The sequence below is a fragment of the Sycon ciliatum genome, chromosome 12 (genome assembly GCF_964019385.1).
Source record: "Sycon ciliatum chromosome 12, ocSycCili1.1, whole genome shotgun sequence".
Classification (NCBI taxonomy): domain Eukaryota; kingdom Metazoa; phylum Porifera; class Calcarea; order Leucosolenida; family Sycettidae; genus Sycon; species Sycon ciliatum.
In genome coordinates this window covers 3,009,915-3,154,093 of record NC_088654.1, presented here as the reverse complement: position 1 = coordinate 3,154,093, position 144,179 = coordinate 3,009,915, and the positions used below count along the sequence as shown (strand labels likewise).

At 47.0% G+C, this 144,179-nt stretch overlaps 2 protein-coding genes and 1 long non-coding RNA gene across 4 annotated transcripts; all 3 read left to right on the top strand.

Moving 5' to 3' along the window:
• The first annotated feature begins 46,014 nt into the window (after positions 1-46,014).
• On the top strand, positions 46,015-101,065 carry LOC135828725 (uncharacterized). The gene is made up of 12 exons (XM_065341148.1): positions 46,015-46,103; positions 48,001-48,077; positions 49,130-49,426; positions 50,280-50,360; positions 51,889-52,182; positions 56,570-56,863; positions 64,648-64,821; positions 67,512-67,685; positions 84,247-84,429; positions 92,486-92,665; positions 99,942-100,241; positions 101,055-101,065. Exons 1-12 carry the CDS (start codon positions 46,099-46,101, stop codon positions 101,063-101,065), a joined length of 2,070 nt encoding a protein of 689 aa, XP_065197220.1. The 5' UTR covers positions 46,015-46,098.
• Positions 59,920-60,822, top strand: LOC135828453 (uncharacterized). The gene is made up of 2 exons (XR_010555672.1): positions 59,920-60,177; positions 60,505-60,822. It is a non-coding gene; the product is annotated as an uncharacterized LOC135828453 (long non-coding RNA).
• Positions 101,066-103,156: 2,091 nt separating the features above from the next.
• On the top strand, positions 103,157-142,321 carry LOC135828757 (uncharacterized). 2 transcript variants are annotated; one of them, XM_065341181.1, is made up of 6 exons: positions 103,157-103,528; positions 107,272-107,445; positions 133,631-133,690; positions 135,437-135,697; positions 138,323-138,601; positions 142,270-142,321. In XM_065341181.1, the coding sequence occupies exons 2-6, from the start codon at positions 107,433-107,435 to the stop codon at positions 142,278-142,280; spliced, it is 624 nt and encodes a 207-aa protein (XP_065197253.1). In that variant the 5' UTR covers positions 103,157-103,528; positions 107,272-107,432; the 3' UTR covers positions 142,281-142,321. The 2 variants fall into 2 exon arrangements, with proteins under 2 accessions (XP_065197253.1, XP_065197254.1); XM_065341182.1 differs by lacking the exon at positions 107,272-107,445 and having other exon boundaries at positions 103,158-103,528.
• Positions 142,322-144,179: the final 1,858 nt, after the last annotated feature.

Below are 144,179 nucleotides of genomic sequence, written 5' to 3'. Positions count from 1 at the left end.
GCCTGATGGAATTCTTCCATTTGGTCACCACCCAACCAGAACTTTTTGAAGCAGCGGGATACTGCCCCACGCGTAGTCGCCGCCGCCAACTCGCATTCACTCTGCCACGGGTTGGGAAACACGCCGGGAGGTCATTTCTCTTCCGCACCGCTACTGTCTGGAATGCCTTGCCCGCAGACCTGAGAGCCACAGCCTCGCAGTCCCTGTTTCACAGTCACATTTGCACGCACTTCTCTGACACCAAACACAATGCCACTCCGCACTGACATGCCTCTGTCCTCCTTCTTTGTGCGTTGCGCTTATTCTTATTAATTTTTGTGTTTCTGTTTCGGTACATTTCGTATTTCAAGGCATACCCCGAGACTATAGGTATCATTGATTAAAGGACCATTCTGGAACATTCAGCATAATTGTATTTCTCTTGCTAGGCTGTTCATTACGAATTATTAGCCCTCCACTGTCTGCTATCTCAACCCTACAGCCTCCCATTATAATGGAACTCCCTTCAATTTAGACTACGTCTTTGGGAAATCCTCAAATATATATATATATATATATATATAATGGCTTTCGTAACCTGCTGATGAGGCTCGATAGAATCATGCTACGCAGTCCTTCCCCAGACGCGCAAAAAAAGGACCTCTCCCACTAATCCCGATATAGCAGATTCTTGACTGATTTTTTCCGCGAAAGCGAAAAAATGTTCTCAAATTTGAGAACTGTCCTAAATTGGTTCTGAGAGATGGAAGCCGTTTTACATGGCCTACGTCGTTTTACTTTGCACCACCTCGTTTTATTTCACACCATGTGTTCTTGACGAGACACTCTTTCGGCAGATATATTTTTAGTGAAGTTTCGTAGCGGAGACGTATATCGAAAATGTTGTGAACGAAGCTGAAATTGGCATTTTTATGCACCTAATTTCAAGCCGAATTATCGCCAGAGCACGCAGCGTTTTCGGCCAGCACGAAGGCGGCAACATATAGAGGTAAGCAATACCTGTCACTTACAAGACAAATCTGATCTGTTCACGACCTCCAAATACCTAAAATTCGGAACTTGCTGTGCTTGCTTGGCCCTATCTACATGTATGTTACATAGAGTATCACACATATTTGGCAAGTACAATGCACAACATTATAATGCCGTCTTCTAAGCTGTAGTCTTCACTGGTTTACAGTTTTAGATATGTAGAGTAAAGCCTCATTCACACTTCGCTTTGCGTAAGGGAAACACGTCACAACGGCCGTTTGCGGCGAGAAAGATGACTTGATCTTGAGTTGAGTTACTTGTTTGGTTCATCGTGCGACCTTCGCCTGTGCGCATTGCGTTCATGAAATGAAGTATGAATCAGTCTTGAATGTGCCAGTCCATTGCTCAGTTATACCATGTTCTTGCCTAAGTCTGCTGTGATTTATCTTGAATCCGTAGACATTTCGCCGTATTGGTACCATCCGTTCCATAAAAATGCTGGTTCTTGTAATGGCATGCACCATAAAATGACATCTGGTCTATAACCGTAATCATCTGCCCGTCATATCTTCTACATTTAATGAGATGTTGCCTAGGGCTGCTGCACTGTATGCATGCAATTGTAGTTCCCGCCGCCTTGATGCTGGCTGCGTATTCAACATGACATGTACGCATTGTATGCACGTCTATGGATTCGTCCTTTTCTCGTGTAAGTGTACACTCAGGATTGTTCTGTCTAATTGAGTGATCTAGACTTGTTCTCACTTTGGACACCAATATTCTTGTATGCGAATCGTTCATCAGAGTATAACTTCATTTTCAGGCTCTCTGGTGTGTACATTCTCTCTTGCTGTCCAGGGTTGCTGCACTGTATATTTGTAATCATCGCTAACTGGCTGTTGGCAAAGTATTTGATGTGTGCACGTGTATGGATCCGTCCCTTCCTCATGTAAGTGCGCCAGCATTTGTGATATGAAGTTGAGTGTTATAGAACTCGTCTCAAATATAACACCATTTGCCAATCAGCGGCCGTTCTAAGCGGGATATATTCAGCGATATATCCCGCTCGGTTCACATAGGTCACTTCGAGAATAAGGAAACTTTAAGCCTAGTTCACATTCGACGTAACGCTGACGGTATGGGACGTAGGGGTCTGTTGGGACGGCCGGGGTGAGCTGTAAAATCTTGTACGATAAGTAAGACACAACATGTAGTATGACACGACATGCAGCAGCTATTGAGATTTTCAAGAAGGGACACGAAATCTTCTCTTCCTAAAATTTGAATCAGTTGTGCTAGCCATTCGACGAGTTATCAGGGGAAGCGTAGTGTTGACCGTGTTCGAAATGTTAAAGGTGAACTCCACGAAAAAATGAAACTTTGATAGCCTGTAGAGTTTCGGGCGCTGAGTCGAATGGTCTTGGTCCGAAGCCTCTACGACGAAGCGTTCTTGAGATATTTCACTTTGAAATTGCAAAAACGGGGGCCGCGCCCAGACGTCATGCGGCCATTTGGCTACGTCATCACGGGCTGCCTACGTCATTGCGGCATAGTCGTTTCTCTTCGCCAATCTACAAGCACTAATTTTAGTTGGTATTTCAAGGGAAGATGGGCGATTCCGAACAATCCTCTGTCCCCAGCAATGAAGGCAGCGATGCTGAGGCCAGTGAAGACGACCAACAGCCCACCGCCGCGTATGGTTGGGGCAGGGAGCTCAGATACTCTGCTGAGGAGCTGCCATCGCGTGTAACAAATGTTGAGGAAGAAGATACTTCAGCAGCTGCGTCCGATAGAAGACGAGTAGCTTGGCCACCAGAATCTCGATTCGTTTGGGACTCCGACTGGTGCGAGCGTGGACAAATGTTGAGGAAGAAGATACTTCAGCAGCTGCGTCCGACAGAAGACGAGTAGCTTGGCCACCAGAATCTCGATTCGTTTGGGACTCCGACTGGTGCGAGCGTGGACAAAGTGTATAGCCATGCCCAGCCCGCGGGAATGATTTTGCTGGCAGGATGCTGCCGTCGCTGTCGACAAGACGGCCCAAGGTTTCTTGCGTAGCGGACCTCGCAGATTACGAGATCGTATCCTTTCATTAGGCTGTGCCCACCACTGCTCTTCGAGGTTATCTCGACATGCAGAAGCCGCCAATACCAGTGACAGAAGAGTCTGACATAGGTAAGCCTCAATTAGTTTGCCTTGACTTGTTTTGTCAGGATCGCGTATCAGCATGATACACTTATTTTTTGGGGGAAATTTATTGTTGTCAGGCGCACTACATATACAGTAGGCGTCGCACAAGAAAGACATTGTACTGGTAGTTATCACAAGTTTCATGCATGACACAAACAAATGTCTCTTTGCTCCGAGTATGTCTTGACTTATCTTGTGAGGATCGATGCGCATAATGTTTTGTGTGTAACTTATTGTTGTCAGGCATAGCACGAACAACGTTGTACTATAGTGCTAGTAGTTATCACAAGTTTTCACGCATGACTCAAACACATTATTTTGTCTTTGTCATTTTCCCTTGGATTGGTACAAGATCTGCAAAGTATGGTAGTGTTCTGTTGGTGAAGAGAGCACTGCACACAGTTTATGAGCACCATGGGTACATTTGATCACACTCGAACCCATACTTTATCGTTTCAAGCGATAGACTTTGTCAATAAACTCGTTCCATGACATGCAACGTACAAGCGTGGGGTCAAGAAAGCGTACACCAAAATAATGCACAAATTCATGCAGGAGAGTAAGACATCTGTACTTTCTGACCAAGACATATCTGTACTAGTGTAATGGGTAGCCGAGTGGTAGGCGCGGTGAAATCAACAAGAATTACTTTTATTCTACTTCTTTCAGGTACACACCTGAGATATAAATATTAGTGAAAGAAGAAGCGGCAAAATAACTGACTTTCTCTCCGGTGCACACCTGGAGGTTGAATAGCTCGTTATTATCAAAATCTCATCTTCATCAAAACAGAAATGCGCAGCCGCTTTTATGCAGCAGACGCCGTACGCTTACATACGGAGATACACTAAATATACATCAGGCAAAGCTCCGTATTAGTTCCGTACTACTTCCGTATTGGTCGGGCAGGGATACTACACTAGTAGGTAATCGAACGCGTCCTAATCCGTATTCATCCCCCAGATCATTGGAATTCAATTTGAAATCAGCAATTATGGGAAATTCTACAAGACCCTCCATCTTTGTACCAGTGGACACTAAATTGGTATGGCGCGCGCACTGAAAGTGCAGGTAGGTACCGGTAGGTGCAATACAGCGCATATGTAGAGTAAATGAGTATTTGACTATAATAATTATTACGGTACAGCAATGTGGTATGTGTACAAGCACTCATCATACACATTCCATATGACATTCTGTGTTTGTGTAGATCTCTACGCTATGCGGCACACAGGCAGTACACACTATGTACACGGCAAATTGGGCAAGCACGTTCGTTGTCGTCTTCTAGTCTGCGTTGTGAATACCATCAGGCAAAGATATCCAAATCCTGCACCACCTCAGCCTTCTCAGGAGGCTTCCACCTGGAATTTGGCAGGGAAACACGCTTCTCCAAGGCAGGAACATCGAGGTTGCCATTTGCAACCGCTACCACCTCAAACATGAGCTTGTCAACATACTCATAGCTCTTTCTGTCGTATAATTTTCTATTTCGCCACAGTCTTCTTTATGCTTTGAGAACTGGACTTATACCTTCATATAGCGGTCTTTTTGGTTGTGCTGTGACGACGGCTGACATTGACGTCGTCAAGAGCTGCGAGATGTGCGTGTCCAATCATCCCCAGAATTGAGAAACGAATGCGTTTGAGAATGTAGTTTGGCATGACACTGTGATATACCTGCATGGCAAAAAGAATGTGGAGAAAACACACTTGCTTAGACAATATACTCCTGTATGGGAAAATGGAAACTTCACCGTACAGGACAACTCTTGTTCTCAATTGCATTGTTCGTTTCATTCCCTGTGTTGCCCATAAGAGACGGGAGCAAAAATGTTCAGCAGATGTTTGTTGTCTTCTGGCGTGGAGAGGCGGCGTCATTAGATGTACACAATCATAGTCATTTCACTAAGTACACCACTACTACAGCATATGTACTATCCTTAGGCTAGCGTGCGTGCGATGGAGTTTGAGTATGTGGGTGCGTATGTGTGCGTGTTGTTGTGTTTGTGTGTGTGCACACGCGCGCGCGCATGTGGGTGAAGGTGTGAGTGCATGTGTATAATATGTGTAGTTCCCACTGTATTCCTTGCACAATAGGTCTTCACTTACTTTTCTTTCGCATACAACCAGAACCCATTCCTTGTCCGAAATTAAAAAAATTTTGGCATGGTGATCCCGCAAGCGTGGAACTCGGAGTGTAATAAATTTTTGTTTCGCCTTGCACTATTCTTAGGCTGTCCAGACTTTTAACAACTGCTCTGAGTGATATGATATTCATGCAACCATGCCTAGAAGTAGGGTAGCTGTTATAAATAGAGACATATCCACGCAATCAACTTACACTGGTTCAGTTTGGCAGGATTGGTGAGACAGTTCGTCGTGCATGCTGCCTGCACATCACAAGCAAACAGTTCTGTAACCTTCGTACTTGCTGAGCTGGGGGTCTGTCTGTTTGCGTCCCAGTTGATGACAGATGTGCACAGTTTGCGTACTGGTATGCGCAAGGTTACTGGGGTAATATCGTTCATCAGCTAGCTGCAGTAGGAGTTGATGGGGTGATGTACTCTTCTGATCCTGATGGAACGTATCTCGCCCTGCTTTCTCAGCTGCAGCTTGTTGAGTTCGCTTTGCTGGAGGCTCACGGTTCGGAGGGCACTGGTACACTGATGAGGGCTTTCCTGGACGGCGTACTCGTCAAAACTCAGCTCTCAAGTCCCTCTGGATCATAAATGCAGCGAGCAAACATAGCTCGTGCTGCGAAAATAGGCTTGAAAATTTCACGACGCATTGCAACATCTCGGCGCTTTGCCAGGTCTCCATCCTTTGGGAATCTGAGAAAACTAACCCCAGGATGATGATATGATACTGGCACAACCAACAACACAACAATTTGGCATTGCAGCGGCTCAGGCGACTTGGCAAACTACTTTCTGAAGTGACTTTCGTCCTAAAGAAAGTGAGATTCAAAATCCAAGTATTTTCGCACCATGCCACAATGACGTCACACCTACATTGGTATGGGGCGTGGCTAAATTTGAAATATCTCAAGAACGCTTTCTCGTAGAGACTTCGGACCAAGACCATTCGACTCAGTGCCCGAAACTCTACCGGCTATCAAATTTTCATTTTTTCGTGGAGTTCCCCTTTAAGAAACCTACGTGTGCTGTAGTGCGCATCGGGAGGGATCAGCGCACGACACATCTCCTGTTCACACTCGAATACAGTTGTTTTGTACGCTTGCGTTCCCGTCTACGGTCTGAAAAGTTGAACTGATCCAACTCTTCGCCTTGCTTCCCAATCTGTAGGGTAGAACGGTTGCGTTCCTGTTCCTGGTGTTCACATTGGACGCTGTCTGTCGGCGTCATAACCGTTCCGTCGGTTCCCGTCAATCCTTACGTCGCGTCCCTTTGCGCCCCATCGAATGTGAGCTTAGCTTTCGTGTTGGTCACGCTCTGTATTTAGAACTCGTCAATGAGCTGTTGTCATCCCGAATTGTATTGCAAGGCCCGCCGACAGGCATGACCACTCGAGGTCAATTGAGACGCAACCTTCCCCTCCCCCTGGCCCACAGTGCTTCTGGCGCATGCTGACCGCTTCTCGCCAGCTGCCGACTCTGGAATGGCTGTATGACTGTATGAAGTTTTTTTTTTTGCCACACCGACGTGAAATTTCAGAAAAATACAGTATACTAGTAATCAATCAGTAAAATGCAAAGAAACCGCTAGAAGCAGTATGCGTAGTAGTCTACGGCCAAGATACCAGAAACCGTATCAAACTCAGCACGGGGTTCGAGGTACTAAAACGATTACCAAATTAAGTCAAGGATTGACCATTACATGCTGCATTCTGCCACTGCTAACGTGATCGAAGGGCAGCCGTTGATTCTTGACGCTTTGTGCCGATGACCTCTCATGGCTGTGACTGCGGCATTGACCAGTGCAAAAAACAGTTGAGTGCGGATGTATGCCATGACGATAGAGAAAGGCTCGGACCTCTTATCGGCCAACATGAATGCAATCCGAGCTTAGAGATTGCCAGCTGCCTTGCCATGACCACCTGTAGTGCTGAGCACGACCGAGATGAATGATCCATGCTCTACCTCAACGACTCTTCTCTCATAACTTCTTCTCTTTTCCTTTTCGTGCTTGCGGTACACTGCGGGGGGCGACTGTATGAAGTCCATAATATCTGTCCGTGAATTAAATGTAATGGCTTTCGTAACCTGCTGATGAGGCTCGATAGAATCGTGCTACGATGACCCGACTTGTAAATTTGAGATCCATTTTTTTCTCCTCGTCTTGACCCTGTCTCCCCTCATTGCTACTTCCATTTTCGTATTTTTATTTTCATTTATTTTTCTCTTCATGTCTGACTCTTCTTACTGGTTGTCATCGCTTCCATAATATTGGGTAGAACTGCCCGTTTGCCATGCGAAGTAAAATAAATAAACAACAACAACTCCAGGTCATCGTACACTTACTCAAGTTTAAAACTATGCCACATTTCACTAGGACGTCTGGGCCCAACAAAAGGTCTTCATGCAAATTGGGGGCTATGATAGCTGAAAGTTGTAAAGGGGTTCTGGAATGGTCCAACTGCAGGGTAAAGGTCACGGCTCCCGAAAATTCCATGGGGCGGCCCTCTGCAGAATACAGACGTCTTACACCAAATACGTCTTCAGCACTGTGGGAGTCTGGATGAACATCAGACTGTTTTAGGACACTCTCTTTCACGAGTGAAACTGCGGCACTCGTATCAACAAGGATACGGCTGACATGAACAGGAGTGGTTGCACTAGCATCTGGATTAGGCTGTCATCACACCATGGTACAAAGCCCTGCGTCTACGTCCACGTAAGGAGTTTTTGGTCGGTTGTTATGATGATCCGTATACGGGGTGAAAACGGGAGCAGAGGAAACGGGAGACGTGGACGTGGTATGGAGAGGGGGGGGGGGGGTATACGACTTTTTGTATGAAGTAGATAATCAAGCGAGGTACAGAGGGCTTGATGGCTGATCAAAGCCCAAGGGTCCAGCCCGAGGGCCGTAGGCCCAAGGGCTGGGCCCGAGGGCTTTGATCAGTCTTCAAGCCCCACTGTACCTCGCTTGAATATGCTTCTGACGATCCCCAACATTTTTTTTGATTTTGAATCAAACTCGCTTCATTCTTTGGGTGATCTCGAGTGTGGACAATGTCGGCCTTTCCTTTGGGATTTCAGAGCAGCCTGAAGTCTAAAGTGCATGTCGTTTTCATCCCGTTCGTAAGTTTCACACAGAGATTACAGCAAAGGGAAAGTAATGTCAGTGGACGAAAAACCTGTTTCGTGAGAAATTTCTCAGGACTACGTTACAAGAGCCAGACGTGGCTGAAGCGTTACGGAAGTATTTTCACTTCCACCATACACGCCTTGCTCACGCTGCATACTGCTGAGAGTTCTGCGGTGCTGGAGCTAGATTTCCAACTCCACAAGTTGAGAGCCACCGCATCCCCGACCACCAGCAGGGGCGTACATAGGGCGGTTCCCGGGATGCCCGGGAACCAGTAAAAAAAATTCGATATGGGTACAGAGTTTGATCCAGGCCCAGCGCTAGTAATAGTATAGCGCTCACAGACTCACAGTGCAAGTGCATGCAGTGCATGTCTGGAGTCCGCCTGACGGTCCGAGGACGATGACTAGCCCAGGTGTGAAAGTGGTGCTGGGAGTGTGACACAGCGTACTGAACTGGGCCATGGGTTCAACAAAGTCTCTACCGGTAGTCTAGTTACATCGCCGGATTCCTCGACCTCAGAGTCAAATTTTCTTTTGGAGTTTGTTTTGACAAACTTGGTCGTGTTTTGACGATGCTTTCGCTTTGTGGAAAAGAAAAATGAAGCGTCGGCATCCAAAGGGCCAGCGCTCTATTCAGAGCTATTTTGAGCTGCAGGCAAAGCGTGTAGCCAGTGCTAGTGGCGAAGGTCAAGCGATAGTTGAGAATGCAGACGCACCTGACTTGCAAGTGAAGTATGCATGCAACGAGCAGCGCTGAGGAAGAAATGATCGGCGAAGCTGTAGAGCGACCGTTGTTGGAAGCTGCTGGATCATCCGAAACTTACTTCAATGACATGGGAGTGTGTTGGAAGGGAGATTCTGAAAGTCAACGTCCACAGTGGAATCCAGTCCCCCGAAATTTGCTGGACACGGAAAAGATTTCCGTCATCGACAATCATTGTGCGCCACCGCAGGCGAAGGATTTCATTTCCTGTGCGTGTCCAGATGGATGGCAAACAGCGCCACTTTCAACTATCCTTGTTGGAGGAGTTACCCTGGATAGTCTTTTGACAGGCATGCGATGGTGTCTTCTGCTTGCCCTGTGTGATGTTTGCTCCAGATGATTCGAAACTTAGGCAGCTTTCAACACTGCATGCAGTCGTCATGCTGAACAAAACATCCATAAAACGGGGAAAAGTTCAGTCTTTTAAAATCATAAATGCGTAGCAATGACATCGTCCAGCAGCTCGTGGATGTCAATTTCACCTAGTCTGAGGAGAATATGCAGAAACTCTGTGGGGTACGAAAAACAGCACTTCAATTGTGTGTAATGTTGGTTCATCAGTTGGCATGGGAACCACTCCTGGAGGCGAGCGGCGTACGCCCCTGACCACCCCTATCGGTTTCTTGTTCTTATAGCCAGATCACCTTGAACAGACTGAGATTGGGCATGATCAGGGCTTTGATGGTTTTGTCGTACAGTTGCCAATGGCAGCGGGCTTTGATGGTTTTCTCGTACAGGTTTTCAATGACAGCGGGCTTTGATGGAATATCAAAGCCCGCTCTCCGAGGCTGCTGATTGGTCGTAACCTAGCAAAGGGCACGTGGGGCGTTTGAACGTGCGTATCTCCCCCAGCCTTTTTCCGAGCGACCCTGTACGTGGGTTCAAATTTCTCCACAAAACCTGACTGCGTGTACGCGTCAAGAACTGTGCCTGTCTGATGACACGACCACCCGTTTTGGTTTTTTCACCATAGACGTAGACGTAAACGGGACTCGGGAGTCGGAGAACGTGGTGTGATGACGGCCTTATAGGCCATTCACACGACGTGTAAACACTTGCACGTGTGTGACCAAGATAACACTGGCAAACCGTGATCCAGTTCACACGGTGCTGGGCAAACTTTGCAACCGTCAATGTATCCATAGTGACCTCCTGAAAATGCCGTGAAATGTTCAATTTTGAATTTTCCCTTGTTCATGCACTGCATTTGCAGTACGCACTTTCAACAACCGACACTTTTCCTGGCGTGCAAAGATGATCGCGAGCAAAAGGGCCTCGGCCAAGATAAAAAATCAGTTGCTCGCGTGTGTCCAAGTTTATCGTATCCGAGTAAATATCCTTGGAAACAGTACGATAAAAGTAAGTTTGCCCGTCGTGTGAATGGCCTATTAGGAAAGTTAAAGGTACCCGAAACGTAAAAACCACTTGAACGGGCAGAAACATTAGGGATGGTCAGGTCGAGGTATTCATCATCAGTACATGTATCTTCTTCGTGGAGAGCATTTACAGCTTGCAACACGGGCGTTGTATCAAGCGCGAAGACAAAGGGCAAAACAAGTGTGTCATCCGCATTTTGATCCATCAACACTTGAATAGCTAAAAAATTATGGGTGTTATGATGGATTCCCGGAGGCGCAAAGGGAAGAAGAGGTTCATCCTCTTCTTCAAACTTTTCTAAAAGTGGGATATGCGCGCCCGAGCCGTCATCACAACATTCCGTGCATGCGGAGTAAGGGGCACCCAGCGAAGTGTCTGCTAGCATCTCATACTCAACAGTTGAACCCATATCATATTCTCCAGATTGACAATCAGCATCACCCCAAGGCAGAATGGATTCCAACCAACTATCAGCCTTACTTATTTACTTCTATTGTTATCACAAAGAGACGCAAAAGTTGTGTCGACAAGAGATTTGTCATCAGCAGGAACTTCTGACCTACGCCGTCTATATATGGGTATCTTACTGGAACTACGGTACTCTATATTGATCTACTCTACAACTACTTTATCACACTCTTTATACTGCACGGAATTGTGGGTTGTTATAATAGTTATATTAACTTAGCACAAAGAGGACTAAAGTAGAGGATAGAGGCAATTACAAGGAGAAGACAACTCGGAGGACAAGAAGAACAACTGTGAGAACTACTAGGAGAACTCTGTAAGGAGAACGACTAGGAGAACTACACTGCGCAAGCGCAGCCTTCTGGGTATAACCAAGAGTACCCTAATTTCAGAAATGTTCGGTGCCCAATATTTTCGGTACGAGGGCAACAGGCTAGGTTAGGTGAACAGAAATTTTCGGTACAGAGAAGCAGTTCCCTATTGGAATATGTGTGTTAGTGTTTGTTCGGTGTATTGAAATTTTAGGTATGAAACAGACGCACCGAAAGTACCGAAAATAAAAGTACACCGAAAATTTGTGAAATTACAGTAGGGTAAAATCCCGCCAGAGCGCTCCGTCTCCCCCATCCGCCCCTTAGTCCACAGGCCAAGGTGCAAAAAAGTGGCTATTCGCTCTTTTCGCTCCCGTTCAAGGGGGACAAAGGTTTGCCATGTGCAAATGATAGAGAATGCGTAGAGCTTTCAGGATCTGTGTCACTTGACCCAGAAACATGGGGCTTTGTTGACCAAATCGTCGAAATACTTCTTGAAGAGTGTTACCATAGCAACCAAAGTGATAATTCCCAATTTAGGTATCTTGCAGATTAAATACTAACAGTGTTGCTTTGGAATGAAGTAGCCAAGGCCCAGACCTAGCTGTGTACAAATTTTCATGATGATCGGAGGTGTCTTACTACCTCAATAGCATTGCTTGGAATAGAACACAATAGCGTCAATACACGGAATGCAATAATTATAAGTCACATTTGAGAAAATATTTACAAACAAGGAGCCTGCACAAAATAGGAAATGTTGACAAGTAGTCAAGCACGCTAGAAGGATACTTTATGATTCCTAGCATGAAGGCAGAAAGTCTCAGCTGTGAAGGACGTCGTTGGCGAATGTTCATGCATGTCGATGACGATACTGGCAAGACCACTGGACAATACGGTCAAACCACGATTCAAGGACGCAAAGCAACATTCCACACAACTTGTGTGGCTCAAAGATGCGAAGATCAATAAAATGGGAAGCTACATGTATGCGAACAAGAATCCTGCAAAACCGAATGCCTCAGTAAAATAGTACTGTACTTAGACTATGACAATTTAGATTCGCCTAGGCACATCTGTTTCTCGCTTCCGTAACATTGTATTGGCACATTTAGGGTACCCTGTAAGAAGGCCTTAGGCCTGTGGGGATTGCCCTATCAAAAATTTAATAATAATAATGGACAATAAGCAGCGGGTAACAAGCAGCAGTTTCACACGACGATCGTTTCGCCGTATAGATAAGGACGGCTCATCAGGTGTGCAAGAATGGACTCAGATGGAGAGCCAAGGATAAATTTATAGTAAAGAAAAAAAGACCACTAAACTACAAGTTGCGCTATAATGTCCACTAACACCACCAGTTACTAAACAATCAGCTCATACGATAACATTGCACGACACTGACCGACTGTACTGACGTTCTCCAACTAACTGGCTAAAAGCTCTAGCGCATCTTGGATGCGCACTCCAACAGCCTTCCAAGAGAATCCTGACATTCCACCCCAGCAATTTGCATACAGACGATATCATTCGTGTAAGGAGGCCCTGACTGTTGCAATTGTGTTATAATTGATAGCTGGATGAAAGATTTGGATAATGGGAAGGTTGTTGGCGTAGTGCTTGCTGATGTCAGGAAAGTGTTTGATAGCGTCAATCACCAGTTGCTGTTAAATAAGTTATTTGATTGTGGGATTGGTGACTCGGCTCTGGCATGGTTTAAAAGTTACCTGAGTGATCGAACGCAGCAGCTCATTGCACCAGAGGGCCTGCCACGCGTGCCATGCACGCAGGGTGTTCCGCAGGGGTCTGTTTTGGGGCCTGTCCTATTCAGCCTCTATGTCCGTGGTCTCCCCTCCTGTGTGAACAATTCCACAGTTCTGCAGTTTGCGGATGATGTGAATATGTACGCAGCTGGTGACTGCTGAGGAAGTCATAGGAATGTTGAACGGAGATCTGCTCAAGCTGTCTGCCTACCTGAAAGGGAAGCGCATGACGCTGAACCCAGCAAAAACGAAGTTCCTCCTCCCTCACAGACAGACAGCAGCGGTGCCTGGTTCCGCCAGTGTCGTCATTGACGGCATCCATGTTCTTCGAGCGCAGTCCGCACGCTATCCTGGCATTGTTATTGACGAGCACCTGACTTTTGGGTCACAAATTGACAGCTTGATTGGGTCTGTCAACAGGAAACTCGGTGCCTACCGCATTTCAAGATATCTCTTGCCATTTCACGCACGGCATAGCTTTTATCTTAGTGTCATTCAGTCGTCATTGGAGTATGCAAGCAGTGCTTACGTCCACACCCTTAGTTCTTACTATTTCAATACGTATATCCGGCTATGTAACAGGTGCCTAAGAATAGTTTTTGGTTTCGATAACTTCACCAGTGCCTCACATATTCTTAGCCTTTACAACCTCTCCCACATTTCCGTCCGAGTCAATTTGAACCTTTTTATTCTTGTACTTCGCTCTGTCCATAGCGGCACATGCAGCTCTCTCCTAAAAGAAATTTGCCATACCCGCTCCTCTAGTGGACACACTACTGCCGTCACTAGGTCCCAAATCTCTTTTACTCTGGCCTTGCCTTCTGCCTGCACTAAAGCTGCTTTTCTCGTCTTGGCTACATAGGTTCTGATCAGTGGAACATGCTGCCTTCCACTGTTCGTTCTTGTACAGATTATCACACATTTATTCGATCATGCTTAACCTTTCTAGGGGCTCCCGTAAGAAGACCATAGGGCTGTGGGAAACACCCTAGCAAAATAATAAAAATAATAATAATAAAATAGTAAGTTGGAAGGCTGTTGGTGTGCGCATCCAAGATGTGCTAGCGTTGTTAGCCAGCTAGTTGTAGAAATTCAGTACCGTTGGTCAGTGTAGTAGTAGTAGTAGAATTTATTATTTTGATAGGGAAGGCCCGTCGTGCAATGTTATCGCATGAGCTGATTGTTTAGTAACTGGTGGTGTTAATGGCCATTATAGCGTAACTTGTAGTTTAGTGGTCCTTTTTTTCTTCACTATAAATTTATACTTGGCTCTCCATCCGATCCATTATGCCAGTACTATTATAATCAGAGCCTTCATGCTAGGAAATCATAAATTATCAATCTAGAGTACTTGACTACTTGTCAACATTTCCTATTTTGTGCAGGCTCCTTGTTTGAAAATATTTTCTCAAATGTGACTTATATTGCATTCCGTGTATTGACGCTATTGTGTTCTATTCCAAGCAATGCTATTGAGGTAGTAAGACACCTCCGATCATCATGGAAATTGGTACACAGCTAGGTCTGGGCCTTGGCTACTTCGTTCCAAAGCAACATTGTTAGTATTTAATCTGCAAGATACCTAAATTGGGAATTATCACTTTGGTTGCTATGGTAACACTCTTCAAGAAGTATTTCGACGATTTGGTCAACAAAGCCCCATGTTTCTGGGTCAAGTGACACAGATCCTGAAAGCTCTACGCATTCTCTATCATGTGCACATGGCAAACCTTTGTCCCCCTTGAACGGGAGCGAAAAGTCACTTTTTGGCACCTTGGCTTGTGGACTACCTCCCTGACTTCTTGTCGGGGACGTGATTGATTGTATCATCGTATGACTCTGTCACAGTCTGCGATGCCGTACTGGACTGCAGACGCATGCTCAACCCCTTTGGAAATGTACGCAACAGTGCCCACCCTCTTGACCAGGGATCGCACAAACCCTTGTAGTACAGGAGCCAAGTGGGTGAAAACCTCAAGGAAAAAAGTTCGTTCCGACTTTGAGCGTACCACGATATTTTGATACAAATCGCGAGACAGTGTCTTGTAGAGGGGTAATCCACTTGTTGTCATTTCTGAAACTTTCTGGAAGGTCGACTTCCAGGGGCTTCTTCTTCCAAAAATACTCGTCGATGGGCTATGACCATGATGACGATCCACGTACGAGGCCTCGCAAATCTGAAGTAATTTCAAGCATTTTCGAGAACTTTTTGCGTAGAGTGCACGCGTTTTGAATCTTGGGTGCGACAACCTCATGACGTCAGTACGCTAGTAAAGTCTTTTTCCCTTTCGGAGTTTCGCTGTGACCAGAAAGGAACTAGCAGTCCTTGATCTGTTTTCGACTCCGGCGTTGCACGCCCGGATTAAAGAGCCACATAACAGGGTACTGCTCGTCCGATTCCATCTACATGTAGCAAATGTTCTGGTCTGTAGCAAATGAATGAATAAGTTTCCACATGGAAAGAAATCCGGCAACATCCAGCAGTGGTGAAGCAGCTGGGCCCTTTGGCAAGTTTATTCAAGTGATGATTTTGAGATTTTCTGTATTCCCTGGTCGTAGCGATGCAGATTAGGATTACTTGCATCCTTTTTACCCATAGACCAGTAGTAGGTGGTGTCATCGGCATTTATGATGAAGAGAGCCACTTTCATCGACGGTCTCATCAATTTATCATAAAAGCAGCTGATACTATCGCCTGTTGCAGAGTTCTATTCGACTTAGAACATTACAGGACAGTGACTGGTAATCAACTGCAAAATGGTGCAGCCCTCAGTGATGCAGGTGGGCATCACATGCACATGTGGCATTGAACTGTTTCTGCATGTGCGAACTGTGCCTATTGAAAATGTTACCATTTGGCCGCCAAGGTGGGGGCAATCTCTGGAACTATTAATTTCTTGCCCGAAGATAGTCCTGTACTACATCCCCCGGAGTAGTTTCTTTCAAAGGCCGAAACTCTTCTGGACTAAAGTGACGTGTGTGGACCCATAACTGTGCAATGAAGGTTGTCGGCCTGCGGGTGTATGTGGGTGTGTTGCAGCTATCATTGTTTGCTCTAATTATCCTCTGCATGCAGCCGGGGCCTGCCACCGACTTTAGCTAGTCAAGTTCGGAAGTAGCACACGCACCGCCTCAAGGCATGTTGGGCAATAAGACAGACTTGAATTTGCAGCGAGTAAATCCTGGAAATATTGATTGACTCGTGTGGGTGAGTTCAACGAGGGCTTCCTGGCAAGAATACAAGCTCCTGGCTAATCTGCTACATCCGAGTCAAGATGCTGTCGGCAATTCCAAGATGACATGATTGGAACCCGCTAAGACAGCAGAAATTGCGTGATCCAGGTACAGGCAGTATCACTGGTCGTTGAACACGGCCGAACCAATGCCGCCCAGGATCAGAGGACAGCTGAGCTTAGCCATATTTAGAGGCGAAAGGCTAAAGGGACAAGCCCAACTTTTTTTGCGGATTTTCTGTCATAAAAAATAAACGTCACAGGCTGCTCTTCGTAGGTGTCCGCGTGTCAGCGGTCCGGGCATTGCGGGCAAGCGACCGCACCTCGGTGGGACACTTGGCCGTGGCTTTTGTACTGCAATCTGTGGGAGAGCCTTTCCAGGGGTAGTACACACCTGGCCTGGGTACCGGGTATGGACGAATCCCTGGTGTTGATCCTTTTTTGTTCCTTTCCTTTTTATTTGTTTTTGCTGAGAAAGAAACGTTGCTGTTTCTGTTCCCGCCAGCGCCTTTGCTCTAGTAAAACATTGCTGGCTGATAAATGGTCATTGCTCGTGATGCCAAAGGTGAAGGGAAGCTGGGTTTCTTGCCATTTGCAACTCCCTGTCTCTGAAAATGTAGCTTGTAGCTCCGAGTATTTTAGTTTTTCGACGTGCCAGACCTATTGGTATGAGCTGCAGAGATGAGGAGCAACGAAGGCGTTGGATTAATGCGTTGGATTGATGCCAATAATGGTGTTTATGGCCGGACAACGCCAGCGGTTTTCACTTGTCAGGAGGACAGTCAAGTTGGAGCAGGCAGATGACAGATTATTAATTTTGGCGCATTTTTTTGCAGAGTGGGTGGCTTGCCGAAGAGAATCATCTCAGTACCTCATGGTTACTAGTATCTGACAAATGCCTCTTATTGCTAGTCTGCATTAGAGCATAGCAGAATTGGTCATGTCACAAGTACTAGTAGTGTCAAGACTTGATGTGCTACGATTGTATTCAGATCATGTGGCAACTTCACGGTAATTCGTCCTGCCACTTTACGCTCTCCCGGAATTCCCTGCAGAAGTCACGTGCCTGTGCAGGGGACAACGTGTTTGCATTGCTTACTGATGCAAGCGGATGGAGTGCAGAGCAGATAAGAAGACATAATCTGGCTATTCAAATAGCTTCGGCTGCTATTAATTGGCTGGACTCCCGGAAACGTGGGCAAGAATCTAAACCAGTCCACGGAAACGATGTGACGGCACACAGGAACTAAATGGCAAACCAATCAAGTTCTTTGGTAATGAAACCTTTCACCAACGTTGTCCGGTTTCATGCCTAGTGTCACTCACACAAGACCAATGGATGCCACATGTACCTAAAAGATACGCTGTTGATCAACCACAACTCCAATACCACTGAGCAGCGTCTTCTATACAGATCCAATTAGATATTGAAGTATATGAGTCGAAGTTGCTGGTATAGTCTCTCCTAATGACCGCGTATTTGGCATAATGTTCTCTATACTGCACTCTAGAGCTACTTACCTTTTCCGACATTGAACTCAGGCAGTGACCACTCGCCCACAGAATGAACCAATTGACACAGACACCAAGTACCATGTGCATTCGTCGCAAGAGAGACACGCAAGTTTGCAAGTGCAGTGGATGTACACCCACTGATTTTCTCTTATGCCAACGATATCAGACATGACTTGAGTGAAACATATCAAGACTAGCACCGCATTACTGCCCAATTCCGTAATTATAATTATTGCGATGCCTTGTGAAAGGATTCTCAATGCACACCTGGTCTACGCCACACGGAATACATCGGATGATAATGACCAAGACAGCTGCCTATGTCTCTCTCTCTTTCCCTCCCTCTCTCTCTCTCTCTCTCTCTCTCTCTCTCTCTCTCTCTCTATCTATCTATCTATCTTCATCTATATCTATCTATCTATCCAATCTGGGGACAGAACTGTTTCGTCCTTTGTGGACTCATTAGCACAGCACAGAGAAATGAGGCCGAACCTGATTGCAATGAAAAATAAATTCCAAAGCCATATTTAAACCAGGGCCGAATATACTGTGCCAAAAATATCTCTCTATCTATCTCTTTATCTCCTTGAGGGCACACTGGGTCCCCTGTTTTCGCAATTTTCCACCTATCAACTCCCTTCTGTGTGTGTGTGTGTGTGTGTGTGTGTGTGTGTGTGTGTGCGTGCACGGGTGCAGGGTATATGCGCACATATCTTTCCTTCTCTTCCTGTCTTTACCTGGTTTGTGAATCGGCTTTTTAATCGTATTTTTTTCGGCTCACTGTTTTATGAGTTCACCTCATTATTGCACACAGGCAAGCAGTCAGGCAGCATTACAACAAATCAGCTTTGCTTCACTCCTGTACAGTAGTGTCTACTACACTCTGCTTTCGCCGCATTCGACAGCTCTCAGCACTCTAGATCTGTGTGCATTATGCTGCTACCTACTTGTATTATACTACTTCAGTATTAGAAATCCAACGAACGAAATCTCTCGTATCTGTGTGTCTCCACATGTTTCTCTGTCTGTCTGTCTCTCTATTTTATTAATATATCTATCTGTCTGCCTCTCTCTCTCTCTGTGTCTATGTGTCTCTGTCTGTGTCTTGGTTTTTCTGTATGCCTGTCTTTGTCATTCTCTAGCTGTCTGCCTATCTCGTTCTGTCCGTGTGCCTGTCCCTATCTGTCCGTCTGTCCATCTATCTGTCTGTCTTCCTTTCTGTTTCTCTGTCTCCATCTGTCTGTCTCTGTTTTTCTGTCTGCTTCTCCTCTTCAGTCTTTCTCTGTGTGTCTCTCTTTGTCCCTCACTCGGTCACTTTTCTCTGTCTCTTTCTTTCTCAGTTTTCTCTCTCTGTTTCTGTGTGTGTGTGCGTGCGTGTGTGCGTGTCTCTCTCTCTCTTCTCTTCTTCTGCCCCCCTCTCTCTCTCTCTCTCTCTCTCTCTCTCTCTCTCTCTCTCTCTCTCTCTCTCTCTCTCTCTCTCTCTCTCTCTCTCTCTCTCTCTCTCTCTCTCTCTCTCTCTCTCTCTCTCTCTCTCTCTCTCTCTCTCTCTCTCTCTCTCTCTCTCTCTCTCTCTCTCTCTCTCTCTCTCTCTCTCTCTCTCTCTCTCTCTCTCTCTCTCTCTCTCTCTCTCTCTCTCTCTCTCTGAATCTTCGTCTCGGCCTTTCTGTCTGCCTATCTGTGTTTGTCTGTGTAACTCTCCAGCTGTCTCCCTGTCTTGGTCTGTCTCTGCTTGTCTCTCTATGTTTGTCTGTCTTCTTGGCCCTGTACTTATGTCGCTGTTTCTCCGTTTGCTTCTCTTCTGTCTCTTTGTCCCTCTCTCAGTCTCTGTGTCTTCTTCCTTCTCGATCTGCCTCTCCCTTTCTCAGTTTTTTTTCTCTCTGTCTCTCCCTAAGGACCCTCTGTCTCTGGCTCTCTGAGTCATTGTGTCTGTCTCTCCTTTTGTCATTCATTATGTGCGTCCCTCTGTTTCTGTCTCGGTCTTTCTGTGTCTGATTGTCTGTCTCTGTCTGTTTTCTCCTCAGTCTGTGCTTTGTCTCTGTCTCTTTCTCTCTGAGTCTGTGTCTCTGTCTGTCGCTCTTTATGCGCAGCATCCCTCCGTTTCTGTCTTTCTGTGTCTGTCTGTCTCTATCTCTCTACCAGCCGCTGTTCTACACATAATGAAATTGTGTGGCACCGCGCACGTGGCTATGCGTGGGACATTCACACGCACACACACACACACACACACACACACACACACATCCGTACGCTCGATCATACAAGTACATGTAGTAGTGAAGAATTCACCTCAGACACATTATTAAAACGTATCTCTCTTTCTCTCACTCTCTCTCTCTCTATGCCTGCCACTGTGCTGCATAATATTATACAGATAGCGAAATTGGTGTGGCACATAACATATACATGACTGTATATTTACCCACGGGCCAAGCGTGGGACATTCACGGATGCACACACCACACCACACACATGGCCTGCAGCAAATAACATTTCATAGCTACAAGACCTTCAAAGAAAGTCATGGTGTCAAGAAGATAGACACATACAAGGATAATTGTAAAGTATAAATTATATTATACATGTACATGTAGCAGGGATATTCTCAGAGAGTCAAACTACCGGATGAAATGGCAAACGAAAGTCTCAACTTCAGAGAGTAGAGTGGGTGGGTGTGCAGACCAGCGAATGTCATAACAAATTGATAATAACGTGTAACCAATGCCGGCAATGGATAATGTGTGAGCGACCAAAGAGGCGTACATAGCATTACCTGTACCACCATAAACACACCTTGACCTTGCCCATTGCGTAGCAATGATACTGCATTGTTATTTCTCCAGTCCACGACAGAATGACTGACGGCGTTTCAGGTCGCCGCTTCGACGGAACATGCGGCCGCAGGCGCAACCGTAGCCAGCAGCAGAGGGTGCCTTGTGTGGTCGACGGGCAATGGCACGCCACTCCGGATGGTTCTGGGCTGCATCGTACCATCCACATGTTGGTACCGGTGGCTCAACCAACGCAAAGTCATGCATAACAACGTCCCTCCACCTCTTGCGTGGATCACGCGCGGGGCGCGGGGCAGGCAGTTCAACGAAGAGAACACACTTCGGCAACCGGTGATCTTCCCTCCGTGCCACGTGTCCAAGCCAGCGCAAACGTCATTCCCGTATGATGTGACCAATGTCCTCAGGCACTCCAAGGGTCTTTGCAAGGGCTGAGGACGTTGCGTGGGTCTCCCATTGCTGCCGTCGCGACACTCCAACGATAGATCTGACACATTGATGGTGGAAAAAGTTGAGGTGTCGTAGGTCCGGAGCCTTCGTTGTCCAGGTCTCCGCGCCGTACAGGAGGGTAGAGAGCACCACGGCAACATACACGCGACGACGACACTGCAAACTCAGTGACCGGTTCTCGGATACGGCTTGCTTCAATTGCAAGGAACTAAATACGGCAAGCAAATCGAGGGACATTAGGTGCAAACCTCGTTGTTCTAGTTGTTTAGACTGCACGGGGTCTTGAAAATACTGAGCCTCCACGTTGTATCTGTGTGGCATGTGGCATCCGTTGATCTCGTTTGAGTAGTAGTAGGCATGCACTGCATTATGTTTTGATGAAAGGTTCGATAGCTGATGAATGGGTTTATCATTTGGCTTCCTGTGTGGGTATTGCTTCTGTGGATTGGTTTGGAGCAATGTTCAGATAGTCCAGGCATCAGGCAAATTTATAATGGCGGTCCAAGCTAGTTGAATATCCGGATCACTTTTTCTCATCTGGTCTACACTCCATCCGCTTGCATCCGTAAGCAATGCAAACGCATTGTCCCTTGCACAGGCACGTGACTCCTGCAGGCAATTTTGGGAGAGCGTAAAGTGGCAGGACGGATATTCCCGTGAAGTTACAACATGATCTGAGTATAATCGTAGGACATCAAGTCTTGACACTACTTGTGACATGATCAATTCTGCTATGCTCTAATGCAGACTAGCAATAAGAGGCATTTGTCAGATACTAGTAACCATGAGGTACTGAGACGATTCTCTTTAGCAAACCACCCACTCCGCTATAAATGCTCAAAATAATCTGTCATCTGCCTGCTCCAACTTGACTGTCCTCTTGACAAGTGAAAATCGCTGGCGTTGTCTGGGCCATAAAAACCATTATTGGCATTAGTCCAACGCCTCCCTTGCTCCTCATCTCTGCATCTCGTAACGATAGGTCTGGCACATCGAAATCTAAAACTAAAATACTTGGAGCTCTTATTTGTTCAAGCTATATTTTCAGAGCCAGGAAGTTGCAAATGGCAAGAAACCCAGCTTCTCTTCACCATTGGTATCACGAGCTATGATCATTATCAGTGAGCAACGTTACTAGAGGAAAGTCGCTGGAGTGAACAGAAAGCTTTCCAAGCAGCAACGTTTCTTTCTCAGCAAGAACAAATAAAAATGAAAGGAGCAACACCAAGGATTTGTCTATCCCGGTATAGTACCCGGGTGTGTGTAGCCTCTGGCATGGCAAGGTTCTGCCACAGATTTCCAGTACAACGGCCACGGACAAGTGTCCCACTGAGATGCGGTCGCTCGCCCGGACCGCTCCGACGCGGACACCTGCGAAGAGCAGCCTGTGACGTTTATTTTTTTATGACAGAAAACTGCAAAAAAAGTTGGGCTTGTCCCTTTAGTCCACAGGATATGGATTGTAATTTTGGAAGATAGTAAGCACGTCGTGGAGCAAACATGTCATGATGTTGCCCGTGCTGAGTTTAATATGTTGGCACCTGTCTTGGTCTGGAGGAAAGCAGAACTTTTAGGCAGCACCGGAATATAACCAAGCAGAAGAGATGCATGTAGGAGCGTTAAATCCCGCGGTACCAATTAGCCTTTGATTTTCCGGGCCTTTGTACCTCGTGTGCACTGCGTTCTGCCCACCAAATGCAAGGGGCAGTGTAACAGGTAAAAGGCCCACTGCCGTTCTGTATATGCTGTACTACAAAATTTTCTAGTTTGAACATTACCATGTACATCTCCAATGCGGTGAACCCTTTGATAGGCCTGGCTTTGGTTCATCCTAATAAAGATCGCTATTATTATGACGTGCGCTGTCTTCTCATAATTATGATATCAGTATAGACAAATCCCTTCTTGTTGGTGCATTACAGTTCATTCCCCATTCTTGTAGATTTAGACACAAGTACAGACTACATGTACTTGCTGCTTGGAATTTTATTTGACCCTACGATGTACGTGTCCGTGCAGAACGTGATGTACGTATCACTGTCTTTTCCAGGCATCAACCATTACGATTTAGGCCTGAAATAGCAGGTTGACGCTCTTAGTTTCAGGATTATCCCAATAGACAGTTGTTTATTCTGATTTGGTAGCATTTCTGAAGTTGATTGATTCTTTTTTATTGTCATTTTGTAGATCGTTCGTGGTTGCCATGGTAACCAAGAAGAAAAGAGTTCTTATTCACGCTTCAAAACACTTACTTTAGAATGATTGGAATAAATACATGGAGATGCCATTAGCAAAGTGGCGTAAAAGTAACACAAAGTTACGCAAATGCTAATTTTGTATTCGGTTGCCATGGTAATTATGGGCAATTTCAATCGCAATTTTCACCACCTTTCAGAAAATTCTGAGAATGACAACAAGTGGTAGGGTGATCGACACATGGCCCTCTATCATATGAGCCAAAAAAATCGTGGTACACCCAAACAGTCCGATCGCCAGATTCAAAAAAACCTTCTTTTCCATGACTTTTATTTTCCGCGCGGCGCGAAATTTGAGTGTTGAGAGAGAAGATCGTGTGAGAGGCATACCTTGACGTCCATTGACAGACCGTGAACTTTCTGTTTTACTGAGCTATTCCTTCGTATCGCATCAGCCTTTGCCGAAATTTATCCTTATTAGGTATGTTTCTTCCCTAAATTGCCGTTCAAAGTTTGCCCAGTGCTTATGAAGATCCTTTTTTCGCCTTCTTATCCAGACTGCCATTTCGACGAGATTCTTACTTTCAAAAGTTTCATTTAGTGCCATGACCTTAGCCGCGGCTTCACCGTGACATACTTCTCAGTCTGGGGCGCAGTAAGTCTTCCTCTCCTCACATCCCGGAGTTCGTTCGTGTCCGGGCTACCATACTTTCAGGACAGCCACTTTCATACACCCTATTTTTTCTTTATTTTCTACATGTTTTTTTACTTGAAACACCATGCCTGGTAGGCGCAGCCATGCTGCAGACCTCCACCCCGAGCGTTCATGTGGTCCCTGTGGCATATGTGGAGTGAATGCACTTGACGGTAAGTACACCCACAACACGTCAATCAGCAACTGGCAACAATTAATCACTGCACCATGGGCAACTGACAGGTACCCGCATGCACAGGACTTGCAGGGCCATGCATGTATTTGCTGGCCTTGCAAGAAATCCCTTACACGCAGCAGCAGCAGCACCACCACCACCAACAGCAGCACCAACAGCGGCAGCAGCAGCAGCAGTGTGGACACACCACCCGTCCGGCACCGGCAATGCTCCGTGGCAGATTGCGATGCCGATGCAATTACACGCTATCCACCCACACAAACTGACTCGCTGCCGTTGCAGGATGGGCAGGACATAAAGGATGCAGTGGTGTGCTCCAAGCACTATAGCCAGCTGACCAGCGGCCGTAAGCACCACTGTGGCGATTGCCATGCGCCAATGGAGCTAGAGCCATTGCGGAAGGCTGCAAATTACCAGGTTGTGGCAGCAAAGCTGAAGGATGAGGGCATCACTGTTTCAGAGGACGCCGTCTACTGTACCAAGTGCTACAATGCACACCTGGCCTTGGTTACAGTAGACGGCTACGCAAGCGCAGATTAACAATTGAATGCCATTGTTATAGCACAGCGGGGCATACACACGGCTCTAGCGGCAACACTCGTGCTTGCCGGAGAGCAACTGCTCTCAAAGAGTGCAGTTTTGTTGGTCACACCGCACGACCACTTTATGCACCACGCTGCCACAGGCTCACACAAACCAGCAAAATGGCTTCTCAGCCAGATAATGGAAGTGTTGGCAGAGCACATTGAAGTTGTATACCCGAATGTGAAAAAACGTGGTATCCTGTTGCTACGGAGAGGGTGCAACACGCAACATGCCTTTGCATGATGCTCTTTCCGCCCAGCGATGCGCTTCAATGTCACACGACAAGCTTGCCACGGACATACCTGTAGTAAACAACAGGACAGAATCAGAAAAGGAAGTTTCGGCAATGGCGGAGCAGGTACACATGATGGTCAGGGCAGAGGCTGGTGAAGGCAAATGGGTTGTGTGGCCCAGGTTGCAAGTGTCACAACTGCCAGAACATGCCAAGCGCCACCCCCTCCAGCAATTGAGCTACGTGTAAGTATGTGTGCAAGTACATGTACCGGTATGCATATTTGGATGCGTGTATAATGTCATAATTGTGTTATGCATGTTCACGCAGATTTAAAATAGTCTCAAATCTGCAACTGGTCTGCAAGCATACCTTGTATGTTGTGTGTAACTGTCTGGAAGTGTTCAATTTCACACCGTTGACATCTCTGTGCTTGCTGAGGTTTTTGAAATTTTAACTACTTAGGCTTTGCTGTTTCATGGATGTCCATTTTGGGGTGAATTATTTCCAATGCCAAAGGTCCGGCCTCATTTCTCGGTGTTGACCTGAAGGAGCTACACGATTTGTTCAACCGCAAGCAATGTTAGTGGACAGAAATGCACGTACATGTATGTATGACCAATTTTATACCCACACACACACACGTAACTACATATTAGGGAGGTTTAGTTCCCACGTAACGGAAACGCGTACGTGGGTGATCCACGTAAAGTGGATGAAGGCCATCCACGTTGCAAAGTGCTGTTTAGTCACACGTACTGAAAACCTGTGAAATCTTTGCAGTCGTTTCGATGGAAACGGCATTTATGTGAGCGGGAAAGTTTGAAAACAGATTCGAAGTGGCACGTGGACACCACGACAAAAGTAAGTAGTTTTTTTGGTCAATGGTTCTTGCATGTTCTTGTAGTAACTAATTACTTTGGATTCTCGTTGTCCCTCTGTGCACGTGTTTGTCAATCAAGTACATGTCCTCATGGCTCTCGTACCTGTCCTCTGCGAGCTCTTCGCCTTAGAGTTTGATCGCGAGGATCCTCATTTTGAGCTGCTGCAGCTAATTGTGGAACTGCTTCAGGAGCAAATCAATGTGGAACGTCCTCGACAGCTCCCCAATCGTTTCGACTGGTTGGACGAGAAGTGGACCTCCGAGAAGTGGAGAGAGACCTTCCGTTTCCAAAAGCAGCACCACCAAAGGCTGACCACAGCTCTTGGATTGCCTGAGGAGTTCTGTGGGCCAAACAAGATTAAATGGACTGGCCACGATGGGCTATGTGTGGTCCTTGCACGATTGGCCTATCCATGCCGGCTAGGCCAATTGGAAGATGTGTTTGGGCGCTCTCGCTGTGAGCTGAGCGTCATCATCAATGACACCTGTCGATTTATATACGATCGTTGGGGAGACCTGCTTAGGCGTGTGGACCTTCCTTGGCTTTCCCCTCTTCATCTTGAAGAATTTGCCGCCGCAGTTGGAAGGAAAGCACCACTTCAAAATGTGTGGGGCTTTATAGATGGCACCGTGCGACCGATCTGCAAACCGATCAGTGGGCAGCGGCTTTTCTTTAACGGCCACAAGCGCGTACACGCGCTCAAATTTCAGTCTGTTGTGTGTCCCAACGGAATTATCGCCAACCTCCATGGCCCTTGTGAGAAGGCCGTAGACATGACGCCTACCTTCTGCGCGACTCGGGCCTGCTGCCTCAACTAGAGGAGTTCATGGATCGCCCTCAGCCACTCGGAGCGGACGCAGCACCCGTTTTTAGCCTTTACGGAGACCCTGCGTATCCTGTAAGGGCGCACTTGCTTGCTCCACATCGGCGGGTCAATCTGACTGAAGAGCAGAACAGGTTCAACGCTGAGATGAGTGCCGTGCGTATTTGCGTAGAGTGGGGATTTGGAAAAATCCTCCAGCAATTTGCGTTCTTGGATTTCAAGAAAAACCAGAAGGTTCTACTGCAACCTGTTGCAATGCTGTATTCGGTCGGTGCGATTTTGACGAATTGCCACACCTGCCTCTATGAAAGTCAAACTTCATCGGCGTTCGATCTGGCCCCGCCTTCTCTAGAAGACTACCTTACTCTGGAGTGAAGGCCTGCACATGATTTTCATTTACCTTTCTTATTAGTTTGTTTGTTATGTTATGATTTCTTGCTTTTAACTCGGTTTTCTTTTTAGTTAATTTATTATTTGGTGCAATTTTAGCGCTATGTGGTATATGATTTCTCTTTTTCTTAATTTTGTATTTAGCGCGTTTGGGCGTTATCATTTTATTCTCTTCTTTTCGCACCAAGTTATTATTTTCGCTGTTTGACCCTGCAAATTGTTTTAGTCCGTTCTGTCTCGACTATTTATAGTGTTACCCGTTGATTAAGTTGGCCTGTGCAGTCCTTCCCACGAGACTGCAATGGAAACGTGTCAGGATACCTAACCCTTGTCAGTGGTGTGTGTGTGTGTGTTCAATGCGGAGATTGCTTTATTTGTTACGTTGTTTTCACGTACGATATATTCTTGGGATAGTTTGGTAGTAGTGTTGCCCTTCTTACCAGTTTTCACTGGTACATGTAACATGTCATATGAATAGAAAAATATCCCTGCCCTCCTACAGTCAAGACTTAAACAAATGCACCATGTGATGCATTGGGGATACACTCTGGGAGCTGAAATTGCACACACACAGACACCATGTACCATGTATACGCCCGTCGCAAGAGAAGCACATAAATCACACACACACACACACACATCTATTTCTTCATTCCATCCAGAAGCTACAATTCAGCAAGTACAAGTAGTAAGAGCAAAGTAGTTTATTTCAGTTTATTCTCAATCAGAGTGCGGTATGTTGCGTACACACCAACACACACCCCATGTACCATGTATACGCCCGTCGCAAGAGAAGCACGCACATCTGCAAATGCACAGGATGTGCACCCACAGATTTTCTCTTTATGGCAACGATAGCGGATCTGATTCTGATTGAAACAGATCAAGACAAGCGCCAGATAACACGCACACACAAACACACACACACACACACACACATAATATTTCTTCATTCCATCCAGAAGCTACAATTCAGCAAGTAGTAAGAGCAAAGTAGTTTATTTCGGTTTATTCTCGATCAGAGTGCGGTATGTTGCGTACACACCATGTACCATGTATACGCCCGTCGCAAGAGAAGCACGCAAATCTGCAAATGCACTGGATGTGCACCCACAGATTATCTCTTTATGGCAACGATAGCGGATGTGATTCTGATTGAAACAGATCAAGACAAGCGCCAGATAACACGCACACACACACACACACACGCACACACACACACACGCACACACACACATCTATTTCTTCATTCCATCCAGAAGCTACAATTCAGCAAGTAATAAGAGCAAAGTAGTTTATTTCTGTTTATTCTCAATCAGAGTGCGGTATGTTGCCGTCTCTGCTTCACGCAGAGCAAGCTCCCGTTCGCGCAGCTCCAGTTCGCGTTTCCGAATGTCAACGAGGTCACCCAACCGGTCGTTCAGGGAAGCCACTGCATCCGACGATGTCCTTCTCCTCTTAGGTGCTGGTTCCTTGCCTGCATGGTGTGCAAAACAAAGGAAATACACAACACAGAAGTGTTATTCCATGACTTACTTAATTAGTAAAGAATGACGTTAAACGTTTTGAACAACGCCCAAGTCAGGACGCCATGCAGGTGATGATGTTGATGATGATGATGATGATGATGTGTTTTTTTGTAATACATCTGTAACACACTGGTCATTGGTCAATGATCACAATGGAAAGTACTAGAGTAGAATACAGCACAAATCATTTTCACTTCTCACCTGTCGGAGTGGTTGGCTTGTTTTTCAAAGTAGCTGTTGCTCCTTGAATAATCCTCACACCGAGATCCTTGTCCGCCTCCTCTTTGGTCGTAACTTCTGTCTTTTTTTCTGCTGCCTCTATCTTGATACCTTGCTCCTCTTTGTAGAGTTCCGCAAGGCCATCAAGCAAGCGATCTTTTTCACTATAGTCTTCAGCGGTTCCTGATCTAATCCAAGACAGCACACCACAAACATAAAACATACATAATTATTCATACAATTGATTGGAAGACTGGAGACTAACTGCATGCAGCTGCAATTTGACTGAGAGTTTGATTGAAATTAAACTTTATTCCCGCAGCTATGCAGAAGACGTTTCTTCAGTAACGTCTGGCGCTAGCCAGGGTCCACACAGCTTTAATTTGGTGTTTGTTTGTGTGTTTGCGTCACGCCTGGCGCTATCCCGTATCTGTCCCGTACCGTACCGTACCATCAAACACAGCTGGCCACATACAGCTGGCCGCAATATTCAAATAGGGCTTTCAAACGCAAGATCATATTGTGAAGCAACTTGGAAGAATGAGTATGAATGCTAAGTGTATGGGGGAATGCATGTAGGGCGATAGTGCGGGTTCGTATTCCAGGTAATGCCTGAACAAAAATAGGAGAATTGAAAAATGTATAACATCCCTTATCTTGTTTTGCCGTCATCAAGGCGGTAGATGGTGTCGTATTACCCTCGACCGTACTTGTCCCGTACCTATCCCGTACCGTGCCGTACAATCAAAGACGGCTGGCCACAATGCATATTCAAATAGGGCTTTCAAATACAAGATCATAACGTGAAGCAACTTGGAAGAATTAGTATGTATGTGAAGTGTATCGGGGGAGACATGCAGGGCGATAGTGCGGGTTCGAATCCCAGGTTATGTCTAAAAACAAAAAGTAGAAACTTATAAGAATTTATAACATCCCTATGCTTTTTTGTCTAGGTCATCAAGGCAAAAAAGCATAGCGTAGGGCCCTGAGCTTCCAAGCTCTCTCGTAGAGCACTTGTCAACTTACTTGTCAGGTCTAACTGTAAGCCACTCTTTATACATGTGTATAAAAGTATGAGTGTGAAAAGTGTAAATATGGGAGGTACATGTATCTCACAACCAAATGACCTGAAGCCGGCTGAAGGTGAATGAAGGTTAATGAACATAACCATCTGCCATGCATATGCCCTATTCAAAATTTAATAATAATAATAATAATACGAAATAGAGGTTGCGACTTCGGCGATGATTTTGTTTAGGAATGGGTTTGCTCCCACACTGGAGCTCGCGCTATTCCGCCGACGACTTGACACACACACACACACACACGTCATCGTCCAGTACCTAACAATCGACATTCTTTGTTCCGTTGGGACTGTAGCTTTTGCTCGTTTTCGTTGCGCTTGCCTTCCCCTCTTTGGTCTTTTCATAACCTTGAACCTTCCAAGTTGGAAGGCTGTCGGTTAGCGCTACGGAGATGTGTTAAAGCTAGGTGTCAGGACGTCGAATGTCTCAGTACTCTGTCAGTTTTGTGCCTAGTTATTGGACTTTCTGACTGTATATAGTGTCCAGTTACAGTGATGGAGAGTTACTCTTAACTCGTATTATTATGATGTCCTTTTCCTTTCTACAATAATAATATTATTATTATTATGACCACAGCATTTCACAACGGAAAACCATGTTCCCAAAAAAGAATTCTTACTGTTTGAGACTGGTGTTCCCCCCTTGTATGTGTGCCTTGACCTGGTTCTGGCACCTTTCCCTGAAGGTCCTCTCTCCAGAGTTCACGAATTTGGGAGACTGCCCCTTTATGGTCTGGGCGACCTTTGCCCAGTGGGGTGAGTTGTACCTAAACAACACATAGCATAACATGCAAAATCAATCCTAATATGGGAATGAAATTAGTTATACGAAGGCAGTTCTAAATATGGGAACGAAATCGTATGTCGTTTATTTGAAAATTTCACTTACTGGAAAGGCCGGTCGTACGTTGATACCTCCATGAACAGAGCTATATCATCCTTCAGCGAGAAACGAACAGTATTTTTTGTTGGCGTGATCTTCGGCGTACCGACCACAACCACCTCCTCAACATCAGCCATGATCGATGACGAAGAAAAGTGAGACGACTGCACGAAACTACAAAAAGTGAGACGACTGCACGAAACTACAAAAAATTGAGCAGGTGAAAGTGAAACTCGCCCACGTTCCACATTTTAGTTTTATTTCGGGTGATCTAAATCTGCTACATTTGAGCACACTCACAACCAGCGCAATGTGCTGCACTTTCATTTTCACTCGCGTTCTGGCCGAACGTGGGTGAGCCTCCATCCACGGCATATCGTGAATCAGAAAACGTCTGTACGTGGGTCACTGAGTATCACGTGGTACACCCACATAAAGTACCCACGGATTACGTGGGACTAAACCTCCCTATTGTATCTTTTTTCCAAGAGCGTTTTGATGGTTTCTGAGAGCTGAGGTATTTCAGAACAGTTCGCAAATGCACTACAATAGTTCAGACACCAGAACTGAATGCGTTTTATCACTTTGTATACTTTTAGTGGCTGCTGGTATACTCGTTTTCCACATGACAATAATATGTATAAAAATTATCGAAATGATATACAAAGTCTTTCAATTAGTGCCATCGGCTTAGCCGTGCTGGTATGCTCAGACTATTTCTATCACAGGGCACACAATTATGTACTTACTGAGGTTTCTAATGACTGCCTCGTGTCCGCGGCTTCTGGCAGCTGCAATTCGTCTACTTCTCGACTCGAGTCGACGAAATTAGAAAATAGGGATTATAGTTTCTTCCTAATAAAAGAGGTACATTAAGGTTACGACCTCAAATTCCCACTCGTCATCACAGCAAAGGATAGAACTCATCATTTCCCACTACATTGGTGACTTAGGAACCCAGTGATATGATAGGAGAAGCAAAATCAATTGCCAAAAATTAGGCAAAATTCTCCCTCAACTGCCATGAGCGTCGTCATCTTTCCCTGCATAAAACCTGAATCACCCTTTCCCGCAAATAAAATAAAAATCGGGCAAATCAAGGCATGGCGCACGGACTGCAAAGTGGGAACGGGAAGTAACATTTTGCCCACTTGGCTCCTGTACTATTGAGTTTTGTTGGGTCTGTACGACTCCTGGCTCTTGAACTTTGGTCGGTGTACGAGATGCACGAACAGTTTTCTATGGTGAGCACTTTTTCATGTAGTACAGAATGCGGCAAGTAGGACTCGCCCATCCGCCGCTCCCCACCTGAAACGTCGAGGAGGTGGGGGTGCTCTGGCGGGAGTTTACATGTACTCTTGGTATAACTATTGGTATAAGTAGAGGATATAACCCGAGTCAGAGGGTTATACCGGCTGAATATAAATCCCGACTGCGATAGCAGGAGGGATTTATATGAGGGTACGGTATAACCCGACTACGAGGGTCATATCCTACTTATGCCAGGTACCCCTACGCATTTCCAGAACAACGAACCTATTGGAGATCTCCTACATCATGCAGTACATGAATATCTTCTGATGGTTATCAGTTGTCAATTGAAAGAATGGTCGAGCAAGGTCAGAAGGAGATTCCTCCGTGGATGTTTGGCATAAGATTTCCTTTCAGTTCCAGTGCATATTGTAGCATCTTCATGATCTTGTCTTGAGTCGTGAGCGGTGCGGAAGTCGACTGAATTGCTGCGGTGCTGGAGTTTGTCGTTGAATCAAACTACCGTCACTAGTTAGATTACAGCTTGGACTCTTTGGGAGTAAGTGTTACTATAATTATGGTACAGTGCTGATTTTCACATGCGGCATCTCATAATCAGTTTTGCTTGCAAGTAGATGCATTTGCATACACTGTTTTGTATCACATTTCAATCCAATCTATTGTAGCCTTTTCCAATCGGGTTGAAGTACATGTACACTGGTATTATAAACTTATTTACGAAGGAGACAGTCTGTTGATGATCTTCAACTCTTCGAAGTACAATGTACATTGCTGGCCCATTCGGGATACTTCGTGCTTATTCGACGTTCTTTATCCTCAGATTCAGTATAACAGAATACTCTGTAGACGAATTCCAGGTCATTCTTCTTTTCCATTGTGTACTGTTCCTCGTCAGTGTGCCGTTCTGTGTGGAGTGTACACGCGCATGTGGTGTCCGTTGTGTCTGTTTATGTATGGTCCGTGCGCTGGAGTACTGCCGCCGTACAAGTTCACTGCCTTTCAGGCAGTGAACATGTACGGTGGCAGTGCCCTAGCGTACGTACCGTGCACCGGGATTTATATTCTATATAAATCCCGCGCGGGATTTATACTGGCCAATATAACCATGGCTAGACGAGCGCTGATTGGCTGAAAACAGGCCCTCCGTACCGTACCATGGTATATGGAGGGAAAAAGGGGTGCATGCAGTTAATGGCAATAGGGTGAGCGGGAAAAGGGATGCATGCAGTAAAAGCGGGGCGGCGGGTGCTTTGAGGAAAGCACACCCCAAAGCACCCGCCGCCCCGCTTTGTACCAGACTACGCGAACACTGAGTTTCAATCTCTACGAAAGAAACTTTCATCTCTTCCACTCCGGGAGTGTATGCTTGGTGCTTCCACCATCGAGAGTGTGTGGTGGGCATGGGAGTCATGCATCACACAAGCCATTGCCAGCTGCTTAGCGTACAGACGAGTTTCATCTCGAAGACAGCAAACCAAGCCTTGGTTCACCCCGCATCTGCATCACCTTCATCGCCAGAAGCAGCGCCTTTTCCGTGCCGCCAAGCGCCACCAAACAGTAGCATACTGGTTAACCTACAAGGCCAAGATGAATGCATATCAGAACCAGTTAAGAAATGCGAAGACCCTGTACTTCAAGCGCCTCAGTGAGAATATTCACGATGAGCAAGATGCCCACCTTTGGTGGAAGAAAGCCAAGACACTTGCCAACATCTCCTGTAAGAAAGATAAAGTTCCTGACCTAACGTGTGAGGGCTACACGGCACAGAGCGAACCAGAGAAAGCAGAAATGCTCGCGAAGGTATTTGAGCGCCAGTGCACTCCTGCTCACGGTACAGGTCCAATACCAGCACCAGCCGACGACTGTCCGAATGAATTATTCTCTCTGCCAGTCTTGGCCGAATCCTCAGTGTACCGGGTGCTCCGAAGGCTCCCGCAGCATAAGGCAACAGGCGGGAACATCTCGAACAGGATCCTCCGAGAGATCGCACCATGTATAACGTCCTCTGTTACCAACCTGTTTAACGCTAGCCTCGCCTTAGGTGAGTTTCCTAGTGCCTGGAAGCTGGGAACAGTAATCCCCATATTTAAAAATAAAGGTAACCCGTGTGATCCCTCCAACTACCGCCCTATAACCCTACTCCCAGCTATTGCGAAAGCACTAGACAAGATTGTCGCCACCAAATTCGGTCACTATCTCGAGGTCAACAACATCATTGTCCCGGAACAGTTCGGCTTTGTCCGTGATCGCTCCACAGTTGACCAGCTGATACAGCTCACTACTAAGATCGCCTCGACCATGGAGAAACGCATCCCTTACGATGCTGCATTTCTCGATTTTGCGAAGGCCTTCGATAAAGTGCCGCATGACGTGCTTCTCCAGCAACTCGGGACTATCTGCGATGCTCCGGCTACGGGTTGGTTTAAGAACTACCTCGATACGCGTACATTCTTCGTCCGCGTCCAACACCATCTGTCCTCCCCGCGTCCCGTCAAGTCTGGAGTACCCCAGGGTTCCCACCTCGGGCCATTGCTTTTCCTGGTACATATCAACAGCCTACCCAGTGCCTCGAAACGCAACCAGCACGCTGATGTTTACCTGTTCGCGGATGACACCGCCGTCGGCCAAGCACGAACCAAAGGTACCAGCCCAATGGAGACTGCCCTGCAGGACACATTTGCCTGGGCCGACCGAGTAGGCGGAACCTTCAACCCATCGAAAACCGTGGTTATCTCATTCGCTGAGGAAGGAGCTGCAGGGACCATCCGCGGTATCCAGCCGTCAACCAGTCACCGTCACCTGGGAGTGTTATTGAGTGAAACACTTAGCTTCCAGGAGCATCTTGAACAGACAATAAGCAAGTTTAGACAGCGCTGCGTTCTTCTGTGCCATATGGCTGACCGTTTAACAGGAGACATAGTCAGGAAGCTGTACCTTACGTATGTCCGCCCCACAGCAGAATACGCCGCCCCAGTATGGGAGTCCTCCCTCTCTGCTGCACAGCGGCTCACCTTTGAACGGCTGCAAGCCAGAGTAGCTCGCACAGTCATGCGGCTTGAGAGATGCCCTTGCCCATCAGATGAGCCCAAGTCATCATTGTTTAAACAACTGGGGTGGCCAAGTCTATCCTGGCGCAGGAAGATCGCCTGCCTGATGGAATTCTTCCATTTGGTCACCACCCAACCAGAACTTTTTGAAGCAGCGGGATACTGCCCCACGCGTAGTCGCCGCCGCCAACTCGCATTCACTCTGCCACGGGTTGGGAAACACGCCGGGAGGTCATTTCTCTTCCGCACCGCTACTGTCTGGAATGCCTTGCCCGCAGACCTGAGAGCCACAGCCTCGCAGTCCCTGTTTCACAGTCACATTTGCACGCACTTCTCTGACACCAAACACAATGCCACTCCTCACTGACATGCCTCTGTCCTCCTTCTTTGAGCGTTGCGCTAATTCTTATTAATTTTTGTGTTTCTGTTTCGGTACATTTCGTATTTCAAGGCATACCCCGAGGCTATAGGTATCATTGAGTAAAGGACCATTCTGGAACATTCAGCATAATTGTATTTCTCTTGCTAGGCTGTTCAGTACGAATCATTAGCCCTCCACTGTCTGCTATCTCAACCCTACAGCCTCCCATTACAATGGAACTCCCTTCAATTTAGACTACGTCTTTGGGAAATCCTCAAATATCTATAATAATAATAATAATAATAAAAAGTGACAATAGGGTGAGCGGGAAAAGGGTGCACGCAGTAAGACAGGGTGAGCGGGAAAAGGGGTGCGGCGAGTGGTGTTTGGGGAGGTCGGTTTGAGAGAGTCTTTCTCGATATTCGGGTTTTCAACCCCTTTGCTCCCTCAAATCGATCCTCTTCCATCACCGCTTGCTACCAGCGTCATGAACGTGAAAAACGGAGACGATACGAACAGCGCGTCAAGGAGGTCGAGCGTGGAGCCTTCATCCCTGTGGTTTTCGCAGCAACTGGTGGTGCTGGTCGAGCTGCTGCCGCTCTCCTCAAGAGAAGAGCTGCAATGGTCTCCGACAAATCTGGTGAGCCATACTCTGCAGTGATGGCATGGATCCGCTGCAGGTTCAGCTTTGCCCTTCTCCGTGCCGGCGTGGCTTGCCTGCGTGGTGCACGACGGCTGTATTCACACCCGGAGGTGGCTGAGTCATCCGCTCGACTCGCTGTCTTGGAAGCTGCCATACAGCACTAGACACTTGTTTATGCCTCGTCATCATTGCTTTTTCTCGTATGGTCCATGTATGTAACTACTGGTACTTGTTTTTATTGTATCATTTTTTTGTGGTGCTCGTAGAGCGGATGCAAAATTTGAAGCTCTGCATGTACTCGCGATTAAACATCCTCTCAGCTTGTTTGTGAGTCTGCAACTGCAACCCATAGAGTCTGTGACTTGTACTGTGGACTATGGCCACCAATGAGCATGTCGACCTGGCCCTTCTGACGTTTGACTGCCTCCAAAATCTGGCCACCCGGAACGGCATCTCGAAATCTGATTCTCTCTCGCGGCCAGACCTGGTAGGAGCACTCCGGAAGGAGGGGATTGAGTCCCACCCCATCCTGGAAGGTATGACTGGTATAGGAGATATAACGACTGCCTTAGCCTCATTGTCCACCACAATAATGGATTTAAACAAGGAGATGATGGCGACAAGGGGGGGCAGAGACGATGAAATTGCGTCTTTGAAACTTGAGATTCAACAACTCAGGCGGGAAATTGCTGACCTAAGAGACAATAGCGTACACACCGCAGTACACACACAGCATACCATGCCACGCATATACACGGGAGCCACACGACCTTTGGCAGCATAGCACAGTACAGCGACGTACTAGCAGGAACACCCCAACAGCCTGCACGTGCATCCGCTGGACCCTCCAGCTCAAGCCCGCCGGTACACACCCTGTACGGTACATACGCACATGCTGGCAGTGCCAGCCAGCCCAGTGCACACACTGTACAGCAACCTAGCACTGTCGACTCCCTCTCACACCGTACGCACACCCCTCAACCCGAATGGCAGGACGTCCAAGCAAGGCGTTTGCGCAGGGCTCAGCGTTCAAGCACACCCGTAGAAGGCAATACTAATAATTATATGCAGACATCCTTGATCACCAAGCGCGAGGAGAAGTCCCGCTACACAAACAAAACACCCCCGCCGGTGGCAATGTTGCTGAGTTGACGGCAGCGCCCCGGGCAAAGCGTAAGGTCTTTTACATTGGGAACGTGCAACCTCACTGCTCCGCATCATCTATTGCTAAATGGTGCTCCGATCATGGGGTCGACATAGTGCAATGCGTCGTCTATGCATCGGCCTACTTCAGGACTGCATATGCACGCGTGACTGTGGAGGCAGCCGACGAGGAGAAAGTAGCCAATAAGGCTTCTGGCCTGACATGCTTTCCATCACATTCCGACCCTGGCGCTTCAAAAGTGACAGCTTTGGCACCAGCACAAACGATGTCGTAACAGCAAGCGAATGATGGCCAATTCCCACCTAAATCCACTGGATCGGCCCTACTACCCGCGCTGCCAGGAAAAGCTAAACTTGTTCTCCATTAAAGGGGAAGTGCATCGATTTTTCAAGTAGGGCTCAGATGAAAGACAATTGGATATCGGTTCCGATGGTATATCTCTCGCTTGCGTACGGCAAGGGAAACTTGCCATATCGCCGATTTCCTGATCCCGTTTCCATGGCGACTACAGGTGATGACGCACATTCTGCTTAGCTCCGTGAGAGAAGGTCGATCACTGCAGAATTGTGTCATTTTCAGTTGTCTTCTTGTATTCAGGAAGTGAAAGAAGTACTGTGTTCAATGCTGTTAGTGCCGTGAACTGTTTATTAGTAGTCCTCTCCGTTGTGTACTGGGACGTGACACCGACAGGGGAAAGCTGGAGTGCGGAGACGTTAGCTGGCAAGCGAAAATCGTGACGAACCAAGTGCTGAAATCTTGGTTGGGACAAATCAAACGTTCAGCATTTTCCTCAACCAAGGACCATGCCGTTTGCTCTTTCCACTTCCTGAAGATGGATGCGCTGCCTGCTGGAGACTCTCCTATCTCTCGTAACATCTTCTGAAGCCAGGTGAGACGACGAGTAGCGGAGATTAGCGAACGAAATAATGTCGTATGTTTTGAAATTTTGCTGCTCAGGAGAGATGGCATTATATGAACTTAGTCCATGTGAACTCAATCAGCCCATGAACTAACCCATGAACAAATGCTTTCCTTTCAGACGTGCATGTGTCTATCCAATCTACACGTAGAGATCATTCCATGCCCTCAGTGAATGGCCTATTTATTATATTATTTGTCCATACACTTCATCTGCATGTTGTCTCTATGGAGAAGGGCATTGTTCATTTCATATGAAGAAGTTCGGGCAATAGATGCTTTCCTCTGGTACAATTCTGTTGACCTGATGTTCTTTCTAGCTTCATGGGTAGCTTAGGTGAGGTATCATCACCATCATGTTTACATGAGGGTCAAACACTGCACCGTTCTTTGTTGTGACATGACGTAAGTTATTGTAACTGCTCGCAGACTCCATACATTCCAGCAGCACCTAGCATGGTTTTCCGTCACCGTTGTGGGTGAACAAATTCCTGTCCAACATATTTATACAGACATGCCAGCACACACCATGCGCCATACACACACTTGCCCTGCCCTGTCGAGTCACAGCCACGTGGGACCGGAGGGGCGGTGGACAGAGAATGGGAGAACGCCGCCCCATGGCGCCCGGGACACAAAAACAAGAGTTTGTCCGGCTACGTAGGGAGCAACACACATACATAATATACACCACACACACACACACACACACACACACACACACACACACACACAAAATGAGAGTTCGGGTCATCTGCCACGAGACTGACGTACGGCCGGGGAGAGCTTCAGCAGCGGTGTCTATTCCTGCCCTGGACCGAACGGAAGCAGCGGTCGCGGGACACACAGTATTCACCACAACACGGCTCTACTGCCGTTGGGGACTGAGCCACACACTTGTGACGGGCAAGAACGCCACAGCTAAGAAAGCAACGGCCACAGCGATCACACTGGCATGCTCCACGCTGCTCCTGCACACACTCTCTCCCTCTCTCTCTCTCTCACACACACACACACACACATACACTCACACACACACACACGTGCGCACATACTGCAAGAAAGAAAGAGAGCATGAGTGTCAGATTCTTGCATAGGAAGTGTTTATCAGCCCACACTTATACATGCACATGCAGGCACTCAACGACCAACTATGCACCATGCCGTATGTTCGTCAAACATAAGATTGCAATACCAAAGAACAACATAAACAAGATCACTTACTTCGTTCTCCTCCAAGTGTGTCCTCCCCAGCTATTTCCCTAGGCGGAATGTAGCCTACGAAATGGTTTCTCTAGACTAGGAGAAGATACTTGGTACTCGCCATCTCTCCTGAGAAATGTTCAGCAAAAACTTCAAAACATACGACATTATTTCGTTCGCTAATCTTCACTACTCGTCGTCTCACCTGGCTTCAGAAGATGTTACGGGAGATAGGACAGTCTCCAGCAGGCAGCGCATCCATCTTCAGGAAGTGGAAAGAGCAAACGGCATGGTCCTTGGTTGAGGAAAATGCTGAACGTTTGATTTGTCCCAACCAAGATTTCAGCACTTGGTTCGTCACGATTTTCGCTTGCCAGCTAACGTCTCCGCACTCCAGCTTTCCCCTGTCGGTGTCACGTCCCAGTACACAACGGAGAGGACTACTAATAAACAGTTCACGGCACTAACAGCATTGAACACAGTACTTCTTTCACTTCCTGAATACAAGAAGACAACTGAAAATGACACAATTCTGCAGTGATCGACCTTCTCTCACGGAGCTAAGCAGAATGTGCGTCATCACCTGTAGTCGCCATGGAAACGGGATCAGGAAATCGGCGATATGGCAAGTTTCCCTTGCCGTACGCAAGCGAGAGATATACCATCGGAACCGATATCCAATTGTCTTTCATCTGAGCCCTACTTGAAAAATCGATGCACTTCCCCTTTAACTGCCGCTCCGTTCTCAACAAATCCGCAGAATTGTCGGCTATTGCCGAGATCCATAGACCTGACATTATCTGCCTCAGTGAAACCTGGTTAGCTCCAAGTGTCGCTCTTAGTATCTCTGGATACACCACCTTTCGGCGTGATCGACCTCCTAACGAAAACAAGTCTGGTACCGCCTCCAGGGGATATGGTGGAGTCGCTATTCTCGTTCGTGATCATCGTTTCAGTTGTATTCAACTTCGCAACGACCTCAGTCGCCCTACCTGTGAAACAGTGTGGGTGGAGCTTAAACCTTGTTCCGGCTCCCAAAGCCAATTATTGTCTGTAGTGCCTATCGCCCACCCTCTGCCAAAAGCACAGAGATAAATCACTTCTGTAACATGCTCACCGATGCCCTGGTCACTATCCCCATGTCCTCGTACCACGTCATACTGACTGGAGACTTCAACTGTAAGCACCAGCACTGGTGCCCAACTGACTCAACGTCCCCCGCGGGAGCTGCGCTCTACCGCCACCTCACCTGCTTCGGACTAGAGCCAGCTTGTGAATACCCCAACGCACACAACACCTGCAGGGACCCTGTCGTGCTTAGACCTTCTCTTCGTCAACAACCCCCAGCTTGCAACGGATATTAACACGACTTGCGCACTTGGATCCTCGGATCATCTGACCGTGTCATGTCGGTTCGAGCTCTCACCATCGCCTGGCCAACATCTGCAGCAAGTACCACGCAAATATTTCCCTTACCGCTATTGTCATGTCCCCTCTCACTGCTGGGACTCTCTTAATTCCGATCTCTCTCATTGTGACTGGTCATTTCTACGCCCAGGCAACTCCCCAACTCTTGCCGACGCAGTCGATCGATTTTCAATCGTCCTGGAACAAACCTTCCAGCACCACCTCGCCGATTTTTCCACCCATTCTTGTCGGTCAAACACACGCACATCGTCTGTGACATCCAATCCACCCTGGGTGTCGACTGTCCTCGTATCTGCGGTGAAACGTAAACGAGACCTCTTTAGTGTCAGCCGAAAATTTCCAACACCTGTCAATATGGAGGCCTACCGAGTTCAGCGCAACTTTGTCAAATACCTATCCCGTAAAACCTACCGCTCTTACATCAGCTCCCTCTCTGCAACAATATCATCACCCAATCGTCCTTCTCTCTACCAGTTCATTCGCACCCAGGGTCCCAGTGTCTCTCGCGCCCCAATCCAGTGCTTGATTGATCCTGATGGCAACAGTCAATCTGAGGCAAAGTCCATTGCGGACACTCTGAACAAACAGTTTGTCTCTCCCGGCCTTCCCGACGATCCGAACTGGGTTATCTCGCCCCTGCACCCAGCTCCAGAGCTGCGCGCTCCACTTCTGGAGGTCTTTACAACAACTGGTGTGGTCCGCAAACAACTGAAACGTCTTAAGAGCTGCAAGTCTCCTTGAAAAGACGGTATTCCAAATGAAGTCCTTAAACTGCTGGTGCCTTCCTTGTCGTATCCCCTGTGCTTGCTATTCAACTTGTCATATCGTGCAGGAGTCTTCCCATCTGCGTGGAAATCTGCTATTGTTGTCCCGATATTTAAGAAAGGACAACGCTCCCAAGCTGTTAATTACAGGCCCATTTCCCTCCTACCAACTATATCCAAGGTCTGTGAACACATCTTCTATGAAGCTCTCTACCACCATGTCACCCCTGCCCTCTCCTCTGCACAATCCGGCTTCTGTCGTGGAGACTCAACTACTTTGCAATTGACACGCTTAATCCAGGATATTTACGGACATCGTAACCTGAAGAAGCATGTAGGTCTTGTCTTTTTAGATCTGTCAAAAGCGTTCGATACAGTCTGGCATCGAGACCTACTTGCAAAGCTTGAGTACATTTTTCTAGTACGTGGTACAGCTCTGCAGTGGCTGTCGTCATATTTGTCGTCCCGTCATCAAACTGTCTGTGTCTCTGCTTCCTTGTCCGATCCTTTACCTGTAGTGTCTGGTGTTCCACAGGGGTCCATACTGGGTCCACTCCTTTTCCTAACTTATGTGAACGATCTGCCCTCTCTAGTTCCAGACGTCAGCCTTTTTGCTGATGACACTGCACTGTTGTGCTCTGACAGCTCGCCGTCCAACCTCGTTACCTCCCTGCAGACCGGCATTAACTCCACCATAGCATGGATGGAAGCTTGGAAACTGAGGCCCAACATCGCGAAGACCGAAGCAATGTTCATCAACCCATCGCCGCCTACTCAGCCGTTGCACTTTCCAGGAGCCAATGCTAACGTTTAAATTGTTCATGAACACAAACACCTTGGTGTTATATTCGACAGCCATATGTCCTGGTCCCCACAGGTCCAGTCAGTATGCAAGCGAGCTAGCTCCTCCCTTGGCATGTTGCAACCTCACTGCCACCATTTAAATGACCATTGCCGAAAATTGTTCTTTACGTCGTATATTCTACCTATATTTGATTACTGTGACACAGCGTGGTGCGGTCTGTCTCAGGCCCTTGTTCAAACTCTGGAAATACACCAGCGTCTGCTTCTAAAAATCCTGTTTCGCAAAAATCAAACATTCTCCTCCCAACGTCTCTACAGTTTAGCTTCAGTATCTCCCCTCTTAGAGCGACACCAGCAACATCTTTGCATCCTTGTACACATGATGTTATTAGACCTGGCTCCAAAACACTTTGCTAAGTATAACTGGTTTGTGTCCACCAGATCAACACGTCATTCCTTCTCATTACCCCGTGCCAATACCTCCCTGTTTCTGAAATCTCCTATCGTCTCTGCGTACACTCTCTGGTCTTCCCTGCCAACTAGCCTTAAAGAATGCACATACATTAAGGAGTTCAAGCTTCAGCTTCTTCATCCTAAATAATCTCACCATTTTCGTCATGCCTCCCCTTGCAGTACTCTCTTTGTTTCTCTCCTTATTATTCAGTTCGCCGTGGTTGGCTACCACCCGACTTCTCATATATATTGGCAGTCTTCTGACGAGCCAGGAGATGTTGAATTAATAATAATAATAATAATCTCTTTCCCTCAAAACCAGTTAATATGTTATGACTTGGGGCTCCCCGCGTGCTAGTTTGTACGTGAAGTGTGTGGGTACAGTGAGGGCTGCGTCCCACCCGCCTGTGTGGATTCACAGGAAGTGTGAGTTACGAAGTTTGAAGAAAACATTGAACGGTCTCTGCTTGGATGACGACTACACCATAGCTCAGTGGTTAGAGCATCGCTGGCTACAAGCGAGGGTCCCTGGTTCGTGTCCTGGTGGTGACAGTCAATTTTTTCTTCAGACTTTTCCCGTTCGTCTCTTTCCCTCAAAACCAGTTAATATTTTATGACTTGGGGCTCCCCGCGTGCTAGTTTGTACGTGAAGTGTGTGGGTACAGTGAGGGCTGCGTCCCACCCGCCTGTGTGGATTCACAGGAAGTGTGAGTTACGAAGTTTGAAGAAAACATTGAACGGTCTCTGCTTGGATGACGACTACACCATAGCTCAGTGGTTAGAGCATCGCTGGCTACAAGCGAGGGTCCCTGGTTCGTGTCCTGGTGGTGACAGTCAATTTTTTCTTCAGACTTTTCCCGTTCGTCTCTTTCCCTCAAAACCAGTTAATATGTTATGACTTGGGGCTCCCCGCGTGCTAGTTTGTACGTGAAGTGTGTGGGTACAGTGAGGGCTGCGTCCCACCCGCCTGTGTGGATTCACAGGAAGTGTGAGTTACGAAGTTTGAAGAAAACATTGAACGGTCTCTGCTTGGATGACGACTACACCATAGCTCAGTGGTTAGAGCATCGCTGGCTACAAGCGAGGGTCCCTGGTTCGTGTCCTGGTGGTGACAGTCAATTTTTTCTTCAGACTTTTCCCGTTCGTCTCTTTCCCTCAAAACCAGTTAATAATAATAATAATAATAATTTTAGAATTGCGATCAACAGAACGAGATGAACCGTTAATTACACCATTAATTACACCATGACCTATTTCAGTACGGAAGTACCGAGCCAACGGAATACACATGTGTCTAAGTATGTGTGTATTGGTGCGTAGGTGTGGGTATGTACATGTAGATGTATGTGTGTGTGTTTGTGGGTGTAGGTGTGGGTGTGTGGATGTGTGGATGTGTGGGTGTGTGGATGTGTGTGTGTTTGTGGGTGTAGGTGTGGGTGTGTGGATGTGTGGATGTGTGGGTGTGTGGATGTGTGGGCGTACATGTAGATGTGCAATGCTTCGATTTCTCTATCTTCTCTTCTCTTCTCTCTTCCTTTCGGGGTCTCCCGCTTCTGGGCCGGCATGGCCCATGCTTCATGCGTGCTTGTTCCTGGTGTTGTTTTGTCTACTGTGTCCTGCCGCTACTCCGGCTTTGGCCGTGACCACGATGTGTCTCCCCATTTTCTCCTTTATCCTTTCCTTTGTCTTTTTGCTAAAAGCTTTCTTCTCGCCGTGACCACGATTTTTCTTCTTCTTCTTCTTCTCCATTATTCCTTTTCTTTCCTTCCTTTCTCTTCTTCCTTTGCCGAGAACCTTCTGTTCCCATTATTTTCTTTTCATCTCTGTCCCCATTCCTGGGTTATTTGGACTTCATTCGCTTCCTTGTCATTGGACATGTTCAGTCCGTTCGGTTTGCGAATTTAAATAAACACAACAACAACAACACAACAGGAACGTGAGACGAGGGATGGGAGGAGACGGGACCTGATTGCTCCGAGGCAGGACGTCGTTGAGGAGGATTCGGCCAGTGAGTCCAGTGATTCCGGTGAGTGTGAGAGCGAGAATGATTGTGTGAGTAAGAGTGGGTGCGAGCGTGTGTTTTCTAGTAGTAGGAAGTCATCAGTGTATAAGCATCTTGCATCTCGTCCTGATTGCTGTAAGGTTTATTCTGATTCTTCTTTTTCTGTTTTGTGCCGTGCTCGTCATGGTTATAAGTTGCAATTGAGTGTGTTAGAAGCTGTTTGTCAACGTATTCATAACTAGAATCATAAGCCTAATCTGTGTGTCCAGAAGGACAGCATTATTCGTTTGAAATTGTTTTAGTAGCAGCTTGTTCGGTCTGTTTGGCTCTGGTTGTCCATGGTGTCATATCTTGTGTCACAGTATACTAGTAGTCCTTACAAGTTCGTTAAGTGCTTTCGCAGTTTTTCCTGTTATTACCTTAGTGCTAGGATTATCATTTTCATAGGTGTTGTTTCTTCTCACTCCATTTCTCTTTATTAGTATCTTTCTGGATTGTTTTTCATTAGCAATTCTTCCAGCAAAATATCGAAATTTCCCACGAAAAGAAATTGCTGGCAAATTCCGAGCAAAATATCGAATTTACAGGGGATCTGGGTGTGTTTTGGCAATTCTATTCTAATTTCTTTGGTTTCACTGGGCCAAAGTTGTGCTGAGATAGCTCGTGTAGGTTGTCACGGGTAGGTAAATTTGAAATCATGCTACAAAATCCGTAATACTGACACCATTTTCAGTTTTGCTTTCCTCATCAGAGACTCACCATCCACTTTTACCAAAGTAGACGGTTCATTCGAGGCCATATTTGGCCAAGAGCAGGAGCAAAACGGAGCAAAATATCGGAAACGAAAGGCATTGCCCAGCAAAATACGGAAAGTGCCCGGGCAAAATTTGCCGGCAAAATATCGAAGCGCCCCGAGCAAATTTGGGCTAGGCCTAGTGCATGCAGTTGGTGAAACAGGGTGAGCGGGAAAAGGGTGCATGCAGTTGGTGAAACAGGGTGAGCGAGAAAAGGGTGCATGCAGTTATTGAGGCAAGGTGTGCATGAATGTGTAGGGAGTGCATGAATGTGTGTAGGGAAGTGCGTGCATACGAGAATGTGTACGCGACGCACGAGCTCGGGTATAATACGGGCTTCACCTTCAGTCCGCTGCTCAGTTGCTTTCTTGTATCGCAAGACGTAGTTTTGACTACGCTGGACTTTGAGGACTTGACTGGATCTGCTATCTATGCGGTAAGTTCTATTCGTTTTTGTGAATGTATATGAGAATAGGTGTGCTGTCCGGGCGGGGAGAGGATTAGCTTGTACATGTACCTCAATGTGCTGTCCTCTCTAATCTCTTTCTGTACCGTAACGTACTTGTGTATCAGTGGTAGATTTTCTTGTGACGTGACAGGACCTGACAATGCGTGCAAACGCAAGCATTGTCAGGTCCTCAGTACCACACCATGACATGTACTCGTTGCTCCTGACAAGTCTGATCAGTTCTCATCAACCAACCAGGCAAATAAGACTTGTCCTGAGCAAATACTACCCGTTACGGAGTGTGACTAACGAACTGTTCATGCTGGTTTTCTGCAAGCACCGTGTTTGTCCAGTGGGTGAATGTCACACTCCAGTAGCTGTAAAAGGGCTAACAGGGTTCTCGCCCCTCCTCACTTTTTGACCGCCCCCTTTCAAAATGAATGCACCAGCCTTCAAGTCAGAGTTCGAGTGCCACCTTTATATGCATGATGAGCAGACAGTCATCATGTACCATGTACTTGTAGTGGCACCACGGCATTGTATGAATCATTACATCATAATTTATCACTTACTAGTGTACCTCGGGCGGGTTGCAGGGTGCGGGGGGGAGACAAAGTGAACAAAATACATGGAATGGACGTACAATACCGTATTCCCGTGATCAGAGCCCTCTCTTGAATACAGCCTTATCTCTCATAGGGCCCTAGTCTCTAAGAGCCTGTGAAAAATAAAGCTCTCCTTTGAAGAGTTCCCCCCCACACATACACATGGGCTTGTAACAAAGGTACATGCAGGTTTGGTGTTGTTTTGCTAGTGTTCTTGTCCATGCCACTGCACTGCCACTGGTGGTTTCAGCAACAAAAATCCCAGTTCTTGTTGCCGTGTCAGTGAGGTTTTGATAGTTTCCCTGGATGACGCAAATGCACCAGCATAGTGCCCTCTCTTGTACAGTTTCCGACCTGTGAAAGACATTGAAAAAGCAGTGCCCCATGGTCACTAATCGCGGATGCGGTAGTTGGTCATTTGCTTACTGGTGCTGGTGACTGTGAAAGTAACAGCCAAAATTGCGGCACAAAATGGCGGTAAAATCACAAATGTTTGAGTCCAATGATCCCCGTCCCCCTTCACGTTTGTTCAGGCTGTAACACTAGTCTTGTCACAGGATATATCTAGTATTTGCTCACACTTAGCTCTCTCCAAATTTAGAAATTGGAGAGGCGTGGATCATTGTGGCATTAGCTAATCTTCTTGTTGGGCGGCCCACGCTTGTCTCTAAATTAGTATGTAGAAAGGAGTGTATAATGAACTGTGGTAGCTCTGGTGCGATCCATTCTACACTATTCCATTCGAGCTGTTTTGTCTCTTCGTCAGCCAATTTCCCGAATATTCGAACATTCTTTCATTCATTTTAGTTTCGCACCCCGAACATTTTCTCAGTTCACTGGCCTTGCAGAGGCAACCCACAGGCACAGAGCTAGTCAGGGAGTAGTCAGATATTTGAAGACTCTCTGGTGCTGGTCTGTACAAGTGTGACGTTCGTACTTCAGCGCTGTTATGCGAAGGGTAGAATTGATGCGCTCCAAAAAACGTGCCTCGAGTCCCCGACTGCAGAGGGTAGCCTAGGTGCAACTGATCACAGGAAGTGAACCCACAGTGACTTTTCACCGTAGTTTTGCAGTGTTGTTATAACCAGGATATTCTTTCATTCACTCGTTACCATCAAAAGCTTTCGATTACGGAGAAATTGTTTTTATTTAGGCCCTATCCGTGAGTTAGTGGAGTGTGCACACATGGCGCCAAATTGTTAATTATGATCTTGTTTGCTATCACTTGGATTCTACTAAGTCATAACTCCAGTTCATTTTGTTGCATGTACTGTTAACAGGTTGAAGATGGGATCTATTTTATTGCTTACTCTATGTGTGCTGGCTTCAATGCTGCACACAATAAATTGTGCTGAAGGTAAGACTTTGAAAACCTAACAGATATTCATTATCATTTTCTATCCGTTGTATGGAAACTTGCAATGACAAATATTGTGGACTCGTCAGCGCAGCATAGAGGAAATGAGGCCGAACCTGATAGCAATGGAAATAAAAATTTCCAATCAGGCCCGAACGTACATTGCCAGAGTGCTCAAACTGACAAGTCAGTGAGCTCTGCATAACGCAAACAGCAAAGGCACTACCCCACGCAAGAGTGCTCAACTGCTACAAGAGCAGGAGCGAAATACTCAATCTGCGGACAGAACTGTTTAGATACACTAACTATATATCAGGCAAAGCTCCGTATAAGTTCCGTACTACTTCCGTATTGGTCGGGCAGGGATACTACAGTACTTTTGTTGCAGTCCTTGCTGATTTGTTGTTGTGGAAAAGTTCTTCTTTCTCGTCATGGTGGGCTGTTGTTGAGCAAGTGACGCTTCGTATCCCAGTATCCAAGCAACATTACAAGAGTTTCTGGACCAAACTGTCATAGTGGGCAAACAAGGTCCACTCAGGTATAAAATGAGCCAACTCGGTAATCGGTAATTTGGCCATGTCCGGGGATATTTGCTCGTTATAGACATTTTACTGATTTAAATGATGATAGGTTGAAACCATTAGTCCTATAAGTTTGGCAACAAGAGCTAAAAGCCAGAAGGTTATATACACAGTTCCATATTATTAAGAGTCATCAAAATGTAACGTCAAAGTTTGTGCCAACAAGCTAAATGAGACGATAGGCATTTCTCGAAATCCTTATATTGCTTTTTAGTCGATTGCAATAAACAAAACCAGTTGTAGCGGCATTTCATGGCATTTCATGAAGGTTTTATTGAGTTCTCACAAACACATTCTAGAGAAAGTGGTGTTGGACACAGAATTGGTTCGTGACATCTCAAAATGACGCTTCAGCTGGTTCTGTTTATTTGCAATCCCCACCTCACCGCCCTTTCAAATACAGTGATCGCCTTCACAGGTTTTACTGTATCCCTGTATTGCTACTTTCTATTTTCTTCTCTCGCAATGCAGGCGCTTTGTGGACAACAGTGAGGCACCACGACAAGTATTACCTTTCAACATTCAATGACGAACAGTGGGTGCAGTACGACGTGGCAAGAAGGGCCTGCGCTTTCCACGGCCAACGTCTCTTGTCCGAGAGTGATATGCCTGAGTCAGTATTGAAAAGCCTTCAACTTCGCCCCGGTGCATATTTCCTTGACGGCGGCAAGAAGATCGTGACACAAAACTACGAGGAAGGATCAAACCGAGTGATCCTGGAGATTTTCAAACTCTACCCTGGTACTAAGAAACAGATATTATGCATTCGTAAGTTGGACATTTAACTTGATTATCGACTTCAAAATCTCACTGTTTCCTTGAAAACTATGTCCGAACGGCCAAATTGTCACAGTGGGCAAACAAGGTCCACTCAGGTATAAAAGGAGCCAACTCGGTAGTGCCATCTCACTGCTTCCTTGAAAAATAGATACCGGCAATCGTAATCTGCTTCTTGATGTTCACAAGGTCCAGTGCCGTCGTGATGTCACTACATGACATTAGAGACCCTAGCACCAGGAAACTCTATCACACAGACATTTACCGCAAGCCTTTTATAAAAGCCGCACTTTAATACAAGCATCACTTTAGGAAGCGTACAATCGCACATAAGCCGCCTTGAAATGGTACCAGCGGCTTCAAAATGCAGCACTATGCTTACTCCCAGCCCTAGTTTAGTAGAGTGTAAGCCTGTCTGGTATAGACGCCTGCGGAATTCCCCCCCCCCAAAAGTCGTATAAGCCGCGGCGTTTATACCAAGAGTAGATACGCTCTTTAATCTTGACTTGAATACGTGTAAACTTTGGATGCCCTCTATGTGGAGGTTTTCTATTTTATGAAAGTGCAGTCTGCTGACATTGTGTAGTGTTCAAGTTTTACGTTCGCAGTCTGTGTTAAGTTAACTGTTAAGTGACCAGTAGAGTAGTAAAAAAGCACTGCCTGACAGAAAGCCACTCGGCGTTTGTGGTCACAACCAGGAGCTTGGCAGTTATCCGGAATGCAGACACTTGAGAGGTTATTTACTCTTGCATTTACTTGTTGTTGTTGTTGTTGTTGTTGTTGTTGTTGTTGTTGTTGTTGTTGTTGTTGTTAACCGAATGTTTCTCCTCTACTCTCCCTACAGAGATCTGCGATCATGGGCAACTTGTGAAGGGGCGCTGCATCTGCCAAGACAGGTACTTCGGCGAAACGTGCGAAAAATCACGTAAGACCTGAAAATAGGCTATGCAGACTGAAAATGCCCCATTTTAGATTGCGAACACTGGCAGTAATGGATGAGATCGAGTGGAATGATGACCAGCAAAGCTTTGATTGCACACACATTGCAACGCACCCGCCAACACCCAAATGATTTAACAGGGAGATTGTTATATCAAGCAGCAAGGCTCCATTCCCCTGTTGATCTCCAGTACCATGGCTGTCAGAGCAGAACAATAAACAGAAAAGGACTTACGTACGAGTTATGACTGACAATCCACCAACTTAAGGAAACGAGATATTATACAGTCAGGTAGTGCGCATAACAAGGCACAAAACTGGCAGAGATCTTGAGACATTAATTTTTTCTTGTCCAAGGAGTTTCTAGTGTCTTCAAGTGAGTTGGGTCAAGTTTAGCCTCAAAGTAGGCCTTGGCGGATAATGCCGGCAGAAAAATTGGCAGAATTCGGTACCATTTCTGGTAGGGGTGAAACAATTATACCGAATACTCGAGTACTCGCTCGGTTTTTTCAGAAATAATCGTACTCGGAATAAATCAGAGTACTCGTTCATACGTGGTACATGCATTTACCACAGAAATCTGGAGTTTCAGAGCAGCATTCGGCAGATATTGACGTGCAGACTGGTGGTGAACATTTGTTCACGAGTAGAGAGAGCCCAAATGACCCAGCAACCAATATACCAGAGAAAAATGACTGCCACTCGGTTCAATCAGGGTTGTATCATGTGATTTTAAGGCCCTCGGTGTGCAATTTTTAGGAGATGAAGAATACTCGAATACTCGAATATTCGATCGGAGAAAATCAGAGTACTCGAACTCGGGATCTCAATGCGAACTTTCACCCCTAATTTCTGGTAAGTTTCATGCATGTTTGGTATGTGGATAAAGAAATGGAGCAGAATTCGAGGAATTGCCCGCCATAAGGTTTGTATGGTTCTGCCAATTTCGGTGCAAAAAAAGCAGAGTCTGCCACCTTTTCGAGCATTATCCGCCAAGGCCTACCTCAAAGTACCACACTAATAATTACTGATTTAGGTGATGATGGGTTGAAACCATTAGTCCTACAAATTTAAATTGCCAAGTTTGTTATAATTATTGCGCTCTTTGGAGCAACTCACACCATAATTTAGCATGTGTACGTTTCAATACCATTCTACTGCCAAAATGCTGTGTAAATTGACATTGTGCTTCGTCTCATTTTCAACCTTAAAATTAACCGATTTGAGAAATGATGAAGAAAGAAAAAGGACAAAATGATACGAGTTATGACAAACTGTCCACCAACGTAACCCGATCTTATACAGTCCTTTTCCTTTCTTCATCATAACTATATTGGCTCACCATGCGAGTTCAGATTTGAGAGATGATTATACAAAAGGACACATCAGATTTACAACTCCCTTCGTCTCTTCGTATGCAAATATGTTTCCCTTTGTATAAGTCTTGAGTTCATTTCTGTCTCCATGGCAACTGACCTATATGGGTACACTTCCATTTGTTGTTTTCGTTGCAGGTGATTATTACTATTTTTGTGATGCCAAAAGATGGCTTTATATGGACACGAAGGATAAAGTGGTTTACGATTCTGCCAAGAACTTTTGCAATATTAGAGGCGCCAGTATACCTACCGACGCCGAGGAAACCTGCATGACGGAGCTTGCCACCCAGGTACACAAACACATAGGACAAGTACATTTCTGGGCTACTAGACTAGCTGATGGGAATCCGCTTGCCTTTAATGGACATGGTGTGCTTGCTCCTGCGATCCCTACGCACAAATTTAATATAGCCTGCGTTGACAGGAGGGGTAAGTCGATTAAATATAACATTCACATATTATTTGAGTTTCTTTGTGCTGTGCTGAAGCCATTTATGTCACCATACGAGACAAGGTGAAATGCGCACCGACTATGCAATATTTGTCTCACGCTGCACAACTCCTGATATTCGCAATAGTCACCGACGACTTGCACAGCGGCACAGCGCTTGGCCCATTTGGCAGCATCATCCCCATCTCGGAACTTTGACGATCTGGATGTGTACAATTTCCATGTTTTCTTTGTATAGGTGCCAATAAAGCAGCGTAAGTGTGTTGCTCGTGAACATAATTTTTCTAAGGTCAAGAAGTAGTACATGTACCAGGCAACTTGTGGATACAAAATGTGCTTTCGTCGCGACATATTGACATCGTTTCAAATGTGATGGAAATAACATACAAAAATTAGCTACCCATAAAGGGTGCATGATCATTTACATGTCAGAATGCAACTCAGCCGAAGATTCAAGCAAGTTACATATCTTCCTCGCCACTGTCGTTCCTGGAGGAACAGCTCAAACGTTCTATCTGCACAGCTGTTGCACGGTTCTTGTTCCACTTCTCCCCATCTCGAATCTCTCTCAAAGGCAGTGCGTGCCTGTAAAAATAATGCCTTTGTTTGAGACAAAAAGGAAACGCCACATCAGCGGTGTCCTATTTTCTAATCGCCTCTTGCACTTGTCGTATTTGCTGATCCTCACCCAAGTGAGCCGCTGGTGCTTGTACATGCAGCACAGTGATAGCATCCGCTTGTTGTAGCACCTGTGCATACTGCACTTAAACCTTTATCAAGAGTACATAAACCAGAGTGTGCAACTCGGGATTGTTCCTGTGGGAGCGTAATTCGTGCACTAAGTCATTTCTGACGGCATGGTAAGCCACAGGTACGGTGAAAAGTTGCGTAACCAGCCGCGGTGGTGCAGGTCACTGAGTTTGTCCTGATTTCGGTTTTTTGATACGGATAGCCTGGTGATTTTACTTGTCGGTGGATGTACGCAGCGCACACAGTCACACAAAACACCGAACTCCTGCAACAGGACGTCTAAAATCAAGCAAACTTTTCATTTCCGGGCTATGAAACATGAAAATTTGAGCTGTACGCAAGTCGCGGCGGCTTGGCTGACCTCATCAGGGTAACGTAGTGCACGAACTGCGCTGTTTCAGATCTGATATGCACAGTTGAACACTCTGGTTTATGTACTCTTGCCTTTATGTACCAGCCCCATCTCGAACCGTAAACACAGTTACAGTTGAGCGCGTCCATGCACTAGCCGAATCCAACTTCGGGGCAGGATAGCAAACACGGAGCGCCTCCATATACCTTTTCGCTACACTACCAGCACTAAGACATGATGGGAATGATCTCTGCCCTCACAGAAACTCAAATGAAGCCGTCGTTTGCTGAACAACAGCCCAACATGACGAGAAAGAAGAACTGCTCAACTGCAAACAAATATACAGCAAGGGCTGCAACAGTAGCGCAAGATGGCCCAAAATTTCTCTTGTACAAGGCAGCCAGTGCACTCGAGTTTCACATGTGCATCGATGCCTCGTCGCACTAATGGAAAATCATGATGTAGCAGTCGGGCGCTTGAGGATATCAGATATGCATTGCAGTTGGAAAACCAAGAATCGAAAAATAAAAAAAGTTCTCTTCGGGGGACAGCCACAGCCCTACAAGTAGGTACCTAAAAGATGCACGATATATACAAGTATGTTATATCCGCGCATGCACCAGACGTACATGGGCTCATGGCAACCTGAGAAGAATTTTGAATTTTTGGATGGAAGCGTGGGACGCATGTGAAACTCGCATGCACTATCTGCCCAGGACAAGAGATCGTTCTGGCACAATCTGGGCCTTCTTGTACTACTGTTGCAGCCTTTGCTGATTTGTTGTTGTGGAAACGTTCTTCTTTGTCGTCATGGTGGGCTGTTGTTGAGCAAGTGACGCTTCGTATCCCAGTATCCAAGCAACATTACAAGAGTTTCTGGACCAAACTGTCATAGTGGGCAAACAAGGTCCCCTCAGGTATAAAAGGAGCCAACTCGGTAATTGGTAAGTTGGCCATGTCCGGGGATTATTGATCGTTATAGACATTTACTTCCTATAAATTTGGCAACAAGGGCTAAAAGCCAGATAAGAAGGTAATATACACAGTTCCATATTATTAAAGCCTAGTTCACATTCGACGCAACGCCGACGGTACGGGACGTAAGGGCTTGTCGGAAGGGCTGGGGTGAGCTGTAAAATCCTGTACGATACGTACGACACGACATGCAGCAGTCCTTGCGACGTTCAACGTCGAACGGCGCGAGTCACTATTATTTATTCTTCTTTTACTAGGGAATTCCCAACAGGCGTCAGCGCCTTTTTACAGGGAACCCTAGGTATAATTTGATGGATGAGCGAAATTCAGCTGGTGAACTAGACATGCGGCAAGCCGGTGGAAGTGTATTCCACCTGGCAGCGCCCAAATAAGAAATTGCACTAAAGCCATATCGGGTTTTAGCGGGGGGCAGAACAAGAGCAGCAGAGACTTGGCCACGGGTGGTGGCTGCAGTGCGAGCACCATGGGCGCGCAAGGTAAAGCGGTCTCGCAGAAGAGGACTAGCAAGTCCATTCAGGCAGCGGTAAACAAATACATAGGTTTTGAAGTTGAGGCGTTTCTCAAGGGCGTACAAGTTAGTATGACTGTATAGAAGAGTGGTGGGAGTCATTCTATCCAACGAAAATATTCTCTTTAATGCTACGCGGCTGGCAGTAAGAAGCTTGTCATACAGGGTTTGTGATAAGCAATGAATATATGCAGTGCTGCCAAACTCAAATGTGGACTGAATGATCGATAAATAGAAAAGTAGTTTGCCAAAAATGCTGATATTCTGCTTTGCATGGACAAATGCTCCGACCTTCCTATTGACAGTTGCACATACTGCATCCACTTGGGTTGAGAAAGACAGATGTTCGTCAACCAGTATTCCTAAGTACCGAGCGTAAGCAGATGGGGCTATGGAAGTGCCCCGGCAGTTTACTGCGGTGCCAGGTGGCAGCTCCTTGCCCGGTCGCCTGAGCAGGACAAACTGAGTCTTGGACGGGTTTAACACCAGTCCCTTCTGATCTAGGTAGCAATCCCGAGCGGCAAGGTCAGCACTCAGCTGGGTTGTGATGATCTGGATGGACTTGTGCCTGATATAGAGTGTGATATCATCGGCATAAAGTTGATTCAATGCATGTTGGAAGCACTGTGGTGCATCACGGGTGTAAATGCAAAATAGCAGTGGGCCGGGCACGGAGCCTTGTGGGACGCCTCTTGTGCAAGGGCGGGCCCCCACCTAGCTCTTGTCCTACTCTTACTCGCTGGACGCGTCTGGTCAGGTAGCTTGCAAACCAAGCAAGTGCAGTCATAAGGCACGGTCCGTGACGGGGTGACTTTCGGACCTAATTTCTAGTTTTTCGAGACTTCTTTTCAATTATTTCTCATTGAAAGAAGCAGAATCAAGTTCACAATACCAGTTTTTCATAAAGATCAAAAAATTAGCCCTGAAAGTTGTGGCATTCAAATAATAGCCCCAGGAAATGATAGAATAGTTCGTCTGTCACGCTTCTGAACTATCCCTAAATACAATAAGGGACATGAGATTTTATGTTGCTAAAATTCAACTCAAGTCGTGCTTGCCATTCTGTGAGTTATCATGGGAAGCGCAGTGTTCGAAATGCTAAAAATATTCAAGTACGAATCGGGAGTAGTCGGCGCACGACGCCGTCTCCTGTTCACACTCGAATTGCAGCCGTTTTGTACGCTTGCGTCCCCGTCTACGGTATGAAAAGTTGGATCGATCCAACTCTTCCCGTCGCTTCCCGTTCTTTAGGGTAGTACGGTTGCGTTCCCGTTCCTGGTGTTCACATTAGACGCCGTCAGACCGTCCTGCGCTTCCCGTCGATCCTTTCGTCGCGTCCCGTCGCACCCCGTCGAATGTGAACTAGGCTTAAGAGTCATCAAAATGTGACGTCAAAGTTTGAGCTGGCTCGAAAAGATTCTTTATCGATCGAGTGGATGTCCTTCTTGTCCAAGGAGTTTCTAGTGTCTTCAAGTGAGTTGGGTCAAGTTTAGTCTCAAAGTACCACACTTAGAATTACTGATTTAAGTGATAATGGGTTGAAACCAGTAGTCCTACAAATTTGACAACAAGGGCAACAAGAGCTAAAAGCCAGAAGGAACTAACTGCATATTTTAAGAGTCATTCTTAGTGTGGTTCTTTGAGACAACTCCCTTCGTCTCTTCGTATGCAAATATGTTTCCCTTTGTATAAGTCTTGAGTTTTTTTCTCAATGGCGACTGACCTATGGGTACACGTCCATTTTTTGGTTTCTTTGCAGGTGAATCTCACTATGTTTGTGATGCCAACAGAGTGCTTTTTATGCACACGCGGGATTTACTGGGGTACGATAGTGCCAATAAGTTTTGCACTGATAGAGGCGCCAGTTTACCTACCGTCAACGAGGAACCCTGCATGAAGGACCTTTCTTCCCAGTTACATAAAACCGAAGGAGACCTATATTTCTGGACTACTAGACCAGCTGGTGGGAAGCCGTTTGCCTCTAATGGAGTTGATGTGCTTACTTCTCAAAAGCCTACGAACAAATTTAATGTAGCCTGCGTTCAGAGGAGGAGTAAGTCGATTCAATAATTATAACATGCACATTTTTTTGGAGTTTCTTTGTGCTGTGCTGATGGGTCCACATGGGTCAGCAGGCTGCAGATTTCAGAGTCATTTCACACGATTAGCATAAATTGTTATGTTGTAACGGTATTACCGTAAGGGGGGTAATACCTGATCTGGGTTCGACCTTTGGCAAGATGCTTGTGCAAGCTATTATTTCGCGCGATACAGCCATTTATGTCACCATACGAGAAAAATGAAATGCGTACCTACTATCCAATATTTGTTTCACGCTGCACAACTACAGATATTCGCAATAGTCACCGACTTGCACAGTGGCACAGCGCTTGGCCCATTTGGCAGCATCGTCCCCATGTCGGAACTTTGACGGTCTGCATGTGTACAATTTCCATGTTTTCCGTGTATAAGTGCCAATTAATCAGCGTATGTGTGTGGCTCGTGAACATAATTTTTCTAAGGTCAAGAAGGAGTACATGTACCAGGCAACTTGTGGATACAAAATGTGCCTTCGTCGCGACATATTGGCATCGTTTCAAATGTGATGGAAATAGGGGTGAAACGAGTATCTATTTTGACCAACCGATCACTCATTCATAATATTCGATCGAGTATCCGATTATTTCGAGTATTTTATCAAAATTCAAAAGCGCTAGATTTGTGAGTTCTCGACCAATTCGGAAGAAATTATCTGTGAAAATAGAACAAAAAGTCGCCAACGTCTTGTACAGAGTGTAGAGTATCGATTTTCACCAGTTTTCAATATCTCATAACAAACTAACTTTACTTGCGGTGGTGATTGCATCGTCCAAGTCATAAAATACTGACTCAAACGCATGCATAACGCATGCATATGCGCATACCAGTCGATAAACGGTACGTACAACAGAAATTTTTGAAAAATAGAATGCCAATACTAAAAAAAAAAAAAAAAAAAAAAAAAAACGATCGAGTGCAAAATTTCGAATACTCGCTCGTTTGAAATTTTCGAACGAATACTCGAATATTCGAACTAATCGTTTCACCCCTAGATGGAAATCATATACAAAAATTAGCTGCTCGTAAAGGGTTGAGTTGAGCGAATATAACTTGTTCATTACATTCATTTTGATTTTCTCTGTCCTATGCTGATGGGTCCTCAAAGGATGAAACAAGATGCTCTCTGCAGGTGTCGTAGTCAATGCCTGTAATAACCGAAATCACCGGACATTGCCAAATTTCGGATTTCGCTTAACCGTTTGCTCCGTTTATCCTTGATTGGAACTTATTCGCCGATTTAGTTGTCGATGTTTTAATCATGGCCAATGTCCAAGGACCAGACCATCTATGTTCCCACACCAATCCAAGTTACCTACTTGATCCGCGCAGGCACAATTGGGGCTTATCTTCAGACTTGTCTCAGGAAGAACTCAAATGCGCATGATCATTTACATGTCAGGAAGCAACTCAGCCGAAGATTCAAGCAAGTTACATAATATCTTCTTCGCCACTGTCGCTCCTGGAGGAACAGCTCAAACGTTCGATCTCCACAGTTGCTGCACGTTTCTTGTTCCACTTCTCCCCATCTCGAATCTCTCTCAAAGGCTGTGCGTGTCTGTAAAAATAACGCCTTTGTTTGAGACAAAAAGGCACCGACACATCAGCGGTGTCCTTTTTCAAATCGCAACTTGCACTTGTCGTATTTGCTGATCCTCACCCAAGTGAACCGCTGGTGCTTATACATGCTGCACAGTGATAGCATCCGCTTTTTGTAGCACCTGTGCATACTGCACTTAAGTCCTAATGCCTTGCACCAGTCTTTTAGGCTAGTTTCCTGAAAGTCCTTTGCACGAGAGTATCCCTCAAGACTTGGAGCTTATTTTGAGCAGCTACTTTGACCTGTCCTCTGTGAGCTTCATGGTATCATGATGATGTAGCCAAATCAGCAAGATGTTGTCGCATCACTGACTTCTTCTGTGAATGGTATTTCGCGAGTTCGCATCGCGTGTCGCATCGCAAAAAAAGCTTCTGTGAATCCCGCTTGAATCGGTGGTTCCACGCCGTATGACATAGGCGGAACACCGAAAAATCATGTGCGTATATATTATAGAGCCAATTATAACTTGACGGTAACGACCCAATACCACCCGACATGGCCAAATTTCCGATTTCGCTAAAAGTTGGCGCCTACTGTCCCCACAGTCTGTTTCAAAAAGATTAGCAATCAAGTTTGACGATAAGGGAAATTTGGACAAAAAAGTACATACAATGGCTTGTTAGGGCATGGCAAATTGTTCTGTGAAGATTTCGGAACAATTGGACCAACCGTTAAGGAGTTAAAATTTCGGCCAGGTTTCTGGCCTTTTCCAATGTTTTTTAATTTACTCTGGAAGCCAGTATCGATTTGTGATCAAAACCTCCGATTTATCCCTTCCTTTTTGGCCTTTTGGTTATGAATGCTGTCTGCTGCCCATGAAGTAGTTGTGAGTTCAAATCCCAACAAAGTAAAACATTTTTCTTCATTGTTTTGGTGATCACGCTTGTACAAGACAAAGAAGGTGGCTGCCCCAAACGACTTGTTGTTGGAGCTTGCGTTTCCTGCCGAACCGACTGGCACTTGACTGGCTCACGCCATGTGAAGTTGTGAATACACACAACACTGAAACCGCTTGAGTGAACACGGAAGTCATTGCGCTGTAGCTACGTGTTGTTGAATACACCCGAACATCGATCGATCGATTTCTATCAGCTTTCACAGGCGTCTGCTTTTCTCAAAATGTCGTCGAAGTCACACGGATAGGTTTGCAACATCAAGGCTTTGGGAATGAGTCTGTGTCGATGCCGTTTTCGTCACATCGTGAGAGTAAATTGCATCCGCGGCAGCTCAAAGAATCTATTTGGTCACAAAACGAATTGGGACGCATCCCGCTCGTCAATTTATCACACTTTTGACACGTCCTCGACCAGCTCCTCTCTGACTCCATATCAGGGAGTCGTCAAATACCGGGAGTGGAAACGAGATGCGCGAGCGTGATCCATGCTCGCCTCGCGCTGGACATGGAGCACGCCGATTTTTTTCAAATAATCTTTTTTGTGCCACATTCACCAATTCCGCGGGATTTTCAAAATGTCAAAATTTATTTTGGTTCTTCCTGCAAGCGGAGCAGTTTAGACGTCTCCATACATAAACCTTCTCGTCAGATTTCCGCTTCCCTTTTGTAGTATTATCACTCTTCGTCGTGGATTCGTCGGCAGTGCATGGTCATGCTGGACAGGGAGATATCGGTAGCCATTTTACGGCTGATTTTTTAGGAACTTGGGCGAGAGGTGAGTAAAAACCAAGCTTTATCGAGTGAATACTTCTATCACTGAATAGCTTTGTTTTGGTTTGTTACACACGCATGCTGCATGTACAGAGCATTCGATTTATCAACCTGCAGTCAAGTACAGACCCAGGGAAGCTTCTCTTTTACTTGCCCAATGATCGTGCATAACATTTTATGTGAAACTCGTAAAAAGAAATGCAATGGTAGATTTAAGAAACTATGTGATGGTCAGGAATCAGGATACACATGGCATTCTCTACCTGGATGAATACTTGTGACAATTTTAATATAGAAATACTGCGCTGTTTTCCGTGTGCGTTTTGTCCAGACCTGGAGACCACATCAGCTGTGTTTTCAAGTTTAATTTGCGGTACAGTAGTGGCAAGAAAGCCGTCCGTCATGCCAGCATCATCCGCAGCAGCAACAGCAGCAGCACCCCAGCCCACCGCCATAGTCAACTGCACTGCAGAGACACCTAAAAGATACCATGGTGGTTGGTGTGTTGTTGCGGTGAGAAGAGAACTGGAAGCTAGCAGAAAGCCTGAGTTAACTAGCCTCAAGCCGGTGTTGGCGACTTTCGGCCATGAAATTCTGGCCAACATGTCTCCGAATCTACCAAACTTTGAAAAGATAATTGAATCTGAGACACATGAGCATCCACCGTGTGTGTGCATGCACAGTGTGGGCATGTCAGTATGTGTATGTGTGTGTGTGTGCTGCCAAAGATGGCTCTCTCGTCGTGCCGATTGAATATGGTCCCTAATCTCTTGGCAGACTGCCGACTTTCTGCCGTCGCTTCCATGTTGTCGGTCCCGCAAGGGGACAGGTGACCGTAATGGCAGTGTTTACCAGGACCAGGTGTGTGTGTATGTGTGTGTGCATGCATGCATGCATTCCAGTGTGTGTGTATGTGTGTGAATGTGCGTGCATGCGCAGTTCGTGCATGCCGTGTGTGTGCATGTGCAGTTTGTGCATGCCAATGAGTGCGTGCGCACCCGTATATTGGTGCGTGCATGTACGCATGCGTAACTGCTAACACCCAAAGTTGGCAAAGAGAAGCGAGACAGAAAGAGAGAGAGGGATTTAGAACAGTTTAATTCACTGTGTATTGTCAATTCTGTGATACTCGCCACAATCGGCCAAATCTGTAATTGGATTCTCAGTGTTGGTGGTGAATATACGTTGTCATGCTTCCTCTTGACATGAGACATACTGAAAGCGGTGATGTTCTCTTACACTGAAGAAGAAAATAAGAGAAATTCCTTGACTTTATAATAATGTGGTCGTCATTAAAAAACAATAATGTTTTAGAAACAAAGGGTTCCTCAAAAAGTCAGTGGCATATCATCTTACACCGAGAAAATTCACAGGTAGCACCTATATGGAAAGGACAATGGTTACGAGAAGTTTTTTCGTGGGTCGAACCAAGTGGCTTTGATTACTGAGGCTGAGCTATTTTCCTCGATAAATTACATCAAAAGTCACGTCACTATCCGCGCGTGAATCGGGCCTCCAGTCATACATCGCAACACTGCGATAACGCCTACCGATAAATTAGGTGTCCTCCTACTAGTAAACGAGCAGACCACTGCAAATATCTCTGTATACACGTTCTGATGGACGCTTTCTCCCAAAAAATACTCAAGGATACTCTAAATTGCATTTGACGACGCTGAGGTACTCAAGGCACTGCAAAAATTTTGCGCGAGGCAAGCATGGATAATCAAGATTAACGGCGTTTCCACTCCCGGTATTTGACGACTCCCTGCTCCATATCGATACGAGGAAGAACATGTACGAGTAGTAGTAGCCGACGTCAGTGAGTTGTCATTTTTCATTCTTTCGCGCGGAATATTTCTTCGAGTTCACAGTGAGTTTTTCCAGGCAGCGCTTGAGCGCTCATACGGTAAGACGGCAAACTCCCTGTTGATCTTGTTGAAACTGACTATAGGTGAGCCTCATTCACTGAGTCTTGGGAAGATGTATTGAACTCCCGACACAACAAGAGCACAGTAATTTTAGTTATAATTCATACATTTACATTTTAATGGAAACCTGACGGGTTTCTGCAATTATAATGCTTCATCAGAGGATGAAGAATGAGGTAGAAAACACTAGCTTATATACACGGTAGGCATGGATTGGCATACTAGTAGTGTAAAGTGGAGAAGGTTGCTAGTCATGTTGCGCTATGCACCAGTAGCTGGGCGTGTAGCAATGCAGTAAAATAATTGTCTTGGCGCAAATGTGGCTAATACGCATGGGTGACGTGAAGCTTAGGAAATAGCTAGGTGAAAAGTTGTAAAGCTGTACAAAAGTAAATGAACCATAGGGTTGAACTAGGTGAAAGTTGTAGGTTTGTACTCATGTTTTTGGTTGGTTCCAGAAATTTCTAGAACCAACCAGAACTCATTTGTTGTAAACCAGCCGACGTAAAGTGAGTTGTCATTTTTCATTCTTTCGCGCGGAATATTTCTTCGAGTTCATAGTGAGTGTTTCCAGGCAGCGCTTGAGCGTTCATACGGTAAGACGGCAAACTCCAAGGTGATCTTTTTGAAACTGACTATAGGTGAGCCTCATTCACTGAGTCTTAAGGCAAGTGCTGGCGAGGTAATTTTATGAGTTGCAAGGGCGGCAAGTTGGTGCCTTTTCCTGCCACACTTGGAGGGCCAAAAATCTGACTTGGGTCCGGGGGTGTCCCCCGTTGAATTATTTTTAGGAAAATGGCTTGCAGTTGGGGCCTCAGAACACATTTTTAATTGTCGACACACATGCAAGCAGGCGTGCATTTTACAGCTACATGTACATATACATATACATGTACATGTACAATGACTGGCCGAACGCGACCTGGTAGCGCCGAATGGCCAACAAAATCGGTTGTCCCTCTTTGGGAACAACATCTGTCGGCTTGTCCGACAGGCGATCAAAAATCTGACGTTTCCGAAAAATCGGAGCAAGTGGCAGCCCTGGTATTGCCTTCGGTTTTCTGTACGAAAGTTGGCACCTGCATACAGCCGTTGTTCAGGCGAACAGTTAAGCCTAGTTCACATTCGACGGGGCGCGACGGGACGCGACGTAAGGATCGACGGGAAGCGACGGGACGGTCTGACGGCGTCCAATGTGAACACCAGGAACGGGAACGCAACCGTACTACCGTACAGATCGGGAAGCGACGGGAAGAGTTGGATCGATCCAACTTTTCATACCGTAGACGGGCGTAGACGGGGACGCAAGCGTACAAAACGGCTGCAATTCGAGTGTGAACAGGAGACGGCGTCGTGCGCCGACTGCTCCCGATTCGTACTTGGAAATTGTTAGTATTTCGAACACTGCGCTTCCCATGATAACTCACAGAATGGCTAGCACGACTTCAGTTGAATTTTAGCAACATAAGATCTCATGTCACTTATTGTATTTAGGGATAGTTCAGAAGCGTGACAGACGAACTATTCTATCATTTCCTGGGGCTATTATTTGAATGCCACAACTTTCAGGGCTAATTTTTTGGTCTTCACGAAAAACTGGTATTGTGAACTTGATTCCGCTTCTTTCAAGGAGAAATTAGGTCCAAAAGTCACCCCGTCACGGACCATGTCTTATGACTCGCGCCGTTCGACGGTGAACGTCGCAACGGCTGCTGCATGTCGTGTCGTACTAATCGTACGGGATTTTACAGCTCACCCCAGCCCTCCCGACAAGCCCTTACGTCCCGTACTGTCGGCGTTGCGTCGAATGTGAACTAGGCTTTATGAAGCGTACGCCTGTTCCGACAAATGTACCCGACTTTGTGCGGGTACGGCACCGTATTTCGTGAGTGCATGAATGACGGCGGCATCGGAGATCAGAGATCCAAATCGGGATGTCCAAGATGTGCAGTTGCAGTGAGGAAGCGAAACAATGGCGGACAGCAATGCGGGATTTGCCAAGAAAGAGACGAAGTTCAACAATGGTTTTGTTAGTGATCTGTCTAAACAAGTTTTCCTTGCAGGTAGACCCAGTAATCTGCCCGGAGGTGACGTCATCTTACCCCTGGTTTATGAGGGTGTCCGCATTTTCCACGATTTGCTGGCCTGTGAGGCCGTCGACAAACATCACAGTATTGACCTTCAGCCTCCACAATTCAGCCTCCACAGTGGCTCTGGAGGCTGACGCTTTGAGCTGCCTGGCGGTGCGGAGTTATCCATGATAGGCAGGTAAATACTAGTAAGAATATCAATTGATATATGCCAGGAGGGGGGGGGGGGAGTAGTCACGACACTGAGAGCTTCAAAACTTGCTTCTTACTCTTGGCGAGTTTTTGACATGATGCCAAGAAAAGTACATTTTGGCATGATACGTTCACACCATCACGCAGTATTCTTATCTGTACATGGAAGCAACAATACCCGACCCAACATAACCAGAACAAACAGGAAATACTTGAAACACTCATCAAGCCTCTTTTTGCCCTTTTAAACTCTGTTGCTAGTTTGTCAACGGCCTAAGGATCCAGCTTATGGGTCTTACAGCAACGGTGTATTCCTTCAACAAGAATATCTTGATACGCTGACTTTGACATGTGAACAGGGATACGAGGTTCAAGGTAACCCGAAGGTGACTTGCATCACAGCACCTTCCACTACTACCCCACTAGCCACATGCGGTAAGCTTTCTTGTGTGGTTTTCAGATTGCAAAATCGGTGTTACAACAGTATCCCGTGAGCTTGTTCCCAGCAACTGACTGGTTTGGGTGCATGTGTGTTAATTCATTGGTTGTGAAAAAATACAAATTTCAATCGGATGTGCTTCAAATAGACCACATCGGCATTCCATTTGTAACCATCCGCCTCGGTGTGGATAGAGCTAAATCATATTCACTGATGAGACCTTAGTGGTCGATACAGCGTTGAAAATCGGCTTTCGGTATGAACGTCCAATCAAACTAGACTTCGCTAGTATGAACATTGATGAAGCAATTCCACCTCCTCCATATGCGCTCTCTGGCCGACAATGACATCAGCAACATGACTACAGGTTGTATATACTGACAGATATAATTACCTCCAGGCAGCGTTGTTTGGATCACTAAGGTCTGATCAGTGGAGGTTGAGAATAAAGAATGGCTAGCATTAATTAGAACTCACATATTTATAGATAGAATGTAGCGAAGAATTGTGATCCCGCGCTTGGAGATACAAGACGGGCTAAGTGCTTACACATGGTGCAAAATGACACTCCTACATGCCATTAGTGTACTGCGAGCATCATCGATACTCACGCAACAGATTCTAGCACTCTGAGATACAACAATGTAGCATACGGAAGAAAACGGGGCGACAGTTCAGACATTTGCGCTCCAACACAGTACTGCAAGTACGCAAGACGCCCCTAGGGCATTTACTCTGTCAACTCACTCACCACCATACAGAACTGTCATCGCATGATCAGGCGAAGATTCTGCTGTTGTCTCCATTGCATATTTATGGTTCTCAGTATATGGTGTCACCCTTTGAGTACATAAAACACCAGTATGTAAACTGAGAAGAAGTAGCGACGACCCGGCCATTATGGAATCCAATACACCACACCACCACATTGCGCTCTTGGCCGATCCAAACTCTGCACTCACATCACCATCACCACAGCGAGGACAATTCCGGTGGATAGATTGATATTAAGACAGCTAGACAGCTGTTTCGCTCCTCCTGAGCTCATGAGTGGAGTCATGATGTTGAATGAAAGCATAATAAGAGTAGACTGATCTTTACACGGCTACGCAATTGCGCTCAATCGGCAAAGAAACGTGGCATACCCTAGTGACAAAAGTGATAAAAAGTGATAAAAAGGTCTGGTGATAACGACACGCGCTCATGGCTGGGACAGGAACATGTAGCACGTTTGAAAAGGGGGGGGGAGGGGGCGGCGCAAAAAACAGCAGTCAGTCTAACACCAGAAAAGTTAGTTATTCCATGTGCCACAAAAAAAAAAAAAAAGACACTGCGGCTGACTGTACTTGTCCCACAGTGATGTGATGGGGAAAGAACAACAAAGCGACCTGAAGGACCCAGCAGACCCAGCGGCCCCTGAGGCAATCACTGTCCTGCCAGCCCATCACACACAGCCACACCAGGCTGCCATACCTGTTCAACACATACACTGATGTTGCTTGCGCCTTCAGCTTCAGTCAGCCGCCAATGCTGCTATATTTTGATCTAGCACTTGATGTTGAGTAGGGGTGAAACAATTATACTGAGTACTCGAGTACTCGCTCGGTTTTTTCAAATAATCGTACTCGGAATAAATCAGAGTACTCGTTCATACATGGTACATGCATTTACTACAGAAATCTGCAGTTTCAGGGCAGGAGTAGGCAGATGGTGATGTGCAGACTGTGTGGCGAACATTTGTTCATTAGTAGAGAGAGCCCAAATGACCCACAACCAATATACCCGAGAAAAATGACTGCTACTCGGTTCAATCAGGGTAATATGATGTTATTATAAAGCCCTTGGTGTGCAATTTTTAGGAGATGAAAAATACTCGAATGCTCGAATATTCGATTGGAGAAAATCAGAGTACTCGAACTTGGGATCCCAGTGCCAACTTACACCCCTGATGTTGAGGAACTGTCCCGCTTGTCCCGTAAAAACAAATACCTCTGGGGTATGATAGATTAGCAAATCCGGTTTAAGAGTGAGTGGGTGTTTAGGTGTGAGCAAGGTTTGCCCAGTCGAGCAAGGGGAAAGAATGTGCATTACACATGCATGGCACGTTTCACTTGGAAATACACAGAAATCCATGGAGATAAAGTGGTGCTTTTTCGTTATTCAGTTTTGAAAAACATTTCCTTGATCAGTTGATAAACCTTCACAACGTCTCCGTCAGTTTTTAGCGAGGCAGCAATATTGATACGAGGTCAGTGTTCCTGAGCAAAGTGAACCGTTTGCCTGAATCATTCAACTTTCCATGACGAAAATCCCATGCACTGCATCACTGCTTCCCTCATTCCAGGCAACAAGCTCTCAATTAAGTCTGGGTCGCAGCACGGCTGGAAAAAAGCCCTTCTGCTTCCAAGCAGGACTTGAACCTGATACCCTCTATTTCTCAATCATGGTCTTGGACCACCTCACTATATCTACCTGCTGTAGTTGGGTAAAGCCTCCGTACTAAGACACAGGGATGTTGTGTATCGCACACCTTTCTCCCATCAACCCCACTGTTTGCAAAAGTGGCTGTACTTTCAAGTAGTTCTGAGCGCAGGTTTTGAATTGTACTGGGAAGTAGCATATAAACCAACCAAACAACCCACCCACATATTCTCTATATGTTGCCTCTGAACTGTGTTGCTGGTAGCCAAGATATGTCAAAAACCAAGTATACCAAACGGAATTTTTAACGGAGATGCATTCAATTCCGCATTTGGAAACAACGAACTGAGGGGAGTTTGTAACGATGGCTATACAGCCACACAAACACCTAAGGCGACTTGCGGCAATTTTGGCACGGTGACTGTGATGGGCAAATGCGGTAAGATATCCTGTGTGTTTCTGATTAAGATTGTATAGTGGTGACAATTGATTTGAGCTTCAAGATTTAGTAAGAGGAATTTTATGCTATGGCCTTGTGAACGGAGCTCCAAGCAAATGGGAAATTCCAATCAAATGAGATTTGAGAAGTGCCAAGAAAGAATACATTACAGGGCAGATCTCTGAATGGTTTGCTATTATGGGGGTTTGCGACGGTTAGCGCCATTTTGGATATAATGCCTTTCAGAGTGGGAAAATGGGGCGCGATCATGCACAATGGAGTAAGCGCCGGACTTTCCGCAGCAACTGTCCTGGTGGAGGTGTGTGCCTGTATTACAGGGCTACACTTCCTGTCACCGTACAGCCAGATTTGAAGGTGGACTATATTGAAGCCGTGTGGATCAGTCTGCACCAATCCAAACAGCGGCACTTTTTTGGGTGTATGTATCGCCCCCCTGCTGAATCAACTCATTATTGGGACAGATTTGAGCAGGCTCTTCACCAGGCTGCAGTGGTATCACCATCTGTCACCCTGCTTGGTGACTTCAACATTAATGTTAGCTCAGCTGTAACACCTCAGCTCCACCGTTTCAATGATGCAATTCACTCTTTCGGTTTGAAAAATTTAGTTTCTGTCCCAACCCGAATAACCCCAAGATGTCCCGTCGGCACAACACTGGACCTGATCCTCACCAGTAACCCTGCTACAGTCTCCTGCAATGTCGTACCCTGTACTCTGAGTGATCACTCGGCCGTACATGCTAGACTGGACCTCGCGCTACCGTCCGCTAAGCATCAACACTCCTCGCAACGCCGGGGAACCAGTTTAACCCGCAACATGCGCACCATAAACCTTCCAGAATTTCGGGATGAGGTTGCCAATGCCAACCTGAGCGTGTTCCAATCGACTTCCTCCACTGATGAGATGTGAAGCACTTGGCACACTAAATTCATGCGTGTTCTTGACAGACATGCCCCTCTCAAATCCACCAGCAGGAAGGCGAGCTCATATCCCCCGTGGTCTGACAGGGAATTGTACCAACTCCAGTGTTGCAAGAAAAGGCTACATCGCCAGTGGCTTCAGAACAAGGACAGCACCCATCTCTACTCGGCATTCAGGCGTGCCCGTACGGCTGCCAGAAATACCTATCTTAGGAAACTCAATGAGTATTTCCAAATCCAATGTGCTGAACATAGTCGCAATCAACGCAAACTGTGGCATATCATCAACACTGTAACATCTCGAACTCGCCAACGTATTGAGCCAACGTGAAATGTGGAGGATGTCGCCACAGCCTTCAGTTAAGTTGTGACTGATAATGATAGACCCCCTGTGCTCACCATGCCACAGGGTCCATCATGCCCCACAGCCTTATCAGCTTTCCAGTATGTCCGAACCAACTCTGTTTATCGTCTCCTGAGAGGCATCAATGCAGCCAAGGCCACAGGCAGTGACAGCATCCCAGGAGTACTTCTGAAGTGCTGTGCTGATATCATTGCTCCGTCTGTTGCTGCTCTCTTCAATGCCTCACTATCCCGTGGTACAGTACCCTCTGCCTTCAAGCTTGCACACGTATCACCGCTATATAAAGCTGGTGACCCAGCAGTTCCCACTCACTTCCGTCCCATTTCCCTTCTCCCAATCCTGTCCAAACTATTAGAGAAGCTGGTGCAGAAGGAACTTGTATCAGTCATGAACATCACGGAGTCACTTCCCTCCACTCAGTTTGCATTTCGCAGCGGCCATTCCACTGAGGATGCACTAGCTCTCATCACCAACCGTATCCTTACTGCCCGGGACAAACGAATGTACACAGGTGTCTGCTTACTGGACATGTCCAAAGCTTTCGAAAAAGTTAGGCACCACCAACTAATTCTCGACCTCTTCAATGTTGGTGTTACGGCCACAGCCCTGCGGTGGTTCATTTCTTACCTCTCCGAACGGACCCAGCGTGTGTGTATTGGACCATCACGCAGCACTATCACTCTCTGCACCTGCGGAGTGCCACAGGGATCTGTGCTCGGCCCAATTTTGTTCAACGTATACACTCGGGAAATACCCTATGTTGCTGGACAAGCTTTGTCTTTGCAGTTTGCAGATGACATTGGTCTCACTTGCAGCAAACCGACTAAGTCTGAAGTGTCTGCAATTCTGTCTGCGTCAGCTTCAGCTATTGCTAACTGGCTAAACGACCGTGGCTTGATCCTGAATGCTTCCAAAAGCCAGGTGATCTCCATTTCTGGGAACCTACCTGAGAAGCATACTCCACTCTCGGTGAACTGTAACGGGACCCTGCTGCCTCTTGTGGAGTCTGCCAGGTACCTTGGCGTAACATTTGATAGCAACATGTCTTGGGATGACCACGTAACCCGCTGTGCAAACCGTGTATCACGAAAGATCGGAGTCCTGTGGAGGATGCGGCGTTGCCTCAGCACACAGGGTCGGATAACTTATTTCCAGTCCATCATAATGCCCAATCTTCTATATGGATCAAATGCATTTTCGACATCTCTGGCAGCCAGGCACTGTCATCGACTACAGGTTCTGCAAAACCCTGGTGCCCGTGTAGTGTTCGGACGCCCGCCATGGACATCCGCACATGACCTACTGGAGCGCCTCTCACTGTATCGGGTAACCGAAGTGTACAAGCAGAAGCTGGCATTCCTTGCATGGCGCTGCCGTTACGGCCAAGCAAGTCCTGAGCTTCAGGTTCTCTTGCTGCCAGCTTGTGGCCGGTCCACGCGCCTTGACTCCAGCATGGGTCTCTGCCTGCCACCCGCCCGCAGCAACTTTGGAAAGGGGACATTCGCCTTCCAGGGTGCGCTATGCTAGAACAACCTGCCTAGCAGTATTCGCTCCATCGATGTTCCTCGTCAGTTCCGTGCTGCCGCAGTCCCGTTTAATCTATGAACTGATAACATTGCAAAGCAATTGTATGTGTGGCTGTCAATGTACATGTGTGTGTGTGTGTGTGTGTGTGTTTGTGTGTGTGTGTGCACGCGCATGTGCGTGTGTGTGGGGTATGTGTCTGTGTGTATTGGTGTGTAGGTGTGGGTATGTACATGTATGTGTGTGTGTGTGTGTGGGGGGGGGGGGGTGTGGGTGTGTGTGGGTGTGTGTGTGGGTGTGTGTGGGTGTGTGGATGTGTGGATGTGTGGATGTGTGGGCGTACATGTAGATGTGCAATGCTTCGATTTCTCTATCTTCTCTTCTCTTCTCTCTTCCTGTCGGTGTCTCCCGCTTCTGGGCCGGCATGGCCCGTGCTTCATGCGCGCTTGTTCCTGGTGTTGTTATGTCTACTGTGTCCTGCCACTACTCCGGCTTTGGCCGTGACCACGATGTGTCTCCCCATTTTCTCCTTCATCCTTTCCTTTCTCCCTTTGCTTAAAGCTTCTTCTCGCCGTGGCCACGATTTTTCTTCTTCTTCTCCATTATTCTTTTTCTTTCCTTCCTTTCTCTTCTTCCTTTGCTGAGAGCCTTCTGTTCCCATATTTTCTTTTCATCTGTGTCCCCATTCCTGGGTTACTTGGACTTTATTCGCTTCCTTGTCATTGGACATGTTCAATCCGTTCGGTTTGCGAATTCAAATAAACACAACCACCACCACCAACCAACTGACTGGTTTGGGTGCATGTGTGTTAATTTCATTGGTTGTGAAAAATTACAAATTACAATCGGACGTGCTTCAAATAGACCACATCGCCATTCCATTTGTAACCATCCGCCTCGGTGTGGATAGAGCTAAATCATATTCACTGATGAAACCTTAGTGGTCGAAACAGCGTTGAAAATCGGCTTTCGGTATGAACGTCCATTGGTTGTGTTTATTTAAATTCGCAAACCGAACGGACTGAACATGTCCAATGACAAGGAAGCGAATGAAGGCCAATTAACCCAGGAATGGGGACAGAGATGAAAAGAAAATAATGGGAACAGAAGGTTCTCAGCAAAGGAAGAAGAGAAAGGAAGGAAAGAAAAAGAATAATGGAGAAGAAGAAGAAGAAGAAAAATCGTGGTCACGGCGAGAAGAAAGCTTTTAGCAAAAAGACAAAGGAAAGGATGAAGGAGAAAATGGGGAGACACATCGTGGTCACGGCCAATTCAAACACAACTTCGCACTGAGGAGTGTATAATCAGTTTAAACGCTAGTATGAACATTGATGAAGCAATTCTACCTCATCCACATGCGCTCTCTGGCCGACAATGACATCAGCAACATGACTCCAAGTTGTATATACTGACAGATATAATTTCTTCCAGGCAGCGTTGTTTGGATCACTAAGGTCTGATCAGTGGAGGTTGAGAATAAATAATGGCTAGCATTAATTTGAAGTGACATATTTATACATAGAATGAAGCGAAGAATTGTAATCCCGCGCTTGGAGATAAGAGACGGGCTAAGACGGGCTAAGTGATTACACATGGTGCAAAATGACACTCCTACATGCCATTAGTGTACTGCGGGCATCATCGATACTTACGCAACAGATTCTAGCACTCTGAGATACCACAATGAAGCATACTGAAAAAAACGGGGAGACAGTTCAGACTTTTGCGCTCCAACACAGTACTGCAAGTACGCAAGACGCCCCTGGGGCATTTACTCCGTCAACTCACTCACCACCATACAGAACTGTGAGCGCATGATCGGGCGAAAATTCTGCTGTTGTCGCCATTGTATAATTACGGTTCTCATATATGGTGTCACCCTTTGAGTACATAAAACACCAGTATGTAAGCTGAGAAGAAGTAGCGACGACCTGGCCATTATGGAATCCAATACACCACACCACCACTTTGCGCTCTTGGCCGATCCAAACTCTGCACTCACATCACCATCACCACAGCGAGGACAATTCCGGTGTATAAATTGGTATTGACAATGACCCTCTAGACAGCTGTTTCGCTCCTCCTGAGCTCATGCGTGGAGGCATGATGTTGAATGAAAGCATAATAACTTAAAGAGTATACTGATCTTTACACGGCTACGCAATTGCGCTCATTCGGCAAAGAAACGTGGCATACCCTAGTGACAAAAGTGATAAAAAGTGATAAAAAGGTCAGGTGATAACGACACGCGCTCATGGCTGGGACAGGAACATGTAGCACGTGTGAAAAGGGGGAGGGGGCAAAAAACAGCAGTCAGTCTAACACCAGAAAAGTTAGGGTGCGTTCTTATAATTCTCTAGCTTCTAGAAGAAGAAGAAAAGAGAAGTCGAAGAAACTGGGATTACTCAAGAATGGGTCTCGAAGAATTCGGAGATATTTTGCACATGTCAAGCAAAGTGAAGCGCCAAAGGGGCCGCGATTTTGAGTGATGAATGTATGTGCGTATGCGAAAAGGGAAATGCGTACACTCATGATGAACACGTGGCTTTTAGCCGTAGTTCGCATGCGCTGATCCCAAACCGCGGGAATCTCCAAGTTTCAACCACCTCTGAAGCTTGGAGAGCTTGGAGAGCTTTGGAGAGCCTCCTAAAAGTCGGAGAGGATATAAGAACAGCTCTCGAACTTTTTGGAGTCTCCAGCTTTTCCGAGAGGATTTAAGAACGCACACTTAGTTATTGCATGTACCACAAAAAAAAAAAATATATATATATATATATATATATATATACTTCCGCTGCTGACTGTACTTGTCCCACAGGGACGTGACGGGGAAAGAAAGCCAATCGAACTGGCGGACTCAGCAGACCCAAAGGCCCCTGAGGCAATCACTGTCCTGCCAGCCCGTCGCACAAAGCCACACCACGCCGCCATGCCCGTTAAAATACAATTATATCTTCCTCTGCAAAACATCCACTTGACACATGGGCAGGCCGATGGGGCATTCAGTCCATTCAGGGCTGTGCTGTGCACAATGCTGCTATATCTTGATCTAGCATTTCATGTTGAGGAACTATCCCGCTTGTCTCGTAATAGATGACTTGCACAAAGATCCGAGCCGCGCCTTAGACGGGGCAAACTCTCAGGATACTGCATGCTTGTAGGGGTACACGCGTGATGCGGTACCCTAGGCCTAGTAGCTGTGTGTCATCATGACTGAAAATTACATGCACGGAAAATGCATGACATGTATGTACCTCTCGAAGCTTCGAAGATGCATTTTTTGGCAATGGATTTTTGCCGTGGTTAGTTGGGCGACGAGTATGGCGGAACCGGAAGCCAAGAGCTCTTCCTGTGGTGACGAGCATGATGACGCCAGCTTGCCCAATCCTTCATGGAAGGTTGCTGATCTAAAGCGTTTTCTCACCAAGAATGGGGCTGTACTTACTGGACGGAAAGCGGCTCTTCTCGAACGGTAAGTGCAAAGTAAACTATAGTTGAAACAAGAATCGCTCGAGTAAAAAATACTAAATATCGGTGTTTGGCTTCTTTTTCTGTGTGGTATTCTCTTTCTCAGTGCTCTTTTCTACAAGGACAACAAAGATGCCGCTCCCAGTAAGCCTTCGACAACGGAACACGCAGGGAAGGGTGACGAGGCTGTTCGCTTTCCTTCGGAAAGCGCGGCATGGTCAATCGAACCGTCATCCTTCCCTGTTGTGACATCATCTACGATATTTGGCCACCTCATGGAGTCCGGAAAAGCGGCCCGTTGTCCGACCAGCGAAATGTCGGAGCAACCTGATGTTGTGCTGGTTAGAAGACCCCTAGACAGGGCAGAAGCACTGTTTTTCGGTGGCTATGTACATAATGTTGCCGTATGCTGGAGTACTCCGCCAGACACTGAGTGCTATGTGATGAGTAAATGCTGGGCTACACAGAAGAAGTCAACTCGGTACAACCAGAAGATAATAGTAAAAAAACATGACGAGAAAATGACATCTGTTGGATATGCGCGGTGCGAGTGTGTGGCAGGAGGTTGCGACGGACTGTGTTCGCATGTGCTCGCCGTTCTGCTAGTCCTTCAGACTTACCGAAACAGCACACAAGCGACAGCGGAGTCCGAGGCTGTGAGCAGGACATCCCTACCACAGAGCTGGGGTCCTCGCAAGCGAACCATAGAGTCTCGCCCGGTCATGGATGTTGTCGTAGAGAAACCGCGTGCAGCCGAATCCCGCAAAGGCCGCCCGGTTCGCTGCAGCCTATACGATGCTCGTGGGCCTGAGATGCGGCATATATCTACTGGTGAGTTAACACAGAGAGGGACATAGTAATCATAATTTTCCTTTTTATTTGTACGACAAGTGAGCTGTCGATAAACCTGGCACCATATTAACAACAAAAGTGCTGTATGATAATGAGAAGTTTATCACTGGGTGCATTCAGATCATAGTGTCGCAGTGTCTTTGGAGATGACAGGGGGAAACTGAACATTAATAATTCTTCTTTTGCTCCCAGGCTACTGTTCAAATCACATTTGGGGAAGGGACAGTCATTGCATGCTTGCGCCTGGCATTCTAGTCTGGGTGTGCTTGGTATCATCACGTTATGACCTCGCTCATGGCTGCATGTTGTATTGTAAACCAAGGATTGTGTAAGACTTGCAAATTCGGGTTGAGAGTCGCTTCATGGTGGGTACTATGATCTTATGTTGTCACTGCCAAAAATCCTTCTACTCACTGGTGTATGTGCTCCCAGACTTCAGCTGTAAATTACTCTCATCATCAATCATCATAACTTTCTCCGACCACTGAGAGCCTCTGCTGCCCCTCTTTCTTCACTTGTTTAATGCGCTATAGATGACGTGCGAGATTTACGCGAAGCAGCATCATCACGCAGTGCATGGAAGCCTTTGCTGCGCACAAACTTCCCAACAACACAGTCGAAGTACGGCCTGGTCCCAGTTGCATCTACCTTGTGGCACCAGCAGCCACAGCTACCGGCGGATCCACCAACAAAGAGGCTTCAGACAAGCTCCACTCAGCATTTCCCCTGTCTTCCATGGCCCGCATACCATGAAGGCACAGCAGACCACTCATGGCCAATAGCAATCCGTGAGGCGCATGCCATTGAAGCAAGGACACGTGGGCAGGCATCATCAGCTGAATGGCAAGATTTGCACCGATGCACAGTCACAGCATCAAGCATGAAGCGGATTGTGAGATGCAGAACTGGCCACCAGTCGCTACTCCGCACGATCTTCGATGGTCATTCCTTGGCCCAAGTTGCTGCCGTACAGCATGGGAGAAAAAAATGAGGATAACGCTGTGCAATGCTACGTTGCATTAAAGAAGAGGCAGGGATGCCCAGTGGATGTGAGGCATTGTGGTCTCTGTCTACACCAAGAATTCCGCTACATCGGGGCATCGCCCGATGGCATGTTGCGAGATCCGTCCGCTCATCCCGTCTACAGCCTGCTGGAAGTCAAGTGTCCGCATTCTAAGCACGGCAAGTCGGTGGAGGATGCAGCAGGTGAGGCAGGCTTTTGTCTCACCTTGTCAAAGGGCTGTCCTTCCCTGGACACGAGTCATGCATATTATTTCCAGGTTCAGGCTCAGCTTGGTGTGTGCAATCTCCAGTGGTGTGATTTTGTGGTGTGGCTAGGTGAGAGTGTCCATCTAGAGCGCGTGCTGTTTGAGCCTTCTTTTTGGCATGAGTCAATCCTGCGTCCAGCAGTAGCATTTTACGTAACACGCGCAGTTCCGTATCTTGATTTGCGCGAGCGATCTGTGCCCCCAAATGCTACCCCAGAGCTATCTTCCGAGCTCAAAGCCTCAATGTCCTCCACCTCAGACGTAGCCAGTGCCCGTTCCGCTTCCAAGGATGAAAATCCTTTTCATGACCATGAGCTGTGCCTGACCAGTGACCTTTCGCAGTACACCATCGACGGTCGAAATGGAAGCAATGCATGCACGATCATTGCTTGTCTTTTCGTCAAGCAGGTCTTGCTCACAGGCGGAGTCGACCTTGGCAAAGATGCGATGTGCAGAGCCATGCGGCAGGGCAATACAGCGTATGACTCACTGAACACAAACAGGTTGCTGAGCACTGATGAGGTTGTCTAGATTGAGGCTTTGAACTTGGAAGTGTCCCGGGAGGTGTTTGTCAGGCCGAATGCAGAATCTTTTGCAGGGCTGATAGAGAATATGTCTGTTTTCGCTCAGGCTGATCCCTCTAGTATTTATGGTGGGGTTTTTGTGACTACACCATTCTCCTTTTCGATCCTCTGCTTTGCAGCTTGTAAGCGTTTTGTTCTGTTTGATAGCCATAGTCACGGAGATAGCGGTGCTTTACTCGCTGATGTGCCATTAGATGCAGCTGTTGATTATCTTCAGTTCTTTTTCTCCTTTCATTATCCGGAAATCCGGTTTAATGATACCAACCCTACATCTCCTGTTGGGCAAGTTTCATTCTTGAAAGTCCGCTGATCCTGCCAGATGAAAAATATGTCCCTACTCCACTGACAGAGGATGTCTCTGTTTCCACTCAGGCTGATCAATCCAGCATTTTATGATGGTGTTTTTGTGACTGCACCATTCTCCTTTTTGATCCTCTGCTTTGCAGCTTGTAATCGCTTTGTTCTGTTTGATAGCCATAGTCACGGAGATAGCCGTGCTTTACTCGCTGATGTGCCATTAGATGCAGCTGTTGATTATCATAATCAGGCTTCAGTTCTTTTACTCCTTTCATTGTCCCAAAATCCTGTTTGACGATCCAACCCGACATGTCTCGTCGGTCAAGTTTCATTCTTGAAAGTCCACTGATCCCGCCATTATGTAAAACATTTCCCCAACCCAACTCGGACACCACGCACACACGGAAATTTTGCTTGGTGGAATGTTACCTTGTTGTGTTCCATGCCGCATGCTGGCATTGTGACTACATGTACTTGTACATGACACAGGCTCCTGCGCAAGCTTCTCTTTACTAACAGCTGGAATCCTATAAATTTTATCATTCATATCATCGACCTTGTGCAATATTTTATTACAAACATGGGATAAGAAATGTCAAACCATTGCTCGTGAAATGAGTTCTATGACCAAAAATCACGGGTACCTTGATGTGACTTGACTTCTGTTGTCCGTGGTGAGTGATCTGCGTGTGGCAAAGTTGATAAATGTTGGAAACACAACTCACATAACAGAACTGAAAAACAACATACATTTGGAAAGAGAAGCGCAATGCATGTCTTGCAGATCTATGAAAAGATTGATCAATGCAAGAAATGTATATTAATGGTTCACAAAGCACCAAACAATAAGAGAGGGAACCGGAGCTACTCGTTCCATACGTTCCCTCCCAACCCGAACTGAGAAAGAAATAGATTCATGCCGTACATGGAGATGAAAATGAGGGAAATCTTGTATCTCTGGAAATACTGTAGTCTGCACATTCCCACAGTGGAAGCAGAATCCAGTGCAAAGTGATACTTTCGACGCCTGAGAACGTTTAGTTTTAGTGCTGCACCAGCTCCTGGCAGAGCAAACCGATCCTGAAGAGAGGCTACGGATCGGGTGGAAACATGGTGAGTAGTTGAAGTCAAATCCACGGAAAAGGAAGAGAGGAGAGACCGAGCGTGAGAAGTAGCTGGCCTTCAGTAGTTAGAGGTATCCGAGTTGAAGAAGAAAACAAGCGTGCTGGAGAAGCGCTGCGAAGTCCTCAGAGCTGATGTCGTACTGCTGAAGTCTCAGTTGTTCCGATATAACAACATCAAGGACAACCCTGAGCAGTTGAAATACCTCACTGGACTTTGCCCAGAGACTTGGAGTCCAATATATTGAGTGAGAAAGCATCACAGACCTTTGCGCAAGGTCACATATTTAGCACCAAGGAGTGGCCGGAAGTCATAGATATATATATCTTGATGACCAGCTGCTAATGACAATGGTGTGGCTCTGACTGAGTCACATGGGAAATGAATTTGCGTACTTGTGTGGTTGCAACGAGGCCACCGTGTATTCCGTATATTGAATAATAAACTATACGTATCTCCGTCCGGGTTGAGTGCTTCCGATGCACATATCCGGCACATTCTTCATTTTGGACACGACAGAAATTACTCTTGGGGGACTATCTGATTGGTGAAGTTGGTTAGCAGGCAGCATACCGTCCAAATCTGATTGATGGAGCCATAGAGAGTTAGCGGTAGCACCCTGTCGAATATCCTGAAGAGGCGCTTCACTCGACCAATGCAGCGCTCAATGTGGATGCGTACAGTCGCAATTTTCTGCGTTTTCACTACCTCTTCTTTTGTCATGGCTGTCCGCGACCCTTTGAACGGTGGAATGTTGAGTATGAGCTGCTGCTTTACGAGTAAATCTTGAATGTTGAACCCGCGATCTGCCATGATGTTTCTACCGGGTGGTACGGAGTCCAGATACGACAATATGCCGGACTCAATGATGAGCTGGCGATCGCTGATGGAGCCAGTATAAAGCTGGCTGATGAAAGTGAACGCACCGTTTGGTGATACTCCAACAAGTCCTTTTACTGTTTTATGGACTTGTAAGTGGAGTAGTTGCTTGACTGTAGATCCAATGCAGATGGTACCTCACAGCGCAGCTCTGTTGCGTCCAAAATGATGAATGTGCTCGGATATGTGCATCGGAAGCACTCTGGCATTGACGTTTCCACATCCTCCCATGATGGCCACAGGGGGATCATGCCCAGACGGAGATACATGTAGTTCAGCCATTTCTTCAATATACGGGATACAGTAGCCTCGTTGCAACCAAACAGGTACGCAAGTTCATTTTCCATGCGACCCAGTCCGAGCCGCATCATCGTCACTAGCAGCTGGTCATCAAGAGATATCTGTGACTTCCGGCCACTCCCTGGTGCTATTTTGCGACCTTGCGCCAAGGTCTGTGATGCTTTCTCACTCATTATATTGGACTCAGAGGGCTTCAGAAATGTCCACAAACAATGCCAAGTCTCTGGGCAAAGTCCAGTGAGGTATTTCAACTGCTCAGGGTTGTCCTTGATGTTGTTATATCGGAACAACTGAGACTTCAGCAGTACGACATCAGCTCTGAGGACTTCGCAGCGCTTCTACAGCACGCTTGTTTTCTTCTTCAACTCGGATACCTCTAAGGTCAGCTGCCTCTCACGCTCGGTCTCTCCCCTCTTCCTTTTCATTGGCTTGGACTTCAACTGCTCGGAGCGTTTCTGGCCCATGCGTAGTCTCTCCTCGTGAGAGGGTCGCTCTGGAGCTGGTGCAGCACTAAAACTAAACTTAGACGGAACAGAGTCCTTTCTCAGGCGTCGACAAACTCGCTTTGCGCTGGACTCTGCTTCTACTGCGGGAAAGTAGTCAAGGTTTACGAAGTGCTTATTGCAGACTACAGTATTTCCTGTGATAGTAAAAACTCCGTCCTTTTCTTCTCGACGTATAGCATGAATCCATTTCTTTCTCCGTTCGGGTTCGGAAGGGAACGTATGGAACGAGAGGCTCGGTTCCTTCTCTCGTCGACTGGTGCACTCAGGAACGCAACAGTGGTCATGCTTTGGCATGGTGATACAACCAAACAACGCAACGCTTGCCGAAAAGACTAAGTAAACTGTATCACGGTTCGTCAAGCAAAACTAAATAATAGAAAAAGGCGAAAGTCTCAAAGGTCAGAGCTGAGAAGGTCGACCTCGCGGACCACTTGCCCTGTCTCGAACCCAGACAATCTTTGTGCAAGTCATCTATTTCACTCAATGTAAAATTGTAAAACAAGTACCCAGACCCACCCCATGGCCAAATTGGTTCTGCGACTCTAATGGTCCGCCGTAGTGGCCAGGTCAATGACGAGTTGATTTATTGATTGATGAATGATTTATTAAATTCCTGACTTCTTGAGTGGTCACTTGAGTGAAAAGACATGCACATGGATTTGTTCCAACTCCATTTATGTTTTCAGAGGAAGGCATCAGGTCTGAAGGCCAAAAAATAACCAGAGGAAAAGGATTTGGCAGGCAGATTCTACTGGACCCGTATCAATATTAAATTTTTATTCTCGTAGCTATGCAGAAGACGTTACTTTAGTAACGTCTGGCGCTAGCCAGGGTCCACACAGCTTTAATTTGGTGTTTGTGTGTTTGTTTGTTTGTTTGTGTCACGCCTGGCGCTATCCGTATCTGACGGCAAAAAAGCATAGGATGTTATAAATTTTTCAATCCTCCTACTTTTTTTTTCAGGCATATCCTGGGATTCGAACCCACACTATCGCCCTACATGCATTCCCCCATACACTTCGCATTCATACCCATTCTTCCAAGTTGCTTCACGTTATTATCTTGCGTTTGAAAGCCCTATTTGAATATTGCGGGCAGCTGTGTTTGATGGTACGGTACGGTACGGGAGACGGTGTCGTATTACCCTCGATCGTACCTGTCCCGTACCTATTCCCTACCGTACCGTGCCATCAAAGACGGCTGGCCACAATGCATATTCAAATAGGGCTTTCAAATGCAAGATCACAATGTGAAAAAACTTAGAAGAATGGGTATGAATGCGAAGTGTATCGGGGAATGCATGCAGGGCGCGCGATAGTGCGGGTTCGAATCCCAGGTTATGTCTTAAAAAAAGGATTTTTTTAAAGAATTTATAACATCCCTATCCTTTTTTTGTCTAGGTCATCAAGGCAAAAAAGCATAGCGTAGGGCCCTGAGCTTCCAAGCTCTCTCGTTTTGTCACTGCGCACTTACACGAGAGAGCTTGGAAGCTCAGGGCCCTACGCTATGCTTTGTTACTTAGCTCATCGTGCATGTTGTGGGAACGGATGGAAATGTTTCCTGGGAAGGCGCTGACTCTGCCGAGCACGCGCGTTCTGGAGTCGACGGGATCACTCTGCCGACGTTTCCTGTGACCGGCGCTGACTCGCCCGTTCACGCCTATTTTGGAGACGACGGGATCTCTCTTCCAAAGTATGTTTTTGCTGACACATCCTATCACCTATTCGGCAACTAACATCCATTCTAATTTTATTTCCTCCTCGTCTCCCTATTTCTTTCCAGAAAGTATCTCTATACATCAGGGAGTCGTACTGTATTGGCAGCTACCCTAACGGGTCACGCCGCCCACCACCCAAGCATGGGTATGATGAGGGACAGTGGCAACAGAAACAGAAAAAAAACAGCAAGCAGGGAGAGAAAGCAAGAGAAAGACGGCGATAGTAGTACATCTGGTGTGCGACGTATAGAAAAGAGAGATGACAAGAGATGCGCACAAAATAGGAAACAATAATTATTTTTGCAGTTCCGAAACAATCAACCAGGTGATGGAGTGTGGGCACCCGAAGTCCCACCTGGACTCCACTGGAAGAACATCCCACGCAGGGATATCAGCGACAGGCCAAGCATTGAAAAACAGCCATGAGGACACATCGTCTAGAAGTCCACCGCGCTCGAACTGAAATTGCAGGTTCAAACAATTTCCCACGCGGCGTCAGGCAGCGTAACTCTTCTCCCTGCATCACCATCCATCTCCAGCAACCGTCTCCACTCACAGCTCATGCCTCTGCCACCACTGTACTCCTCCGAGCTTCGCAATTTGAAACCATTCGGGGGTCAGCTACACCACCGCGAATGGAGAGACGAGGACGACAACGGTCGTGACTGAAAAGACACTGCCTTGGCGACCGCGTCGCGGAACCCTCGCCCCAGCAAATTCAGAAATACGCCAGGGGCAACTCTGGTGGACCCAGAGCCACCCCCTTGGCAAGACTAGTAAGAGGAACGACTGAAAACTCAGATAAAACGGAGCTACAAAAAGTGCAACCGTCCCCTTCAAGCACATATGCAACACACAGGGAGTCGTATACATGTACATAATATTGTGGCCAGCTGTTTGTAGCCAGCTGTGTTTGATGGTATGGTACGGTACGGGACAGATACGGGAGCCAGCAAATGGCCAGCTGTGCGATACGGTACGGGACAGATACGGGATAGCGCCAGGCGTGACACAAACAAACAAACAAACAAACAAACAAACAAACAAACACCAAATTAAAGCTGTGTGGACCCTGGCTAGCGCCAGACGTTACTGAAGTAACGTCTTCTGCATAGCTACGGGAATTAAATTTTGTTTTACAACCAGGCTACTGTGCTATCTGGAAGTTATTTGTCCGCGTATTTATAACCCAAATTTGTGTGTCCAGAAAGATGGTTTTATTACCCTGAAATTGTTCAAATAATGTTTGTTGTGTGGTGTGGCAAAGTGTTTGCCACTTGTGCCTAAATGTGTTTTGTCACCTTTTAATTTTAATAATCATTCTCTGTATGTTTGTGACTGGGGAGCACAATACAGGTAGACTCCCTCTAACTCGAATACGGTATAATTCGAACATTCCGTGTAATTCGAACTCTTTCGTGGTACCGATCTTCTGCTAGTCACTTCAAGTCAAATTTGAATGCATAATTCGAAGTGCGAAAAGTGCACCCGTTGGATGATTCGAACTCTGCCTTCGTACAGAAGAGCAGTTTACAGTACAGTGACTATGTCCTTCGAGCGCTTATTTCGAAGTGAGATGGAGTTGCTCTACTATTATTTCGAAGTTCTTTTTTCTCCTTCTCTAGCCAAGAGTAACTCAAAAATTGATCCCTGTTCCGCTCCAGAATCGACAAAAGCGTTAAAGAAACCCACCTTCCTTCGAAATTTGATCCAAGCCTGTGCAAGGCCGAGTGCAAAGATTTGATTGAAGACGATGTCTTCCAGGTTTGTCGTTGGGAGAAGTAAATTTCAAGAAAACCCTAAAAAGATGGAGGACATGTCCTAAGCGCTAGAAGAGGTGTTCTACTATCTGCCGGTGTATAGTTCTGGCCAATTGAGAACGTAGCTGGCTGTTTTGCCAGCGCTTGTAAATTAGCTATTTTCAACACGATCATTCGTGGTGTCAGGGGACTACAAGAAGGCGTATGACATGGTTCCTCACGATTGGATTGAGCGCTGGTTGGAGCTGTTTGGCATACACGAATCCGTACGCAGACTTATGACTGTTAGCATGGCTCAGTGGAAGCTTAACCTTTTGAACGGCACCAACAACTTGGGATCGGCGGCCATTCAGCGTGGGATTTTCTAGGGTGATTCCTTATCCTCACTGCTGTTCGTCATCTGCCTCATACCTATCACCATGGTCTTAAGGAAGGCTGACACAGCCTACTGTTTCAAGGATCAAAACCGAACCAAGCTCAATACATGGTACCGACTTTTCGGGGAAGAATTGCTAGTGGTTAGGAATTATCAGGATCTCATTTCAAAATACTACGCTGAAAATCAATCATCAGAAGGCTGAAACTCTTCTAGATGCTTGACCTTGTTAACTACTTGAGAAGTACAGTCACTACTGCAACGACAAGCTATCCTCACTACCCACTCAACAAATAATTTCATCAAAAACGCGACTTTGTTTCGAAGTTGTGAATCATTTGCAAGAACTTCCATCTCAGCACTTGCCTATGCGTCCAAGCACAATTGGTTAACCTGTGCGGCCTAAAAAAAAGAGAACAACCTGATGTCGAGCTGCATTGTGGGAGTACACAAGACACTCATATCAGCAAGGATTCGCTACAACTTTCTCGTTCTTTTTCGGGAAAGGCGATAGGTCGCTTTTAACTGATCACAGCAAAATGTAGTTTCTACTTGTAGTGTTTGTACTGAATAAGCAAATCCTTCTCTGTCTTGTGTTGCCAGAACCCGTACAATGTGATCGACCAATTACACAAGCCGGAGCCTATTCCAATTTCGCGAATGGCGTCTTCAATACCGAACAGTCAAACATCACTTTAACATGTAATTCCAGCTACTGGCGTTTGGGTTCGGCTCAGGCGACTTGCGAGAAGAATGGCACAGTGTCTGGTCTTGATGGTGGATGCGGTAAGATTTGCTAAGTATTTAAGAGAGCATGTTTGAGAATACAAAAGTATGTGGGCAAGTGGATCTCTGCGATTTTGCTCGAAATTTGCAGGTATGCTCCCTTTGGGGTGCAAATCGATTGTGGAAAGTCCTTGAAAAAGTTTCTGAAGGGAACCTTGAAACTTGCATACCCCTCAAAAATGGCCGAATTATCACAATTTTTATGGGTCTACAAACGAGTCACGCCACAGCAAGTACGAACAAGCGATGAACAAAACTCCATCAAGGCAAAATTGCTGTCCTGCTGCGACATGCTTCCTCGCTGCCGTATCCATGCCGACTCACCTACTTCAGATCTATCGTTTTGCCTGAATTTTTGTATGCTTCTATTAGTTACTACCCGTATTTGACAGTTGCCCAGGAACAACGGCTACATAGGCTGTTCAAACGTGCCGCTCGGGCAGTCTGCAAGTCGCCACCGTGGACCAGTACTGCTCCCCTGCTAAATCGAATGCATGTATGTGATCTACAGGTTTCTGTGCACTTGAATATGTTTTGTTTCATCTGGCGATGTTTGCATGATGCATGTAGCACCCTGTTTGAGTCCTTTTTTGCTGTCGTGCCCTCAACTCGCACTCGGGGAGGCCAAAGCAACTTGCTTGTGGTCCCACCTGCTAGCACTGCTCGTTCTGCTAAGCGCCTAACGCACGCTGGAGCCATTATGTGGAATAGATTGCCACCAGCAGCAAAATGTTCAAATAGGTATTTGGATTTTAAATCTCAAGCCTTGCAGTATATATTATCAGCGACATAGGTTTTCCAATGCTTACTGGATTGATATCTGTTCGTTGCAACCAACCTTCCGTCATTTTTCCTTTCTCTTTTTCTCTTGTATCTACTTTTTTTTTTTTTTTTTCTCCACAATATCCTTTAACATGTTATTCACAGTGGGTCCAATGTTATTAGGCATTTTGCCTGTTTTGATTTCCACTATAAATAAAGTATACAACAACAACAACAACAACAACAACAAGCCAACATTGCCTCACCTTTAGAAGGGTTCCTAGAGCAGTACCGCTTAGCCACGCCAGGATCCTAGAAGGCGAGGGCCATCATTGATCGTCTAGGTATCGAGAGCCGTGGAGTCGGGTAATGGGCATATGGTCACCACAACACAGTGCACCATAACAACACAAGATAACACACCACAACAATATTCAGCTCAAGACCAAAGTGGACGCTGTGATTAGGTAATGCCCTCATCGCCGTCCTTGCCATTACCTCCCCCAGAACCGCCACCTACATCTATAATCGGCAGTGCTGGGGCTGAGTCTGTGGTGTCGGTGGCACGTGCATATATGGATGAGGCAAGCACTGAACGTGAACAACGAGAAAGAAGGCTGGAGGGAACGGAATTCAACAAAGAAAGTGACACAATCAACTTTCAAAGACCTAGACGATCAACGGCTAATTATTCAATGAATTATTACAGTACTGGAGGTCAAGCACCGGCGACGACACTGGGAACACAAGATTTAGCAACAACAACAACAGTGTGGAAGAGAAAAGGACATATGGATACGAGTTAAGAGTAACTCTCCATCACTGTAACATGATACTATATACAGTCAGAAAGTGCAATAACTAGGCACAAAACTGACAGAGTACTGAAACATTCGACGTCCTGACACCTAGCTTCAACACATCTCCGTAGCGCTAACCGACAGCCTTCCAACTTGGTTCTTTGTTCCGTTGGGACTGTAGCTTTTGCTCGTTTTCGTTGCGCTTGCCTTCCCCTCTTTGGTCTTTTCCATAACCTTGAACCTTCCAAGTTGGAAGGCTGTCGGTTAGCGCTACGGAGATGTGTTGAAGCTAGGTGTCAGGACGTCGAATGTTTCAGTACTCTGTCAGTTTTGTGCCTAGTTATTGCACTTTCTGACTGTATATAGTATCTTGTTACAGTGATGGAGAGTTACTCTTAACTCGTATCCATATGTCCTTTTCTCTTCCACATTTATTTATGGCTCAACATCCGAGTTTCAAACAACAACAATGGTAACAATTTACCATCAATATCAAAGAAGGAGTCAAAGAACAGAGGTTAAACAACATGAAGCGAGCCTGGGACCGATCGGTGTTGATAATGAGAATGACACGGAGGACGACACTGAGGACGAGTTGGGAGATGAGACGGAGGACGAGGTTGCGGTTGTTGGAGACGAGGAATCAGATAGTGATTGTGATCCTAAGAAGTCAGCCGTTTTTCTTCACTTGTTGTCTCACCCTTAGTGTCTGCAGGTGTATGATGATTTTAGTTTTTCTGTTCTTTGTCGTGCACGGTATGCTAGTCAGTTGAAAGTACTTGAGGCTGTTTGCATTCGTTTGCATAAGCCAGATCTTTGTAAGCAGAAGAAACATGTAGTTGCGTTAAAATTGTTTTCGTAGGTGCACAGCATGATTGTTTGTCTCACTACACAGTTTTAGCGTTATAATTAGTTTCTCACCCGCCGTTGCACTTAGCTCTCACTTCACTTATATTGTCTCACCTTCCCTCATTCTATTTTGGCATTGTATTTTGTTATCGTAACACATCATTGAATGTATTATTGTTCAGCATGGTTACTCTTCAGTCACGACTTTCCACTGATGAATGGGACAAGAAAATTAATTCTTGTAAACTTTCATGACTTCGTTGTAGTGTGGCGATGACTGCAGGATTTGTTCTCTTTATTGATATTCTGAAAAGGCTTCTTTTCGGCGAATTTTTCGGCCGGCCGTTATGGGAAAGGCCTACTTGCCAACATTCAACGCTTGGTCGACTCGTATTCTGATGATCTGCCAAGCTCTTCAACTATATCAACTGACATCCGAAAGTGAGTCAGGAAATGGAAGGACGCAGCAGAGAAGTCTGGTGCACTTCCAGCTACCCCACAAGAAGCTCTTGTGCATTGCGATGCCGATGTTTTCCCGAACATCCACGTCCCCCTCTGGATTGCTTCAACACTACCCGTCACCTCTGCGGAGAATGAGCGCAGCAACACTGCCTTGAAACGGCTGAAGCTCTACCTGCGCTCGAGCGCTCGACAATGGGATCAGAGCGCCTATCCTCTAACCTTTTCCCAAAGGTGCCGGCTGTAGTGAGCTGGCCAGAATGTAATGATTACTGGAATGACAAGAGACAATAAGATACAGCAGTGTGAATGTAGCACATCATGAAGGTGTGAGTACGACACATGCAGTAATGTGTAGAATGCAACCTATGACAGCTAGGTGGTGTAAGAACAACGCAGTCACTATCACTACATCACTCCTTCTCCTAAACAAAAAAGCCGGTGCCGGGGAAAGCAATAGAAGGAATTTAAAAAAAGAAGAAGAAGAGAGAACACAATATGAAGTTTTGAATTTCAAAGCACCCAATGGAGGAAGATAGGAACTCAACTTCAAAAAACACAAAAAGTTGTCAAGTTGAACTTTCAGAGTGAGTATGATGCATTGTTGCAATAATCTTTTAGGGTAAACTGTCTGCGTAGAGCCGTGCCTTCTCAGTAAATTTGATATGCGGTCCGGAGCGAGTGACTGCACCGTCGACGAATGAGCGCTTGCCGGAAGCAGCTGGAGTGTGTTCCTTCGGAGCAGGCTGGCTTTCACGTGCACATGAAGGTTGAGAGAGTGGCATGTTGTGGCATGGCGAGCCCGGAGGCAGATCCACAGACGGTAGACATGCCGAAACAGCACCTGGCACTGTAGACTGACCAATCCGAGCAGACTGTCCAGTTCCGGTTCTATCTGGTTCTGGCACTGATGGCTGACCGATCCAAGGAGCCGCCTGTGCTGGCGCTCGCTGCAGGTCCACCTCATGACGGCTGAAAGACGGGTTCGCTGACGACATGGGTGGAGAATCGTCCGGGCGATGCGGTGAAACAAACTCTCGTACATGCTGCCTATTCCTCAGTAGGTAGCGAGAGCCATCGGTCACTCCTACCTGACGGCCGAACTGGTTCACCACGGTCCATGACTGAGACTTGTCGCAGTACCCGTCCTGCACAGTGACTTTTGTGCCGAGCCGAAGCTCAGAAAGCATTCTCACGCCACGTCGGGAGTCGTGTTGTGCAGACATTTCAGCTTTTGTTTTCAGCTGGTGCTGGGGATTCACAACGGTGGGGTGGAGTTGTGCCGGGACTCTTGTACGCAGTGGTCGAGAGAACAAAGCTTCACTTGGTGATGTACAGAGCATTCTATGCCTCGAACATCGAATGTCAAACAACACTTGGTTAAGACGCCTCTGGAAAGGGAGATGTGGCTTAAGAGCAGACAGTCTCTCCCTTAACACTCGATGCAGACGCTCCACCATGCCATTCGAGCGGGCATACCTTGGGCTGGATCGTACATGTGTAATTGTAAGCCGGCTGAGAAATGAAGACATCTCCCCAGAGACAAACTGTGGGGCGTTGTCCGTTGTCTCGGGAAGACCAAATGCAGAGAATACCTCATCAAGTTCATTGATGACGGAAGCTGAGGTTGTCGAGCGCATTATCTTCAGAATAGGGTACCTGGAGCCATAGTCGACTATGGAGAGAATCGAGTACCCCTCAATGGATACGATGTCCACTGCCAGCTTTCTCCAGACGCCAACAACCTCAGTTGGTTGGAGCTCTTGCGCGTTATTGGTACGTCTCCTCCAGCATTCAGAGCAGCATTCCACGTATGTGCTTGCATTCTTAGTCATTCCTGGCCACCAGACTCTCTGTTGCAGGGTGTCTTGGAAGGCCTCTTGTCCAGGATGTCCTTCGTGTGCTAGGGTCATGATCGCTGCTCGTAAACCTTCAGGAATAACGAATCTGCCACCGAACATTAAGATGCCATCTACCACTGTCAGCTGATCACGGACGAGGTAGTAGGGGTGCTCCGGTGGCAAAATGTCAAGCAACGAATCATACAGTACGCGTTGAATCACTTTGCTCACTACTGGATCATCTTGTGCAGGACAACGAATGTCTGCAATTCCTACTGGAGCGGCTTTCCAAAACTAGGCCAACATACTCATGGAGAGAACGCGATTCGGCTGGAGAAGCATCAGTAGACGCTACCGGGGCTCTGGAAAGTGCATCAGTACAGAAGAGCTCCTTCCCTGGAACATGCTTGAGGGAGTAATCGTACGGCATAAGCGCGACTAACCAGCACTGCAATCGAGGTGGCACATCGTCAAATGCCGTCTGCACAATCGGTATGAGAGGTTTGTGATCAGTGTACACCTGTACATGACGACCCAGAACATACTGGCGAAAACGGGTCAGTGCAAACACTATGCCGAGCATCTCGCGCTGCATCTGCGAATATCGGGACTCTGTGTCCGTGAGCGTGCGGCTGGCGCATGTAATGGGCAGCCATTGTCCAGCCTTGCTTTGCTGCCACAGAATAGCTCCCAGACCAGAAGGTGAGGCATCGGAGCTGATTGCTGTCGGTACGTTTACATCAGGTTGGAAATATGCAAGTGTTTGCAATGAAGAGACTACAGCTTGCTTAGCTGTGGAGAACGCTTTGAGAAGATCATCGTTTACAGTGAATGGTTCACGCTTCATCAGCTGGCGTAACGGCTCTATGGCTTCAGTCAGGCGAGAAACAAACTTTCCTAAGAACGTGACCATACCCAAGAAGCGGTGTGCATCCGCTACAGTCTTTGGGGCGGCCATGTCGGCGATAGCGCTTAGCTTGCTGCTGTCCGGCTGAACTCCATCTCTGGTCAACGTGTGGCCCAGGTACTTGACCTGGTCTTTGCCGATGTGACACTTGGCCCAGTTCAGCTTGAGGTTTGCTGCCTTCAGGCGTTCCAAGACACTTACCAGGCGAGCAGGCGAGCATCATGCTCAACTTGATTCCTTCCGAAAATCAATATGTCATCTATGTAGACAACAACACCCGGCAGACCAACTAGAATATCCGACACCACTCGCTGAAAGATTTCTTTTTCGCCCTTTTTGGAAAAGGCCGTTTCTTTCGCCCTTTATTGCATTTTTTGGTGAATATCGCCCTTTTTGAGCTGAAAAAGTGCTAAAATCTGTTTGCTCATACATGTACATGCCTATCCGTCGGCAGGACAGCAACCACCCTGTTAACCACTGTATTCCAGCAAATTTCATTTCCATCAGTCGTCGTCATCCTCTCCATTCTACAATAATGATTATCCACTTTGTAGGCAGTGTACATTTCCAGGTTATCAGTCGGCAGCCAATGTCTTAGCCACTGTAGTCCAGTAGTCCAGTAGTCCGGTGTATAAATTGATATGAACAATGACCCTCTAGACAGCTGTTTCGCTCCTCCTGAGCTCATGAGTGGAGGCATGATGTTGAATGAAAGCATAATAAGAATAGACTGATCTTTACACGTCTACATTGGCGCAATTGCGCTCATTCGGCAAAGAAACATGGCACACCCTAGTGACAAAAGTGATAAAAAGTGATAAAAGGTCAGGTGATAACGACACGTGCTCATGGCTGGGACAGGAACATGTAGCACGTGTGAAAAGGGGGGGGGGGGCAAAAAACATCAGTCCGTCTAACACCAGAAAAGTTATGGGTGCGTTCATTATGTTCTCTAGCTTCTAGAAGAAGAAGAAAAGAGAAGTCGAAGAAGCTGGGATTACTCAAGAATGGGTCTCGAAGAATTCGGAGATATTTTGCACATGTCAAGCAAAGTGAAGCGCCAAAGGGGCCGCGATCTTGAGTGATGAATGTATGTGCGTATGCGAAAAGGGAAATGCGTACACTCATGATGAACACGTGGCTTTTAGCCATAGTTCGCATGCGCTGATCCCAAACCGCAGGAATCTCCAAGTTTCAACCGCCTCTGAAGCTTGGAGAGCTTGGAGAGCTTTGGAGAGCCTCCCTAAAGTCGGAGAGGATATAAGAACAGCTCTCGAACTTTTCGGACAGTCTCCAGCTTTTCCGAGAGGATTTAAGAACGCACACTTAGTTATTGCATGTGCCACAAAAAAACAAAATATACTTCCGCTGCTGACTGTACTTGTCCCACAGTGACGTGACAGGGAAAGAACAAAGAAGCCAACGCAGCAGACCCAAGCAGCAGCCCCTAAGCAGCAGACCCAAAGGCCCCTGAGGCAATCACTGTCCGGCCCGCCCGTCGCACACAGCCACACCACGCCGCCATACCAGTTGAACATGTACACTGATGTTGCCTGCGCCTTCTGTCAGCATCTTCCGCTGCAAAAGAGCCACTTGACACATGGAGAGGCCAATGGGGCATTCAGTCCATTCAGGGCTGTGCTGTGCACAATGCTGCTCTATCTTGATCTAGCATTTGATGTTGAGAAACTATCCCGCTTGTCTCGTAATTTCACTCAATGTAAAATTGTAAAACAAATACCTCTGGGGTATGATAGATTAGCAAATCCGGTTTTATAGTGATTAGGTGTTTAGGTGTGAGCAAGGTTTGCCCAGTTTAACAAGGGGAAAGAATGTGCATTACCCATGCATGGCACGTTTCACTTGGAAATACACAGATATCCATAGAGATAAAGTGGTGCTTTTTCGTTATTCAGTTTTGAAAAACATTTCCTTGATCAGTTGATAAACCTTCACAACGTCTCCGTCAGTTTTTAGCGAGGCAGCAATATTAATACGAGGTCAGTGTTCCTGAGCAAAGTGAACCGTTTGCCTGAATCATGCAACTTTCCATGACGAAAATCCCATGCACTGCATCACTGCTTCCCTCATTCCAGGCAACAAGCTCTCAATTAAGTCTGGGTCGCAGCACGGCTGGAAAAAAGCCCTTCTGCTTCCAAGCAGGACTTAAACCTGGTACCCTCTATTTCTCAATCATGGTCTTGGACCACCTCACTATATCTACCTGCTGTAGTTGGGTAAAGCCTCCGTACTAAGACACAGGGATGTTGTGTATCGCACACCTTTCTCCCATCAACCCCATTGTTTGCAAAAGTGGTGGTACTTTCAAGTAGTTCTGAGCGCAGGTTTTGAATTGTACTGGGAAGTAGCATATAAACCAACCAAACAACCCACCAACATATTTTCTATATGCTGCTTCTGAACTGTGTTGCTGGTAGCCAAGATAATATTATGTCAAAAACCAAGTTTACCAAACGGAATTTTTAAGGGAGATGCATTCAATTCCGCACATGGAAACAATGAACTGAGGGGAGTTTGTAACGATGGCTATACAGCCACACAAACACCTAAGGCGAATTGCGACATTTTTGGCACGGTGACTGTGATGGGCAAATGCGGTAAGATATCCTGTGTGTTTCTGATTAAGATTGTATAGTGGTGACAATTGATTTGAGCTTCAAGATTTAGTTTAACTTTTAGTAAGAGGAATTTCCTGCTATGGCCTTGTGAACGGAGCTCCAAGCAAATGGAAAATTCCAATCAAGTGAGATTTGAGAAGTGCCAAGAAAGAATACATTACAGGGCAGATCTCTAAAGGGTTTGCTATTAAGGGGATTCGCGACGGTTAGCGCCATTTTGGATTTCCGATTTTTTTTCTGAAAAATAATGCCTTTCGGAGTGGAAAAATGGGGCGCGATCATGAACAATCGAGTAAGTAGTTTGCCCATGACCTCGCAGCGCGTGCTCGGGTCGAGACAAGATTTGAGGAAGAAGCTCAGCCACTACTACTTGCGGATTTGTTTTGGCATTGGCGGTTTTTGGATAGCTTGGTTCTCCTGGTGACGTGTCATGGAAATGAAGATGCGGGAGAGTAATCCGTCGCCCACGACGCGACCTTGCATTCTGCGTACTGGACGATTCAAGAAGCCGAGGAGGGGGACGCTTCGCAAGCTCAAACGATCGATCGAGTTCCTGAAAAATGTGGTAAACCTCTGGCGCTCATTGATTGTGTTGAAGAGAAGAGGTACGGCTTGGGTAGCGTACTTGTCATTCCGTGTCAGCAGTGTGGGATGGAGAATTTATAGATACAGTGCAGGGGCGGATCCGGGGGGGGGGGGGTCGGGGGGTTCGAACGAACCACCTAAAATTTTCCGACCATGGTGCAGTTTTTTTTAGTTTTTTACAAAAGCCAGGCATGCGAATTGCTCCTAGGATCCTGGCCTGCCGTAGCGCATATATAGCCCGAGCTGAATCAAGCAGATGTTACATTGATACATGTGCATTGATATGACCCTCAGACAAACACCTTGCCAATAGGCCTTTCCCAAATCGGCCATTTATTTTGGCCTTTTCGGCTTTTCGATCGGCGGAAAAAATCGCCAGAATCGGTTGAAAATTTCTGTAAAAGGTGGAAATTCGGCTCTAAAGTCGCAGCCACCTTTCGCCGATAATGGCTACAGAAATTGTATTTGCATCCTATTGAGGCACTAAGACATCAATTTTCGGCGAATTCAGTGCGAAAATTGCGTATTCGGCTAAAAGATCGATGATTTCTTCAAAACCACTTTTTTCGGCCAATGTTTCGACCGGCCGATTTGGGAAATGCCCACGGGCCGTGACGCAGGCGTGCACGAGCGGTCATGGCCAGTTGCCCACGACCCTGCAAAACATATACATGTACTACTTTCACTTTAGCTCATACATGTACATGTACATGTACATGTACACCCTTCAAAGCGGTGAACCCCTTGTAGTCTAGGAGCCAAGTCAGCAAAAGTCCAAGGAATAAGGTATTGATAGGCGACACGCCTCTGGGTCATCCTAATAAAGATATTATTATTCCCGTAGCTATGCAGAAGACGTTACAGTCTACTCGCGATAAGTCACGCACTTTTAAGTCACGCACTCGCGATAAGTCACGCACTTTTTCATCCAGGACACCCATCTCAAGATTTTTTATTTTTCGGGATTTTGCGGATTTCGTGGATTTCGTGAGTATTTGCGAATGATGTGGTTTTCAATGATGGAGCTTGAATACTGTAAAGGTAAGAATATAATTATTAGGCCAAACTAAAGAAGGTGTGTGGTTCGACTCACCCGACCGACCGTACAATTTCAGCCCGACCGTAACTTTTTTTCGGCGGGCTGTCGTGTGACTGACGTACGTGGACTGAACACGTCCACGTCTACGTGCTGTGCGGCGTGAGTCTGCGGACGCAGGCGGCTCCTTTTGGACTTGACTTGTAGTTGTACTGCAGTGCAGTGCAGTGAGTGGTACGACTGCTGCCTTGTGCTGGTAGTAGAGTCTACTCGATACGCGTATACAGTGTATTTACATGTACTAAAAAATATATAAAAAAAAAAAATCCGCCCGCCCGCCCGTAAAAAAAATGTCCATGTTAGTCGAACCACACACCTTTTTTAGTTTGGCCTTATGTGCATATTTTATGAGAGCCTTCTCCCTCATGAGCTCAGGATCACCCACGACAATCCAAGTTTGTCAGTCACAAACTTCTCCCTTCGAAGCAAAATATACTTCACTAGCCGCTCCTCAATTTTCCCGAACTGGGAACTTCTGTTGCGGACTCCCTGTGGACCAGACGGATTAGCATTGGCGAGTTTTCCAGCTTCAGCATCCCTCAGCCAGCCGCGGAACATCGCCTCCGGAACATTGTTCAACTTCGCAAATTTTCGAGCGGAGGTTTTTCCATTCTCACGATAGAGACGAACCAAACGCAGTCGATCAGCCACTGTTCGCTGTTCTTTCGTTTTCTTATGAGAAGGCATCGTCAAGCAAAGGGAAACGAAGTGTTTACACGACGGAAACAGAAGTACGTCTTGTCAAATCCCTACGAAAACGGCAAAAGTAAAGGAACGTCGTTACTGTCTAGTCTTTCTCAATCATGCCTAGCCTTCATATCGATCACGGCTTCACGCTGTGGTAGATCTACTGTACTAGTACGTCTCGTGTGCATGCAGCTCAGTGCTTGTACGCGTGTTCAGCACACATGTGACATGTCCATAATTATGCACAAGAAAAAATGACGGCTGTACATATGCATGACGTGGTGCATAACGTAAGTCGCGCACTCGCGGTAAATCGCGCATTTTCTATTCCAGGACACTGTGCGTGACTTATCGCGAGTAGACTGTACTTCAGTAACGTCTGACGCCTGTCCCGTTCCTGTCCCGTACCATACCGTACCATCAAACACAGCTGGCCACATACAGCTGGCCGCAATAGTAGGGCTTTCAAACGCATCAAACACAGCTGGCCACATACAGCTGGCCGCAATATTCAACTAGGGCTCTCAAACGCAAGATCATAACGTGAAGTAACTTGGAAGAATGAGTATGAATGCAAAGTGTATGGGGGAATGCATGTAGGGCGATAGTGCGGGTTCGGATCCCAGGTTATGCCTAAAAAAATAAGAGAATTGAAAAATTTATAACATCCTTATGCTTTTTTTGCCGAGGTCATCAAGGCGGTAGACGGTGTCGTATTATCCTCGACCGTACCTGTCCCGTACCTGTCCCGTACCGTACCATCAAAGACGGCTGGCCACAATGCATATTCAAATAGGGCTTTCAAATGCAAGATCATAACGTGAAGCAGTTTGGAAGAATTAGTATGTATGCGAAGTGTATCGGGGGATGCACGCAGGACGATAGTGCGGGTTCGAATCCCAGGTTAAGTCTTTACAAAAAAAAGGAGAAATTTATAAGAATTTATAACATCTCTATGCTTTTTTTTGTCTAGGTCATCAAGGCAAAAAAGCATAGCGTAGGGCCCTGAGCTTCCAAGCTCTCTCGTTATTACATGTACATGTATATTCAATATAGCTATGAATAGGATGAAGGCCGCAGACATCACGCAACTACGTGACTTGTTTGACATGTATTACTGTGTATTTTATAACAAAATATGATCGAAAACCCAGAATCGATAGCTACATGTACATGTATATTAAAATTATTATCTCCACGTAGATTACATGTATATTCGGCGATTTCTTGGTAAAATCTCAGAAGTCGGCGAAAAGATCGGCGATATTTTGAAAAGGCTACTTTTCGGCGAATTTTTCGGCCGGCCGATATGGGATAGGCCTACTTGCCAACATTCAACGCTTGGTCGACACGTATTCTGATGATCTGCCAAGCTCTTCAACTATATCAACTGATATCAAAAAGTATTCTTTCTAGACCAAAGAGTGGTATATTTGATAACATATAATAACGATAGAAATTTTTACGATACTTCTCCAGATGTTTCGTTGTTCTGAACAACATCGTCAGTGGATAAAGAATCTTTCTTTATCCACTGACGATGTTGTTCAGAACAACGAAACGTCTGGAGAAGTATCGTAAAAATTTCTATCGTTATTAAATGTTATCAAATATACCACTCTTTGGTCTAGAAAGAATACTTTTTGATATTACAATGAGAGTGAATAATCAACGGCTTGTCCACCAACTCTTTTTAAATCAACTGACATCCGAAAGTGGGTCAGGAAATGGAAGGACGCAGCAGAGAAGTCTGGTGCACTTCCAGCTACCCCACAAGAAGCTCTTGTGCATTGCGATGCCGATGTTTTCCCGAACATCCACGTCTTCCTCCGGATAGCTTCAACACAACCCGTCACCTCTGCGGAGAATGAGCGCAGCAACACTGCCTTGAAACGGCTGAAGCTCCACCTGCGCTCAAGCGCTCGACAATGGGATCAGAGCGCCTATCCTCTAACCCTTTCCCAAAGGTGCCCGCCCTTTTTCGCCCTTTTTGGAAATGTCCGTTTCTTTCGCCCTTTATTGCGTTTTTTGGTGAATATCGCCCTTTTTGAGCTTTTTGAGCTGAAAAAGTGCTAAAATCTGTTTGCTCATACATGTACATGCCTATCCGTCGGCAGGACAGCAACCACCCTGTTAACCACTGTATTCCAGCTAATTTCATTTCCATCAGTCGTCGTCATCCTCTCCATTCTACAATACTTTTGATTATCCACTTTATAGGCACTGTACATTTGCAGGCGATCAGTCGGCAGCTAATTTCTTAACCACTGTAGTCCAGCAACTGTCATTTTCAAAAGCACTTTTTATTTTTATGTCATCACACTTTGGTAAGGGTGGAAGAAAACTGAACCCCTTCAATACCGAACGGAATATCCTGCACGCAGTTTGTAACTCCGGCTTTGAATCTAGTGGTCCGTCTAACCCTCAGGCAACTTGCCATAGTAATGGCACGGTAACAGTGCAAGGCAGATGCGGTAAGATATTCCTGTCGGTTTCTGATTAAGATTGTAGTGAGCGTAGATTGAAGTCTTACACCTGGTCCACGTCATCAATATAGTCACTCATCTTTCGAACTTAGTCTTTAGATAGTCCAAGGTTCGAGTCCTGTTGGGTCTGGCGATTTTTTCTCTTTTCAGGCAGTTCACTTCCCCGACTGATCCTTTGAATTTGACGTTCTCCCTATCCTGTCAAAAAAATTAATAAATCAACTCTTCATTGACCTGGCCACTACGGCGGACCGTTAGAGTCGCAGAACCAATTTTGCCATGGGGTGAGTCGACTACAAGAAGGCGTATGACATGATTGGATTGAGCGCTGTTTGGAGCTGTTTGGCATACACGAATCCGTACGCAGACTTATACTGTTAGCATGACTTAGTGGAAGCTTAACCTTTTGAACGGCACCAACAGCTTGGGATCGGCGGCCATTCAGCGTGGGATTTTCTAGGGTGATTCCGTATCCTCACTGCTGTTCATCATCTGCCTCATACCTATCACCATGGTCTTAAGGAAGGCTGACACAGCCTACTGTTTCAAAGGATCAAAACCGAATCAAGCTCAACCATCTATGGTACATGGATGACATCAAGCTGTATTCAAAGAATGAAAAGGTGTTGCGATCTCTTGTTTACACTGTTCCTGGATGTAGTCAAGACATTGGCATGCAGTTTGGTGTGGCAAAATACGCGACCGTTGTACTAAAGGCTCAACTGCAAACAAATATACAGCAAGGGCTGCACCAGTAGCGCAAGATGGCCCAAAATTTCTCTTGTACGAGGCAGCCAGTGCACTTGAGTTTCACCTGTGCATCGATGCCTCGTCGCACTAGTGGAAAATCATGATGTAGCAGTCGGGCGCTTGAGGATATCAGATATGCATTGCAGTTGGAAAATCAAAAATCGAAAAATAAAAAAGTTCTCTTTGGGGGACAGCCACAGCCCTACAAGTAGGTACCTAAAAAGATGCATGATATATACAAGTATGTTAAGTATGTTATATTTGCACATGCACCATAAATACATGGGCTCATGGCAACATGAGAGAAATTTTTGAATATTATTTTTGGATGGGAGCGTGGGACGCATGTGAAACTCGCATGAACTATCTGCCCAGCACAAGAGATCGTTCTGGCACAATCTGGGCCATTTTGTACTACTGTTGCAGTCCTTGGTGATTTGTTGTTGTGGAAAAGTTCTTCTTTCTCGTCATGGTGGGCTGTTGTTGAGCAAGTGACGCTTCGTATCCCAGTATCCAAGCTACATTACTAGAGTTTCTGGACCAAACTGTCATAGTGGGCAAACAAGGTCCACTCAGGTATAAAAGGAGCCAACTCGGTAATCGGTAATTTGGCCATGTCCGGGGATATTTGCTCGTTAAAGACATTTACTGATTTAAATGATGATGGGTTGAAACCATTAGTCCTATAAATTTGGCAACAAGAGCTAAAAGCCAGAAGGTTATATACACAGTTCCATATTATTAAGAGTCATCAAAATGTGACGTCAAAGTTTGAGCTGGCTCGAAAAGATTCTTTTTCGATCGAGTGGATGTTCTTCTTGTCCAAGGAGTTTCTAGTGTCTTCAAGTGAGTTGGGTCAAGTTTAGTCTCAAAGTACCACACTAAGAATTACTGATTTAAGTGATGATGGGTTGAAACCATTAGTCCTACATTTGCTAAAAGCCAGAAGGAACTAAACACAATTGCATATTTTAAGAGTCATTCTTAGTGTGGTACTTTGAGACTAAACTCTACCTCTCACCTAGCACTAAAATCAATTGACCCAACTCACTTGAACACACTAGAAACTCCTTGGACATAAAGAATCTTTTCGAGCCAGCTCAAACTTTGACGTCAAATTTTGATAATTAATATGAAGCACAGAAGTGATGGTTTCCCCTGCCTGCCTCATTGCAGTATGTAAGAATACTCTAAAGCTGTTTTAAAAAGATTCTTGCGCAGGTGCTAGAGGCTTTTACATTGCCAAGTTTGTTATAATTATTGCGCTCTTTGGAGCAACTCACAGCATCATTTAGCCTGTGTACATTTCAACACCATTCTACCGCCGATATGCTGTGTAAATTGACATTGTTGTGCTTCGTCTCATTTTCAACCGATTTGAGAAATGATGAAGAAAGGAAAAGGACAAAATGTTACGAGTTATGACAAACTGTTCACCAACGTAACCCGATCTTATACAGTCCTTTTCCTTTCTTCATCATAACTATATTGGCTCACCATCCGAGTTCAGATTTGAGAAATGATTGTACAAAAGGACTCATCAGATTTACAACTCCCTTCGTCTCTTCGTATGCAAATATGTTTCCCTTTGTATAAGTTTTTCTCCATGGCAACTGACCTATGGGTACACTTCCATTTTGTGGTTTCGTAGCAGGTGAATTTCATCATGTTTGTGATGCCAACAGAGTGCTTTTTATGCACACGCGGGATACACTGGTTTACGATAGTGCCAGGAAATTTTGCACTGATAGAGGCGCCAGTTTACCTACCGTCAACGAGGAACCCTGCATGAACGACCTTTCCTCCCAGTTATTCAAAACCGAAGGACACCTATATTTCTGGAGTAGTACTCGTCTACTTTCGGGAAACCGGTTTGCCTCTAATGGACTTGGTACAATGGTTGCTTTGTCCCCTATGAAGGAATTTAATGTAGCCTGCGTTGAGAATAGGAGTAAGTCGATTAAATATAACATGCACATATTATTTGAGTTTCTTTGTGCTGTGCTGATGGGTCCACAAAGGACGAAACAGCATGCTGTCTGCAGATTTCAGAGTCATTTGACACCCTTAGCATAAATTGTTATGTTGTAACGGTATTACCTAAGGGGGGTAATACCTGATCTGGGTTCGACATTCGGCAAGATGCTTGTGCACGCTATTATTTCGCGGGATACAGCCATTTATGTATCTATTATTGCACGATTAAAGAGGTCAATATATTTCATATATCCATTCATATATTGACCGATTATGAGGGCAATAATAGATTAAATCTATTATTGCCCTCATAATCGGTCAATATATTATCATGACATAGCATACCTAAACTGTTTTTAGCTTTGTTTATAGGAAGAAAGGAATACTATTGTAATAGTACATAGTATGTACATATGCCGTTTACATTGGACATTACTTCTCTGTAAACAGAAGTTTTCAGTTGTCTCTTGTAGTATGTTCCCCAAGTTCTTTGACTGAGAATTTGACAGTTTGGGTTCGAATCCCAACATTTGTGATATTTGACCGCTAAGGGATCACAAGTTTCTGTGGGGGTCAATAATAAGAGAGTGATAAGTCACCATACGAGACAAGTAGAAATGCATACCTACTATGCAATATTTGTCTCACAATGCACAACTACTGATATTCGCAATAGTCACCAACGACTTGCACAGCGGCACAGCGCTTGGCCCATTTGGCAGCATCATCCCCACGTCGGAACTTTGAGGATCTGCATGTGTACAATTTCCATGTTTTCCGTGTGTAGGTGCCGATTAAGCAGCGTAGGTGTGTGGCTCGTGAACACAATTTTTCTAAGGTCAAGAAGTAGTACATGTACCAGGCAACTTGTGGATACAAACTGTGCCTTCGTCGCGACATATTGACATCGTTTCAAATGTGATGGAAATCATATACAAAAATTAGCTGCCCGTAAAGGGTTAAGTTGACCAAATATAACTTGTTCATTACATTCATTTTGATTTTCTCTGTCCTATGCTGATGGGTCCTCAAAGGATGAAACAGGATGCTCTCTGCAGGTGTCGTAGTCAATGTATGTAATAACCGAAATCACCGGACATTGCCAAATTTCGGATTTCGCTTAACCGTTTGCTCCGTATATCCTTGATTGGAACTTATTCGCCGACTTAGTTGTCGATGTTTTAATCATGGCCAATATCCAAGGACCATACCATCTATGTTCGCACACCAATCCAAGTTACCTACTTGATCCGCCCAGACACAATTGGGGCTTATCTTCCCACTTGTCTCAGGAAGAAAACACAAATGTGCATGATCATTTACATGTCAGGAAGCAACTCAGCCGAAGATTCAAGCAAGTTACATTATCTTCTTCGCCACTGTCGTTCCTGGAGGAACAGCTCAAACGTTCGATCTGCACAGCTGCTGCACGTTTCTTGTTCAACTTCTCCCCATCTCGGATCTCTCTCAAAGGCTGTGCGTGCCTGTAAAAATAATGCCTTTGTTTGAGACAAAAAGGCAACGCCACATCAGCGGTGTCCTTTTTCAAGTCGCCTCTTGCACTTGTCGTATTTGCTGATCCTCACCCAAGTGAGCCGCCGGTGCTTGTAAATGCAGCACAGTGATAGCATCTGCTTTTTGTAGCACCTGTGCATACTGGACTTAAGTCTTAATGCCTTGCACCAGTCTTTTAGGCTAGTTTCCTGAAAGTCCTTTGCACGAGAGTTTCACTCAAGACTTGGTGCTTTATTTTGAGTAGATACTTTGCCCGGTCCTCTGTGAGCTTCAGAGTGTGTCCACCGGATTGGTCTCATTTTTTGGAGATTTCGACATGCAGTTTCTTCGTCAGCGATTTGCTGGTATTCGTTGGTGGCAGCTCCAGTTTAAAAGACTCAAACGAACCAATCGCAACTTCTGTCATGGTTTGTGCTGCCACGTTGTCGGATGCAATGGTCACTGGTTATGTTCGAAGGGTGAATCGGTGGTTCCATGCCGTATGACATAGGCAGAGCACCGAAAAATCAAGTGCGAATATATTAAAGCGCCAATTATAACTTGGCGGCAACGGCCCAATACCACCCGACATGGCCAAATTTCCGATTTCGCTAAAAGTTGCCTCCTACTGTCCCTAGGTGGGCCTTATTCACTGACTCTTTTAAAGGTTAGGGCAAGTGCTGGCGAGGTGATTTTCTGAGTGCAAGAGCGGCAAGTTGGTGCCTGTTCCTCGTGCTTCACGTGGAAGGTATTGCCTTCGGTTGTCTGCACGAATGTTGGCACCTGCATACATCCGTTGTTCAGGCAAACAGTTATGAAGCATACGCCTGTTCCGACAAATGCACCCGACTTTGTGCGGGTACGGCCGTGCCAAATAGTGCCTTCTACCGTACCGTGTTTCGTGAGTGCATGAATGACGGCGGCATCGGAGATCCAAATCGGGATGTCCAAGATGTGCAGTTGCAGTAAGGAAATGAAACAATGGCGGACAGCAATGCGAGATTTGCCAAGAAAGAGACGAAGTTCAACAATGGTTTTGTTAGAGGTCTGGCTGAAAAAATTTGCCTTGCAAGTTGACCCAGTAATCTGCTCGGAGGCGACGTCATCTTACCCCTGGTTTATGAGGGTGTCCGCATTTTCCTCAATTTTCTGGCCTGTGAGGCCGTCGACAAACATCACAGTATCGACCTTCAGCCTCCACAAATTGCACATTTCAGCCTCCACAGTGGCTCTGGAGGCTGACGCTTTGAGCTGCCTGGCGGTGCGGAGTTATCCATGATAGGCAGGTAAATATTAGTCAGAATATCAATTGATATATGCCTCGAGGGGGGGGGGGGGGGAGTAGTCACGACACTGAGAGCTTCAAAACTTGCTTCTTACTCCTGGCGAGTTTTTGACATGATGCCAAGAAAAGTACCTTTTGGCATGATACATTCACACTATCACGCAGTATTCTTATCTGTACATGGAAGCACCAATACCCGACCCAACATAACCAGAACAAACAATACCCGACCCAACATAAACAGAACAAACATGAAATACTAGAAACACTCATCAAGCCTCTTTTTGCCCTTTGATCTCTGTTGTTAGTTTGTCGACGGCCTACAGATCCAGCTTATGGGTCTTACAGCAACGGTGTATTCTCCCCACAAGAATTTCTGAATACGCTGACTTTGACATGTAAACAGGGATATGAGGTTCACGGTAACCCGAAGGTGACTTGCATCACAGCACCTTCCACTACTACCCCACTAGCCACATGCGGTAAGATTTCTTGTGTGGTTTTCAGATTGCAAAATCAGTGTTACAACAGTATCCCGTGAGCTTGTTCCCAGCAACTGACTGATTTGGGTGCATGTGTGTTAATTTCATTGTTTGTGAAAAAATACAAATTACAATCGGACGTGCTTCAAATAGACCACATCGCCATTCCATTTCTAACCATCCGCCTCGGTGTGGATAGAGCTAAATCATATTCACTGATGAGACCTTAGTGGTCGAAACAGCGTTGAAAATCGGCTTTCGGTATGACCGTCCATTCAAACACGACTTCGCACTGAGGAGTGTATAATCAGTTTAAACGCTAGTATGAACATTGATGAAGCAATTCCACCTCCTCCATATGCGCTCTCTGGCCGACAATGACATCAGCAACATGACTCCAAGTTGTATATGCTGACAGATATAATTACCTCCAGGCAGCGTTGTTTGGATCACTAAGGTCTGATCAGTGGAGGTTGAGAATAAATAATGGCTAGCATTAATTTGAACTCACATATTTATAGATAGAATGAAGCGAAGAATTGTGATCCCGCGCTTGGAGATACAAGACGGGCTAAGAGGGGCTAAGTGCTTACACATGGTGCAAAATGACACTCCTACATGCCATTAGTGTACTGCGGGCATCATCGATACTTACGCAACAGATTCTAGCACTCTGAGATACAGCAATGTAGCATACTGAAACAAACGGGGAGACAGTTCAGACTTTTGCGCTCCAACAAAGTACTGCAAGTACGCAAGACGCCCCTGGGGCATTTTCTCCGTCAACTTACTCAACACCATACAGAACTGTCATCGCATGATCGGGCGAAAATTCTGCTGTTGTCTCCATTGTTTATTTACGGTTCTCATTACATGGTGTCACCCTTTGAGTACATAAAACACCAGTATGTAAACTGAGAAGAAGTAGCGACGACCCGGCCATTATGGAATTCGATACACCACACCACCACATTGCGCTCTTGGCCGATCCAAACTCTGCACTCATATCACCATCACCACAGCGAGGACAATTCCGGTGTATAAATTGATATTAACAATGACCCTCTAGACAGCTGTTTCGCTCCTCCTGAGCTCATGAGTGGAGGCATGATGTTGAATGAAAGCATAATAGGAGTAGACTGATCTTTACACGGCTACGCAATTGCGCTCATTCGGCAAAGAAACGTGGCATACCCTAGTGACAAAAGTGATAAAAAGTGATAAAAAGGTCAGGTGATAACGACACGCGCTCATGGTTGGGACAGGAACAGGTAGCACGTGTGAAAGAGGGGGGGGGGCAAAAAACAGCCGTCAGTCTAACACCAGAAAGGTTAGGGTGCGTTCTTATATTCTCTAGCTTCTAGAAGAAGAAGAAAAGAGAAGTCGAAGAAACTGGGATTACTCAAGAATGGGTCTCTAAGAATTCGGAGATATTTTGCACATGTCAAGCAAAGTGAAGCGCCAAAGGGGCCGCGATCTTGAGTGATGAATGTATGTGCGTATGCGAAAAGGGAAATGTGTACACTCATGATGAACGCGTGGCTTTTAGCCGTAGTTCGAATACACTGATCCCAAACCGCAGGAATCTCCAAGTTTCAACCACCTCTGAAGTTTGGAGAGCTTGTAGAGCTTTGGAGAGCCTCCTAAAAGTCGGAGAGAATATAAGAACAGCGAACTTTTCGTAGAAGTCTCCAGCTTTTCCGAGAGGTTTTAAGAACGCACACTTAGTTATTGCATGTGCCACAAAAAACAAAATATACTTCCGCTGCTTGTCCCACAGTGACGTGACAGGGAAAGAACAAAGAAGCCAACGCAGCAGCCCCTAAGCAGCAGACCCAAAGGCCCTTGAGGCAATCACTGTCCTGCCAGCTCGTTGCACACAGCCACACCAGGCCGCCATACCTGTTTAACACGTACATTGATGTTGCTTGCGCCTTCTGTCAGCATCTTCCGCCGCAAAACAGCCACTTGACACACCAAGAGGCCGATGGGGCATTCACTCCATTCAGGGCTGTGCTGTGCACAATGCTGCTATATCTTGATCTAGCATTTGATGTTGAGAAACTATCCCGCTTGTCTCGTAATTTCACTCAATGTAAAATTGTAAAACAAATACATCTGGGGTATGATAGATTAGCAAATACGGTTTTAGAGTGATTAGGTGTTTAGGTGTGAACAAGGTTTGCCCAGTCGAGCAAGGGGAAAGAATGTGCATTACACATGCATGGCACGTTTCACTTGGAAATACACAGATATCCATGGAGATAAAGTGGTGCTTTTTCGTTATTCAGTTTTGAAAACATTTCCTTGATCAGTTGATAAACCTTCACAACGTCTCCGTCAGTTTTTAGCGAGGCAGCAATATTAATACGAGGTCAGTGTTCCTGAGCAAAGTGAACCGTTTGCCTGAATCATGCAACTTTCCATGACGAAAATCCAATGCACTGCATCACTGCTTCCCTCATTCCAGGCAACAAGTTCCCAATAGGGCTTGAAATTGATGACGTCAAAACGGCCAGGGAGTAGTAAGTTGACATCAGATTTCTATTTTTGGATCCACTAAGGTGTGACTTTGCTATTGCCTAAGTATATGGGTGCATAGCAACCCACTCATGTCGCATGCAGGTGTGACTTTTATTTCGCCACCAGTTGTAACCCCGCCCGCACTAGCCAAATCAGTCAGTTTCACTAGCTACATCACCATGCTGTGGGTAAGACCGCTTGAAATGTGCTTGGCTCCATACAAAAACTGGATCCAAGTGGATCCAGTTTTTGAATTTTTGAAATTGTTGCTATGCTGTGACGTAGCACTTTCAAGCCCTATTAAGTCTGGGTCGCAGCACGGCTGGAAAAAGCCCTTCTGCTTCCAAGCAGGACTTGAACCTGGTACCCTCTATTTCTCAATCATGGTCTTGGACCACCTCACTATAGCTACCTGCTGTAGTTGGGTAAAGCCTCCGTACTAAGACACAGGGATGTTGTGTATCGCACACCTTTCTCCCATCAACCCCATTGTTTGCAAAAGTGGCTGTACTTTCAAGTACAGGTCTGCTCTCGATATAACAACTCTCACTTGTACATAAACCTCGCTAGTACGTAAAAAAATCGAATCCCGCACCGAAACAGCATCACTCCCATACAAATTTTGTTCTACACAACATAATCCTACATAACATAAACCTCGACATAACACACGCTGCGGCGCGGTCCCCAACGTGCGCACTCTCGATACAACATAATTTCGCGTGCACGGTACGATCAAGTGGTAGATGTAGCTAGCCAATTTAGGCAAGTTTAGTCAGACATAACGTAAACCTCGACATAACACACGCTACGGCGCGGTCTCCAAAGGGCGCACTCTCGATACAACATAAATTCAAGTGCGCGGTACAATCAAGTTGTAGCCGTAGCTAGCCAGTTTAGTCCTATTGTGCATGTATTCTGCGGCATTGATGGTATCTGATGTCGATGGTGGTACAGTGTGTATATGTTTGCACGGTTGAACCCGCCTTGTAAAACCCTTCATTTTGCGGTACATATTGTATTTTACACATGGTTTTCTACATAACATAACTCTCGATATAACATAATTTTTGCGTGGTCTCAGAGAATACGTTATATGGAGAGTGGACCTGTAGTTCTGAGCGCAGGTTTTGAATTGTACTGGGAAGTAGCATATAAACCAACCAAACAACCCACCAACATATTTTCTATATGTTGCCTCTGAACTGTGTTGCTGGTAGCCAAGATATGTCAAAAACCAAGTTTACCAAACGGAATTTTTAAAGGAGATACATTCAATTCCGCATTTGGAAACAATGAACTGAGGGGAGTTTGTAACGATGGCTATACAGCCACACAAACACCTAACGCGACTTGCGACATTTTTGGCACGGTGACTGTGATGGGCAAATGCGGTAAGATATCCTGTGTGTTTCTGATTAAGATTGTATAGTGGTGACAATTGATTTGAGCTTCAAGATTTAGTTTAGCTTTTAGTAAGAGGAATTTCCTGCTATGGCCTTGTGAACGGAGCTCCAAGCAAATGGGAAATTCCAATCAAGTGAGATTTGAGAAGTGCCAAGAAAGAATACATTACAGGGCAGATCTCTAAAGGGTTTGCTATTACGGGGGTTCGCGACGGTTAGCGCCATTTTGGATTTCCGAATTTTTTTCTGAAAAATAATGCCTTTCGGAGTGGAAAAATGGGACGCGATCATGCACAATCGAGTAAGTAGTTTGCCCATGACCTCGCAGCGCGTGCTCGGGTCGAGACAAGATTTGAGGAAGAAGCTCAGCCACTACTACTGGCGGATTTGTTTTGACATTGGCGGTTTTTGGATAGCTTGGTTCTCCTGCTGATGTGTCATGGAGATGAAGATGCGGGAGAGTAATCCGTCACCCACGACGCGACCTTGCATTCTGCGTACTGGACGATTCAAGAAGCCGAGGAGGGGGACGCTTCGCAAGCTCAAACGATCGATCGAGCTCCTGAAAAATGGAAAGGGCGATCTCCACCACCAACGCCACTGGATTCAACTCCCGCGAAGAGGTCGTTCAGTGCCCCTCTTCACGGTCGACGAATCGTTCATCTCGGGTATTTGGCTGTGGGATTGTCTGCGTGCCAGAATCCTGGATGTGGTAAACCTCTGGCGCTCATTGATTGTGTTGAAGAGAAGAGGTACGGCCTGGGTAGTGTACTTGTCATTCCGTGTCAGCAGTGTGGGATGGAGAATTTATAGATACAGTGCAGGGGCGGATGCAGGGGGGGGGGGGTTCGAGGGGTTCGAACGAACCCCCTAAAATTTTTCCGATCATGGTGCGGTTATTATTATTATTTTTTTACAAAAGCCAGGCATGCGAATTGCTCCTAGGATCCTGGCCTTCCGTAGCGCATATATAGCCCGAGCTGAATCATGCAGATGTTACATTGATACATGTACATTGATATGACCCTCAGACGAACACCTTGCCAATAGGCCTTTCCCAAATCGGCCATTTATTTTGGCCTATTCGGCTTTTCGATCGGCTGAAAAAATCGCCAGAATCGGCTGAAAATTTCTGTAAAAGGTGGAAATTCGGCTCTAAATTCGCAGCCACCTTTCGCAGATAATGGCTACAGAAGTTGTATTTGCATCCTATTGAGGCACTAAAACATCAATTTTCGGCGAATTCAGTGCGAAAATTGCGTATTCGGCTAAAAGATCGATGATTTCTCCAAAACCACTATTTTCGGCCAATGTTTCGAACGGCCGATTTGGGAAATGCCCACGGGCCGTGACGCAGGCGCGCACGAGTGGTCATGGCCAGTTGCCCGCGACCCTGCAAAACATATACATGTACTACTTTCACTCAAGCTCATACATGTACGTTGCTGACATCACGCAACTACGTTACTTGTTTGACATGTATGTATAGGATATTGACCAAGACGAGGTCTATATGGGAAATATAGGCCGAGTAAGGGCCCGGTCACACATGCATTGGGGTTTCGCTTCGGCGAGAAGGTTCGGCGGCAGCGAGCCTGGTGTCGCTCCAGCGAAACCACGTGTGTATGGTCACACATGCAAACAGGGCACAACTCCTACTTTGGGGGAAAATGAGAATAAAGTGGACTGTGGTGCATACGGTACGGAGAATAGACGAGGTCAATGACCATCTTGCACGCATTTTTGTTGCATGGACATCATACGCATACAAATTTCTCGTAGCAAGTCCATATACAGCAGACCGTGGTGTTTTCCGCTGAAGCGAATCCGCAGAAGCGACAGTCTCGCTTCGAAAATTTTGGCGGAAGCGGATTGGAGTTTCCGCTGAAGCGGAAGTTCCGCTTTTCGCCGTTGCCATGCCATTTTTCGCTCCTGCGACCTCGCTTCAGCGTATACGCTACTTTCGAGTGCATGTGTGACCGGGCCCTAAAAGACCGAGGTCTGCCGGGGTCTTTTACGAGGCCTATATTTCCCATATAGACCGAAGTCGAGATCAATATCCTATTTCTCACGATTCCTTTGCCATAACCCCAAAATTAGAAACTTTAGGAGCTATTGTAACCTTTTTAGTATAGCATTTGTGGCAAAAACTCAATATTTCACTGTGACCAAGGAAGATGATTCCTGGAAATCGGTGAAGCTGCTGGGGAGTATGCTAGGCACAGCAGAAGACATAGCAGCTAGAGTGTCTGCTGCAAATCGGGCATTTGCAGGCATTCCATGGAAACGCCACAACCTGAATTCCAGGCTGTGTATGTTTTCCTGCCTGATATTGCCTGTCTTGCTGTATAATTGTGCGCTTTGGACCTTATCGCAAACATTAACCGACGTCGTCAATGTATGGCACCGGAAGAAACTACGTACCATCATTGGTATCACGTACCCACAACGAATCTCGAACACAGCGCTGTATGCCAGAACCGAGCAGACCCCACTATCCCAAGTCTGCAGGCAACGGAGACTGCTGTGGTTCGGCCAAGTAGTGAGGGAAGGCGAAGAATCGTCCTCTTTCCAAGCCCTCCTAATGTCGATCAACACAACAGACATACGACGACCCCGAGGACGGCCACGTCTGAGATGGATCGACGTTGTCAAGAAAGACTTACAATGCATTAATCTGTCGCTTCTGGATGCTGTGCAATCTGCTTCTGATAGAGCTGCTTGGCTCGAAATTGTTAACAGATGCGTTGACCTCATGCAATGAGTGAAATGCGAACTGTCATTATTATTATTATTATTTGTACTATAGTGTACATAGGATGTTGCCTATTTTGGGTACAAGACTGTAAGAACAACAGAGTTCAGCATCTGCAGCACAGTGGCTGGGTGGTATAAGGGGTTGCTTGAGATTCATAGTGTTGTGGGTTCGAATCCTGCTTGTTCTCTTCCTTTGTCTTCTTTCTTTCAAATTTTCTTTTTGAAGTGGAGAGAAAAATTCTAAGTCCCTCCAAAGTCGAAAGATTACAATGCCTAAGTGGTCGATACAAGCGGTCGATATTGCGGCGATATGGGTAATATAGGACCAGTCAAAGATCACGAGAATTAGTGGAGGTCGATATAGAAGAGTGATAATACGTATCTAATATTGACTGAGTACGAGGTCAATATAGGAATTAAAAGCCGAGTAAAAGACCGAGGCGAAGCCGAGGTCTTTTACGAGGTTTTTATTTCCTATACTGACCAAGTACGAAGTTTTTTTTGTTTTGTTTTTTGTTTTTTGTTTTTTTGAAGTAGTAAAAGCCTCTTTTACGGGCGAACAAAACACAATTTGCCATGGCGGAAGGATTGAAAACAAATCACATAATGATGACGTCGCATGTGATCAGAAAGCAAGAGAAGCATAGCATAGTCCGCACAATCACGGGGCAAGGCTCAACGGGACACCCTAGCCTCCACGACAGCCAAGGAGGCACAGCCATCCATTGGAGGCTGCCAAACTCGGCGAGCCCCACGCAGACACATGACACTCGAACGCAGCAGGGCGAAAGACAGCCTGCAGCGGAGGTGGGCAATTAGCACAGAATACGCCTCCCTCCCACGTAGCGACTGGAGATGTGCAATCCGGCTCACCAGTGCAGCGGCACCCTTGCCGCATCCTCCGGTGGAAGAGAGCACAAAGGGGAGAAAAGTGGATCGCTCCACTTCTCGGACTCTTCCGATCATATCGACGCCGTTTCTCTTGTTCATGGTGCCGGTAGCAGCCAGAGAGAGAGGAGGTGCGGTTCGAAGACGCATAAGGGTTGAACACCCGTACATCAATAAAAGTGCGTTCGAACCGACCCCCCCCCCCCCCCCAAACTCCACTGGCCACCACATCCAAACGAGCTTGATCCTCGGTTGATGCTGACCGGAGCTGAAACTGCTCCCCAGTCAGGGGTTGGAGATGTGGCTCCACTGCGACGTTGTGGGCGACACCCTTCAATGAGCTTGCCAGTATGTCGCGCACCTCGTTGTGGCGGATCGAGGGGAACCCACCGAAAGGACAGGACAAGGCGTGAGCAGTGGTGAATGCCTTCTCGCAAACACAGGTGGTGGGCAGGCGAGAAGGCGTCCAACCGTAACGGAGGCAGAGGCCATCCCGGAATTCCCCCTTCGACAAAGCGAAGCCATGGCGAGCGATGGGTCGGCAGGAAAGCCAGCTTGATGCTCCCTTCTCCTCTGCCAGACTGATAGCGAGATCGAGTTCGCTGTGTTCGGTGCCAAGTACGAAGTCAATATTAGATTTATCACGACAAACAGTCCGTATTTCAAATTCCAAAACGATAACCTCATGAATCCCGGTTTTATGATCGCACAACCGTTGCACCACCAACTAGTACCTACTCATGCAGTGACAATGCTGCACTAGGCACGTGCACCGTTCAACTGCGCGACCCCTAAGCAGTCAAATATAAGCAGTCAATATAGCCCTATAGAGTGAAATATGCAGGAATATTTGACTCCTTAGGTATGGCAAAATCTATGTGAGTCAATACTAAGAGAGTGATAATGTTTATTACATGTCAGGTGACCGTTTCCAGGTCTACAGCCAATCAGCGACCAGATAGAGCGGGCAATATTTCTCCATACAAGCCCGCTCAGGCGGTCCAATATTACACGATATTGCCCGGCATTTGACCCCATACACACTGTACACATACACATACAAGTAGGTGCTTATGTAGATGTAATATCAGTTGGATACATGTGCCTCGCAGGTTTTCGTAGTACCATGATCCCGAATTCCACGTGTGAAGGCAGTGTACGTTGATGAGTACATCAAATTAGGGAAGTACGAAGTATGCATGTAATAAATGTGTTATTAGCCTCGTATTACGGGCAATACCGGCTACGATATTGCCCTGATACTCGGCTAATAATGGTGTACTAGCTGTGCTAGTACTTGTTAGCAACAATCCGAACTAGCGCACACACTGCACTGCATTGCTTTGTACTGCATTCAAGACTGACGTCATGCGCTTTGTTTTGCTGCGTAATCACAAATGGCACCAGCCCATTTTTGCGGAAAAGAAAAACAAATCTTGCTTGCCCTGTTGTGCTCTTCCAGACAACGGATCGTGCTTCAGCAGTGTTTCTTTTCCTTTCGTAGCTTTGCTGCCAGCCCGATTGTCACCTCGACACTGTATTTCTTCAGTATGTCTGACCTTACTGTCGACACTGTCAAGGCAATGCCTTGCCAAGCCCTCCGCGGCGAGCCTTCTCAGCGCGGCTTGAATCCGAAAGGAAACTTAGTAAAAGTATTTTACAGGACCGTTTGCTGGCACAACTAGCCCTTGGTAGTGAGGTCTGCTCCGGCCAGGAGAACCAGCAACATGACAGTGCGGACACGGCTCGCGAGCCCAGAAGCCCGACGTGCACCAATGCCTCCTCCGCCAGCTCAGGTGACGCGGGCTCAACGGATCTCTGCGCTCCCGTACGGGACGAGGTGTAGTCGGCTTTGTCGGCCGCCATTTTATTATTATCGGAGAGCATTCACTCTCGGCGCCGCTCCTCACCCAAGGCCAAGGCAATGCGGCAGCTGCCGCCACTACGCCAGGCCAAGCTCCTGTAACCCACCCGATCAGCCACCTGCACCAGCTGTGCCCAAGGCTGTGCAAGAACGTATCTTGCGAGGGGAGTTCGTAGATTTTTCAAGTTTGTTGCCTGAAATTCTTGATCACTTCCGGCCCAACATTCCGGCTGGTGCACAGCCCGAATAACGATAGCCAGCTAAATATCGTTGAGTCGGATGACGCGAAGCAGGTGCGTCGCAAGGTTCATGATAATTACACATGTAACTACCCGGCTCGAGGCATGGACCACATACATGTCTGTTATCACGGCTGCTGCCCTACACCGCACTGCTGAACTGATTGCGTACCAGCAGTTGATCCTGACTGCTAACTGCCAGTTCTTCCCAAGCGCGTGGCTAGAGTACGACCGCCAGCTGCGGATGCTCGTGGCCCAGTAACCAGGCACGAAGAGGTTGGACACCATCGACGTGAACCTATGGCAGATAGCTGTCACAGGCCATGCACACCCAAAATGCGCTCAATGTAAGACGGTCCATCCAGGGGCGGTTTGTGTCCTTTTCGTCCCGAAGCCAGCAGCATTTGCCTCCAGTGGTCGCAACCATACCAGCGACGGCCAAGAAATCTGCCGCAACTTCAATGGAGGTCGCTGTTCTTCGTCGCCGTGCCGCTTCTCCCACACCTGCAGCCAGTGTGGCAAGGACCACCCATGCATCATGTGCAACCAGCGGCAGCGCGGAGCCAATTGGCCACCCCGCCGCTCCTAGCAGAATGGCTACTGAATCGCTTGACTCGGTACGTAGCTTCTTTCCTATACACTCTGCAGACACCACACTGCTAGCTGACCACTTTGCCCGCCTGTTACGTAACCACTCAGATCAATCATGTGTTGCGTATGTTCTCCATGGCCTGCGCCGTGGCTTTACTCTTGGATCTGCCGGCCAACACGACATTTCGGTTTTCTCTAATAATCTACCATTGGCTTTCACTCACTCGGCATTTATATCCGAGCAATTAGCTGCTTCCTGCGCCCGCAGCGAGACCACAGGCCCATTTCCGTCACCTCCATTTCAGTTCATGCGCTCTGGTATTGGTGCCATCCCCAAAAAGAACGGCAAGCCGCGAATGACCCACCATCTGTCTAGTCCGGAAGGCACCGGCGCGAACGACAGCATTCCTGCCGAGCCGCTCTCTCTGCACTACGCGAGCATTGACAACGCGATCAACATCATCATGTCATGCCCACAGCCTGTGTAGTTGTCCAAGCTCGATGTACGCAGTGCATTTCGGCAGATCCCAGTCCGCCGTCAGGACTTCGCTGGGAAGGCTCCTACTACTACGAGCGCTTTCTGCCTTTCGGCCTCCGCTCCAGCCCAGCCGTCTTTGACTCAGTAGCCACAGCAGTCAACTGGATCATGCAGCACGAGTTTGCTATAGATCACCGGCTTCACTACCTCGATGACTTTCTCGATATCTCCACTGGTTTGGCTGCAGCCAACCAGCAACTCACCATCCCCCTCCGGGCGTTCACATATCTCGGCACTCCTCTTTGCTCCATCCCAGCTCGAAGGGCCATCACCATCATTGACCTTCCTTGGTATTGTCCTAGACTGCGAGCGCCACGAAGCTCGGCTACCAGAGGACAAGCTGTCCGAGATCCGTGCGCCACTCATGGCTACTATCAGCGAGCGCAGCATCGGCCAGCGTCAACTCGAGTCCCTCCTGGGGAAGCTCACTTTTGCTGCCCGAGTCATCGTTCCTGGACACACATTCATGCGTGAACTATGATCAGCGTGCCCTGAACTGTATCTGTGTATGCGAGTGCGGTGCATAAAGCCCACCTTGAGAATGGGTTTGCTGGCCCCTTAGTAGATGCGTGGCTTCTGAAGAGGGTGTTGAAGGGCATCCAGCGATGCCATGGTACGGCTGCACTCACCCCTCGCCTTCCTATAACTATGCCAATCCTACGACACCTGACGGATGCACGCCGGAAAAGTAGTATCCTGAATGGCCATGACAAGCTGCTCTGCCAAGCCGCCATGCTGCTTCTTTGGATTTCTTCGGTGCGCTGAATTCACTAATGGCATCACACGGGGCTGTACTAGCTCCCCTGGTGACGGACGCCTGCAACTCTTCCTGCTTTCATCCAAGACGGACCCATTCGGTAAAGGCGTTACTAGTGACATTGGCCCGTCTGTACCGCCGTACTGCCCGGTCCGTGCCATTGTTAGCTACCCATCTGTCACTCGTCGCGAGGGACCGGAGCAACTCTTGTTCGTACTCTCGAACAGACAGCAGCTGACCAGGCAGTCATTCACAGTAACAGTATGGTCTCTTGTCTCTGCGGCCGGTGTACCATCCCAGTCGAACTACTCCGGGCATTCGGTCCACATTGGTGCAGCCACCACTGCTGCTATGGCTAGTGCCCCCGACTCCTTCTTCCGAGTGGCAGGTCAGTGGAAAGAGCGATGCGTGTCTACGCTACATCCAGACTACAACAAGCGCATAGCGCCAGCTATCATCCCGGCTTGCTGCCATGCCATGGATGCCATGATCCCCAACTCGGGTGAGTAATGAGCTAATGAACTCTAGCTGCGCAATGCTTGCCTGTGCTGACATTAATTGACCCTTGCTGTGCGTCAATAGTGCTTAGCTAACGGAGTGCTGGTTTCATGGGTCCACTCTCACAACTGGTGTTATCTAGCTATTTGCTGCGGCTCTGCCTTGCGCTATATTACATCCATTTAGCATTGCAGCTCTACGTTGAGCTAACAGCAGCTCTACTTTGAGCTAACAGCAGCTCTACTTTGAGCTAACAGCAGCTCTACTTTGAGCTAACCGCAGCTCTACTTTGAGCTAACAGCAGCTCTACTTTGAGCTAACAGCAGCTCTACTTTGAGCTAACCGCAGCTCTACTTTGAGCTAACAGCAGCTCTACTTTGAGCTAACAGCAGCTCTACCTTGAGCTAACAGCAGCTCTACTTTGAGCTAACAGCAGCTCTACTTTGAGCTAACAGCAGCTCTACTTTGAGCTAATCGCAGCTCTACTTTGAGCTAACAGCAGCTCTACTTTGAGCTAACCGCAGCTCTACTTTGAGCTAACCGCAGCTCTACTTTGAGCTAACCGCAGCTCTACTTTGAGCTAACCGCAGCTCTACTTTGAGCTAACACCAGCTCTGCTCTGAGCTAACACCAGCTCTACTTTGAGCTTCAAACCAGTTGTTTCGAAACCAGCACTCCTCAATCCAAAGATGCCTCTTTGTTGACTTGTTTGTGTGAGGGATGGGGCTAATGGTGTACTAGCTGTGCTAGTACTTGTTAGCAACAATCCGAACTAGCGCACACACTGCACTGCATTGCTTTGTACTGCATTCAAGACTGACGTCATGCGCTTTGTTTTGCTGCGTAATCACAAATGGCACCAGCCCATTTTTGCGGAAAAGAAAAACAAATCTTGCTTGCCCTGTTGTGCTCTTCCAGACAACGGATCGTGCTTCAGCAGTGTTTCTTTTCCCACCATCCCTCCCTATCCAACTTATTCACACCATCATAATATTATCGTACCCACTAACCGGGTCCACTCTCACAACTGGTGTTATCTAGCTATTTGCTGCGGCTCTGCCTTGCGCTATATTACATCCATTTAGCATTGCAGCTCTACGTTGAGCTAACAGCAGCTCTACTTTGAGCTAACAGCAGCTCTACTTTGAGCTAACAGCAGCTCTACTTTGAGCTAACCGCAGCTCTACTTTGAGCTAACAGCAGCTCTACTTTGAGCTAACAGCAGCTCTACTTTGAGCTAACCGCAGCTCTACTTTGAGCTAACAGCAGCTCTACTTTGAGCTAACAGCAGCTCTACCTTGAGCTAACAGCAGCTCTACTTTGAGCTAACAGCAGCTCTACTTTGAGCTAACAGCAGCTCTACTTTGAGCTAATCGCAGCTCTACTTTGAGCTAACAGCAGCTCTACTTTGAGCTAACCGCAGCTCTACTTTGAGCTAACCGCAGCTCTACTTTGAGCTAACCGCAGCTCTACTTTGAGCTAACACCAGCTCTGCTCTGAGCTAACACCAGCTCTACTTTGAGCTTCAAACCAGTTGTTTCGAAACCAGCACTCCTCAATCCAAAGATGCCTCTTTGTTGACTTGTTTGTGTGAGGGATGGGGCTAAGTATATAATATAACCTAACCAGTTGATTATATGGGAAATATAAACCTATATTGGTTTATATTTCCCATATATTCAACTGAGTAGGTTATATTATGCTTATACTGGGCTGATATACAAACTCCCCTCTCCCCCACAAGGGTAGAGATTGGAATTCCAACCCACAACCATGGCTCGACGAGTCTTCCTTTCACCAACCTGTGCGGATCAAGTACAAGACTACTAGAGTACCACTGTCTCTGCTTTACATGCAGTGCAGTACCATCACACACTCTTTGTGACTTCAGTTTAGTACTGAATTGAAGTACTAGTTACATCGGAAGTAACAGCTATGCGCCAAGTAGTTAGTTTGAACCTCACAGTGCAAGTGACCGTTACCGGGCGCAGATCTCACCGCGGGCTCTGTAAAAGAACCGTTTGCTCATTACTACATTACTGTCATTAGAGACATAGACTATGATAGAGTTCGTCTCCTTTCCAAAGTAAGAGTAAAATGAATCAGCACGAGCCTGTTGAATCGACTCCCAAACGTTTCTTTAGTTCTTCTGAGGACGACCACGAATCACGATGCCATTATTCAAGCAGCAGTTTCTAAGAACACTGGCAGTGCCACGGATTATGGCTGCGCATGTTCCGTCCGCTCTGCGAGGGACGCGGAAAGGAGAACATCGATTGGATAACCATCAGTAGTGAAGTTCCGTCGCCCCTGCTGTCTGCATTCTATGTCCATGCAAAAACGCAGGAGGAGCGGCACGCGGGGCTCTTCAGCCGCACATTTCGAGTGCTGCGCTTGATAGACGGAGTGCTGAAACAGGGAAAGAAGGACAGCCTCGCACGTCAGGTGCAGCACAAGGCACATGTTACAAAGGACGACGTTGTATTCTTCATCGTTGATGGGAAAGAGATCCTGAAGTTGGGACCGTCGTGCATGTCAAAAAACCATCAAGGCGGACTGCAGGTCACTAGTGTAATCCTAAAAAAAAGGAGTTTATATACCAGTTTATACACCAGTTTATACACAAGTTGATAAACCAGTTTATATACCAGTTTATATTTTCGTCATCGAAGTACCTGATATGCAAAATACAAGTCTGGAGTGTTGTGGTGGAATGCGCTGCCTCCATCTTGTCGCCTGGCCGAGTCGCCTGCTTTGTTTCGCGCTCACACAAAGTCTCATTTAGGGTTCCCAGTAAAAAGGCAACATTGCCTGTTGGGAAATCCCTAACAAAATAAGAAAAAATAATAATAATAATAATAATAATTGTGTGGGGAGAGATGGGAGTTTGTATACAAGCTCAGTATAACACATACGTATTTTATAACAAAAATAGGATCGAAAACCCAGAATTCAGAATCGATAGCTGCATGTGTAGCATGGCTACTTCATGACACGTAATTTGTATACACATAAATAGTACGCCGTAGGAATGCATGGATAGCTGTGCGCATTATTATTATTATTATTATTAATTCAACATCTCCTGGCTCGTCAGAAGACTGCCAATATATATGAGAAGTCGGGTGGTAGCCAACCACGGCGAACTGAATAATAAGGAGAGAAACAAAGAGAGTACTGCAAGGGGAGGCATGACGAAAATGGTGAGATTATTTAGGACGAAGAAGCTGAAGCTTGAACTCCTTAATGTCGGTGCATGCTTTAAGGCTAGTTGGCAGGGAAGACCAGAGAGTGTACGCAGAGAAGATAGGAGATTTCAGAAACAGGGAGGTATTAGCACGGGGTAATGAGAAGGAATGACGTGTTGATCTGGTGGACACAAACCAGTTATACTTAGCAAAGTGTTTTGGAGCCAGGTCTAATAAGATCATGTGTACAGGGATGCAAAGATGTTGCTGGTGTCGCTCTAAGAGGGGAGATACTGAAGCTAAACTGTAGAGACGTTGGGAGGAGAATGTTTGATTTTTGCGAAACAGGATTTTTAAAAGCAGACGCTGGTGTATTTCCAGAGTTTGAACAAGGGCCTGAGACAGACCGCACCACGCTGCGTCACAGTAATCAAATATAGGTAGAACATACGACGTAAAGAACAATTTTCGGCAATGGTCATTTAAATGGTGGCAGTGAGGTTGCAACATGCCAAGGGAGGAGCTAGCTCGCTTGCATACTGACTGGACCTGTGGGGACCAGGACATATGGCTGTCGAATATAACACCAAGGTGTTTGTGTTCATGAACAATTTTAACATTAGCATTGGCTCCTGGAAAGTGCAACGGCTGAGTAGGCGGCGATGGGCTGATGAACATTGCTTCGGTCTTCGCGATGTTGGGCCTCAGCTTCCAAGCTTCCATCCATGCTATGGTGGAGTTAATGCCGGTCTGCATGGAGGTAACGAGGTTGGACGGCGAGCTGTCAGAGCACAACAGTGCAGTATCATCAGCAAAAAGGCTGACGTCTGGAACTAGAGAGGGCAGATCGTTCACATAAGTTAGGAAAAGGAGTGGACCCAGTATGGACCCCTGTGGAACACCAGACACTACAGGTAAAGGATCGGACAAGGAAGCAGAGACACGGACAGTTTGATGACGGGACGACAAATATGATGACAGCCACTGCAGAGCTGTACCACGTACTAGAAAAATGTACTCAAGCTTTGCAAGTAGGCCTCGATGCCAGACTGTATCAAACGCTTTTGACAGATCAAAAAAGACAAGACCTACATGCTTCTTCAGGTTACGATGTCCGTAAATATCCTGGATTAAGCGTGTCAATTGCAAAGTAGTTGAGTCGCCACGACAGAAGCCGGATTGTGCAGAGGAGAGGGCAGGGGTGACATGGTGGTAGAGAGATTCATAGAAGATGCGTTCACAGACCTTGGATATAGTTGGTAGGAGGGAGATGGGCCTGTAATTAACAGCTTGGGAGCGTTGTCCTTTCTTAAATATCGGGACAACAATAGCAGATTTCCACGCAGATGGGAAGACTCCTGCACGATATGACAAGTTGAAGAGCAAGCACAGGGGATACGACAAGGAAGGCACCAGCAATTTAAGGACTTCATTTGGAATACCGTCTTTTCCAGGAGACTTGCAGCTCTTAAGACGTTTCAGTTGTTTGCGGACCACACCAGTTGTTGTAAAGACCTCCAGAAGTGGAGCGCGCAGCTCTGGAGCTGGGTGCAGGGGCGGGATAACCCAGTTCGGATCGTCGGGAAGGCCGGGAGAGACAAACTGTTTGTTCAGAGTGTCCGCAATGGACTTTGCGTCAGACTGACGGTTGCCATCAGGATCAATCAAGCACTGGATTGGGGCGCGAGAGACACTGGGACGCTGGGTGCGAATGAACTGATAGAGAGAAGGACGATTGGGTGATGAGATTGTTGCAGAGAGGGAGCTGATGTAAGAGCGGTAGGTTTTACGGGATAGGTATTTGACAAAGTTGCGTTGAACTCGGTAGGCCTCCATATTGACAGGTGTTGGAAATTTTCGGCTGACACTGAAGAGGTCTCGTTTACGTTTCACCGCAGATACGAGGACAGTCGACACCCAGGGTGGATTGGATGTCACAGACGATGTGCGTGTGTTTGACCGACAAGAATGGGTGGAAAAATCAGCGAGGTGGTGCTGGAAGGTTTGTTCCAGGACGATTGAAAATCGATCGACTGCGTCGTCAACAGTTGGGGAATTGCCTGGGCGTAGAAATGACCAGTCACAATGAGAGAGATCGGAATTAAGAGAGTCCCAGCAGTGAGAGGGGACATGACGATAGCGGTAAGGGAAATGTTTGCGTGGTGCTTGCTGCAGATGTTGGCCAGGCGATGGTGAGAGCTCGAACCGACATGACACGGTCAGATGATCCGAGGATCCAAGAGCGCAAGTCGTGTTAATATCCGTTGCAAGCTGGGGGTTGTTGACGAAGAGAAGGTCTAAGCACGACTGGGTCCCTGCAGGTGTTGTGTGCGTTGGGGTATTCACAAGCTGCTCTAGTCCGAAGCAGGTGAGGTGGCGGTAGAGCGCAGCTCCCGCGGGGGACGTTGAGTCAGTTGGGCACCAGTGCTGGTGCTTACAGTTGAAGTCTCCAGTCAGTATGACGTGGTACGAGGACATGGGGATAGTGACCAGGGCATCGGTGAGCATGTTACAGAAGTGATTTATCTCTGTGCTTTTGGCAGAGGGTGGGCGATAGGCACTACAGACAATAATAGGCTTTGGGGAGCCGGAACAAGGTTTAAGCTCCACCCACACTGTTTCACAGGTAGGGCGACTGAGGTCGTTGCGAAGTTGGATACAACTGAAACGATGATCACGAACGAGAATAGCGACTCCACCATATCCCCTGGAGGCGGTACCAGACTTGTTTTCGTTAGGAGGTCGATCACGCCGAAAGGTGGTGTATCCAGAGATACTAAGAGCGACACTTGGAGCTAACCAGTTTTCACTGAGGCAGATAATGTCAGGTCTGTGGATCTCGGCAATAGCCGACAATTCTGCGGATTTGTTGACAACGGAGCGGCAGTTAATGGAGAACAAGTTTAGCATTTCCTGGCAGCGCGGGTAGTAGGGCCGAGCCAGTGGATTTAGGTGGGAATTGGCCATCATTCGCTAGCTGTTGCGACATCGTTTGTGCTGGTGCCAAAGCTGTCACGTTTGAAGCGCCAGGGTCGGATGGTGTGGGAAAGCATGTCAGGCCAGAATGCCTTATTGGCTACTTTCTCCTCGTCGGCTGCCTCCACAGTCACGCGTGCATATGCAGTCCTGAAGTAGGCTGATGCATAGACGACGCATTGCACTATGTCGACCCCATGATCGGAGCACCATTTAGCAATAGATGATGCGGAGCAGTGAGGTTGCACGTTCCCAATGTAAAAGACCTTACGCTTTGCCCGGGGCGCTGCCGTCAACTCAGCAACATGGCCACCGGCGGGGGGTGTTTCGTTTGTGTAGCGGGACTTCTCCTCGCGCTTGGTGATCAGGGATGTCTGCATATTAGTATTGCCTTCTGTAGCGGATTCTCGGTCACATGACCTGATTTACTTCGGTTTCAATGAAATTCTCATATTATTGGCTTCATGAAATTCTCCGGTCTCGCGGTCACACTTATATGTATTACGACCGCTTTACCGTATCAGCATGCGCCGTTCACTTCCGCACCGTATTATCCTTATTTGCATGCGTACTACAGCTGTGTACAACTAGATTCCAGTGCGCCGCTGGCCTTCCCTTTTGGTATAGTTGTACCGTACACCGTATTCAGCAGGCGAGCAGAAGTCGCCGCTCCTTGCCTTTTGCCTTGCTTCCATTATCTCCCTCTCTCTCTGGTTGTGAGCCGAACAGTAATGTTTCTGTCCTCTCTGTAATCTAAAGTAACATTAATTATGACACCAGATTCAATCGTTCGAAGTTAGTTCTAAATTCACGAATCCAGACTTTTGTATAGAATTACGTAGCGCACTGCTACAATTGGTGACCCCGTCTAGTGTTCGATCACTGGCGATCGCTCAGTGGTCTGCACGCAGCATTGAATTTTAGTATTTTACGAGCACTAGTACAGTATGAATACCTCAAACTCCGGAGCTAGCACACCTATGCGCAGCGTAGGTCGTGGCCAACTGCTGTCCAGAATCACCGGCGCTGGAACTTCCGCAGCAGGCGGTACACCCCGCGACAGTGAGGTGGCCGCGGTCAGCTTGAACGTCAAGCTACCACCTTACTGGGCTGCTGACCCCCAGGTTTGGTTCGCACAGGTTGAATCCCTGTTTTCCACCCGTCGCATCACCAGCCAGGTGACCAAATATCAGTACGTGGTGGGATCACTGACACCAGAGTATGCGGCAGAGGTGCGTGACATCATCCTGGATCCTCCTGCTCAACAGCCGTACGACGCTCTCCGCGAGCGTCTCATTCACCGCACGCAGATGTCAGAACAGCAGCGTTTGCGCCTGCTGATTTCGGACGAAGAGCTGGGCGACAAGAAGCCCACCCAGCTATTACGCAAGCTACAGCAGTTAGTAGGTGAGAACGCCATGCCCGAAAAACTTTTGCGAGAGTTGTTTGTCAGCCGGTTGCCCCGATCGGCCAAGTCAATAGTAGCATCCTGCCCTGCATCACTGCCGCTGCAGGATCTGGCAGAAATGGCCGACAGAATAGTGGAGGCAGCTGGTCCCAGTGCGGCAGTACATGCAGTTCGCAACACTGGCGAGTCAGAGACAATGGCTGCCATTGCAGCTCTCCGGGACCAAGTTGCCGCCCTGACGACTACTGTAACCGAGCTGAAACAGCAGCACGGCCGCCCTCGCTTCCGCGGCCAACCCCGCAGTCGCTCGGTCTCACCGCATAGCAGTGGGTTATGCCATTTTCACCGCAAGTTTGGTGTGCAAGCCCGGCGGTGTGAAGCCCCGTGCTCCTGGTCGTCGGGAAATGCCCCGGCCAGCCAGTAGCGGCTCCTGTGTCTGGCCCACCTACCTCCCGCCGCCTCTATGTCCGTGACGTCACCAGCGGAACCCGTTTCCTAGTGGATACCGGTGCTGACGTCAGCCTGCTGCCAGCCACTTCTGAACACCGCCGCCACGTCGATCCGACTGGTCAGTGTCAGCTCCGTGCTGCTAATGGCTCTGCTATTCCGGCTTTCGGGCAGAGGTGTTTGACCCTTGACCTTGGTCTTAGACGAACATTCCCTTGGATATTTGTCGTTGCTGACGTGAAGGAGCCGATCCTGGGGGCTGATTTCCTCCATCGGTTCAGTCTCCAAGTCGACCTTCATGGACGCACCATCCGTGACAACTCCACTGACCTCCAGGTCAATTGCATTCCTGCCGAAACCACATCGCTCAGCTGCTCCTTGGTTTCCGCCCCGGTGGCCACAGCACCAGCATTCACCAGCCTGCTTGCCGAGTTCCCAAGCCTCACCAAACCATGCTGTTATGACCTGCCGGTCAAGCACTCGGTGGAGCACCATATTGTGACTACCGGCCCGGCACTGCATGCCCGCACTCGTCGGCTGGCTCCAGACCGCCTGGCAACGGCCAGAGCTGAGTTCCAGCATATGCTGTCCCTGGGCATCATTCGGCCATCCTCCTCGCCCTGGTCCAGCCCTCTCCACATGGTTCCTAAACCCAATGGAGACTGGAGGCCATGTGGAGACTACCGACTCCTGAATAAAGTCACCGAACCGGATCGGTATCCGATTCCTCATATTCAGGATTTCACCAGCAGTCTCCATGGTGCTACAGTGTTTTCGAAACTGGATCTGGTCAGAGCGTATCACCAGGTACCAGTAACCCCGGCCGACATTCCCAAGACTGCCATCACGACTCCGTTCGGGTTATTTGAGTTCATCAGGATGCCCTTCGGCCTCCGGAACGCGGCACAGTCATTCCAGCGGTTTATCGATTCAGTATTGCATGGCCTGGATTTCTGCTACGTCTACCTCGATGACCTCCTAATCGCCAGCTCCGACCACGCTACGCACCTGCAACATCTGCGCCTGGTGTTTGAGCGACTGCAGCAGCATGGTTTGGTGATCAACCCCGCTAAGTGCGTTTTCGGCCAGCCGTCCCTGACGTTTCTGGGCCATCTGGTTAACGCCCAGGGCATCAGCCCGCTACCGGCAAGAGTCGACGGCGTGGCTCAGTACTCCCTTCCAACATCTCGCCGCCAGCTTCGCGAGTTTCTGGGCATGGTCAACTTTTACCGGCGCTTTATTCCCCAGGCATCCGACATCCTCCAACCACTGACGGATCTGCTTGGTGGACCTCAGCGTCCGAAGAACTGTCCCCTGAAACTTGGCACTGCCGCTGTCACGGCATTCCATGCTGCCAAGGACGCGCTTGCTGCAGCAACGCTGCTCATCCACCCCATCCCGGATGCACCCCTCCAGCTCGTTGTGGATGCATCAGATGTCGGAGTTGGCGGGGCCCTTCAACAGCTTGTTGATGGGGCATGGCAGCCGCTCGCTTTCTTTTCCAAACGAATGCAACCAGCTCAGAGTCGCTACAGCACGTTCGGTCGAGAATTGCTAGCTGCGTACCTGGCAGTAAAGCATTTCCGGCATCACCTGGAAGGCCGCTGCTTCCACATTCTCACGGACCATCGCCCATTAGTGTTCGCCATGCAAGCTGCTGGTACTAGCCACTCACCTCGTGAGCTCCGGCACCTGTCCTACGTGGCTGAATTCACGACGGATCTCCGCTTCCTGCGTGGGGCTGACAATGTTGTTGCTGACGCTCTGTCTCGCGCCACTGTTGATGCAGTAACCGCGCCGCCGGCCGCTGTCGACTTTCAAGCTCTGGCAGCCGCCCAGCAGTCTGATCCCGAGCTACTCTCCGCTCAGCAAGACACGCAGTCGTCTCTGAAGCTTCAGCCAATCCCGTACGGTTCCGCTACCCAGCCTGTGGTGTGCGACATGTCGACCGGCACTGCCCGCCCGTTTGTACCGTTGTCCTTTCGCAAGACCGTCTTCAACAGCCTGCACTCCCTTGCACATCCGGGTATTCGTGCCACTCAGCGTATGGTTTCGGCACGCTACGTCTGGCCCGGCATGCAAAAGGACGTCCGGGAATGGACCCGCTGCTGCCCCTCCTGTCAGCTGAGCAAAGTGACCCGCCACACCCAGGCTCCGCTTGGCCAGTTTCTGCCACCCGATGAGCGCTTTGACCACATCCACATTGATTTGGTCGGCCCTTTGCCTCCCTCCGGTGGTTGCACCTATCTGCTGACCTGCGTGGATCGCTTTACCCGCTGGCCAGAGGCCATTCCGATCAAGGACGCCGCCGCGGAAACAGTTGCCACCGCTTTCATCGCTGGGTGGATTGCCCGCTTCGGCGTCCCATCTGTCGTCACCACAGATCGTGGCGCCCAGTTTGAGTCCGCGCTTTTCCGCCACTTGTTGGCCCTGCTCGGCACCTGCCGGACTCGGACAACTTCCTACCGTCCACAATGCAATGGCCTCGTCGAGCGTTTCCACCGCCACCTAAAGGCTGCTCTGAAGTGCCACCCTCATCCTGGTGCCTGGAATGCAATGATGCCCCTGGTGTTGCTGGGCATTCGCGCTAGCCTGCGCGAGGAGTTCCAGTGCAGTTCCGCGGAGCTGGTCTATGGCACCACTCTCCGCTTGCCATCTGAGTTCTTCCAGCCACCGCCATCTATGCCGTCGGTGCCCGTTTACGTTCAGTTCCTCCGGGATGTATTGCAAAACATCCGGCCCTCAGCCGTTGGCCCTCGCCAGTCCAACCGCCCAGTATACGTGCCGAAGGATCTGTCAACGTGCGACTTTGTGTACATCCGTACCGACAGTGTCCGCAAGCCGCTCCAACCACCGTACACTGGTCCGTTCCGTGTCCTCAAGCGTGCTGACAAGCATTTCACGGTCGACGTCAAGGGCAAGTCCGACCAGGTAAGCATTGACCGCTTGAAGCCCGCATATGCTCTGCCTGTTACAGCTGCTGCTGCTTCTGCTCTTTCTCTGATTGTCCCGCCGGTTGCTGCTGCTGCCCCACCCCCTGCACGTGCTGTTCGCTTTGCTACCTGATCGGCTGGGCTCCTCCGTTCTTTGTCGCCGTGGGCTTTATGTCGGACCTTTTTCTGGTTGCCGTGCGGTTTTCATTTTTTTTCTTCCTTTATACGCTTCTTCTTCTTCTACGTTGCGGTTGCCGTTTCTCTCCTTTCCAAAGTTATCGTTTCCTGCCTCCGGCTTGTACACTGGCAGGGGAGTAATGTAGCGGATTCTCGGTCACATGACCTGATTTACTTCGGTTTCAATGAAATTCTCATATTATTGGCTTCATGAAATTCTCCGGTCTCGCGGTCACACTTATATGTATTACGACCGCTTTACCGTATCAGCATGCGCCGTTCACTTCCGCACCGTATTATCCTTATTTGCATGCGTACTACAGCTGTGTACAACTAGATTCCAGTGCGCCGCTGGCCTTCCCTTTTGGTATAGTTGTACCGTACACCGTATTCAGCAGGCGAGCAGAAGTCGCCGCTCCTTGCCTTTTGCCTTGCTTCCATTATCTCCCTCTCTCTCTGGTTGTGAGCCGAACAGTAATGTTTCTGTCCTCTCTGTAATCTAAAGTAACATTAATTATGACACCAGATTCAATCGTTCGAAGTTAGTTCTAAATTCACGAATCCAGACTTTTGTATAGAATTACGTAGCGCACTGCTACACTTCTACGGGTGTGCTTGAACGCTGAGCCCTGCGCAAACGCCTTGCTTGGACGTCCTGCCATTCGGGTTGAAGGGTGTGCGTACGGTGTGAGACGGAGTCGACAGTGCTAGGTTGCTGTACAGTGTGTGCACTGGGCTGGCTGGCACTGCCAGCATGTGCGTGTGTACCGTACAGGGTGTGTACCGGCGGGCTTGAGCTGGAGGGTCCAGCGGGTGCACGTGCAGGTTGTTGGGATGTTCCTGCTAGTACGTCGCTGTACTGTGCTGTGCTGCCAGAGGTCGTGTGGCTCCCGTGTACGCGTTGCATGGCATGCTGTGTGTGTACTGCGGTGTGTACGCTATTGTCTCTTAGGTCAGCAATTTCCCGCCTGAGTTGTTGAATCTCAAGTTTCAAGGACGAAATTTCATCGTCTCTACCCCCCCTTGTCGCCATCATCTCCTTGTTTAAATCCATTATTGTGGTGGACAATGAGGCTAAGGCAGTCGTTATATCTCCTATACCAGTCATACCTTCCAGGATGGGGTGGGACCCAATCCCCTCCTTCCGGAGTGCTCCTACCAGGTCTGGCCGCGAGAGAGAATCAGATTTCGAGATGCCGTTCCGGGTGGCCAGATTTTGGAGGCAGTCAAACGTCAGAAGGGCCAGGTCGACATGCTCATTGGTGGCCATAGTCCACAGTACAAGTCACAGACTCTATGGGTTACAGCAAGAGTACATGTACTCTTGGTTACAGTTGCAGACTCACAAACAAGCTGAGAGGAGCTTATTCGCACTGCCTGGTCTTCTTCTTCTCCTTGTGAGACAATGAACGAATGATAACTACTTACGTAACTACAAGTATGTGCTTTGAGTGCTGAGAGTATACGGTTACAATGGTGGCAGCGGAAAAATAGTCGTCGGTTTTGTCCTCGGCTGGAAAGACGCCTCCGCAGGAGAGACAAGTTGCAGAGTCGACAAGTTCCAGAGAGTCTGAGACCAGTTCCAGCTACTCGGGAGACCAGCCCACAGACTAAGTTCTAATTTACAAGTATTGATCATTCTATCCTTTGTCTCGTTTTCTATTCTTTACTTCTTGACTGATCGTTCGCTGTGCATGAGTAACAGTTTTGTTTGGTGTAGAAAGGGCTACATTTTCACGAAAATATTTTGCGCACGTGAGTGTGCGTGCATACTTAGCAAGTACACTGTTGACGTCATGTCCTGAGCACGTGTACGTCCGTGTGACGTAACCAGAATGTTTTGTGTAGGTCAATTTTTTGTAACATTTTTCAAAAGTTTTTTTGAACTACAAAATTAAAGGGGAAGTTGAGGCAAAAATCAAAATTTCACCAGTTGTAGTCTTCGGGGTGCTGAGTCGAATGGTCTTGGTCCGAGAAAGCTGAGACGCTCCCTTCCTACTTGAATCCCAATCGAACTCGTGCACTTCCACCGAAACTGGGTGACTGCGCCCTACTAGATGGGGATTTGTATGCAAAATGTCACTAAAAGCGCCAGTTCGTTCTTATAAAAGCACGGATGACCGTGATTGGCCCATATGTTGTAGTCTTTTGGACGCTGAGTCGACTGGTTTTGGTCCGAAAAGGCTGCGATGCAGCGTTCCTCCTTTATTCCCAATCGAACATGGTTGAACAAGCGGTCACGTGCTCCTGGGTGCCCAAATCACCTGGTCACCACACCAGCAGGTGACAACTTTCCACCAAGGTTCAACTTAAGTGACAGGACTGCACCCAAAAAAAGGTCAAAACAGGCTGTAAGTTGTACCCTGCAGGCACAGTGACCAGGTGACTGGTGTACCCAGGAGTTAACTTCCCCTTTAATGTAGAAGAGAAAAGGAAATATGGATACGAGTTAAAGGAGAAGTTAAGGCAAAAATTTAAATTTCACCAGTTGTAGTCTTCGGGGTGCTGAGTCGAATGGTCGTGGTCCGAGGAAGCTGAGACGCTCCCTTCCTACTTGAATCCCAATCAAACTCGCGCACTTCCACCGAAACTGGGTGACTGCGCCCTACTAGATGGGGGTTTGTATGCAAAATGTCCCTAAAAGCGCCATTTCGTTCTTATAAAAGCACGGATGACCGCGATTGGCCCATATGTTGTAGTCTTTTGGACGCTGAGTCGACTGGTTTTGGTCCGAAAAGGCTGCGATGCAGCGTTCGCCCCTAATTCCCAATCGAACATGGTTGAACAAGCGGTCACGTGCTCCTGGGTACACCAGTCACCTGGTCACTGTGCCTGCAGGGTACAACTTACAGCCTGTTTTGACCTTTTTTTGGGTGCAGTCCTGTCACTTAAGTTGAACCTTGGTGGAAAGTAGTCTTTTGGACGCTGAGTCGACTGGTTTTGGTCCGAAAAGGCTGCGATGCAGCGTTCCTCCTTTATTCCCAATCGAACATGGTTGAAGAAGCGGTCACGTGCTCCTGGGTGCCCAAATCACCTGGTCACCACGCCAGCAGGCGACAACTTTCACACCAATGTTCAACTCAAGTGACAGGACTGCACCCAAAAAAGGTCAAACAGGCTAGTAAGTTGTACCCTGCAGGCACGGTGACCAGGTGACTGGCGTACGCAGGAGCACGTGACCGCTTGTTCAACCATGTTCGATTGGGAATAAAGGAGGAACGCTGCATCGCAGCCTTTTCGGACCAAAACCAGTCGACTCAGCGTCCATAAGACTACAACCTATGGGCCAATCGCGGTCGCCCGTGCTTTTATAAGAACGAAATGGCGCTTTTAGTGACATTTTGCATACAAATCCCCATCTAGTAGGGCGCAGTCACCCAGTTTCGGTGGAAGTGCGCGAGTTCGATTGGGATTCAAGTAGGAAGGGAGCGTCTCAGCTTCCTCGGACCACGACCATTCGACTCAGCACCCCGAAGACTACAACTGGTGAAATTTTATTTTTTGCCTTAACTTCCCCTTTAAGAGTAACTCTCCATCACTGTAACATGATACTATATACAGTCAGAAAGTGCAATAACTAGGCACAAAACTGACAGAGTACTGAGACAGTGATGGAGAGTTACTCTTAACTCGTATCCATATTTCCTTTTCTCTTCTACATTTATTTATGGCTCAACATCTGAGTTTCCCCTTTAATGTTTGTAGCTTGTGCCATTATTTTGATAGTTGAGATATCGAGATGGGCAAGTCCAAAGGCAGAAAGACGACCAGGTCCCCTCGACCTCCTCCGTTCAAGATACCGTCTGACGAACATGCCAGTGCCTCAGAGTTGCACTCCAGTTTAATGACACCGGAGTGCGTGATCAACTAGCTCAAGCGCTCGAGAAACTTGATCGCAGGTTGACAGACCTCGAAAAGAGACTCAGCTGTTTGGAAATTGTTGCTCCACGAACAGGAGCAAGTTTCGAATTTGATCAGCCTCATAGTAGTAGCAGTGGTCGTGAACATTCGTATGGTCGTGGTGGTCAGGTGGAACCACCGATTTGTTGTGGTTGTGGACAACCTGGCCATTTTGCTCTAGATTGCCCGCACAACCCTTGGCGCTCGGGAAACTGAGTACGACTGGTGGTGTGGGACAACTCCCAGTCGTTCACGAGGAGCCATCAGATGGAGTACGTATCGAGGCTGTATCGTCTGTAGTCCCTACGCTAGATCTCCATGTTCAAGGCAAGTGTGTAACGGTGTTAATTGACTCTGCTTCCTGTGTTTCTATGTTGCATGAGCAAACATTTTTGTCCACGTATGGTGATGTGCCCTTGCAAGCTGCTCCCCGTTTGTGTGCGGCTAATGGTGAGGGACTCCAGGTTCTGGGTACTGTGGATATTGTATACTGCATTGGAGAGCGTTCATTCTTGCATACATTTGTAGTGTCTCCTGATATCCTACTTCTCAATCATGGTATTGGACCATCTCACTATAGCTAACTGCTGTAGTTGAGTAAAGCCTCCGTACTAAGAAATAGGAATGTTGTGTATCGCACACCTTTCTCCCATCAACCCCTACAGCACATCTGCGCTCTCCAGAGGGCCTCTCCATTGTTTGCAAAAGTGGCTGTAGTTTCAAGTAGTTCTGAGCGCAGGTTTTGAGTTGTACTGGGAAGTAGCATATAAACCAACCAAACCGATTTCGCTCGAAATTTGCAGGTATGTTCCCTTTGGGGTGTAAATCGATTGTGGAAAGTCCTTGAAAAAGTTTCTGAAGGGAACCTTGAAACTTGCATACCCCTCAAAAAAATGTTTTTGGACAATGCAACACAATTATTGTGGAAAGGTTACAACAATAAGAGACAAGATCAAAAGGAAAGCTTTACAATAATAATAATAATAATAATAATAAAACGTACGAAGTAGTGGTTGCGACTTCGGCGATGATTTGTAAGAAAGGGTTTGCTCCCCACACCGGAGCTCGCGCTATTTCGCCGACTTTACTTGACACTTGACTGACTCACGACTGCCATCCAGAGCACACGAGAAGTCCATCGAACCTTCGACTCGGCAAACCTGCAAGAAAGCACCGCTCCCTGCTCAATACACAGTGTTTCGGGGAATTAACCCCTCATCAGTTGAGCTTGAGTAGGCTGAGGAAGATTGTGCCTGAAGAGCTCTCCAGGCACAAACATCACCAGGGATACAAACTTACAGAGACGCTCCATTTCCAGCGCGACAAACACCTCGTGAACACCAGCTAGCAGCGTGAGTCAGTGTCGCTCCTGGATGGTGAGACCAGACGTTGAGGACCCTCGGTCATTCGCAACGCTGTCACCTCCAAACCAACTAGTCGCAAGCCCGCGCTGGGCACAACAGTACGAAGTAGTGGTTGCGACTTCGGCGATGATTTGTAAGAACCCTTTCTTACAAATCATCGTCTCTGTAAGTTTGGATCCCTGGTGATGTTTGTGCCTGGAGAGCACTATATAAGTGGTGCTCTTCAGGCACAATCTTCCTCAGCCTACTCAAGCTCAACTGATGAGGGGTGAATTCCCCGAAACACTGTGTATTGAGCAGGGAGATGTGCTTTCTTGCAGGTTTGCCGAGTCGAAGGTTCGATGGACTTCTCGTGTGCTCTGGATGGCAGTCGTGAGTCAGTCAAGTGTCAAGTAAAGTCGGCGGAATAGCGCGAGCTCCGGTGTGGGGAGCAAACCCTTTCTTAATAATAAAACGTAGCCTGTAAATTGTAAAAAGTCACTGAGTACAGTATCCATGTCCAGTATTTATAATAAAAATAATCTGCTGCAATTTATAGATTCTCACATGCGAGCAACCTGGGCCTCAGCAACAACCAGCTCAGCAGACTCCGGATGCCGAACCGATCGCTCACGGAAAAGACCCCGTGAACCCTGCAAACACATGATGTATGACCGCAACAGGGCAAATGAGAGACGGCCTCTGATAAAAGATATTACGTGGGAGTACTGCTCCTTCCTCCTTTCCGCTCTCAATAACGCGATTCGGCGATAGAGTGATGTCGCCGCTCTTCCCATGTCACCATTTGCCGACAACACAACAGGCATGAACGTCGCATGCTCCACCTCTCTCACTCTCTCTTCATAACATCGTCGCTTTTCTTTTTCATGGCGTGTGGTGCAGATCGATTTGAGCGTGCATGAGGATTGAAACCCCGTATACCAAGTAAAGTACGCTCAAAACGACTGCCCCACAAACCACTGACCGCTACATCAAGCCGCGCATGTTCCTCCACAATAGCAGACCTGTATCTCATTCTCTCTCCAGTGAGTGGCTGCAGCAGTGGCTCAATGGAGACATCGTGACAGGTCTCTTGAAGGAGAGAGGCTGTCACATCCCGGAGCTCATTATGGCAGATAATGGTAAACCCACCAAGGGGACATGACAAAAAATGGTCAATACCATTGTCCCGTCCACAAAAGCAATGAGTTGGTAACCTCGGCGGCATCCCACCATAACGGAGGCACAAGCCGTCCATGAACTCAGCTTTGCTCAGTGAAAAGCCATACCCCTCAAAAATGGCCGAATAATCTCACTATTTATGGGTCTACAAACGAGTCACGCCACAGCAAGTACAAACAAGCGATGAACAAAACTCTATCAAGCCAACATTGTCTCACCTTATAATCGAGTGTGACTTACAATCGAGTGTGACTTACAATCGATTGTGACTTACAATGGAGTGTGACTTACAATCGAGTGCGACTTACAATCGAGTGTGACTTACGATCGAGTGTGACTTACGATCGAGTGTGACTTACAATCGAGTGTGACTTACAATCGATCGTAAGTCAGTGTGACTTACAATCGAGTGTGACTTACGATCAGAGAAATATGGTATGCACCACAGACACATGTTTTCACTCCATCTTGGTGTTTTCTTGTCCAGACACCTGTAATCCAAGGTGTACGGGGGGACTGATGTGTGGTAACGGAACCACATGCCAATGTAAGACAGCGTATTTTACTATTCTACTTGTTAAACATCATGTGTGTGAATATTTTATGTGTGTGTGTGTGTGTACTACTCTCCCCTGTCTCGGGGGCGGCATGGCCAAGCATTTAGCAGCTTAACACCAGGCCAGGTGTGTGTCTCTGTGTGTGTGTGTGTGTGGGTGGGTGGGTGGGTGGGTGTGTGTGTGTCGACGCGTTTTCAGTGACTCCTCGATCGGCTGTATCTTGGCTCGTTCAAGGAGAGTGGTGTTGGAGATGTGCTCCTGCCATTGTGTTTCTCTGGGAATATCCAGCAGGAAGCGAACGCAGTGGTGATGAAAGGCTGCAAGCCGACGAACATCCACGGCCTTAGTTGCCCAGGTCTCACAACCATACAGCAGCGTCGACAAGACAACGGCCGAATATACGTGCACCTTCGTCTTGATGGAGAGATCGCGATTGGAAAAGACAGATGAGCGCAATGTGCCAAATGCTCGGGAAGCTTTCGCCAAGCAAGCCGAGATCTCAGCAGTCATCTGGCCCAAAAGTGGTGTAAATGCGTCGACACTGCTGGTTAGGCCATGTTGCTCGAATGGATGACTCCCGTATGCCAAAGTGTATCCTCTTCGGCGAACTGGACAAGACCCGGCCATGTCATGTGCCCCGGAAGCGGGGATGGAACAATGTTGTGTCCGACATGAAGGAGCGCCAGATAGTGGACTGGTACGACCTCGCCGAGGATAGCAGAGAGTGGAGATCAGCATGCAGCACCATTCCTCCGACCGAGCCTGTCACCTTACACTTCGTTTGCACTTGTGGAAAGCGCTATCGCCGTTGCCAGGACTTGACTCGCCAGGCTCGTGACTTGAACACTGTTGGTCCCTTCGGGATCTGCAATCATCTCCGAATGGGCATAATGTATTGTGTGTGTGTGCGTGTGTGTGTGTGTGTGTGTGTGTGTGAATGTGTGTGCATGCGTGCATGTGTGTGTGTGTGTGTTTGTTTTCCCAAATATAAGTCCTTGCGTGGCAGGGTGACCGGAATTAGCAATCCACCAGCGCGCATGTACCTGCAATGGGGTTTTCCCTTGGCCAACATAATAATTATATGATGCCTTCTGTTACCCTGCAAGTCGGTATGAGGCTGTTTCGGAGCATATGCATTACATTGAAACCTGTCTAAGGTGCCGGCTCAAGGGACCTTGCAAATGTGGTCCCCGTGTACAGGGGAGGGGGTCTTCTTTTCAAGGGTCATTGGACTGGAAATAACCTCCATTGGTCCTGGTTGTAGTGGTCTCCTGGGACAGGTGGTCGCCTTATCAAAGTGGTCGCCTTGACAGGTTTTGCTATACTTCCAGCTCTTGCTGTTATTGCTCTTTGCTCCTTCCTGTGCTGGCAATCAGAGCTGTTTGACAACCTTGGGGTGTTTCTGGTCGCCACTTCTTACCCTATCAATACTCTGAATCCATCGTTCTAGTGAAAGCAATCCCCAAAGGGAGAACTGTAAGCATCTTGGCTTGATGAGGCAGTGAGCCAAGTGCGCCCACATCTGCTCATAAATACAAGCTTACTGTGTGCTCGTATACTGTCAGTCTGTATCATGGCTGGGCAATTGTTGGCCGCCGTAGCTTTGCATCGGCCATACCAAACGCGTGCTGTAAGACTAGTAATGAGCATTTAATTCTAACGATTTAACGATTTGTCCTATCCTGTATCTACCTATCCTTTCACCCATTCCCGCCCCTATCTGTCGCCTACTACAGATGTTATGGTGCATACTCCCAACCGGACCAGCCTCCTCATGCAGCATAACGTAGTGCATTGGGAAGCGGAGGTGGAGTACTACGACCAGGTGGCAGGCGAGTGGTTTGAAACGCAAAACTTTACGGTCCGCCTCCACCACGATCCAATCCGCATTCTGATGAAGGTCGGACACAAGGGCACGTATTTCCGATCGCGCATCGATATATACGTCCCGAAGATCTACACAATTTCACTCACCTCCACCGGCACCCCACCAAGAGGTGAGACCCCGTCAGGCTGTACCCTAAAACTTGAGCTTGCCACTCCCATCAAGAGTACATAACCCCCAAGAGTGTGCAACTGCCTGCGCAACCTCTATAGGGTGCTGCGATGACAGAACTTCACTTCACTTGGCACGGTCCAAAACGTTACGCTGGCAAGCAGTGCAAAGTGACCACAAGCGAGTTGAACGCAAAGCAGGGTTGCGTACGACCCTGCATCTATCATGCACAGGGTACAAATGTGTGCGGGTTTCATCAGGTGATGTGAAGTTCTGCCGCCCGGACCCCATGGCTGGAGTTGCACATTATTGGGTGTTATGTACTCTTGCTCGAATTTAGAACTTTATCATCTCGCTAACAGCCTCTTTACTGTGAACACAGACTTTTAGGCATTCACCAGATTTTTCGACCAGGCTCAGCATCAGAGTGGAAAGGGTTTGTGAAATGGATAACTTCTAAGCGTGTAAGTGGCTGTGCTTGAGTTAACGGACAAGTCAAAAATCTGTAGCAATCCCTGTGATAATATACCTTTGTGTGGCGTCCAGTTTTTCCGGATGCTGAAAACTCAGGCTAACTTAGGGTGCGTTCTTATATTCTCTAGCTTCTAGAAGAAGAAGAAGAAAAGAGAAGTCGAAGAAACTGGATTACTCAAGAACGGGTCTCGAAGAATTCGGGGATATTTTGCACATGTCAAGCAAAATGAAGCGTCAAAGGGCCGCGATCTTGAGTGACGACATTTTGTTTGTATGTGTGCGTATGCGGAAAGGGAAATGCGTACACTCATGATGAACACGTGGCTTTTAGTGGTAGTCCGCATGCGCTGATCCCAAACCGCGGGAATCTCCAAGTTTCAACCAGCTTGGAGAGCTTTGGAGAGCCTCCTAAAAGTCGGAGAGGATATAAGAACAGCTCTCGAACTTTTCGGACAGTCTCCAACCTTTCCGAGGGGATTTAAGAACGCAACCTTAGTCTCAAGAGAACCATGCATTTTTATCATTTATTGTTGGCTGAACAAGGTTTCTTAATGGACTGGTCAAAAATTGTCATGATAGTTATTTCAGAAGTGTCATCCAGTGCTGCTCAATTATATCCGATTATGCAAGTCAATGTCATGCCGGGCGCTATGCAGACCAAGGTCGGGGAATATCGAGTTTTGTCCCCGTTTAGGGCGCAAACCGGACTGATGCAATCAGATTTAATTTTGAATGACTCGGATGGAGAGCCAAGGATGATTTTATGGGAAAGAAAAGGACGGGGGAACTACAAGTCATCAGTGGTGTTAGTGGACAGTATAGCGTAACTTGTAGTTCCTTGGTCCATTTCCTTTCCCATAGCATTTTTAAAGCAGTTTAAAAATGAGCACAACCCTGTTCACTGTAGGGATTCCTGTCGCGGTCTGTATTGGCTTTTTGATGTCCACAACATCACTTGCCTACAACGACCAACGTTGCATTGCACTAGGTGTACCTGAACTTGACATGTGTTGGAGTATAAGTGAGATCATGCAGAGTACAACCTGCGCTGACCGGACGCCATCGGTGCAGCGGAAACTGTCCTGATATGACAGGATTCCGCTTGATCCAGGGATGCACGTTCGATCCACAGCACTTTGGTGCACAGAAATTGTCCGGTCAAAACAGGATTCCGCTCGGTGCAGGGGCCTTGGGAAGACACATGAAACGTGATTTTTTAACAGACTAGTACTGTAATTATCATGGCACACAATATCATGGTTGGAAAAGCCACATGCTTTCCTGGAAATCCATTTCCTCACTAAAAATACACTTTACGCTTTTGCATTTGAATCTGCCGTATGTGCTAATTCAATGTTGTTTTGTCTCCTCCAAAAGAGAATGTGGTCGACCTTGCTTGTCATTTACGAGTGTTTGTGTCCAGGTGAATGCATGAGAGAAAGAGGGGCTGTTTGTGTTCGCATGAGTGTGTGTGCGTGTGTGAGTGTGTATGTGTGTGTGTGTGTGTGTGTGTGTGTGTGTGTGTGTGTGTGTGTGTGTGTGTGTGTGTGTGTGTGTGTGTGTGTGTGTGTGTGTGTGTGTGCTGCCGAATTGGTCCTTTCGCTATCATTGCCCACGGCAATGGGCAAGTTCAAGGTTCAAGGTGTGTGTGTGTGTGTGTGTGTGTGTGTGTGTGTGTGTGTGTGTGTGTGTGTGTGTGTGTGTGTGTGTGTGTGTGCATATGTCTGTTCGTGTGTGTGTGTGCATATGTCTGTTCGTGTGTGTGTGCATAGGTCTGTTCGTGTGTGTCCGTGTGTGTATGGGCAAGTGCGCACTGATAGTATGTGCTTGCATGTGATGTACACGTGTACGTACGTCAGCTCAGTAGGCACGCCTATCTGCACGAGCGGAAACTTGTAGCCACTCATGACGTACCAAATTCCGCGAATATAAGTGGCACCTTTTTACACTAAACTTCTTGGACGCAGAAGGGGGTGGCCTTATAATCAAGTATGACATCCTAGCAACGCGACTATTCCGAAACACATGGCCCACAAAAAGGGTAATATGACTTATAAAATGTCATGGGAAATATGGTACCGATAATCGTATCCCCAAAATCCGTACGCGATGATAATTCCTCTCATCATGATCTCGTCTCCTTTCCCTACAGGCTACCCTGTGTACACCTGGCCAATGTTCCCGTTTGCTGCATACGACACTAAACGAGCAGCGGTCACCCTGTCTTTGCCGACGGTTAACCCCACGGCCAAACTGAGCGTGCAGATTGGTCTATTAAAAGGCGCCAGCACGTCGATCACCACGTCCGCCAGCACCGTAACACTAACAAATGTCAGAACAACAGGGCCCTTCTATTTCCGCATGCTTAGTCTCGCATCGAAATACAGTTCCTCGTCTGCATATACTCAGAAAGTGTTCTTCCAGATCTCACGTAAGTTATCAGTTGGTGTCTGAGTTCTTTAAGGGAAGGTGAGGGGTGGGAGGAGGGTAGAGGGGAGGGGGGGGGGGGTGGGAGGCGATGTTCCGAGACCAAATCTATTGTCAACATTCTGCTGCGGGTTGCTTGTGTGTGTAGAATTATGGGTGCACGCAGCTTCGTTCTACCGCTCGAACTATGCTGCTGTGTTAGAGAGTGCTGTTGCTACATGCTCATGCTTTGCTTCTGCCTACGGTTGTGTGCACCACACGTCACGGTGACCATGTCGTCCAAACAACATGGTGCATGCACCCGTGGTACCCAACGTGGCAATCTACCTGACATTGAACATGACACTCAACGTGGCATTTATGCGTGGCGCTCGCCCTCGATGCGGGCGGCATGCAACAGGGCATTTAACCTGACATTTATTTTACCCTTTACCGTTTGGACGTACAGCGCTGGACTGGTTCACCGCAGAGAGCTGGGATTTTCCCTACTGATAGCCAAGATGTACGCGCAGAGGGTGCTGAATTTTTGTATGTGATGCAATATAAAAAGGACTTCTTGTGGACGCAGTATGAAACTCGGATGTTGAGATGCCGTGCTTCACATGCACACCCGTAATCCCTCATATTCCATCCATGGTTTTATCGTAATGTATTTGTTTGTATATGGAAGCACAGTCACGAATTCTAGCACACTGCGCTTACCTATTTCTGGCTTATGCTGAGAATAAATGCTTCCCATTTACCACAGTATGCACCTTCACGTAACTACAACCCATATGATATGCATATCGATTTTTTTGTCAGATCTGGATAAGAAAAACTCCTGATAAGACAAAAAAATTTGTTCAGTCACTTGAAATCGTCCTTACGAGGTTTGGCTGTACATGTATTGCCCTATGGTAAGAATAATGATGGGTTGCTATCTCCACTTACCCTGCCATCATGGCAACTTATAATTTTCTGTCTTTAACCCCCCCCCCGCTCCTTCACACACACACACACACACACACACACACACACACACACACACACACACACACACACACACACACACACACACACACACACACACACACACACACACAGTATGTGTGTTCGATTATCCGGTTCCCTTGCCTATCCTTTTTTTCTGGAAATCGGATTTGTGCGGTTATGTGAGGTCTGCCTGTAGTGATAAACGGATACTGTAAAACATGAAAATTTCGGTGCAACTTTAATTTCGGTGATTTCGATAGAGAAACCAGGCACCTAAATCTAAATTGTGTCGGAAGGCTACCCCGTCTTGCCAAAGCATTTTGGAAGTTGGACTAGTTTCGGCTCCACAATCCAGTGTGTCGTTACTATTATAGCTTTCATGGCTGAGTTTGTTGGTACGTCTGTTGGCCCTGGGTTCCCAGTACCCAGTTGCCAAGGCTGGTTGGTAAAATAACTCCAATTTCACTTCAAGGTACCAGTGCATCTAGTGTCTGCTTTGATCAAAGCAGCGTGCTGTCTATACTGGTTACCCCAGCAAGTGTAGGGTGTGCATAGGTAACTGTCTTGGCCGTCCTATTCCGATGTACTCCGTGTGGTGTAGACCAGGTGTGCATTGGGGGGTCGATTCACCTGGCTTCGCCAGTTGTGTGGATTAGACAGTAATCTGGCGCTTGTCTTGATCTGTTTCAATCAGAATCAGATACGCTATCGTTGCTATAAAGAGAAAATCTGTGGGTGCACATCCAGTGCATTTGCAGATTTGCGTGCTTCTCTTGCGACGGGCGTATACATGGTACATGGTGTGTGTGTGTGTGTGTGTGTGTGTGTATGTGTGTGTGTGTGCGTGTGCGTGTGCGTGTGCGTGTGGGTGTGGGTGTGAAAAGCCACAGCTAGAGGGAGAGGGAAAGAGAAAGAGAAAGAGAGAGACATAGACAGAGGAGGCAGAGACAGAGAAACAGAAAGACAGAGGGAGAGGTTGAGAGACAGAGAGAGACACACAGATACAGAGACAGAGCCAGATACAGAGACAGAGCCAGATACATAGATACAGAGCGAGAGATAGGATTCAGTGCTGACTTCACGAGAGCTTCCTTGAGGTTGAGCGGAGTACGTTCATGTACGACATTGACCGGGAATCCCATTAACCCGACTACAGGTCGTCCTTCGTTAATACATAATCTCTGGGACTTGACAAATGTTATGTATTAACGGGGTTTATGTACTAAACGAAAGTGTACATAACTTGCTTGTGTACTAGAATTTTTTCACTTTTTTCAACTTTTCTGAGTGTTTCTTGCTACCATGACTAGGGAGCGAGATATTCTTGATTCCCTCAATATAACATAAAAATTATGTTATAACGGTCACAGTCAGCGAAGATTCTACAGTTTACATGATAGCATGCCAGCCGCGCCTGTATAGTCACTCGAAAAAAACAGAGCTTTCTCGGCTTGTGATGTGCGCTCTGATTTCTGAGCTAATTGCGTCCACAAGTAGAAACCAGAACACAATGTGCCTCCACTGGAAGGCCAAAAAACCAACAAATTATGTATTATTGAGGTAGGTGGTCCGGAGAAATGTTATGTACTAACGGGGTTTATGTACTAACGAATTATGTACTAACCGACAAAATTTGTATGGAAGTGACCACGTTTCGTCCGGGACTTGAGATTTCTGATGTACTAACCAGCTTTATGTACTAACCGGACTCGTATTAACGGGGGACGACCTGTATTATGCCGAATGTCTTTTGAGGGAAATGATAGCGTTAGTTTAGCATCATATTTTTTCATTATCTTGTTGTTACTGTTCTAAACACCATCCGGCACTATTACTCATTCTACTTCCCCATGGCTAGATCTAGCTTCACTTTGCATTTCTGATTCTTTTTCCTGGTGCGTTTTTGTGGGATTGAAGCCGAGACCTTTGGTCGGTGGAGCCCCTGGCACCTCACCATCACTGCTGCCCAGTGCAGCCCCTACTCAGTTGCAGTTTGTTTTTGTCCACATAATTATTTATTTTACGAGTTCGGTGTGTAAATAATAGTAAAAAAAAATAATATTAATACAAGGCTCACATTGTTGGTTGATGTGGCAACTTTACTAATGAAGCTCTTCGATGATTGCCTCCGGATAGTTATTGTTTCACAGCAGATGCTTCGTCATACCGAGACTCTCATGGGCTTGTTCACATCAGGATCAATTCTTTTGAGCTCGGCACGAGACAACATAATTATTATAAAAGAAGAAGAGGTTGGTGTGACTTCAGCGATACTTGGGAAATTGTGTGTTGCTCCCTACGGGGCAGCTTGGGCTATTCCTGCCGACTTGAATTAACACTTGACTGACTCATGACTGCCATCCAGAGCAACCGAGACGTCCATCTACTCGGCAAACCTGCAAGAAAGCACCACTTTTAAAAGAACACCTTTCAATGCAGTGCATTCGCAGATTGTGCTTAGCAACTGTATACAGAGTTTGTCAGTTGATAAACGACATTTTCTTTCACAAGGCAATTGCGAGATATCCACAAATTTCTTAGTTGTTATGTCCTGTTTTCGAAAAAGAGTTAGGTTTAGAGCATAGGTGCAAACCGGGTCAAATCAAAGCTAGTTCTATGAGTCAGCCGTGGCCAATGATGACAGTTATGGACTATTGCTGTGTTTTTGTTGTTGTTGTTTTCTCCCATCTTTCAAAGATTTTGCTTAATGCCGCACTGTTGGAGGCGATGCAGCTTGAATTTGCAAGTAAGTACATGTTGTAGAAGCTTGGCCCTGCTTCTAGCATATCTCAGTAATATCTCATAAATGTACACAACCGACTCTATGTTGACACCCCTGCGCTGTACTTCCTACAGCAACTGTTAACCCTTTGAAGCCCAAGGAAAAGTATATTCGTCCCCAGTGATTTCCCAAGGACGAGTTTACTTGTCCCAACGCGCACTGTAAGCGCACTGAGCATGAATCACTGTTATATCTTTGTACCTCCGTTGCTATTTCTTTGATTTTCAACCAAGATAGCTTGTTAGAAAGCTGAGGAAAGAAGTGGAAACTCTATGAGGTGGTTGTACGGTTAACCCTGTGATACTATTAAGAAGAATTTCAATGATACAGACATCGTTCTTGGCTGTTGTCTTTGAACAACCATCACATGCAGAAAAAACAATCTCGAGTCGGGAAGAACTACCCCAACTACACTAAAGAGTGCGGGGCGCAGCTCGGAAAGGGAAGAAAGTGAGAAGGGGACATGGGGAAAGGAGAAGAGAGAGAAAGAGACAGGAAGACAGGGAGAAAGGGCGAGGAAGAGAAAGATGAGGGGCAAAGAGTTAACAAATTGCTTGTTTCACTCAGCCTGGAACACGAGTTCAAACAAAGTGTATAAGAGTACTTCTCCTGTCTGCACTCAAAAATGGGCCCAGGTGCCAGGCATAGGTCATGGAGCAAAAGTGCTTCTGGAAACATTGGCATGGTCGAAAGAACGGGAAAAATTAAAAACTGAAAACTCCTCCACACGAAGGCCCTCCACGCCGCGGCTGCTTCTGGTACTACTAGACTGGATTCGTAAGTCAGCCCGCCAGTCAAAACAAAAGAGGAAGATTGAGAAGATTGTGCCTGAAAAGAACCACTTATATACTGCTCTCTAGGCCAACCTATAACCAGAGATACAAACTTACAGAGAAACTTTGTTTCCAGCGCGACATTCTGGACGCCGAGAGCCGCCAACGCGTCTACAACGGCTTTGTGCGACCCACATTCGAGTATTGCCACTTAGTGTGGATGGGCTCACCCTCGTCCCATCTTAAGAAGCTGGACCAGATCCAGCGAAGGGCCCTCCACATCATCGGAGCAGGTACTTGGCTCCCTAGCCTGGCACTCCGTCGCCTGGTAGCTGCACTTGCCTATACCTACAAGCTCTGCTATCTAGATGCGTCCAGCCCTCTGAAACAGATGCTGCCTAAACCAGCCACTCACCGTGCCCCTGAGACAAGACCTACCCGTCAGTCTCTCCAGCTGCAGGATTCCCATCCATACCAGATGACAACTGGCCTGCCTGCCAACACCCGGAATAGCTGTCTCCAAGGATTCCCTGCTTGCACCGTTGCAACATGGAATGCCCTGCCACCAGACCTGTTCCACCACCCACCCGCCCAGCCCCACATGCAAAGCTTTAAGAAAAAGGTGTACCGTCACCTTCTTGCTCAGGACTGGCTCTCTGCTACTGATGCACTTTGAATCTGCTCGCCAACGCTTTCCCTGTTCTTATGAGTGTTCAGCTGCTTACCTTATAACCCTGCTGCCATCATCACCAATATTCTGATTCTCATGCACATATCCCAGAACCTGTTATCCTTCGCAGCCCCCATCACCAAGAGCACTGCGCTCTTCTATCTCCCAGCTCTCTCTATCTCTCTCTCTCTCTCTCTCTCTCTCTCTCTCTCTCTCTCTCGCTCGCTCTCTCTCTCGCTCGCTCTCTCTCTCTCTCTCTTCCTCTCTCTCTCTCCCTCTCTCTCTCTCTCTCTCGCTCTCTTTCGCTCTCTCTCTCGCTCTCTTTCGCTCTCTCTCTCGCTCTCTCTCGCTCTCTCTCGCTCTCTCTCTCTCCCCTCTCTCT

Excerpts from the sequence above, each read along its gene's own strand:
- LOC135828725 (XM_065341148.1), top strand. Across the intron at positions 49,427-50,279 it reads GAAACAGATATTATGCATTC|AGATCTGCGATCATGGGCAA; the intron begins GTAAGTTGGACA and ends CTCTCCCTACAG. Across the intron at positions 50,361-51,888 it reads CGAAACGTGCGAAAAATCAC|GTGATTATTACTATTTTTGT; the intron begins GTAAGACCTGAA and ends TTTTCGTTGCAG.
- LOC135828757 (XM_065341181.1), top strand. Across the intron at positions 133,691-135,436 it reads TAACGGAACCACATGCCAAT|ATGTTATGGTGCATACTCCC; the intron begins GTAAGACAGCGT and ends CGCCTACTACAG. Across the intron at positions 135,698-138,322 it reads CACCGGCACCCCACCAAGAG|GCTACCCTGTGTACACCTGG; the intron begins GTGAGACCCCGT and ends CTTTCCCTACAG.